Here is a 144179-nt window from a genome sequence, read left to right on the forward strand (position 1 = left end):
AGTAAGAGTCACCAAGTGTCCCACTGAAAATATCTTTACGGTTTTACATCATGATGAAAGACGCCTGTCTAGCTGTGTGACCTTGAGCCACACCCTTGTCCTTGCTGTTTCAACTTCCTCACCTGCAAAATTGGGATGGGAAAACAAGGTCCTTTCAGCTTTAACATTCAAAGAGCTAACACATTTCAGTCTAATAGTAATAACAGGCCTCAGTTTCAATGCTCCTTCCCCCAAGAGGATTTTCCTGACCGATTTATCAAGGAGTGACCTCTCCATTCCCTTATCCTGCTGTGCATCATTACTATTTACCACCAACATTCGCCTACTAGAACCTAAGCTCCAATGTGGTTTTTGCATAGTACCCATGACAGGTAAGCACTTAACAGTTACTGAACACACAGACATGGCACGATGCTAAGGATTCCCTTTACCTGGTCTGGGTTAATAAAAAAAAAAAAAAAAAAAAAAGTAATTAATATGTGAAATTATGTGTTGGCAAATGGATTCAATTCTTTTAATCCTACATGTAATTACTATAAATCTTTTGAATGTGTTCTATATGTTCCAGGACCATTTTGGAGTTAAGGATGTAGACACAAAATATGAAGACTTCAAGGTGTTATATTTCTAACATGGCCTTTAATTCTATATTTAACAATTTCTGACACTGAAAAGAGAGAATATTTAAGGAATAACAGATAGTAAATTTTCTAAAGCTACATGTATAATTAGGAAAATAATCAAATAGAAGGTTTGAGAAGATAAAAGGCCTAGATTGAAAAGTGTCTTGAATTCGATACTAAAAAATCTGACCAACATGTAATTTAGAAAAAAAAAATTGTTGAAGATTGGACGAATATGGTGACAGTAGTAGAAAATGAGAATGGGGTAAGAAAAGGAGGTCTTGGAGACTGACTGTCTCATGCCTTGGTAGGGCATTTGGACTTTATAATGTAGACCAGATTTTGCATAACATGACAGCAATGGTTCCCAGGTTTCTTGTTAAAAGTAATATTTCTCAGGACTTGGGATGCAGCTCAGTGGTGCAATAATTGCCTAGCATGGCCATGGCCATGTGAGTTCACTCCCCAGCATGACAAGACAAGACAAAACATAATATCACTCAATACAGAACGAGGAGGGGCAGTTGATATCAAGAATTTCCATTTGATATAATCTTCCATTGACTTTTAACACCATTTAAAAAGTGCATTGCTATTTTAGGCAATAGGCTAACATTTAATATAAAGGTGGTATGTAATTATCAGCTTAAATTCCATTTAAGTCCATTGTATACTCCAGGGTAGTAAAGAATGGGACTGTTTTCTTGATGTATTACCACTGCAGTAAAGTGCCTAGATATGCTGTTGCTCAAGCTGTACCCTCTTGTATTATTGAATAAAGCAAGAGTTTAAGAAAGACTTACTGGCTAGAAAAAATATTTAGATGGGTGGGTGTGGTGGTGCATGCATGTAATCCCAGCAACTTCAGAGGCTAAGGCAGGAGAATCACAAGTTCAAAGCCAACCTCAGCAAAAAAGAGGCACTAAGTAATTCAGTGAGACCCTGTCTCTAAATAAAATACAATATAGGACTGAGGATGTGGCTCAGTGGTCAAGTGCTCCTGAGTCAATTCTGGGTACCCCCCCAAAAAAATTTAGATGGTAGCTTCAAATAATTAATGCACCTAAGGATGTGTGCCCAAAGTATTAACCAGGAAACCAAGTGTTAAGGTGATTTTGTTAAAATGCAGATATTCAGTCCTACAGCAGATCATGAGTAATGAAGGTGGAGGAGATATACATCATACATTGTGTCAAAAACCCAAAGTAATTCTTTAGTACAATTCTGGGTGAGACTTGAGGTTGCCAAAACTAGTATATAAGAATCCAGGACAGAACCATGGAGAGGGACTATATGTAGTCAGTCAAGCCTGACAGAAAGAGACAGAGACTCAAAAAGGAGGACCTAGGTGTGTAGTAAAAGTTTCTATATCTCAGAGTTTTGTATATAAATTTGTAAGTTAGGTCATTATTAATCATGGCAAATACATTTCAATAAAATAATAGAATCACATAGTTACAGATTTTAAGGAAAGGAACAGAAAGAATTTTTGCAAAGGTATTTTATGTTGAGAATTGAAATGTGAAAGGGTTAGCCAATCAAAATTTGTGGAGGGAGTGAGAGAAAGGGGATAGAGGTGTGGAGGAACACCTAGATTCCATCTTTTAAAAGGCACTATCCTGATGTAATGAAATTTTTCTCCTGTGTTATTATTGAATTCTAGTTCTAATTTGTTCATTTGTTTTTAACCTAAGGTACTGCTACTTGCTGAAATATAGGAATCAGTAAACTTTTTCTGTGAAGGGCCAGATAATGAATATTTTAATCTTGTAGGTCACACTATTTTCATAGCAACTACTCAACTCTGCTGTGATAGAAGAAAGGCAGTCAAGGACAAAGCAAAACCAAATGTGTTCCAAGAAAACTTGATTTACAAAAGCAATCATATGGTTCCAAGTAAATACAGGGGGGTTCTGGGAAACATGAAGAGTGAAATTTTGATGTGGACAGGCTGATATAGAAATTTTATTACAATCATTTGATCTTTAAAATATTTGGGATTCATTTTAGGAGAATTTATACTTGTTAGTTATTATGGTAGTTTTTCCCCAAATATTTTGTAGTATTTCTTCTACTACTACCTACTACCATGGTTAGTTATTTCTTCCCATTAATTTTAAGTTCTACCATAATGTATAGTTAATTTTTCATGTATGCTAGTGTATTTCTCAATTACTGTACTTATTTCGTTAAATTTTGTTTCTTTAGGTACATTTTTATTTCATAATTTTCTTATTTTTATTTTTTCTACTTTTCAGCATTCCACATCCACATTTGAAAGTACCATGTGAATATTGATGGTTGCAACATGGAATTCATAGGTTCTTTAGCAAAAAAAAAAGTATATATATGTTAATAATTACTTCAGTGAACATATATGTACATTTATGTATTTTTCATATTGCTATTGTAGAGCTTGTGCCACACGTGTTACTGAAGTTTACGGGAAAATAGGATACATACAGCATAGTTCATGTTTCTAGCTCTTATTTTAGAGGGTGTAATCAAAGAGTAATGAAATCACATCAGGAATATAAAGGGAAGTTTTGAAGAATGATAAATATGATAAAAAAAATGCACGGTAACATTTTTGGTTTGGGTACATGTTACTTATATTGGTATCTTCTTTAACAAGTTAACATTTAAGGTGAGATTAAATTATGAGAAGTTGTAAGACAGATGGGTTTGAGGATCACAGGCTAGGAGAGTAGTTAACTGCTTCTAAAGTAGGGACATTTACGGACTGTGTGATGGGCAGGAAAGAGGTCAATACAGTGAGGTTCTAGTGAGGACAAGGGAGAGTTACCGACATGGGCTAAAAGTACGTGGAAACAAGATCATGTGCACCTTGCTAAATGTAACATTATCTAATTAATGGTATTGGCACCAAAACAGGCTTGAAGACCAATGGAATAGAAGACACAGAGATAAACCCATAAAATACAGCTATCTCATATTAGACAAAGGTGCCAAAAACATACATCAGACAAAAGATAGCCTGTTCAACAACTGGTGCTGGGAAAACTGGAAGTCCATCTGTAGTCCACATGTAATAGACTCACCCTGCTCAAAACTCAATTCATAGGGGACCAAAGTCCTAGGCATTAGACCAGAAACCCCACATCTATTAAAAGGAAATATAGGCCTAACTCTCCATGTCAGCTTAGGAATCAACTTCCTCAACAAGACTCCTAAAGCACAAGAAGTTAAAAATGGGATGGCATCAAATTAAAAAGCTTCTTCACAGCAAAGGAAACAATCAAGAAAGCGAATAGAGAGCCTACAGAATGGGAGAAAATCTTTGCTCCCCCCACCTCAGATAGGGCATTATTTCCAGGACATATAAAGAACTCAGAAAGTTTAGCACCAAAAAACTCCAAATAAGTCCATCAATAAATGGGCAAAGGAATGATTAACAAATGTACGAAAAAATGTTCAACAGCTCTTGAAATTAGAGCAATGCAAATTAAAGGTACACTGAGATATCATTCCATTCCACTCAGAATGGCAATTACCAAGAATACAAGTAACAGTGAATGTTGGTAAGGATGTGGGGAAAAGGATACACTCACATTATCTGTGGGACAGCAAACTGGTGCAACCACTCTGGAAAGTAGTATGGAAATTCCTAAAAATAACTAGAAATGGAACCACCATTTGACACAGTTATCCCACTTCTCTGTATCTATTCAAAGGATTTAAAATCAGCATATTACAGTGACATGGCCACATTAAGGTTTATACCTGCATTATTCATGATATCTAGTCTATGGAGCTAACCTAGATGCCCATAAACAGATGAATGGGTAAAGAAATTATGGTATGTGTATACACATTGGATTATTACTGAGCCATAAAGATGAATGACTTTATGACATCTGCTGGTAAATAGATGGATCTTGAGACTATCATGCTAAGTAAAATAAGCCAATTCCCCCAAAAAACATAAGGGCACATGTTTTTTTCCGATGTGTGGAAACTAAACCACAATAAGATGCAGGGAGAATAGAAGTTCAGTGGATTAGACAAAGGGGAATGAAGGGAAGGGAGGAGGGATAGGAATAGGAAAGACAGTGGAATGAATCTGACATAATTTTCCTACATACATATATGAATACACCACAGTGAATCCCACCATGAGTATATCCATAAGACTAGGGCCCTAATTAGAATTTGATATGTTACACGCTTGTATAATATTATCAAAATTGGCTCTACTGTCATGCATAACTGAAAGGAACCAATAAAAATATAAAATAACAATATTTTTAAAATAACTATTTGTATTTACAAAGGTATAGCAGGCCAAGAGAGGAACAAGAAAGACTCTGTTTTGGATGATTCTGCTATTTGTTGAAATTGGCTATTCTTGTTTTTTTTTTTTTTTTTTTTTTTTCAAAAATAAAATCACACTATAACTGCTTCATTTATAGCTTTAAAAGAAAATATTTCTAAGCTGATCTCACAGAAATTGAAAATATAATAGTTGTTACCTAAGGCCAGAGAAAGTTGAGGTGGAGGGAAGGGATGAATACTAAATCACAGTTAGATATGAACAAGAAGTTCTGGTGTGCTATTGCATGGTAGAATGACTAAAGATAATGATAACATACAGCACCATTCATGGAACTAGAAGATAGGATTTTGAAAGTTTTCACCATAAAGAAATGGTAAATGTTCCAGGTACAAGTATGTTTAATCTAATTTAAATATTATTCAATGTATACCTGTATCAAATATTATGCAATGTATACAAGTATGAAAACAGCATGGAACCCCGCTAAAAGGTACAATTTTTGTGTGTTTGTGAACCATTTAAAATATATGAAAAGAATTTGTTTTAAAAATTAATAAAAATCAGTATACTACAAGTAGGCAAAACTCATGTAAAATCTTAACCCAGAGATAAACCCTGTATATATTTAGATGAATTTCCTGCCATTCCTAACACAATTAAAACTGAGTTGATATGTTCCATGGAGAAAGACAATTTTTACCCATTTTAAACAGTGATGTTTTCCCATGTTGTATGGTGGCAGAGTGAAGAGCCATAGGTAGGTTGTCAGAGGGCAGAGGTTACAATCAACACCTCCACTTATTGTCAAACTTTAAACATGCTACTTAGCCTCTTTGAACTGAATTCTGCAGTTGTATAAACTGTAAGTTGACAGTAATAATAAGACCTATTTCATGGTGTTCTTGTGATGATTAAGTTGGTAATATAAATCTAACTCATTTAGTGAGGCATCTAGCGTGGAATGATTACTTCACAGATCTCAATTCATACATGATTAAATACTCCTGAAAATGCTAAGTAGTGGTATAATATTACATCATATAGATGTTTTGTTATGTTACTATTTAATCACATTAAATATTTAGTTTTATGTGTGTGTCTCTGTATGTGTGTATATCTGTGTGTGTCAGTGATGTGTTAAATCAACGATGTTAATCTCTTGGGCATGTGAATTTTTTCTTTATAAAATTTCTTGCAAGTGAAGATACATAAATTAAGGTTAAAATTCTTTTCTTCATTTTTATTAGTTCTTTTGAGATATGTATAATAGTAGAGTATATTTTGACTCAATTTAAAATTCTTCACCTAAATTTAAAATGTCAAAATTTTGCATTATTTACTTACAGAAGCTTTACTAATTTATTAGATATAATATTTAGATCTATCAATTTACATAGTTTATATTTTTCTTTTTTAAATTCTTTACAATTTCAACAGCAAGGACATATAGTTTATTTTATTTATGGTACTAACTACTAATTTTTTACTTATTACTTGATTAATATCCTTATTAAAGGGACTTTTCAATAAAAAATATTTAAAATACTTGCACACTATAAGATGTCCATGTTTCCTTTTGAGGATTTTACTGCTAAAATGTAATTTTCTTTTCTCTCTTTGGGTAAAACCTTGGGTATTTTGTAAATTTTTGTCATTCCTTTTGTAATTTACATTTGGTTTACATTAAACTTTAAAATAAATTCATAATTTATGTTGACATGTAAAATATAGTGAGTCTATTGTTAAAGTGGCCACTATCCTGAAATACTTTTAAATAATCTTTCCATTCCCCATTAATTTGCTCTGCTTCCTTCACCACTGTTTATGTTCTACGAGGATACACTTTGGCTATCTCCTCAGTTCTAGCATCTTTCTCTTCATTTTTTCTGAGACATTTGATTCTATTCTCTACATCTTACAAGTCCACTGGCAATATGATTGTGAGTATATTCCACTTTCAGATTAATTTATGATTGGGATATTTTTACAATACTCAGTCTCACCTTTCAAAACCTGACATACTACTACCCTCCCTAAACCAAACGATGAAGGTAGCAAAAGAGCACTATTGCATGTTGTAATTAGCCCCAGTAATTCTCTGCCCTCTCCTGCTTTTGTCCCAGACATTCACTTTCCCTTCTGATAATCCAGAGCATTTGCACTGGATAGAAAGGACACAGGAAGAGTGAGGAAAGCTGCCCTTGGTGCATGGAATCCACTCCCATGGAGAAACCAATAGAGGCTTAAGACTGACAGCAGTCAGCACTGTGCCCATGGAATGGGACAGAGAAAGCCAATTCACAGCATGCAGTTGAAGGTTTAAAAGTGCAACATCCTTTGTCAATCATTTAGCTGTATCATGGCAGAAATGTAAAATTTCATTGTTTCCTCTGATGTCTTTGGGGTGCTCAGTTCTTACTAGTTAAAAGATCTGAGAACATGCAACAGGATTATCATCAGTTTTTTGATGGCCTTTGTGGAGGCATTCTGATATGAGCAAAAATGCTCAGAGGCCAGCAACAGCCACAGGGTCTAAAGACAGGTTTCAAGAATCCTACCAGGAAGCAGATACTCAGGCCTGGTCTATAGCACAGCCTAGCAATCGTAACTAGTTCTCTGTTCATGTTCAGGAAACCAGAAATACAGACTTTGGGATGGGCAATGAAGCACAAAGCATGAGGGAAACTCCTAATGTCATTCAGGTTTCTGGGCAGGAAGCCCGTCCAGCTGGTGGTATTGTCAGACTGAATTCTTGGATCCAGATACACAGGCTCTCCTTTGTTCCTGTTGGCATCTGGGAGTGACATTGAAAGCCGTGGGGTTGTGGAGGAACAGATGATAGAAGAACTGCCCAAAGGAGACAATGCCATGCCAACTGCACTGTCCCTCAGGCCGGTAGTGAGCCAGGGCTGTGTCCCAGAGGAGGCTGATTTTATTTTCCTCCCTTTACTCTGTCCTACCTCTGTTTTCAGAGGGACTTATTTATCCCAGCAGCTCACATGACCTCCCTGAAAATGCTGATCCAGGATATAGGGTGTTAATGATCCTCTTGGGTGTATTTCTTGTACTGGTATTCTGCATTCTTCCCTCATTAAATGAGCTCTGAGGTCCTAAGTTTCTTTTCAACCCTAAGGGAGACACTGATGACCTACTTCTGTATTTCTGCCTGATTACACCAAGAAGCAAAGGCTCCCTGTGCTAGAGATTTCCCCCAGAGCATAAGGAGCTTTCCTGGCCTGTGGGATGCTCCTTCCCTTCCTGATGGCCCTCTTCACCTGGACTATTTCCCTTTGTGGAGAGTGTAAACATGAGGTCGTCTCTTCATTGACCTCTATACCCATCTGGCTTATGTGTGTGCATACGTCTTGCTGTTACAGTTGTCTCTCACAGTGATGCTAGAAGAGAATACTCAATTTTCCAAGTATTGAGCATAAGATAAAAAGAAGTCCATAGAGTACTGAGGTTGCAGAGGTCAATATTTCTTAGTCTTCTAAATGCTCTCAGAGATAAAAGATTACCCAGTAAGTAAACATACTTAGATGAACATGGACTATCAACAGGGGTCAAAGGATAAGGAAGAAATACATTTTAAAATGCTGAGGAAATATAACTTTACACCTAGAATTCCACGTGTAGCTGAACCATCATTAATGAATGATGATGAATTGAAAACAACAACAAAAAGAATTTTCCTTCAAGGACTCCCTACAAAATAATTTTATCAGTATGAAAAGTAGTGCCAAAGGTGTATATACAATGCAGGGAGCAATGGGGAGCTCAAAAATCAATTTGGTTTTGAGTTGGAAAGCTTAATTCTTGAAAAATGATAAATACACTTAAGATTTTTCAAAGGGTAAAACAAAATTTTTTCCACAAAAATGATAACATGGGAGCGGGATTTTTCCTATGTATGTTCAATAAAGGTTAAAGAGGTAGAACACTAACAACCATAAATTCATTCATTTGAAATTACCAATTTTTTCATTTTAAAATAAGGTACAATTTAAATACAGCAAGATTAATCTTTCTTTAAAATGTTTTGATTAGTTCATAATAATTATATAAAACAGTGGATTTGATTTTGGCATATTCATGCATACATGGATTATAATTTTCTCTATTTCAGTCCTCAGTCCTTCCCTTTTTTCTCCCTTTCCAATTTTCAATGTAATTTGCACTTAAAATAAAATTATTTCTTTTTTATTCATTCTTTTGAGTTATACATGACAATATAATTCATTTTGACATATTTATACAAACATGGAACGTATCTTATTCTAACTAGGACATCTTGATGATGTACATGATTTTGAGATTCACTGTGGTGTATTGATATATATACATAGAAAAATAGTTTCAGACACATTCTGCTATCTTTTCTTTTTTAATTAGTGTGTTACAGTTATACATAATGTTGGGGTCATTTTGAAATAATTATAAAGCCTGGAATATAATTTGTTCCATTTCAGTCCCTTTCCTTCTCATCCTCCTTACCCCTGCTCCCTTTCCCTTACTCTACTGGTCTACCTTGCATTTATTTAGGGTATGTTTAAAATTAGTGCTCCATAAATACACATAAATGTGAAATTCAATATGGTATATTCACACATGTACAGAGCATAGTTTGGTCAATATCAGTCTATAGTTTCTCTCTTTTGCTTTCTCTCCTCCCTCTCCCTCAATCTTCTTCCTGTCTTCCACCGAGTTCCCTTATATTTTCATGGGATCCACACCCCATTCTTATTTTCATCTAGCTTCAACCTATGAGAAATGACATTTGACCCTGTGTCTCTGTCTGGCTTATTTCACTCAACATGATGAGTTCCATCCATTTACCAGAAAATGCTATAATTTCATTCTTCTTTATACCTGAGTAATACTCCATTCTGTGCTTATGCCACATTTTCTTTATCTAATCACTTTTTGATAAATACACAGGCTGATTCCATAACTTGGCTACTGAATTGCACTGCTTTAAATATCAATGTGGCTGTATAACTATAGTATGCAATTTTAGTTCTTCTGGGAAATACCAAGGAGTGTGATATCTGGGATATATGGTGGTTCTATTCCTTATCTCCTGGAGAATCTCCATAAACTTTCCAAAGTGGCTGTACTAATTTACAGTCCTATCAACATTGTACAAGTATACCTTTTTCCCCACACCCTCACTGGAATATATTAGTACTTATATTCTTGATAGTTGACATTCTAATTGGAGTGAAATGAAATCTCAGTGTACTTTTGATTTGCATTTCCCTTATAACTAGGGAAGTTGAACATTTTTTCGTATGATTGTTTACCATTTGTAATTCATTCTTTGAGAAGTGTCTGTTTAGCTCTTTTGCCCATTTAATAATTAGGTTATTTGGGGTTTTTTGTTTGTTTTGTTTTTGGGGTATTTTTAGTGTTAAGTTTTTGGGGTTCTTTGTATGTTCTGGATATTAGTTCCCTATTAGAGGAGTAGCTAACAGATTTTCTCCTATTGTGTAGGCTCTCTCTTCATGCTTTTGTCTCCTTTGCTGGGCAGAAGCTTTTAAATTTGCTGCCTTCTCACTTACTAATTCTCAATTATATTTTTTGAGTTTTATGGGTCTTGTTAAGGAAGTCGATGCCTGTGCCAATATGTTGAAGTATTTAGCTTTTGTTTTCTTCTAGTAGTTGCAAAATTTGTGGTCTAATTTCTAGTTCCTTGTTTTACTTCAATTTGAGTTTTGTGTGAATGAGAGACAGGAATCTAGTTTTATTCTTCTATATATGAATATCCAGCTTTCCCATTTGTGAAAAAGACTATTTTCCTTCAACATATATTTGGGCACCATATTAATAACCACAACAAGAATTGTGGGGGATGAGACTATATAAACTAAGTAGTTCTTATGGATAGTTCTAATAGTTCTAATGAATAATAAAATTATAGTCCCACAAGTGAAGAGAAAATGAGGTAGAGTGACAAGAGAGCTTGAAATATTTAAAGAGTGAACCGAGAGGAAGCAGGAGAGAGCAGGTGATGGCTACAAAGAGGAGCAAAATAACTAAAAGCAATAGAGGAAGAAGGGAATCTGGTTGTCAGAGGGGGAAGAAAGTTAACAAGAAGTAAGAAGAGGAACACAAACAAAGGTAAGAACAAATAAATGAATAAAAAAATCAAACTGAGACAAACCCACAAAAATTCTACCCATCAAAGTAAAAACTAGATTAAATATATGGGTAAAGAAAAAGTAATTAAAAAGAAAGAACAATTTTAGCCACACAATGACACACACGCAAATTTGTGAACCAATCAGTGCAGCAAGAACATGCACTTATATATACACACACACACACACACAGAGACAGAGAGAGAGAATGAAAAAAGTAAAAAAAAAATAAAAAAGGAAAAAAGTAGGAGAAAATGAAAAGCTTGTTTCCATTAAGGTGGTCAAAACTATTGACAGGATGTATGCCTATCCTGTTGGACCCTTCTTTGCTTATTCTTTTGGCCTATCTACCCCTTAGATTAAGGGCTAGGATTATTCAAGCCAACCACTTCGTGTTTCCCTCCAAGCTGCTATTTGCTGTGACCTGGAACAGAAGCTGGTTGTAGTAGCTGTCAGCTTCTCTTCTCACACTGTATGGTAGAACAAACTGAGGAGTACTGACCACTGGAGTTTAGTCTGGACCACTAAATTGATGGGCTCCCAGAGCTGAGCTAATGCAGAATTCTACATGGGAAGTTCCAGTGGCTGGGGTTTTGTTCTGCCTGTCCTTTGGAACTTTGGAGGTTGCTGGGCATATGATGATCTCTATTGGATGTCTGGGTGTCAGGGAGCTCTGGAATATTCCATTCATAGAGTACTGCAGATCTCACCTTCCAGGGCATCCCATGTTCCACCACCATGGCTCTGGATTTCCCAGGATCAGACCTGAAATGCAGAAGGGCCTGTTTTAGCAGTTTGGGCCTCTCCCCAGGTGGTTGCATGAGCCACCAGAAACAAAGGCAATGCAAGCCTCCCTCCCATCTGTATACCCAGCCTGAATGGCCTGAGCACAATCATCTTTGTGCCTGTTTCAGTCAGACTGGACGAGACACACTCTGATCCAATTTGCTGAGAAAGACTGGCAATGCCTTCCTGAACTCCTGAGCTCTGTTGCTGAAAGCTGCCTTGTGGGCACTTGCGAATGACTCCCACCTTACTCTCCTCCACTTGCCCAACAAGACAGTCTGAGTGATTTTCAATCATCAGCTCGTCCTGTCCTCTCTGGGTCACTTCAGATCAACCTCCCTCTCTGTTCCACAGATTTTCATATGACAAATTTATTCATGGTGTTTTCCTCTCTTTCTGCCTCCCCTCTGCAATAAAATGGTGGTGCTGATGCAGCCACTACCAACAAAACTGGCTCATCTTTAATGTATTTCTTCTTGTTCTCTGATTTTCTGTGACTCTGTGATTATTTTGCTCTTAAATGTTGAGTTCAGTGGATTCAATTAAACACCACCTCACTGAGAAGCAACACTCCTGGAAATTGTTCCCTTCGTCTAATCCACCACCTTCCCGTTCCTGATTAATATGTTTTAATATACTTTTGCAAGTTTTAATCAATGAGCATAATCATGTAACCACCACCAAAGTCAAGATATCAGCCACTAAGTTTTGTCAACTTCCCAAATACTTTCATGTCCTTTAAAAAGTACTCTCCCTTTTACTCAAGCCTTGCCAAGTATCTGATCTGTTCACTATCACTATTATTTTGACTTTTTCAGAGTGCTTCTTTCACAGAGTGTAACATGTTTGAGATCCATCATGATTCTTTTTTTTTTTTTTCCATACAAAAACCTTTATTTTAACATTTAAAAGGAAGTGTCATATTCACATACTCATTCCAACAGCTTTCCCAGGCTTGGCCACCCAATAAGTTACACACACACTCAGGTACTGAAAGGTTGCTGCACAGCTCGTTAGCTGACCCAGGGCAGAGTGGTCACTTTCCTCACAACCAGACTCCCATCTGTCCACTGCAAGGCCACCTTGCCCGGCACAGCTGTGGGTACACCTGCAGCCAAATTGAGCCTCCAGTTGTGAAACCAGTAAAAGTAGCATGACTCTCATGGCCACTTTTCCTCCGAAGGGCATGGTCACTGCAGTGTAGCTCTCTGGATAAGGAGGCTGAGGTACTACATGCTCAGAAGGCCAAGTGACGTTTCCTGTAGTGCTCTCTCAAGGTCGAAGGCAGGTACTAACAGTAAGAGGAGTCTCAGCAGCATGTTCCTAAAGACTGTACCACAGCCCTGGTTCAGGATTTCTCTCCCTGCACAATGATGACTATTTGCTAGTTGACTCCTTGCCTTTTTGGCAATTCAGTGGCTTTGATGAATTTGCTGTGATCCAGGGATGTTCAAGTACTTCACTCAGAGTTGGCCTCTGGCTTGGATTATGCTTCAACAGTCTTGAAATGAGGTCCCTGGCTCCCTCTGTCACAAAGTCAGGAAATATGAATTCAACCCGTGATATTCTTCTATAGGTCTCTTGGTGTGTGTTTGCCTCAAAAGGAGGCTTCCCAACTAGAAATTCATAGCAAAGAACTCCAAGGCTCCAGAGATCCACCTTCTTGTCATGCATCCGGCCTTCAATCATCTCAGGGGACAGGTAGTCCAGGGTGCCACAGAGAGTGGTTCTCCTGGAGGATGGAGCATGTACTGACCACCCAAAATCCGCAATCTTAAGCTCTCCGGTTGATCCAAGAAGCAGGTTCTCTGGCTTAATGTCTCTATGAATAACTCTCTTTGAATGGCAGTAAGATAGGGCATTTGCCAATTCAGTTATGTAAGTAGCAGTTCTCTGGTCATCAAACTTGGAAAGCTTCTGAAGTTCTCTATAGACTGTTCCAAGCGGTGCATACTCTAGAATCAGGTAAACTCTGGTGGCATCATGAAAATAACCATACAGCCTGAGAATATTAGGATGCCGCAGGTGGGACTGGATCTCTACTTCCCTTCTGAGCTGATGCTCCACTCCTGCCTTCTCCAGCTGAGCTTTAAACAACACTTTAAGAGCCAGAATAAACTTGCTTTGTTTTTCTCTTGCCAAATAAACATTGCCAAACTTTCCTTTACCCAGTGGGCGACCAATGTCAAAATCTTCCAAAGTCTATTGCCTTTTCTTTGAGTCTTCATTTTTCTGTTTTGATGCCAGTTCCCTTTCAGGATTATTTCCGGGTGCTGATGGCTGGGGCTGCTCACTCTTCTGGGTGTTGTTCACTGGCCGGGAGATAGGGCGAGGCACACTGGCTGCCTGCAAGTGCTTCTGTTCTGGTTTTTGACTGGAGACGAGCTTGTGTGCTTGCAAAGGAATACGCTGGGAGGAATTTGAAGGACACAAGACCCACTGAGCCTGGCCACTGCTTGCAGGTACTGGGTTCTGAGAAGGAATGTGCTGAGTGACCAGAACACGTTTTGGACCATCACCATATGGAACTGTAGCCTTCACAGGCCCTGAAACGCAGTTTTCTTTAGATCTGTCCATGATGCCAGCCGGATGCCGCCTCCGACCCCGGGCTGCAGAGTCCTCCCAAGAGCTCCCCATCATGATTCTTGTGTCGATTAGAAGTGCTTTCCCATGGAATGATCATTTGTCCTTTCCAAATGTATTGGTTATGAAAAGAGCCATTAAACCTTTGTGAACATGATTGCCCATTCACTTGGGTAAAGAACCCATCATAAACAACTGCGTGTATAGTGTGTATATGTCTAGGTTTATGAGAAATTGCTAAACTATTTTCCCTAAAAGTGTTGAGCTCATAGATGTGGAGAGTAGAAGGATGGTTACCAGGGGCCAGTAGGAGGGCAGGGAGTGTGTGTGAAGGTGTTGGTCACAGGATACAAAATCTTAGTTAGATAGAAGGAAGAAGTTCAAGAGCTCTGTCATACAGTATAGTAATGTTCTCATCATAAAAGATGATAAATATGTGGGCAATGCAAATGTTACTTAGCTCCATTCAGCCAATCCACAGTGCATGGAAGCATCCATTCATCATGGAGACCACGACCAACACAAACTTTAACTTTTCAATTAAAACAAATTCTAAAAAGAAAAGTATGATTAAAAAAAAGGACAGGGATTTAGGCCTTCTGGTTCCCTTGCTTTGATTTCTATATAGTGTCCTTTTGTGTTGATATTTGTCCATTCCACTGTAGGTGGGCTTAAGTGTTGTTTCCACCTTTTGTTCTACAGTGAACAGTCCTGCTCTATTTTACTTATGCAAAACCTCCTTCTATAGTTGAGATGTTAATTGTCCCCTCCAATTCCATGTGCTAATTATTCAGTCCCCAGGTCCTACTACCATTAAGAGGTAGACCCTACTGGGGGTACCTTGGGTCATTGTAAGAGTGCCCTTGAGGGGGATTTTGGGATCCTGGACTCATTCTCACAATTTTTTCCTTACTGTTCATAAAATATACATATTTTCTCTGCTACACATACCACCCCAGTGCCAATCAGCACACCCAACGTAGTACCAAAGCAAGGCTCAGTCCAGTCCTCAACCAGATCTCCAAGATAAACCTTATCTCTTTGTAAGTAATTTTTTTCAGTTATTTCATTTTTGTGATGGGACGCTAACTAATTAATACTTCCTTGTGGATATGTTCCTTTTATACTGGTGAAAACAAATAGTGCTATATTTCTGTTGTGCAATAATTTTCTTGGGTTTATTCTTTTTATACTGAAAAAATAAAAAACTTGATTTTGACTTTCTTTAAGTTGAAAGTAAAAGGAGTGAAAACTTTAGCAGCAGTTTTCCAATATTACTGGTGAAATGAGTGACTAAAGGTGAAAAATAAGGATAAGACAAAGATTTGGTGAGATGAGAAATGCCTAACCAAAACCATGGCGCAGGTACCCAGTGCTGTGTCCTCATCCCTGTCAGCAGCTGAGCCCACTGGACACAGAACACACAGGCAGAAGAAAGTACAGGGGTTACTTGATTTTTGGACCAGTTATGAATACCATCTATTGAGTCAGAAACAGCCTCAGCAAGACCTTGTGGTGCAGAACATGTCCTCAGGCTTAAGAGCCCATAGTCCATGAAATGTTGGGCCAGGAGACATGCCCAAGAGGATTCATTAAAATTGAGTTTCCTGGAGTGACATTTTCAGGGAAGGACATGTCACCTGAGAGGAAGAGACTGCAAAATGTCCCAGAGGATGAGCCCAGGGCTTACCATTTCCCCAGGAACAGTGGGCTAAGCACTAGTGGGTCTCCTTTGAGTAGCTCCTCTCATATCTTTCCCCTCAGGTGCTATTGTGCTCATCTTTTTCTTGGATTCCAGAAGGACAGGAATATATGAAGATCTGAGTACATTGACTCAAAAATTCAGCCAAACACTACGTGACTGTGAAACACTTTCTCACAAGGACAGTAGATGGGAGCCATTCTGAGGGATTCAGTTCCTCGCTTCCCCACGATCCTGCCCAAGGTTCTCAGGTGCATGTCTGCATTTGTCTCTTTCCCCAGGAAGGAGTGTCAATGCCAGTGACCAGAGGTCCTGGTTCCTGTCACAATCATACACATACCTATATCACACCCTGACAGAAGAACTACCTCCTCTCTCTTCAGCATCTTGAATTTCTGGAACCCACAAATGAATCCCAGGATCCTTGCTGAAGTCTAGCAGTGGTGTCTTTTCGCAAATGAGGTAAGGGCTCTCTCTTTTTTTAGGCAGTATACAGACCATCTGAGAAACAGAATCAAGATGGTACATACTCTGCAACTTAGATTCTTTAGATCCTTAGACTTTATAGCTCATTTACTCCTATCTGTACACATGTGGGAATATGTGGCAAAAAAATGATTTAGTGCCACTGGCCACTACAGTTTCTAGAATTCCTGATGCTGGCTTCCTAATAAATGTCTCGATATTTACCTTTGGTTCACCCGAGTTTCCTGGACTCTAATGGTCTGATGAGATCCTCCAAAGGAAAGAACCTCAAAAGAGGAATACCTAATATCAGTTGAAGTTTCTCTTGAACATGCCACAAAAAACCAACTGAAGACAATAAAAATGTTTAAGTAAAATGATAAATTGCACAGAAAAAAACTTACTAAAATATGCTTCTAAACTCTAGCATTATCTTAATTGACCAACCATCTACAGTGGTCCTCTATTCATCTCTGCCTCTGCTAACTGCTCTTGGTTTGAGGTACCCATAGACCTCCAGCAATCTTCCAGGGAGGAGCAAACCTGTAGCTTCCTTTGTTGGTCCAGTGTGTGCTCCCTGGCCTTTCTCCTTAGAGGTCTATAGAAGTGAGAAACCAGAGAATGGAAAAGGAGTGAAAGCCAGAGAACAGAGAAAGGTGGCATGCAGAAAGGAATCCAGAGGCTCTGCTCTTTTTCTCCTCTTTGAAATCTGTCCAATTTGTGGTCCAGAGATCTGCAGATACGAGTCTAAGTTATTTCTTTCCCATTATTTTTCTATCCATTCATCTTTTTATTCAACAAAAGGAAGAGCATTTCAAGTCTCATAATTACCAGAAGCTGTGCCCACAGATGTCCTTGAACATTGTATTTATTTATTTATTTTTTCCATAGGCAAAGAAGGTGTTCCAATCAATGTTTCTCAGTAAGTCCTGAAGTTTTGGTTTCATGAAGCAGCAGGACAATCATACACAAGGAAGGGTGAGGCATCACTTTAAGGAGTGTGTTTTTCTGGAGGTCTCCTTGCCCAGCATTCCTTATGGCAAAAGTGCAGGAAGGACATCGCGGTACTGTACACCAGTGTCCTGACTTTCAGGCACTATCTGCTCTCTTTTTGTTATGCCCTAACCCTTTTCGAACTTGCCAGCTTCTATTCATTATCAACTTATAGCTTATATCCCACTTTGTTAGGGAGTCCTTTCCTGAAACCTCCCTTATTTGTTCTGAAGTATGTCATGTTTTCCTTTATATATTGATCATTGCCATTGGATGAGGTAGGTGTATTTGTGATTAGTTTTCACATCGATATAATTTCTTAGCATCAGATGTGGTACCAGATACATCATTAGTTCTTAGCAAAATAACCCCCTGAGTGAATGAAAGGAACTGGATCATATGGGCCTCCTGAAGTCAAGTTTTTATGATCCCAGCTCTGAGATAATGAGGGTGATGACCTAAAAATGATAGGAGCTGGTGCAGATATTACATGGGAAATGTGATGAATTTGGTGGTGAAATTTTCTTTTCTCTTTCAGAGTGTCTCCTCTGTCCTCCCTCTAACTGTGAATGATCTACATTCATAAAGTGCATGCCGAGTGGATACCATCACCCTCCCCACCCCACACACCACCTGCTTTCTTTCTCAGTCACTTCCTTTGGAGACTATCATAAGGATTCAGGGCACAGCAAGGCCAGCATCCTTCCATACACTTCTCAGATTTATGAAGCTCAGAGTGTTGCTCTGAGTCCCAGGTAAAAGCACGGCTTTGTGTCTTTCCTACAATGCTTCCTCTTTTGTAACTCACTCTTTTTATCATATACCATAAATACACTTCTATGTCTCTGTGAATCCCATAATTTTATTTTTTCTTGTTTCCTCCTGAGCAAATATCTAACCACTGCCTTCAAATAGGCAAATGTCTTTTCCACTCTTCCTACTGAATTGCCTCAAAAATCTACATCACCCTGATCATTCAATTAAGCCCAGAATTGTTTTTCTCTAAAGCAGATTCACAGTATCCCCATCAAGGAGGTGAGGATGGGTCAAGGGTACAAGAATCAGGTGGTCCAAGAGCCCTGAAATCCTGCTAGTGAGGAAGGTGTCAAAAATGATGAGACCAGAACATAAAGGGAGGGGAGATATCAGGTCAAGGTGACAAGAAGGCACAGAGTTTTATGAACAAATTTTAGAATAGAATTGTGTCCCCAGATAGATTTTAAGCAGAAAAACAGCTAGCTTTTAAAGCACTGCCCAGTATATTTGTTTATTATGGAAAGAGAGATGTTTTCATTTACAAAAATCTTTGTCTGGGCTTATTCTCTTACATATCTTATGTAAAGATAATTCTTAAGAATTCACATTTTCTGACATGCCTATTTCACATTTAGATGGAGGTGTATCAAAATTCAGTGAAAGTAATTAGAAATTCAGAATGCAGAGGGGAAATTTAACTCAGAGAATGAAAAGATGTTTCATGGGCTTTCTATTGACTACTGCATACTATCCTGGAATGGTCCAAAAAGGTAGGCCAAGGCCTCTGAGAATCTGTCTTGTTTTAGACAACAATAAGAACCACACAGAATGGCACTCTGGAACTCCTCTACCTGGGGAAGCAGCTTCATCTTGGTGGGCATTCTGAATGACAGCAGGGCTCCTGAACTGCTCTGTGCCACGATCACAGTCCTGTACGTGTTGGCCCTGGCAAGCAATGGACTGCTGCTCCTGGTCATCACAACAGATGTGCGGCTCCACGTGCCCATGTACCTCCTGCTGGGGCAGCTCTCTCTCATGGACCTCCTGTTCACATCGGTTGTCACCCCCAAAGCCCTCATGGATTATCTGCGCAGAGAAAACAGCATCTCCTTTGGGGGTTGTGCCCTCCAGATGTTCCTAGCACTGATGCTGGGTAGTGCAGAGGACCTCCTACTGGCCTTCATGGCTTATGACAGGTATGTGGCCATTTGTCATCCTCTGAACTACATGATCTTCATGAGCCCAAGGGTCTGCTGGTTCACAGTGACCACATCCTGGATCTTGGCGTCCTTGAGTGCTTTAGGACACACCGTGTACACTATGCATTTCCCTTTCTGCATGTCCTCAGAAATCAGACATTTGCTCTGTGAGATCCCACCCTTGCTGAAGTTGGCTTGTGCAGATACCTCCAGATATGAGCTCATGGTTTATGTGACTGGTGTGACTTTCCTCTTGCTCCCACTTTCTGCCATTATTGCCTCCTACACACTAATTCTCTTCACTGTGCTTCACGTGCCCTCAAAAGAGGGAAGGAAGAAAGCCCTTGTCACGTGCTCTTCCCACCTGACCGTGGTTGGGATGTTCTATGGGGCTGCCACATTCATGTATGTCCTGCCCAGTTCCTTCCACAGTCCCAGGCAAGACAACATCATCTCTGTTTTCTACACAATTGTCACTCCAGCCCTGAACCCCCTCATCTATAGCCTGAGGAATAAGGAGGTCATGGGGGCCTTGAGGAGGGTTCTGGGAAAATATGTGCTGCCAGTACATCCTACCCATTAGGGAGGGCTCTTGATTTTCCTCTTATTATTCTTTCTCCAAATGAAATTGTTATGCTCCTCTATTCTTCCATATTATACTCTGACAGAGATAAACATACACTTTTGAAAATTTCCCCTTATATTCTACTATGTAGCTCTTGTGTAAACAGACCTTTATGTGAACTCACTAGGCAAATATTACCCTGACCTGTGAAGCCCCTCATGAAAAAGGGAGTAGGAGAAGAAGAAACTTTGAATGGATGTCTTTGACTCATTGTGGTGAGGCATTATCCTGACACATACCAGGTAGCAATGGTAGGAGACTAACTTTCCATTTCAACATTCAATAGGGAACCATAGTGCTTTGGGACTGAGTAAACTCCAATGACCTGTTAGCAGTGAAGGAGTGTTCCCTTTGAACTGGTTTCTTAGATCATTAGTACATAGAAGGGTCTCAGAAGCTATATTAGACTTGCTATTTATTAAGATGTTAGTAACTGACAGGAAGGAGTAATAGAGATGTGACTACATTTGCAATACAGATCTAAGGAGTCGGTCACACTGACTTCATAAATAAAGGCATAAACTTAAGTTGGTGTAGTGAAAAGGAGCAAGAAAAAGGATCCTGGCATTTCAAGTTGAAAATTTTCAGAGTCTCTTTGACTTTGGGGGCTTTTTTATAGTGCTTAAAATTAAAATTAAAGAAATCGATAAAATAGAATTGAAAGTACACAGGTTTAACAGAAAATTGGGGATACAATATCAGTGTGTGAAATCTGTTGTGTATATGGCTTGAATTTTGTCAAGTGCAGATACACATGTGTTTTGGAGCATTGAAATGACTACAAGGAGCTGAAATCCTCCAGGTGAATGTATGCAATGTCTCTGTCCCCTGGAAAGGACGTGTAAATTATATGGCTCACCCTCTAGCTAGCCTAAATGTGCTTTCTTTTATCATACATTTCAGCGATGTGGGAAGATTCATAAGAAAATGTAGGACTTGAATTCATTTCATGCAAAAGCTCCACAATACCTTACCTATGTACATGTCATCATGGTTGGGAACAATGTTTATGAGAGCTCAGAAGTTCTTGTTCTCTTTCCAAAAATAATCTTAAATTGTTTAATCTATTAAGCTAAGCCATAATATAAAACCTAAAACTAATTAAACCAAGTTCTTTATAATGACAAAATTCAGAAATTTAGAAAGAAGGAAAAGTCACCTATAAAATTTTTCTTGTGTTTTTATTATGCATACTTGTATTTTACTGAATTAATATGTAACTGGTAAGTCCTTTCATCATTTAAAATGTGGTGGATCTTCTTCCCTAGTATGAGGATATATTTTAGAGTAATAAGGGAGAAAGAGGGGACCAGAGCACCTCAGTTTGAATCCCTAGCTCCCTTTATATCCTCAGTGCACCATAGGACACTAAATTAAACCCTTTGTACCTCAGTGTCCTCAACTTAAAAGTGGTTTTAATTACAGGTCTGCTCTGTTGATGTCATTGGGTAGATGGAATAAGATAAAAATGTTAGGCATTTTAGACCACAACCTGGTTAAATGGTGCTTAAAATGTGTGGTTATTCCATGGATGAATAAACAGTCTTCAAAACATTTAACCTTTACTGTATTTTTAAAGAAAGTAAACATTTGGTCATTTTGTTCATTTTAATTTTTATCTGAAAAAGTTTTATCCATTTGTGGTGTACAATATGATGTTGATATTTGCATACATTGTGAAATTGCTAAATCAAGCTAAAACATGTTTTACGTCACATACTTGCCTTTTTGTGATAAGAACTGTTAAAATATATTTTCTCAACAATTTTCAACTATACAATATATAACTCTTGTTGCCACTACAATCATTATGATGAGCAATAGATTTCTTGAACTTCTCCCTCTTAACTTAAAGTTTGTATTTTGTGACCAGCATCTCCCTGTACTCCACACCCAGCCTCAGGTAACCACCATTTGCCTTCGTTCCTGTGTTGTGTGAGATTTCACATGTAAATGAATTTCTGCAGTATGTTTTTTTCTTTGTGCCTAACATCTTAACATAATGTCCTCCAAGTTCATCTAGATTTTTGGAAACGACAAAATTTCCTTCTTTCCTAAGGTTGAAAAATTCTTATTGTGAATTTTCACCAGATTTTCTTTATTCATTCATACATTGATGAACATTTAGGCTGCTTCCATATCTGGGCTGTTCTGAATAATGCTGTAATGAACATGGGAGTGTGGGATTTCTCTTTGCAATACTGATTTCACATCCTTTGGATATATCTCCAGTATGAAATTTCCAGACATATGGGAATTCTAGTTTCAATTTTCTGAGGAGCTTCCATGCTGCTTTCCACAGTGGCTATATCAATTTACATTTCCATCAGCAATGTGCAAAAATTCCCTCTACTTTCTCATGACTACTTGATATATTTCATCTCTTTGAAATAGCCATGCTAAGACATGGGAGGTTGTTATGGTTTGGATGTGAGGTGTCCCCCAAAAGCTCATTTGTGAGACAATGCAAAGAATCTTCAGAGGAGAAATGATTGGGTTGTGAGAGTCTTAAACCAATCAGTGAATTAATTCCCTGAAAGGGATTAACTGAGTAGTAACCAAAGTAGTAGGAGGTATGAATTGGGTTGTGGCTTTAAGGTATATGTTTGTTGCTAGCAAGTAGCGACCTCTCTCTCTCTCTGCTTTCTGATAATCATGTGAGCCTCTTCCTTTTACCACACTCTTCCACCAAAATGTTCAGCCTCACTTTGAGTCCCAAGGAATGGAGCTGTCTGTCTATGGATTGATACCTCTGAAACCATGAGCACTTAAATAAGCTTTTCATTCTCTACAATTGTGCTAGCCAAGTCCATTAGTCACAGCAGTGAAAAAAACTGACTAAAACAGAGGCAATATCTCATTGGGTTATTTGTATTTTTCTGTTGATTATAGTGTTCAGCATTTTTTCATGGACCTGTTTTCCATTTGCATGTCTTCTTTGTATAAATGTCTCCTCTGGTCCTTTGATCATGTTTTACTTGGGTAGTTTACTTGATACTGAGTTCTTAGGGTATTTTGGATATTAGCTCTTTTTAGATATGTGGTTGGTCAATATTTTTGTCCAATCTATATATAAGTTCATGTTGGCTGGAAAGACAATTTTACTTGTTCCTTTCTGGGTACATTTAATTTCTTTCTCTTGCATAGTGCTATGGCTAGGACTTCCAGTATTAGGTTGAATAGAAATCTCAAAACAGGGCATCCCTGTCTTGTTCCTCAATGTAAAAGAAATGCTTTGATCTTTCCTCATGGAGAATGATCTTAATTAAAGGCTTATCTCATATGGCCTTTATTATGCTAAGGTATGTTCCTTCTATACCTAATTCGCTGAGAATATTTATCAGGAAATTATATTGAACTTTATCAGAGATTATTACATGTCCATTGAGACCATCAGTTAGATTTTGTCCTTTATTCTTTAAATGTGACATATCATACTTATTAGTTTGCATGTTTAGAGCCACCATTGCATCTTTGGGATAAAACTGCTGAATATTGGTGAATGACATTTTTCCTGTATTGCTCAATTTGATTTGCTAGTATTTCATTAAGAAATTTTGCATCTCTGTTCATGATATTGGCCTGTGATGTTATTTTCTTGCAGTACCTTTGTCTGACTCAGGTACCGCTTCTGTAGTGGCCTGTGTTTAGGTGCCATGGGATTCTGCCTGACTCTGAGCCTCATGGAGAGACTAGTCTCAGACTCCTATGGAGTAACTTGGTACCTACCTCCCTTTTCTTCCCCAAGTGGAAAATTTTCTCTGTGCTGTTCTTCCTAAGGTTGGGGGAGGTATGAAATGGGCAGTCCCATGGCCACTAGTTCCACAATGTTGGGTCATACCTGGAGCCCACAGTCTGCCAAATTCAGTCCAGCACTGAAGCAGGATCATGATCTTTACTGCTGAGGCCTGCCTGAGACCTCTGCAACCAGCATCAGGTGATTCTGGCTGGAATAATAGTCTGTCCAATGGAGGCCTGGGTTTTCACTTAGGACCTGGAGGGTCCAAAGGCTCCATCCATGGTCACTGTCCTGGGGACAGGGCTCTCTGAAATCCGCCTAGTACTGGCTTTCACCAGTCTGGCACTAAATTTCGATGGTATTTATTTCCCTGTCATAACTCCCAGTGGAAAGAGTATTGCTTATTCTGCCCAAGGGTGAGGGAAAGGTAGTGGGGGCCATCCCTCAGCCACCAAGCTAACGCATGTCCACAGGCTTGGTCCGCGGGCATTGTCCTGGGGTGGAGGCCTGGCTCTGTGTTCCACTGTGGCATGACTGGTACTGAGAATTGAGTTTAGGGCCTGGACTTAATTCCCTTTCTCTCTCCCAAGCAGGAGACATCTCTTTCCACAGAGAGTTGTTGAAGTTGAAGGGAGAAGTGATACATTCCTCCATGTATCTTTTCTTATTATTATGTAAAAATCAGGTACTGTGAGCTAGTGAAAGTAGTTTGGTGCATGAACAGCTGTTCAAATTGATGGTTCTGTGAGAAAAAAACACGAGAGAGTTGTTTTGCTCTTCCTCCACAATCTTTTCATACATATTTGTAAAGTGGAGTCTGAGGATCAGAACTGCTGAATCAAATGATATGATATTGATTCTTTAAAAAAATTAACATGCTTATATTTTTTATTTAAATTAACAAAAAGAATTATATACATTCATCATGTGCAACAGGTGTTTTAAATTACTGCACGTTATAGAATGGTTGAATCAGCTTAAGTAATACTGCCTTTCCTCACAATGTTGTAATTTTTGTTTTTTTGGTCTTTGCTCAAAGAAAACTTCTTGTGCTATGCTAAAGAGATTTTCCATCCATGCCTGATTTACCCCACACATGTTGTCTCCACCTCTCTGAGGTATGCTTTTCTCTTTTAGTCCCATCTACCCAGTTTATCATTGGACCTGATTCTTCTTATTGGTATCACCATCAACCTCTCACAATAATGATTTAGAAGAAATTATCAGGTTTTTGTTTATTCTGTAACTTTCTGTAATATAATTGTTAAAACATTAATCATGCTTAATGGAAATTGCAATTTTTCAATGCCTAGCATTTTTTAAGACACAGACTAAAGTGTCTCTCAATTTAAATCTTTCCCAAAACAAAGTTACAATTTATTAGAATACACAAGTAACAGTAAGTAAATACTAACAATAAGAATAGCAGAATAACATTATGGCATTTGCTGGTAAATGGATGAAATTGGAAAATATCATGCTAAGTGAAATAGTCCAAGCCCAAAAAACCAAAGGTCAAATGTTTTCTCTGATAAGTGCATGACAATATATAATGAGGAGGGGTTGGCAGGGGGAAGAGAAGAATGAAGGAATTTTGGATGGTATAGAGGAAAATGGGGTGGGGGATAGGGGACAGAAAGATAGTAGAATGAAACAGACAGTATTACCCTATGTATATGTATGATTACATGAATTGTGTGAATCTCCATTGTGTACAACCATAGAAATGAAAAGTTGTACCCCATTTGTGTATAATGAATCAAAATGCAGCCTGTAAAAAACAAAAAAAGGATTTTATTAAAAAAAAAAAACGAATAGCAAACTTGCTAGGCATTTCAATATGGGGAGATAGAAGCTTCTAAGCATAGGTATGACCAGATCATTTCAACAGGGTAGGTCTGCCTAAGTCTGGATAATCTTGTGCAGAAATCATAAAACTCAGCAGAATATCATAAAACTAGCTAATCCTGTGGCAGTATCATTCCTGAGCTTTATTTCCTGACTCATATTCCTGATTTTAACATGCCCTCCCTGACCATCTTCATTTTTTGTTCATGCTATAGTCTCTCTTAGGTATCTTTTATGACCATTGACATTTGTTGAAATTGTATATCCTACTAATAAATCAAGTCCCATTTCAGTAGGATCATCTACAAAAAGTATTTCTGATCTTTAAATAAACTATCACCTTCACTTTTGAGCTATACAGTGTTTTTCTTTTACCTTATCTTAAAAACACTCCCTTTTATTAAACTTTTTAAATGGTTATCCCGATGTTTATGATCTCTTGTTAGTGGGTTGCCACGTCTTCTGAGGAAAGCCCTGTTTTACTCATCTTGTGGGTGTGGACACAGTGCCTGCATAGAGAAGTCTTTTAATGAATATAGAAGTAAATAAGCCAAGGAATTAAGCAAGGGCAGGAAAAGATGCTGATGTCAGAGCTATGCTGTCAACCACAATGTTCAAGGGAAATCACTACCTCTGAGGCACACTATCTCCCAGCCAGCTTCCTGAGGGCCCCCTTCACATCCTTGTTCCTGAGACTGTAAATGATGGGGTTCAACATGGAAGTCATGACTGAATAGAACACAGAGATGATCTTATCTTTTTCATTCATTGTCTTGGAATTAGGTCTCATGTAAGCAAAAATTCCAGAGCCATAGTAGAGAACCACGACAGTGAGGTGGGAGCCACAGGTGGAGAAGACCTTGAGCCTCCTCTCCCCAGACTGCATCCGGATCACGGTGGAGATGATATGCCAGTAGGAGACGAGGATCAGGGAGACAGGAGCTAGGAGGATAAGCACACCCATAGAAAAGAGAGCCATCTCAGCATTGGAGGTGTCCACAGATGCCACCTTCAGGAGAGCAGGTGGTTCACAGAAGTAGTGATTAATTACATTCTGTCCCTGGTAGGGGAGATAGAGTGTAAAGGCACTGTCCACCAAACACACCAATGCCCACTTATCCAGGACACTGTGGCCAACTGGACACAAGCCCTCTGGGTCATGATGGTAGAGTAGTGCAGGGGCTTGCAGACAGCCACGTACCGGTCATAGGACATCACTGCCAGTAGTGTACACTCTGTACACCCTGCTAGGAGGAAGACAACTATCTGTATTGAGCATCCAGCAAAGGAAAAGGTTTTCTTTTTCACAAGGAAGTGGACCAACATCTGGGGTACAATGCTCGAAGAGAAATAAAGGTCAGCAAAGGATAAGTTTTTGAGAAAAAAGTACATGGGAGTATGAAGTTGAGAGTCAACTTGAATGAGGATTATTATCAGCAGGTTTCCAAATAAGGAAAGAAGGTAGATGATCAGGAAAACAAAGAACAACAAGATTTGGATCTGTGGATCCTGTGACAGTCCCAACAAGATAAATTCAAACACGTAAGTTTTGTTTCTTTCTTCTGTTGACTCTTATTCTTCTTTACCTGTCATCAGAAAGAGAACATATACATTCCAAATGTTAAATTTCACTGCTTTATACATATGTATAATGTTAACAAGGATAGTTGTTGACTGTCAGCTTTCATCTGCTTCCAACAAGGGAACAGTTAGCCTTAAGATTCATACTTCTGTTTCCATCAATGCATACAGCTTTCAAACAGATTTTCCCTTGTTTGACAAACTTGCCAGTATGAGTATCACACACTGTGGCTTCCTCACTAATCCTGATGTGTAGATATGTAGGAATTAATAAATAATTATGTAGATATTAAGAGAATTACTTTGGTTGATTTTCACTTTTATCCTTGAAAAATACTTTGTATATATTAAGATCAGATGTTTGAGAATGAAGTGAACTGATTTAAATAATAATTTTTTTTTTACTTTTATATCTCAAAATATCTAGTATCTCATTAGACACAGATATCAATGAAAAATTTGTCCATGGTATAGCAGGAAGTCCAAATATGGTTTGGCGATAAATCACATATGTTAATTCCTGCTCTTTTCCATAGTTATTTAAAATAAAACCCCTCTTAAATAGCAGTCAAATTCAGGTAGATCAACTAGACTGATTTAAGGAGGTCATCAGGGCACATACCAGCTCTGCTGGAAGAGCCAAGATGGAGCCCAAGTCAGTTCAAATCTGGTACTTTTGATGACCGCCCAATTTTTGTAAATTTTTTATCACTAGATTTATAGATTTCACTTGCAGTGCAGAAGATAAAGGCAAAAATTTCACCTTTAATTAAAAATGCAAAAATTATAGATGATATACTATCAAATGATATATGAAGGTTGAAGAAACAACTGAGAATCTGACAAGCTCAACAGAAAGTGGGGGATGACAGGTTGAAAAGTTAAGAAAAACTTTCAGCAGTCTTAAAATAGTAGGAAGCAAAGGATAAAAATTGGACCTTAAGGCTTATATGTATATGTGATATGGACAAATATTCTAGACCTTTGGGATACCTTTGACTTGAGGAATGAAATGAGAATATAGAAACTATCCATTCTAAATCAATACGATCTCTGTTTTTCAAAAGACCATCTGCTCTTTTCTTAAGTTCCTGTGAAAACCTAAATAAATTCTCTATTCAGAGCCTCAAATAGGTTTTGGAGTAATGCATGAACAATGCCTTGCATTCAAGAAAATGAAATTATAAGGAACAAGAACAACATAGAGAGAGAGAGAGAGAATAGTAAATAAATCAAAACAGATCATCTGATATGAGAGTTGTGAGACACAGCCTTTAAAATATTGTGAAATAAAATACATACATGATACTAGACAATAGCTTAAAGAATTTAATCAGAGAACTAAAACATACTAAGAATAAAAGAACAAAAATTCTAAATCTGAAAAATGGAATTATTAAAATAAGAACAAAAAAGAGATTTTTAACAGCATATTAGACACTGATAAAGAATGTATTAGTTCCCAGCAGCTTAGGAGGCCAACGCAGGAGAATTGCTCGTTGAAAGCCAGTCTTAGCAACTTAGCAAGACCCTAAAGAAACTTAGCAAGACCCTGTGTTTAAATAAAACATTTTTTAAAAAGGCTAGATGGTAAATTGTATGCCTGTCTGATTCTAGAGGATTGGCTTAAGTCATTTTCATGTGCTAGTTTATGTATTTTTAGGCTTCAGAGAATGAATACAGATTTCTTCAACCACTAAAAACATAAAAGAAAAAAAGACCAGACTTCCCTGTAGCCTACAGCACACCAGAGATGGAAAAGACACAGGAAGATGTGAACACTTCAACAAAGGACTGTGGAGTGTCTGATAGGGTTACAGCTGCTGAGACATGAGGTCCGGGTGGGAGGCTATTAACCTGGAGCTTTCTGGAATCTTTTGTGTAGGGTCTGATCCCTGGAGACACCCTGGAGAAGGATTTCTGTACTGAGCCCTACAGGAGGAGGAGGAAAAGTGGGAAAGGAGGAAGGAATGTGATGCTGGAGAGGAGAGGGAGGGCCAGTTCCTCACAGACCCTGCTGGATCTCCTGAGGAGGTGTGGCCACCTCAACACAGTCCTGCTCTCACCAGGTGGGCTGAGCTGAGCTGAGCTCAGGGCAGTGGGGTCTCAGGCTAAGAGGCTGAGGGGGCAGGCAGGGTGTTGAGACCTCTGGGCTGAACACCAAGATCCCACCAGGCGGTGTCACTGCACTTTTATTCCTGGGCACTCAGAGTGTTTCTCCATCTTGAACCTTTGCCAACCACTTTTCTCAAGGTCACAAGCCTCAATTCTCCCAGGACCTAAGCACTGGATTTTCCTAAGGGGAAGTTCTTAAAAATGTGGTCCTGAGAACTGATGTAAACAACACAGTCCCATGAGTTCCCGATTCATTAGGTACCCTGAAGCCTTTCTGTTATGCTTGGAAACACTAGAAATTTCTGAATTCCTCTGACTTGCAACTCAATTAAAAAGAGAGAAAATTTTAAATTGTCATTTTGTCCACATGATGAGATTGGAGTCTCTCTTGCTCTGTTACTTTGTTAATTTCATGGAAAGAAAACTAAAGTCTCCTTAATGTTTATTAAGGAAATCAAAATTATTATATTGGTTGCCTGTTAGTTATGCTGATTGATAAGAAGAGACTTTAAAGAAAAATTTTGAAAGCATTTCTAAAATCTAAATTAACTTCAAACTTTTGGTTATTCAAAAGATTTGTGGTGCCTTATCTGAATTCGCAACAAATGCAGATATTGTTCCTAAAACCAAGTAGCCCTGAGGTTACCAGACCTTTTTCTGGCTTTTTTTTTTTTTTTTTTTTTTTTTTTTTTTTGCATTGCTTATTTGTATTTGAATTGTTTGGTTTTTTTTTTTTTTGCGCAATTTTTAAAACTTTTGTTGTTTTTAGATATACATGATAGTAGGATATATTTTGACATATCATGCATGCATGGAGTGCAACCCATTACAATTTTGATCCCATTTTTGTGATTGACCATGATGTGGAGTTACACTGGTCATGTGTACATATATGAATGCGGGAAAGCTATGTCTGATTCATTCTGCTGTCTTTCCTATTCCCATCTCCTCCCTTCCATTCATTCCCCTTTGTTTAATCCAAGGAACTTCTATACTTTCCCTTCCTACCCTCCTTTATTATGGGTTAGCATACAGATATCAGACAGAACAGTCAACCTTTGTTTTTTGTTTTTTTTGTTTTTCAAACTGGCTTATTCACTTAGGAAGATATTCTCCAGTTCCATCTAGTTACCTGAAAATGCTATAATATCATTCTTCTTTATAGCTAATATTTCAATGTGTATATATACCATATTTTCTTTATCCATTCATCTGTTGAAGAGCCCCATTCCAAGTTTTCTCCATACTCATTTCCAGAATGGTCTCATGAATTTATAGTCCCACCAGCAATGTATGAGTGTACCTTTTTGCCCACAACCTCACTGGCATTTATTTATTTATTTATTTATTTATTTATTTATTTATTTATTTATTTTACCAGGGATTGAACTCAAGGGCACTCAACCACTGAGCCACATTCCCAGTCCTATTTTTTATTTTATTTAGAAATAGGGTCTCACTGAGTTGCTTAGTGTCTCGCCGTTGCTAAGGCTGATTTTGAAGTCCCCATCCTCCTGCCTCAGCCTCCTGAGCCACTGGGATTACAGGTGTGTACCACTATGGATGGTTTTGCAATCATTTATTGTTTCTTTTATTCTTGATAATTGCCATTCTGACTGGAGTGAGCTGAATCTCAGTGTAGTTTTGATTTATATTTCTCTAATTACTAGATTTGTTGAACATTTTTAAATATGTTTTTTGATCATTTGTAATTCTTCTTCTATGAAGTGCTGTACAGTTTCTTTGCCCATTTATTGATTGGGTTATTTGTTTTATTGGTGTTAAGTTTTTTGTGCAGTTTATATAACCTGGAGATTAATGCTCTATCTAAGGTGTGGGTGGTAAAGATTTTCTCCCATCCTGTAGGCTCTCTGTTCATGTTCTTCTTTCCTTTGCTGTGAAGAAGCTTTTTAGTTTGATACCATCCCATTTGTTGATTCTTGATTTTACTTCTTTGCTTTAGGAGCCTTATTGAGAAAGTTCGTTCCTGAGCCAATATGATAGAAATTTGGGCCTACATTTTCTTTAGTATGTGCAGTGTCTCTGATCTAATACCAAGGTCCTTCATCCACTTTGAGTTGAGTTTTAGCAGTGTGAGACATAGCAGTTCAATTTCGATCTACTACATGTGGATTTCCAGTTTTCCCAGCACCATTTGTTGAGGAGGCTATCTTTTCCCAATGTATGTTTATGGTGCCTTTGTCTATTATGAGACACCTGTATTTATGTGGGTTTGTCTCTGTGTCTTCCATTCTGTTCCATTGGTCTTTAATTCTATTTTTGTCCCAATACCATTCCATTTTTGTAACTGTGGCGCTGTAGTGTAATTTAGGTCTGTTATTGTGATCCCCGTTCATTACTTTTCTCACTAAATATTGCTTTCCTTGCCATAACTTCTGGCACCAACAATAGGATTCCTCATTTACTGCAGTGGATGCCCATTCGTATCACTTGCTCACTTTCGGCATTTTACTTCAGGTTGCAGTTTATGTGTCATTTTGTATCATTTAGTTATTGCAGACAGACCTCAGAAAAAGGCCTGCTTCGATGGGAGCCAAGACCTCCAAGAGACAGCTATCAACAACTGCCAGATACGTGCAAGCAGGAAACCTTCAAATAATTCTGGTCCCTATCCTTTGAAATGCCCCCACTGAATTACAATTAGAACAGAAGCAAACTCCTCTGAGTCTTGCCAAATTACAGGTTCATAAGCCATGTTATTTTTTAAAATTTTTACAGAATGCATTTTGTTTCATTGTATACAAATAGGGTACATCAGTTCCTTCCTATGGTTGTGCATGATGTAGAATCATACCATTCATGTAATCATACATGTACATGGAATAATGATGTCTGTCTCATTCCACCATTTTTCATACTCCCTTCTCATTTCCCTCTATGTAATCTAAAGTTCCTCCATTCTTCTCTCGTCCCCCAACCCCCACCCCCATTATATATCATCCTCCACTTATCAGGGAAAACATTCAGTCTTTGGTGTTTTGGGATTGGCTTATTTTACTTAGCATGATATTCTCCAATTCCACTCATTCATCTGCATATGCCATAATATTATTCTTCTTTATAGCTGAATAATATTCCATTATGTATATATATCACAGTTTCTTTATCCATTCATCTGTTGAGGGGCATCTAGGTTGGTTCCACAATCTAGTTATTGTGAATTGAGCTGCTATAAACATTGATGTGGCTGCCTTAGTGTAGTATGCTAATTTTAAGTCCTTTGGGTATAAACTGAGGAGTGGGATTACTGGGTCAAAATGTGGGTCCATTCTAAGTTTTCTGAGGACTCTCCACACTGCTTTCCAGAGTGGCTGCACCAATTTGCAACTCCACCAGCAATGTAAAAGTGTGCCTTTTTCCCCACATCCACGCAAACATCTATTATTGTTTGTGTTCTTGATAATAGTGATGTTGTTTTTTATTTTGTGGCTAAACATTGTGTATACTATGTATAAAAATTCTCTAATGCTTATCTGAAATTTTGAAAATAAAATTTTATAAAGTGTTAAGCATCCTCATGAAGAGTGAGTTTTGAAGCATTTTGGTCTAAACAATGCCATGTTGCAAGTAAATCGAATAACAAACTATAGAGTTGAGCTTTGAGCTTCTATTTAGGTGAATGTCCTTTCTGCCATAAGAACAACGAAAATATACAAAATTATAACTCATCATGAACCAAGGGGCTGACATCACAGGACAACCAAGTAATCCATTTTTGAGTAAAAGTTGGGACTTCCAAGAAGAGATCACTGACTTACCTGTGGCTGAACATGGGAGGAGGAGAGGGCCACCATAAGAGAGGCTGTCATGGAAAAGGTGGACCAAGGCAGAATTTCAGCAGAGATAGAAGTTAAATAAGAGAAGCCTTTGCACATGTTGGGTGTTAACACTGAATCAAAGGTAATGATGTCTTTGATAAAAAGAAAAAAAAATTGAAATAAATCAATAAAAAGTATCAAGAGAAAACTTAAGAGAAATAAATCATAAAAAACACTAGTTTTGTGAGTAAAAGACATCAATAAAAACATCCAAGTTGCTGTGGGGAAATATCTAAAGCTCTAACATGTACAATTGGCACTAGAGAAGAAAATGAGAGAGAATGGGCCAGATGAAATATCTGAAGTTATAATGCTTGAGAAAGTTCCAAAATAATGAAAGATTAAAATTATAGATATAAGAAAGTTCAGTGCATTCAAATCTGAATAAATACCAAAACAAAACAAGAAAAAATATAAATGATCGTATTTAAATTTCTGAAATCAAAAATGAACAGAAGACCCTTAAATGCAACAGAGGAAAAAGTAATATAAAGAGGATACAAGGTAAGAAGTACAGAGCTCCTTTACAAAAACTACATAAGCAGGAAACAATGTAATGATATTATTAGTGAAGAAAAAAGGAAAATAAAACCTGTACCACTTGAATTCTATAATGATTGCAAACAACTTCCAAAAATAACTGGAAATAAAAACTATTTAGACAATCTAAAAAGTCAGGGAATTCATTATCTGAATTATCGCAAACTACAAAAAGGGTTAGAGCAAATTTTTTAGGCAGATTGAATATGGAACAATTCAGAACTTGTGGTCCACACAAAGAAGAAGCAAGAATGCAGGAAATATCTAAATGAAGTTAATTCTAAAGTTGTTATTTTTCTTATTATTAATACCAATAGATCGTCAAGTGACTAAAGGAAGATGGTAGTATTATATTTTGTACTTGTAGCATATAAAAAATAAAATCATGACAAGAGTAGCACAGAGAACTGAGAAAATAATTGCAACTTGCTGTTACAGTTCCGGTGGCAGTGCATGCAGTAGTATAATGCAGACACCGATGCACTCAGATATATATTGTAAATCACAGGTAACAATTTATTTTCTTAAAAATAATATAAAAGTAATAAACACAATGCTGTAAAATAGAATCATAAATAAATCAGTTAGTCCAGATGGAGACAGAAAAGGAAGAAAAGGCAGTGAAGAACAAATGAAACAAACAAGAAAAAAACAAAGAAAATGACCATTTTAATTACTCATATCAGGAGTTATGTTAAAAATACCAATTTGCAGTCCCACCATCAATGTATAAGTGAACCTTTATCCCCACATCCTTGCCAACATTTACTGTTACTTGTATTCTTCATAATTGCCATTCTGACTGGAGTGAAATGAAATCTCAATGTACTTTCCAATTTGTATTTCTCTAATTCCTAGATATGCTCAATGTTTTTTCATATGTTTGTTGACCATTCATATATATTCTTCGATAAAATGTCCTGTTCAGTTTCTCAGCCCATTTATTGATTGGGGTTATTTGGTTTTTGATGTCAAGTTTTTGAGGTTTTTTTGTTTTGTTTTTTTTTGTTTGGTTGGTTTGGTTTGGCTGAGGGGTGTTACCAGGGATTGAACTCAGGGGCACTCAGTCACTAAGCCACATCCCCAGCCCTATTTTGTGATTTATTTGGAGACAGGGTCCTCACTGAGTCCTTAGTGCCTCAGCAAAAGTGAGTTTGGCTTGAACTCATGATCCTCCTGCCTCAGCCTCCCAAGCCGCTGGGGATTACAGGCATGCACCACTACAACCAGCAAGATTTTGAGTTCTTTTCATACCCTGGAGATTAATTTCTACGGAGGTTGCAGGTGGCAAAGATCTTCTCCCATTCTGTAGGTTCTTTCTTCATGTTCTTGATTGTTTTCTTTTCTGTGAAGAAGCTGTTTAGTTTGAATCCATCCCATTATTGATTCTTGGTTTTACTTCTTGCGCTTTAGGAGTCTTGTTAAGGAATTCAGTACCCACGCAGACATGATGTAGATTTGGGTTTACTTTTCTTCAGTTAAGCATGGAATCTCTGAAATATAGATATAAATATAAATTAAATATAAATGATCTAAACTAATTCTAAACTAATTAAAAGTCACAGATCATCAGATTGGATTGGAAATCAATACCAAACTATACACTGACCACAGAAATTCATTTTAAGATAAAGATATGGTTAGATTAAAAGTAAACTGATGAAAAGATACATTATGGAGACATCACTCTAAGAAATCTAGAAAGATTACGGTAGTATCAAAGTTGAATTGAGAACAAGAAATATTGCCAAGGATAAAGAAAGACTTTACAAATGGAGAAAGGGTCATCTCACTTAGAAGCCATAATAATCCTAAACGTGTATGCACACAATAACAGAGCTTCAAGTACATGAAGAGATGCTGAGGGAACTGAAGAGAGAAACAAACTAAGCCAGGAAATTCTAAGAATGCAACACACTCTGCAAGAAGAGTTGCAGTTCCTACTGTATCACAGGCTCTGCCAAATGTAGCCACAGCTGCACCAGCAAAACCACATGCAATAAGCACAGCTGTCGGCCTGATGTCAGCAGGGCCCTACACTGGGTTGAAAACAGACATAAACTAACTGAAACATTTTTCTTTCAGTGCACCATGACTCATTTCCTGCCATTTCTTTTTCTGTGAAATATGCGAATGATAATAAAAGGATGATATAAAAGTTGTCGTCTGCTTGGAAAAAAATTTAAGAGGATTAAAATCACACAAAAGAATATTTTTATTCATAATGGAATTAAACTAGAAATCAATATCAGAAACATCTGGAAAAATCCTCAAATGTTTGTAAAGTAGGCAACATATTATAAATACTCATAGTATATAGGGAGGAGCAAAAGATAAATCAAAAGGGAAACAAAAATATTTTTTAAAAAATTAAATGCACAATATAGGGTGGTTAAGCACTCCTGGGTTCAATTTGCAGTACAAAAAACAGCAAATCAACAAACAAAACAGAACACATATCTGAAATTTTGTGGGATGCCTCTACAGGAAAGTTTAAAATTAAGTTTATAGCACCAAATGCTTATAATATTAGAACACACCTATGGCCTTAAATCAATAATCTTAGCTTCCAACATCCCCTGAGCAGTGGGGAACACTGACTCTTTTTTAAAAATTTTTTTTTTTTGTATTTTTACAGACTGCATTTTGATTCATTGTACTCAAATGGGGTATAACTTTTCATTTCTAAGGTTGTACACAATGTAGATTCACACTATTCAGGTAATCATAAATGTTCATAGGGTGATAATGTCTGTCTTAGTCCACTATCTTTCCTTCCTTCACCCCCTCCCACCCCATTTTCCTCTGCACCATCCAAAGTGCCTCCATTCTTCTCTTGGCCTCTCCCCCAGCACCCTCCCCCTTGTTATGTACCATCATCCTGTTATCAGAGAAAACATTTGGCCTTTGATTTTTTGGTGCTTGGTTTATTTCACTTAACATGATATTCTCCAATTCCATCCATTTACCAACAAATGCCACAATTTTATTCTTCTTTATGGCTAACTAATATTCCACGGTGTATATATACCACAGTTTCTTTATCCATTCTAGGTTGGTTTCACAATCTACAAGCTATTGTGAATTGAGCAGCTATTAACATCCATGTGGCTGTGTCACTGTAGTATGCTAATTTTGAGTCCTTTGGGCATAAAACAAGGAGTGAGATAAGCTGAGTCAAATAGAGGTTCCATTCCCAGTGTTTTGAGGAATCTCCATACTGCTTTCCAGAGTGACTGCACCAATTTTTTTCATCTCTACCAGCAATGTATGAGTGTGCCTTTTTTCTCACATCCACTCCAACACTTATTATTTCGTGTGTTCTTGATAATAGCCATTCTAATTGGAGTTAGATGAAATCTTAGGGTGGTTTTAATTTGCATTTTTTGAATTGCTCTAATGAGCACTTTTTCATATAGTTATTGATCACCTGTATATCTTCTTCTGTGAAGTATCTGCCCAGTTCCTTAGCCCATTTATTGATTGGGTTCTTTGTATTTTTCTTGTAAAGTTTTCTAAGTTCTTTACAAATTTTGGAGATTAGTGCTCCGTCTGAGGTGTGCAGGGAAAAGATTTCTCCAACTCCAGAGGCTCTCTCTTCACAATATTGATTGTTTCCTTTGCTGAGAAAAAGTTTTTAGTTTAAATTTCCTGTCTTCTACTACTTTTTGTGTCGTTCTGTTCTTCTTCTAGAGCTTTGAGATGTAATGTTAAGTCGTTTAGTTGTTGACTTTTTATTATTTTCTTGAATGTGCTCCATGCAGTGAATTTTCCTCTTAGGACCTCTTTCATAGTGTCCCAGAAATTTTGATATATTATATCATCACTCTCATTGATATCTAAGAATTTTTTAATCTGCTCCCTGATGTTTTCTGATATCCATGCTTCATACAATAGCATATTATTCAGTCTCCAGGTGTTGGAGTATTTTCTGTTTTTCATTTTATCATTGATTTACAATTTCATTCCCTTATGACATGGTGGAATACAAGGTAGTATCGCTATATTTTTGTATTTACTAAGGGCTGCTTTGTAACATATGGTCTATTTTAGAGAAGGATCCTTGTGCTGTTGAGAAGAAAGTGTATTTGCTCATTAATGGATGGAATATCCTACATTTGTCTGTTAATTCTAAGTTATTGACTATGTTATTGAGTTTTATGGTTTGTTTAGTTTTTGTTTGGAAGATCTATCCAGTGGTGACAGCAGTGTGTTAAAGTCACCCAGTATTATTACATTGTGGTCTATTTAGTTCCTGGAATGGAGAAGGATTTGTTTGACATACATGGATGCACCTGTTTGGGGAATAAATATTTTATGATCATTATGTCTTCCTGACTTATGCTTCCCTTTAGCAGTATAAAATGTCCTTCTTATCCCTTCTGACTAGCTTTGGCTTGAAGTCCACTTTATCTGATATGAAGAGGAAACCCCCCGCTTTTTTACTGAGTCCATGTGAGTTATAGGTTTTTTTTCCATTCTTTTAACCTTTAGTCTGTGGATGTCTTTTTCTGAGATGAATCTCTTGCAGGCAGCGTATTGTTGGGTCTTTCTTTTTAATCCAATCTGCCACTCTGTCTTTTGATTGATGAGTTAAGGTCATTAACATTCAGGATTATTATTGAGGATATGATTTGTATTCCAGTCATTTTGGGCTTATTTTTGGTTTTTAACTTGAGTTTGGTTTCTCCTTTGATTGGCTTTTCCTTTAGGGTAGTTCCTCCCTCACTGACCTACATGGTTGTTGTTCATTTTCTCCTCCATGGAATATTTTGCTGAAAATGTTCTGTAATTGCCAGCTTTCTATTTTGTAAATTCTTTTAACTTTTGTTTATCATGAAAAGTTTTATTTTGTCTTCAAATCGAAGGGTAGTTTTGCTGGGTATAAGATTCTTGGTTGGCCCCCATGTTCTTTCAGAGCTTGAAATACGTTGTTTCAGGCCCTTCTAACTTTTAGGGGCTGGGCTGAGAAATCTGCTGATATCTGTATTGTTTTTCCCCTGTATGTAATCTGATGCTTTTCTCTCCAAACCTTTAAAATTCTCTTTATTTTGGATGTTGGGCATTTTCATTATAATTCGCCTTGGTGTGGGTCTGTTGTAGTTTTGTGCATTTGGTGTTCTATAAGCCTCTTGTATTTGATTTTCCATTTCTCTTCAGGGTTTGGGAAATTTTCTGATATTAGTTCATTGAATAAGGTGTAACCCTGTTCTTCATCTCTATCCAGGAGACAGAAGGATCTTCACAAAGTCAACCAAATAATGTTATTTCTATGTTTAAAGTGCGCCAGTTCTTCCCATCACATGTAGAACAAGACCCCAAATCCTTACCATGACCTAAAGAAGATGCTATATAAATCACAAACTTTTTCCTTTTCTTCTTCTTTCCAGTGTTTAATTTTTGCTCCAGTCACACTGGCTTTTATCCTAGCACTCAAAACACAAAAATGTATTCTGTTCAGGCATTTTTATTGTTTCTTCTTATTCTCAGAGGATTCTTGAAGACAAAGATGCTTATACAGGATAGGCAGTGATATGAAAAACTAACCTTTGGTCCAGGATGACCAACTGACCATCCCTTAGAGTTCAAGTGCCTTCACAGTAAAACCAAAGCATATTTTTGAATATGTCTAAAGTCAATTAACATTCCTAAATATTAGTCCCTCTCCCCACCACACCACTTGCAAACAAACCTTTTCACATGAATAAAACTAACTCCCTCACTTTGTTTTAGGAGCCAGCCTGACACTATTCTGTCAGCTGTATCTCCCTTCTCAAAGAGAAACCATACCAAAAGTCTGGCCTGTTTGTTCTCTCCCCTGACTTGTTTCATTTCTACTATGGCCATGTCAAATTTCAGCAACACTAGAAAAGAGATGATATTTCATTGTAACTTCAAGAATATTCAGGGATGGGGATGAAGACTGGGGAAAGCAATGGTATTACTGATATAAAAGAAGACTGTGATAGTGAAAGCATTAGTCTCAATACTTTACTTACCTAGAAAAGTTATTTTACAACATAGGACAAAGTAGAGGCAAGTGAAAGTAGGAAGTAGAGGGAACAGTTGAGGAACCTATGGTTACAAAGAAACCAGAAAACCAACTTTCCTATCCAATTGTCCCAATTTTCATGTGTGAATGACATCTCCTAAAATAGCTGCCTACCCACCCAAGACACAAAAGTAATGAACATAAATGTCCTAAATTTTCTGTTTCACTATAACCACACATAATTCACTTACTTTTCCTCTCCATTGGGAAACAATGTCTATCCTTCTCCTTACTATGTTTCCACAAGGTTATTTAATTACCTGAATTCTCCTGTTTATTGACCTACCATGGTGAGAAGGGAGTTACATTGGATCCAATTGAAAGAACAGATATTAATTTTGTTAATTATATAGTAACAATGTATCACTATGAAGAAAAAACTTACTGCTATATTACAAATGTGCATTCATGACATGACCAAAGGGAGTAACTGATTAACCTAACCAAGATAATGGGACTGCTCTTCTTCTTCTCACATTTATGCTTTCTCTCTCCTATTCATTTTCTTTCTCTCTCTCTCCTCCTCGCTTTTCACATTCTCTCTTGTGCTTGCTCTCTCTTTTTCCCTCTCATTTTCTCTCTTACCCTGCAGGGAGACACTCTGTTTGCTTAATAAACCCTCTTATGTGAGTTCCCATGTCCAGAGTGGTTTCTGGGTTCTTACATTGGTGCTGTGACTCGGATGGGCTCTTCCACTGTCTCTTAAGCAAGTGGAATCCCATCTGATGTCCCAGTGCCCCCCAGACACAGCCTCACCTTCCATTCGCCTGGACACTCTGCTCTGCTCTGCTTTCATCTCTGGACTTCAGATTGGTGAGTTCCCCTAGGCCGACTCAAACACTCCTCTGCTGACCTGAGAAGCGACCATTGAGTGTCTGGGGCCCTCAAGACGGCTGAGGGGTGGGGGTACTTTTATAGTTACGGCTGGCCCCCTTAGTCAGTCTTATCTGACAGGTGGATTCCTGATTTTGTAGTGGAGATTCTCTCTCAGGGTTGAGGCTCGTCTTCATGCTCATACTTGAAAACCCTGATGTCAGGTCCTCAACCCTTCTCAGCTTTTGCCGGGCACACATTGATTCTTATGTGATGACCCCATCATTGTGCTGCCTTCTCATCTCCAGCCTCCTAATCTGTGGCCTCGGGATACCCTGGCCACAGACTCTGCCGTATCAGTCTCCACCATGGGATCTGGGTCCTCCATTCCGGCAGATTCACCCCTGGGATTAGACAACTTTAGAACCCTTCAAGTGACCCCCGGCTTAAAGTCATCAAAACTTAATGATGTTTGGCCACAGTACCCTTTAGATAATCAATCCAAAATGGCTGTGTAATGGCACACAGCTTCTGTGAGCGAGCAGGCAGATAAAAAGGGATTCCTTTTTTTCAAGTCTCTTCTTTCTTGTGCTTCTTTGCTCTTCCTGCAAACTCAAATGCCTCCTTTTGGCTTCTTCTCCTCCTCTTAATCCCTCCTCCTCCTCTGACTTCGACTCAGCTAACAAACCACTCTAATACCGGTCTGCTGTGACAGAGGCCGCTCCAGCCCCTGCTTCTCCATCTCCTTTACCCTGTTCTGTTTCTTCTTCCATTCCCATGCCCAGCCCACCCAGTCCTCCTGCCAAGAGGTCCCCCTATGGGAGGTGGCCGGTGTGGAGGGAGTAACCAGCCCAACAGTCAGTGGCATGTCCCAGTAAGGAGTATGATATAGCAGCCATGTTCTTCAAAAGCAGTGGGAGATAATGTTTCACAATTTTCTGCATCCAAACCTGAATTGATTACTAAAATGCCCTAGGCATCAAGTTTCTGCTAGAACCTGTTAGCTCCTTTCAGATCTCAGTCAAGGTTTACATTGAAATGTAAATGGAAGAAGCCAGAAGGCACAGTGGGAGACCAATCTTAAACCCAAGGGGAAAAAAAGTGTCCATTTAAAATTTCTCCTGGGCTGCAACACAGAACACTTCATCTCTCCCTCTCACCTCTTCTCTCTGCCCTTCTCTTTCTCACTCTCTCATGTTATAACTAATGGCCATTGTCATTTTTGTTGTAGGACTCTTATTTTTCTTAAATGCTATATTTTTTGAGCTCACAATTTTGATCCTACATATCTAGGTTAATGATTTTTGGTCAGTTCTTTTTATCCAACTCTAGAGTTATTTTTGAACATCAGTTACATTGCAATGGAGATAAACATTACAAGGCCTTTGCTTTTGTGTTAAATATAAGCACACATAAAATTAAATTTTTTTAAAAAACTGGATCCAAATACTTTTAATTCATGTGATTTAAAAAGGTTCAATTTAAATTGGGTAAACTAATAGAAGTAAAATGTCTTTAAAATTAACTCACAAGTCTCTAGGTGCTCAAACTAATAAAATGTTGATGTTTATAAAATGTCTAACATCAATTTTTCTAGGACTTTTCTTCAACAGGAAAGAGGTGGCAAATACTGTTGGTACACTTGCCTGATATCTTGTTTTTTTTTTTTTTACAATAAGGTGAGGGAATTAGAGTTGACATATATGGGATTACTGAAATGTGTTTGTTAGAGACATCTGATTCATTTACAAAGTTATTAAATAACATTGAGTACTCTCAACTCCTTACATTCCATGGAGTAACACACTTAAACATTATTGGTGTTTTCATAGGTTGGTAAAATTTACTCAATACATCTGTTAAGTTCTATTATTTAGAACAACTAGTCTTAAAAATAGAGGTTTATACAATTATGGTTAAATGACAACAGTTAAAGTATTGTACTATGTTACAGAGTTTAAATTTTTCTTTAAAAACTATATTTGGTAATCATTGTTGAATGGTCATTCTTTGTATATTAAATGTGTTCATATTTTCCAGGTATACTTATAGGAAGAGTAAATGTTATTGGGGATTTATTTCTATCATTTAATATTCTATTATAAGACCTGTCATAAATAAGGTATATGTAAAATTTGTTACTTTTTACACTGAGATGAAAAATTTTAAATGTAAATGTATTTCTAAAAAGATAGTGAAAGCCTGATTTGTTTAAAGGTTAATATCGAGAAACATGAAAGCATTTTGCCACTTTACCACACAAAAGGAAAGTTAAAAGCTCCCTCAGCCTTTCATTAATTCATGTTTTAAATGTAATGTTAAATTGTGTTAACTAATGTTCATATAGACTCAGGAATCAATATATGTAAACTTCTTAAAATGACATTTAAGAAAGGAGTAAAGATCAACATCAGAATTAGAACACTTCACTTAAGATTTGTAAAGAGCTATGCCTTACCTGAGAAAAGGCTCTGCCTCCCCTCCTACCCTGCTGCACATTAGAATGACTCCAAAGTAAGCCAGACTTTAACTCATTTAAAGTTGTGTTCAAAAGTTTGATGTTTGTTGTAAAGATTACTGTGGTCTCAAACAGGATATGATAAATAACTCAGCCAAAATTCAAGATAGCTATTGCACAAACTGAATGTTTTACTCTTGGTGATTCCATTTTGTATTTTTCTTGTAAACTCTGTTGCCTGATTAATATTTTGCAGAAGTACTGCTTCAAGAGCAAACACCATAAATTAACTTGAAATAGTAAGCCATCACCTATAGGATAGATAATGTAGACCCCAATTAGATAAAAGGGGTAAATAACTGTAAAGTCATAGACATTGAAATTAAAGCCCAGCACTCTTACTTTATGACTGGTGAGACTGGCTTGCTGGATGGTTAAGATCAAACTTAGAGATTGAAATTAAATACAGAGGCCAAGAAAAAAAAAAAAAAAAAAAAACAACAGTATCTTGCCCTCAAAGTCAGCCTGAACCCAGGGAACAAGAGGATTTCTCTAAGGAGCTTTGAAACTCTGGGTCACCCAACCTCCTGATCAGGGAGATTAATGAGACCACTAGAGGATGAAAAGCCAATCAGTGCACCTGCTGCAGAGAAGGTTCATGGAAAAAGGTAGACATCCCTGATGCTTCCAAGGGAAGCCACCTCATTGAGGAGACTCTGCCTAACCGACAGCACTAACGGAGCTAAGAAGCTGCCCTTAAGTTCCCCATAAGTGACCCTTGTGGGAACTCTGCTGACTCTTTAACAAGATAGGAACTGGTCAATTTGACCAGCTTGATCTTAAACACCTAACAAAACAGTTAAAGCCAAAATATAGCCATTCTTGGGCATTTAAAAGAAACAATAGTTAAATGTAACTTAAAATTTACACTTGTGTTAGCCCACTAGAATAAGAACTGGAAGCTACAAAAGAGAGATTCTTAGGCAAATGTGCCAGATAACTATCAAGAGAAACTGCCAGAGTCAGAAGATTTTAGTCAGTTTAAGGCCTACAGACACAGGTAGGCTTAATCTATGTTTGCTAGTAACAGAAATATAGAGATCTCTACCAAATGTTGTTTACATTCCTGATAACCTGGACAATGTTAAAGTTCCCAAAAAAAGACCTCATCCTCTCCAGCCTTTGTTAGACCTTGTTATGGGGACAACTTCTCAGTTTTTCCACCCCCTCGTGAGGAATTATTGGCTTCCATCATCTTCATGATATTCATTGGCATGTTCCAGATTCTGTAACATTTATCTTGTACTAATCTCATTTCAGCACTCATGTCTTTTGGTTCTTCTCTCATAGAAGCACCCATCCCCAGATGCCTTTACAACCTGCTCTTCCCCAACCAGACTTCTACCATGGACGCCTCAATTGACCCAATTTCTAAAAAGGGAACTCCAAACTGCTTGCCCCACACTGCCCCCTTCCAGCTTGAAGAAGCCAGAGTGGTCGTCATCCCCCTTTCCCTTTAGCAGTAAGGAGTTCCTAAAACTAGAGGGGGGAATAAAGCCAGAATTGGGGGACAGGCAGTTAGTGTAGAAATAGGGGATCAGTCAAATCAAGGAAATGAAGTCCATGAAAGCCATCTGCCTCTGGAAGTTGGAGGACTGTCCCTGGAAGAATGGACCTTTTACATCTCAGCTGCAAAACCAGGCCTAGTCATTCATGTGACAGGAAGAGAGATAAGCAAGGGAAGAACTGGAGAACAAAAGATCTTTTTACAAAAACAAATGGGGGAATGTAATATAATATAAAGCTGCTCCCCTGCCCTTTACACTGCAGTCATTTCCCTGCCTCCCAACTTCTTGTCAGTCTGTGAACATCCTAGCTAGTTATTGGTTCATCAGTCAGCTTGCAAGTATCCTTCGTTATTGGTCCCGTTAACCCATGGAATTTGACTGCTTAAGGATAGCTCCCTGCCATCTTTCTCTTCTTCTCCTCACATTCATTCTTTCTCTCTCCTACTCACTTTCTCTCTCCTCCTCGCTTTTCACACTCTCACTTGCATGCACTCTCTCTCTCTCTTTTCCTCTCATTTTCTCTCTTACCCTGCAGAGAGACACTCTGTTTGCTTAATAAACCCTTTTATGTGAGTTCCCGTGTCCAGAGTGGTTTCTGGGTTCTTACATTTGGGGTTTTTAAAAAAGTATTTTTAGCTATAGATGGACACAATATCTTTATTTATTTTTTACATGGTGCAGAGAATCCAACCCAGTGCCTCACACATTCTAGGTGTGACTGAGCCCCATCCCCAGCCCAAGTGTTAAAGTTTTAATCCTTCCTGAAACTCCCATCAGGGTTGATTTCCACCTTCCACTACTCAGTGTAACTCAGGACCACTCAGGTGGTCCACTTTTTGCTTTGAATACAAGCCTTACTGCTTTGCCAGTGCAACTTACATTGTTTTTTTGTTTGTTTGTTTGTGTGTTTGTTGTTTTTTTTGCTGTGCTGGGGATTGAACCCAGGGCCTTGTGCATGCAAGGCAAGCACTCTACCAACTGAGCTATGTCCCCAGGACAAAACTTACTTTTTAATGGACATTTCTTTCTCTTCCTCTCTCCTTGCTCCTCCCTAATCTCTCCCTCTCCCTAGTCTCAGGGGAACAGGATTACACCTTTCTTCCCTTTCCTAGGCAAAGTTATCTGTCCCTGAGCACACACCCCCCACAGAAACTAAGTAATTCAGAACTCGGGGGATGGTACCAGAAGATCTCAGAAATGACTGCTCTCCCCACCACCACCAAAAAAAAGTGAATTACAGCTCCTAACAGAGAACACATGGAATGTAGCCCTTTGAATAACTTCTTTATAAGCCCCGGGTTTCCCCTGATGGGCAGAATCACAGTCTCTGGGACAGAAGTTCCCTGTGCTTTCTCCTTTGCTAAACAAAGCAATAAAACTTCTTGCTTTTCTGAAAAAAAAAAAAAAAAAAAAAAAAGATAATGGGACCAGTACACATGGAGAATTTCACCTTTTTGTATTACTTGGACAAGGATGATTAAAATATCTGTCAGAGAACTAAGTTAAGAATGGTTTTGTCAACTCCAAAATCAAAATAAGAGGCACAGACTTGGTCCCATTTGATTATGGAAAAAAATCATCTAGAAATGAAGTTAGGTCCTATTCACAAAGTTACCAGAAAACAAGCTGAATTTGAGTGGGAGATTTGTTACACCAGGCTCTCTGGGAGGTTCCAGGGACAAACCCCAATTGGGTTCTTTGCCACCATAGAGGTTCCTTAATATAATGACACTAGAAATATGATTAGGTGCCACCTTGCTAATAGAAGTCTTTGACAGGAGCCCATGAATGCCATCCAGTGCATTTCTCCACTTGAAAGGACCATTAGCCTTTTTACTGAGTTTGAACTTTTTCACTTGTGAAAGAACACTGAAATATTTGACATCTGAAATACATAAATGTGTCCTAGATTATGACACATCATAATTCTAAAAGGGAAGAAAATGCAATTGAAAGAGTCCTGTTATTAACTGGTGTTAACTGGTATACTTCAAGAACTCACAATGACAGAAAACTAGTGGGGATGCCCATTGTACACATGAAACGGCAGCTTCCATGCCTTTGGTCCCTGTATCATATTCCTCTGAAGATAACCCCAATGCAATAGACTACTATCTTTGACTTAGTATTCAGAGAAAATGTTTTAAATTCAAGTATAGTTGACAGTTAGTAGATACCTGGTGGAGAGCCAGATAGTCAGCTTGAAAAGAAATTCAAGTAGGAGAGCTAGGCATTGTTCTTTGGCTGGAGAAGGAAGAAGAGAATTCATTCAATAAACAGAACTAGAAGACTGTTTCTATGGGGTCAGAGGAATGACACTTAAATAATAGTTTGTTTATAGTGTGTGTAATGGGTTTTTATCAATTCTTTGGATTAATCATATTTTAAATTTATATGAAAGAGCAAAAATTGAGACTATTTTTTCATTAATTTATTAAAAAACATTTTAGGATTATAATTGGCATTGTATTCAATACATAATTTAAATCTACATTTTGATAAATATTGAATCTTCCAATCCACAAACAACTCATATCTTTCCATTTATTTAAATCTTTCATATCTCTTTGCAAATCTTTATAGTGAATTAGAGTTCAGAAATAGACCAATATTTTAAAGTCAACTTGTGGACAAAATTGACCACTTATTTAGCTAGGAAAAAAATAATGCTTTCAAGAAATGCTGTCAGATAGTTGGGTATCTTTATAGGTGGTGTGAGTCTCAACTCTTTTCTCATACCAAAAGCAAAGATTAATAGAAAATGGTCCACAGATCTATATGTAATACCTAAAATTATTAAATTTTAAGAAAAAGATATCAAAAAACTTTATTACATCAAGGCAATAGTTTATTAATCAGGACATAAAACACAAATTATAAAAGAAAAATACATAAAGGAAAGTTTATCAGAATGAAAATGTGTACTATTAGAAAAATTAATTAAGAAATTAAACCCATAGAGCAAGTGAAAAATTTCTAAAATGTGTATCTGACCAAAGACTTATACCTAGAATATACAAAGAATCCTGAAAACTCAAAGTCAGAAAACAACCCAAAAAGAAAACATGCAGACTTAGATATTTCACAAACAAAATACATAAATAGTCAACTAAGACATAAAAATATTCAACTACATGTAAATTAAAGCTATAATGAGCAATATTTACACAACCAAATAGCTAACAGTATCAATGTTGACCAGTATGTGTAGCAACTGAAATTCACCAAACATTGCCAGTCAATGCAAAATGTTATAGTCACACGGATGACAGTTTTTTTTAAAAGGAAATAATTTTATAAGAAGAAGCTACATTACAATATGACCTAGGCATTATACTTCTGGTTATTTACCTGAAAGAAATTAAAACACCTATGTCTACATAATGATGTATACACAAATGTGCTTAACATCATATGGAACAACTTTGATGCCCACCAACTGATGAAAGGATAAAAAAATTGTGCTATATTATGCTAAATTTAAGGGTTTGTAGTACAATAATAGCTCACGGGAATAGAACTTGTTTTCCAGCTTTTCTTCCTTGAAAGACCCTAGGTTCCATTATTATAGAATAGCTATTCAAGAACAAGTGCCCATCTCACAAGCTATTTCAGAGAAGCAAGAAAATGGGGGGGGGGGGGAATCCACCAATTAACTTTATAAGGCCATTTTGTCATCTTGCCAAAATCAGACGAGGATATTATAAGGAAGAGAAAATATAGACCAGACTCACTCATGAGATGCAAAAACTCTAAATAATACATTAGCAAATTAAATCCAACTGTGCATAAAGTGGAAAAGACATGAAATTATTGTCAAGGAGTTCACGATGCAGAGGTAAGTGGCAACAGGTTGTGAAAGTAAGCAATGTGGAAGTTAGTCAAAGTAAAGAGAATATGACTGGTTGGTCATGAAGGAATTAATATAGGGAGCCTGCCTTTGAACAGGCCTTGAGAAGATGAGATAGCTAGTAAACAGTTCTTTTCTCAGTACATGGGGTATATTCTGCAACTCTATACTTGCCATCTTTGAGCTTCGTTGTTTACTTGCATATCAGTTTCCTCACCTCTGCCCTAGAAGATCTGGTTAGTGTGAACAAAGGTCAATTTGTTTGTCATATATTTCCTGTGACTTCAGCACATAGCATCACACTTAGTGGATGCTCAGTAAAGATTTGTTGAAGTCTTTAGAAAAGAGAGCTATTTGCTCTAACCATCCCCTCTCTGTGTGGAAGTGTCCTTAGAAGAGAAAACAAAGGAAAGAAGCAAGAGGATGCTGGAGCAAGGAAGCCTGGAATACCCTAGTGATCTCTGCATTTGAGGCCTGGAGTCCCAGAGACAAACAGCTGCTGGGATGGGATGAATGTCCAGGTACTGATAAGAGAAAAACAGAGGGAATAACTTTAGGGGAAGTGTAAGTTCATTTCCACAAACCTGACCTTCATCTCTGCCTCTAGAGAGAGCATGGCTATAGTAGTATTCTTTTCTCCTTTCTTGTTCAGATGACTAGTTTGAGAAGCTGGGGGGAAAACATGGAAAGAGATGTCCTGAGGAAAGGCAATCTGGTCCCTGAAGTCTAAGACTTAAATGGTTCTCATTTCTAAACTCCACCCCAAACTCATCATCATCCAATGTCCTAATAAGCTGCACAGCAAAAATCCAAAGCTCTTTTAAACAGCGGTAAGCTACAGTCCAATCTTGCCCATGGATAAAGCCTAACTCGACATGAAGTTGACAAAAAGGGAAAATATCAAGCAGCTATAATGCAAATGCAAGTGAGTTGATGTTTAATTTTCTTTGGTGTAGATAGTAGGAAAAGATTGTAAAAGTATGGGGGAGCAAAAGTTTCAGATATTTGAACCTGAATGATGTAGCTTATTACGTGGCCAAAATATTGTCTTTCATCTCTCAGGAAATTGTTTCAGGCAATGACTGACGTCAGCAGTTGCTGTGTGTCACAAGTAACCTTGTACATGCTTTCTTGGGTACATTTTTTACCTGGAAAGTTCTTTTTATTTTTTCCTGCTTCAAGTTCTTTTTCACAAACAGCACAGGAAGACACCAGCTCCATGGTCACACCGGTCCTCCTGTCCTCACATTGGCAGACAGAGGTCTTTACTGTGGAGGGATCTAAGGACCTGAGCACCTCTGGGAACCTGAACCAGAGCTTCAGTTGAAGCTGGAGCTGAAGCTGGAGTAGCAGCCTGGGCCTGGGTTTTGTGTGAGCCTTGGCCTTTCACTAGCAGAGCCTGAGACCCTTGGCAATGCTGGCATGAGCAAGCTTCCCAGGCTTGGGGTAGGCAATGCAGGCAGGTCAGAGGATCTTGTGGGTGATACATTTTGGGGTCTTGGACTTTATTGAGGTCTGATCTCCTGAGGTCATGGAAAGTTCACCCTGATGATTCTGCACTTGGACTTCCTGTTTATTAGCCAAAGTCAAGGAGGCTGGAATACTGCACACAGCAGGACAGCAATAACTCCTCACGTTGGGATAATTCTTGTGAGGCACGATGACCCTGTTTAAGGAGACATGTAAGGTTCCAACTGTACTGCAGCCTACATACTTTAGGTGTATGTTTCCTGCATCTTATGAGAACATATTCTGTTTTGTCTCTAGGGACATTGTTTTCTTAGCACAAGTAAACAAGTCAATTGCTTCGATAAGCTAACTCACAATAGCTAAACTATGGAACCAACTTAGGTGTCCTTCAAGAGATGAATGGATAAAGAAAATGTGTTACATATACACAATGGAATATTACTCAACCTTAATTAAGAATGAAATGATGACATTTGTAGGTAAATGAATAGAGCTGGAGAATATCATGCTAAACGAAATAAGACAAAACCCCAAAACCAGAGGCCAAATGCTTTCTGATATGTGACTGTTGATCTATAATGGGTGGGGGAGGGCAAGGGAAGAATGGAGGAACCTCGTATTGTGCAGAGGGGAGTGAGGGGAAGGGAAAGGGTATGGGGGTAGGATGGAAAGTGGAAAAAAATGGACATTATTATGCTATGTGCACATATGAATACATGATCAGTGTACATCATGTACAACCAGATAAATGAAAAGATATACTCCATTTATATATGATGTGTCAAAGTGAATTCTACTGTCATGTATAACTAATTAGAACAAGTAAAAAGAAAAAAGATTTAACCTCACACTGCCCTATAAAAGATGTGCTATACAAGAGCAAGGAAGTCTGCAGCTTTGCAGGCTCCCCACCTCCCCCCAATAAATAAATAGTCATTTTAAGACTCAGAGTCTTTGTGCATAATTGTGGGACCAAACCCATTGGTAGCTCATTCTTGGCAGAACTTAACCTCCTTTAGCTTTACCACAGCCTTTATAGCACATGCACTTATGGTCTTAGCATTGTATGTCTGCATCTTTTTCAGATTCCCCTTGTGCTTCCACAGGACCCTGTGGCCTACTGCTGTTCAGAGATTCGGATCTTTGTAGTAGGGATCTCTTGATGCCATTTCTCTGTGGTGTGGTTTTGGAACTGGCCATGTCTGAAGAGCATCTGGGACTGGGAGAGTTGGCTCTGACCACCAGTCATCTTCACTACCTTGACACATTCCCATGTGTAACTGAAGGGGCATACTAGACAGCAAAACTAACTCAAAGATACCTTTTGTAATTACAATTCTCTTATCCTTTGGAATACTTCATAAATCTTGTGAATGGAAGTGATTATGAGCTTCATGTTCGCCAGCCCTCTCAGATTTATTCCTGAAACCCAAATTCAAGGTGCTGACACTACAGCCTGTGTGCTCTTTCTACTTTAGTCCACTAACTCTGGGCTGGGAAGGACACTGGAATTAAGCACTATAAAGAGGAAATCTAATTTCATATTTGATTGTTATGTTTGACTGCTAGCAAGCCTCTTGAAAGTTCTTTTCACCTCTCTCTCCCCTCTCCTCACATCTGGGCTTCCGGATCCCTTGAAAATGACAGGAAATTCAAACCACACAGTCTTCTGCTCTTCTACAGGAACTCCCACCAGCCCCGCTTCTAACCACAATGAAAACCCAGCCTCATATCCTTTCCTCTCTCTCTCCAGATGTTTCAGACCTGTTTAGGAAGCAAGGTCTCCATGGAGGATTTAAAATTTACTGTAAAGTAAATATGGATATCTGTCTAAAGAGAGGAGTGGCTCTAATATCTGGCAGTCCTACCCTGATATTCTTTTTTAGCTTTTAATTTTTTACAGACAGCATTTTGATTCATTCACTGTACACAAATGGGGTACATCGTTTCTTTTCTATGGTTGTGCACAATGTAGATTCATACCGTTCATGTAATCATACATGTACATAGGGTAATGATGTCTGTCTCATTCCACCATTTTTCATACTTTTTATTAACACAAATAAATTATAAATGATGAGGATTCTCAGTGTGGTATTTTCATAGATGCACACAGAGTGCACTGATCAACTCCAGTCTCCCTCTTTCAACCCTCCCTACTACCTTTGCTCCTTTCTCAATCCCTAATAATCGCTATTCTACCTTCAGGTGAACTTTTTTTAGTTTCCACATATGAGAGAGAAAATAGAGAACTCAGCTTTGTGTGTCTGGCTTATTTTTCTTAACATGATGTCCTCCAGTTCCATCAGTTTTCCTGCAAATGTCAGGATTTCATTCTTCTTTATTCCTGAATGATAGTCTCTTGTGTATATTACACTATACTTTCTTTATGCTTCGTGTGTTTATCTATCATGAATAAAGCCACAATAAACATAGGCATATTGGTATCTCTTTGGTATGCTGACTGCATCTTCTTTACACCCAGAAATGGGATAACTAGATCATATGGTAGTTCTATTTTTAGTTGTTTGGTATTTATTTGTTTATTTAAACATTTGCTTATTGGTGCTAGGGATTGAACCCATTTATCACTGAGCTACATTCCCGGCCCGTTTTATTTTTATTTTGAGACAGGTTCTCACTAAGTTGCCTAGGGCCTCACCAAGCTGCTGAAGCTGTCCTCAAACTTGTGATCCTTCTGCCTCACACCTCACTGCCAACTCCTCCTGAGTTGCTGGGATTAAACGCATCTGCCACTGCACCTGGATATTTTTCATTTTTGAGGAACCTCCATACTGTTCTCCATAATGGCTTTACCAGTTACATTCACACCAACAATGTGTGAGAGTCCTTTTTCTGTACATCCGCTCTAGCATTTATTATTGTCTGCTTGTTTATTTTTTATTTTAACCATAATAATCGGAGTGAGACTGTAACCAATTGTATTTTTTTTCCTGTGTTCATCAAACTCATTATTGTTGTATAGAAAAGCTACTCATATTTGTATGTTTATTTTGTATCCCACTACTGAGTTGATCAGTTCTAATGGTTTTGGGGTACAGTTTTTCATTTTCTCTATGTATAGAATCACATCATCTGCAAACAAGTACAATTTGATTTCTTCCCTTCCTGTTTGTGTGCTTTGTTTCTTTCTCTTGCCCACTTGTTCTGGCTAAAACTTCTAGTTCTATAGTGAATAAGAACAATGAGAGTGGACACTCTTGTTTCTGACCTTAAAGGACATTCTTTTTCTCCCATTATTATGAGGTTGACTGTGGGTTTGTTTTACATAACCTTTCTTAGGTTAGGTATATATTAGGTATATACCAAATTCGTTTAGGGATTTTTGTCATATGCATTTTCGAATGCATTTCCTGCACCTATTGAGATGACCATATGATTTTTATCCTTCATTTTGTTGATGTTGTGTTAGCATCTGTTGATCAATTCTTATATTGCTGGGATGAAACCAACTTGATCTTGGTGTATGATCTTTTTAATGTGCAGTTGATTGCTATCTGCTGGTGTTTTGTTAAGATTTTTTTTTTCCCCTGTGTTCATCAGATATATTGGACTACAGGTTTCTTATTTTGATGTCTTTTTCTGGTTTCAATTTCAGGGTAATGTTGGCCTCACAGAATGAATTTAGGACAGTTTTCCCCCTTGTGATACAAGTACGGAATACTTTGAGAAGCAATGGTGTTAGTTCTTTAAAAGTTTGACAAAATTCAGCAGTGAAATTGTTCCTGGGCTTTTAATTTTGAGAGGATATTCCATCACTGATTCAATTTCATTATTTGTTATTGGTGTGTTCCAGGTTTGTCCTCATAGTTCAGTTTTGGTAGATCATATGTGTTCAAAAATTTCTTCTACATTTTCCAATTTGTTACTGTATGGTTTTCCATAATAGACCCTAATGGTCCTTTGTCATGCTGTGGTATTGCTTGCAATGTCTCCTTTTCCATCTCCAATTTTCTTTATTTGGGTCATCTTTTATCTTTGGCTAACCTTGCTTAACATTTGTCAGTTTTATTGTTTCAGATAATCAACTCTGTTTTCTTCATAATTTTTGTGCCTTTTAATCTCTACTTCATGCATTTCTTCTCTGATTTGTTGTTTCTTTTCTTCCCCTAATGTTGAATTTGCCTTTGTTCATGCTAGTCCTGAAATGTGTCATCAGGTAGTTTAACTGGAAATCACATACAGACACCACACACCACCGCGCACACAAAAAAGCACTTTATTGCTATATAACTTCCCTTTTATTACTGTTTTTGCTTCATCCCACAAATGTGGTATATTGTGTTTCCACTTTCCTTTGTTTTAAGCAGGCGACATATTTCCCTTCTGACTTTCTGAATGATCCACTGTTAGCCTCTGTGCATTTGTCTAACTTCTAGAATTTCTTTGGTTATTGCTTTCAAGTTTTATTCCACTGTAACCAGAAAAGATACAGAGATATGAGTTTCAGTTTATTTTGAATTTGCTAAAACTGGTTTTGTGGCTAAATAGTAAGGTTTAGAAAAAGCTAGAAAAAGCCTCATGTAGTGATGAGAGGAATGTGGATTCTGCAGTCTATTAGTGGGTGAAATGTTCTGTGATTATCTGCTAAGTCTATTTGTTCTAAGTGTAGTTCAACTCTGGTGTTTCTTTGTTGAGCTTTCCATCTAGGGATCTATCCTTTTATTCTACAGGGATAGTGAAATCCCCCCACTATCATTGTATATATGTTATTTACTAAATTTTGTGCTATGATATTAAGTGATACACATTGTAATTGGTTTACAAATTGACGGCTTCATTATTGATGTAGTTACTTCCCTTGTTTGCTTTTATAGTTTTCATCTTAAAGTTTATTTTGTCAGATGTAATTATTCCTATTTCTGCTCACTTTAGGATTCCCTTTGCTTGAAATATAATATTACACTTCATTCTCTTTTTACTTATGAAGTTTCTAGTAGGCAGTGTGTTGATAGGTTTTGTCTTAATTTATTTGTTTAATCCATTTAGGCAGTCCGTATCTTTTAATTGGAGAAATTTACTCTTTTTGCATTCAAGGTTATCATTGATAACTCAAGACTTTCTTCTGTTATTTTGTGGATATTCTTCCAGTTGTTTTGGAATATTGTTTCCTGTCTTCTCTGTTCATCTGTTGCATTTTGAGGTGCTCTGAACAGTGTTGATTCTTCTCTATTTGTCCTTTGTCAATCAATTCTTCGAGTGAGATTTATATTTTCACATGCTTTTATGATGGTACTTACTTTTCTTTCACTCATGAATGCAGGACTCTGTTAAACATATTTTGCAAGACTGGTTTGATCATGAGTTCCCTCAGGTTTTGCTTATCTTATAACATCTTTACTTCTGCTTCATGTCTGAAGGATACAGTTGCTCGCCACAGAATCTTGGTTGGCAGCTATTTTCTTTCAGGTATTAGAATGTATCATTCCATTCCCTCCAGGCCCAAAGCATTTCTGCTTTAAGTCTAATGTGGGTGGCCTTAAATATAACTTAGCACATTTTTTTTTTGTACCAGAGATTGAACCCAGGGGCACTTTACCACCAGCCAAATCCCCAGCCCTTTTTTATATTTTATTAGAGATAGGGTCTCACTGAGTTGCTTAGGGCCTTGCTGAGTTGCTGAGGCTGGATTTGAACTCACCATTGTCCTGCCTCAGCCTCCAGAGTAACTTGGATTACAGGTGTACTTTTTTCTTATAGATTTTTAAATTATTTCTTTGTAACCAGGTGCAGTGGCACATGCCTGTATTCCCAGGACTTGAGAGGCTGAGGCAAGAGGATCACAAGTTCAAAGCCAGCCTCAGCAACTTAGTGAGGCCCTAAGCAACTTAGCAAGACTCTATCTCAAAACAAAATATAAAAAGTGGCTGGGGATGTATTTCACTTGTTAAGCACTCCTGGGTTCAATCTCAGGTACCAAATTCTTTCTTTCTCTTGTATTTTTGACAGTTTGACTATAATGTGCCAAGGTGAAGATATTTTCTGATAATGTATATTTGAAGTTCTGTAAGTCTGCTGTACATGGATGTCTATGTCTTTCCTCATATTAGTGATCTTTTCTGCTATTATTCCATTGAATAGGTTGTGTCCTTGACCTTTATCTCCTCACCTTTGACTATTCCGAAGATGCTGCTGGTTTGTAGAAAAGTATCTGGAAGATCTTGAATATTTCTTCATTCCTTCTTATTTTTAATTCTTTCTTTCTTTCTCTCTTTCTTTTTTTCTTTTTCTTTTATTTAAATAGAATATTTCAAAAGACCTGTCTTTGAATTCACATATCCTTTGTTATTCTGCTTGATCTAATCTGTTGCTGAAGATTCTATCTCTACTTCTGTATTTTATTTTACTTATAGAGTACTTAATTTCCAAGATTTATGTTCACTTCTTTTTCTTTTTAAAAATAATTTTATCATGAAATCTATCAGACTCTTTAACATGTTATTGTACTAATTTTATCACAAATCCACCCATATAGCATTCCAATTTATTTATTTATTTATTTATTTATATTAGAGATTATAATTATACATAGCATTTAGGTTCATTTTGACAAAATCATACATGCACAGAATATGATTTCAATCACCACTTCCCCTCCCCTTTTTCTCTCCTCCTGTCTCCCCCTAATCTCCCTCCTCTCAAACTTCCTTTTTTCTACTTATGCATAAAAGTAAAATTCCCTTTTGTACCTTTATTTGGATAAAATGTGATTTTGTTAATTCATTCCATATTTCTTCCCCTTTCCCTTCCTTCCTTCCTCCCTCACTCTCATTCTCCTTCTACTTCACTGATTTTTCCTCTATCTTTATGATATCTGATCCCCTTCCCAGCTGCCTCTTTCTTGTTTTGCTCTAACTTCCACATATGTGAGAAAACATTCACTCCTTGAATTTCTGAATCTGGCTTATTTCATTTAACAAGATATTCTCCTTTTCCATCCATTAACTTGCAAATGCTATTATTTCGTTCTTTATGGCTGAGTAAAACTCCATTGTGTTTATATACCACATTTTTTAATCCATTCGTCTACTGATGGGCATATGGGTTGATTGTATAATTTAGCTATTGTGAATTGTGCTGCTATAGACATTGAGGTGGCTGTATTGCTATAATACACTGATTTTTATCTTTAGGATAAATACTGAGGAGTGGGAGAGCTAGTCCATATGGTAGTCTCATTTCTCATTTTTTGAGGACTCCCCACACTGCTTTCCAGAGTGGTTGTATCTATTTGAATCTCGCCAACAATGTAGAAGTGTACCTTTTCCCCCTACATCCATATCAGTATTTACTATTTTTCACGTTCTTGATAATTACCATTCAAACTGGAATGAAATGAAATCTTAGTGCAGTTTTGATTTGCATTTCCCTAATTACTAGAAATGCTGAACATTTTTCATATATTTCTTGGCCATTTGTATTCTTCTTTGAAGAAGTTTCTGTTCAGTTCTTTTGCCCATTTATTCATTGGTCTTTTATTTTTGCATTGTCTTTTGAATTCCTTATATATTTTGGATATTAATAACGGGTCAAAGGAGTAATTGGTAAGTTTTTCTCCCATGGTGAGTTTAATTCCAAATAGACTTAATAGTGTAGTTTCCCTGTAGCTTATCTGGATAAGATGGGTGGGTTTTGACACAGAGCATACTGTGTCAGAGACGGAGGGCTCCACTTCCTCTGTGGGTCTCCCAAGAGTGGGATCTCTCTGGGAGTTTAGGCAGATGTGTTGTCAAGAGCAGAGCAGGCGGGATGCCATGTTTGTTGTTACTGCTCCATGTTTGTCAGAAATGGTCTGCCTGGAGGGTGTGGGAGTGAACTCTGCTGAGGTGCCTTGTAGTTGAGAGTCCACAACAGTCAATGTTATTTTTCTCTGCTGTAACTATGGGGGAGAATATCCAAGGGCAAGCCTCCCGGACCACCTCATCCAGTCATCACTATCTGGGACAGGGTCATTGCCTAGGGATTTTCCCTCTTCTGATGATTAAGTTTAAGTATCCACTAGAGTTTGAGTGGGACTGGATCATGGGTGGAGTAAGGCACAATTTCCCTGAGCTGAACTGGGAGTGCAACTCAGTGGTAGAGTAGGTACTCGGTGTCCTTGAAGTGTCAGGCTTTATTCTCACATGACATAGAAAACAAACAGACAACAACAACAACAATAAAACTGGCTAGCACAAACAATGACAAATAAGAGTCAATCACATACAGAAATAAAGTAAAAACCACAACGGTTACACCACCACCAAAAGGAGTGGTAGGGGTGAAAATAGTATAGAATGAACTAAAAGATTAAGAAATAATTAAAATTAAATTAATTATCCAAGAAAAAGAAAAGGAACATGACATAAAAATTAGAAAATACAGAAAGAAAAAAAGAAAGAAAGCAGGGAGAGGTAGAAAAGGAAAGCCATAACTTAAGAAAGAGGGAAAGAAAAAAATTGAATTTTATAAGGAAAAAAGAGTAAAATAGAGAAAAACTTGTATGGGTGTGTATTTGCATATATATATATATATGATATATGTATATTTGTGTGTATATATTTATATGTGTATACCAAAGAACAAAAACAAATAATTCTAGTATTGGCTCTGCTGAGGTGTTCAACTCTGTACACAAAAGTGGATGTTAGCTCCCTGTGAGGATTGGCTTTTCCTTCCTTCCTTATGCAATCCTTGGAGACAGCACAGAATGGGGGTTATTCACCTCTTCCTCCTAACCTTTGTATTACTTTCCAGATAACCAACAAGAGTGGATTGGGATTGCAGCCAGTGGGAATAGCTCTCAGCTACCCTGTCCACCAGTAGGAGCTAGCATGGACTGTGATGTCCCCTGGTCAGAAAACTTCTCTGGAATGATTAGTTCAATGCATGTCAAAGATTTCCCTGATGCCCAGCACTGTGGCCAGTCTGGGTCACTGGTGTACTTTGGGAAGCCTAGTGGGTGGGTGTGGCAATAAATCTGCAAAGGGAGGCTGGTAGGTCCACATGATCCACACCTAGAACTCTGGCCTTCCAAGCCCAGGTTCCTGGTATAATCTTGCATGTGCCTGCTCAGATTGCTGAACCTCTTCAGCTGGCCACCTAAGCTGACAGTCTTAAAGGGGAAGCAACTTCTGCTCTGTTCCATGTCACCAACTGGTTTCCCAATGGAAAAGGGATTTTAGTGGGTTTGTTTCAATGGTGCTTCCTTCCCCTGGGGCCAAGCCAAACCTCAAGAGATGTACACATTCAGTAGGCACTTTTTTTTTCCCCAGAAGCAATGAACTTAGATTCAGCCATCTGAAGACAGCTTCTTATTACATTACCCATAGTGTACAAGAGAAGTTGAGAGAACCTGTCCAGGGCCAGCCTGCTCTGCAGATTCCAGATCATCTGTGTTTGGAATGTCCTTCTGCACTATTTCAATTTCGGTTCTGGTTCCATCCACTGTGTCTCTCCCTTCCTCTCTGTTACTTCTGCCCTAGAATTGCTGTTGCATCCCCCATGCTGGTGTGGGCTTCCTGCAGGGCACATCTTTTCACTGTGCTCCACTCTCTAGAGTCCCTGGGCTTCTCCGAGTCTCTGTTCACTGTTGAACCTCAGCATCTTCTCAGTCACCCACCTGGAGGAGAAGCTGCCCTCTTTGGGTTTTTTTTTCAACTCACAGAGAAGCTGGTGAGTGCTGGCTGCCTTGAATCCCTTGTTCCTGCGTTTCAAAATAAAAATCAACTCTCAAGCTAAGAAGAATATTTTGTTTTCCCTTCTTGGGTGTTGGTTAGGATGAAATTGGTCTTGATTTGAATGTCTGGTCAACTTAAGAGCATAAAAATTTAAAAATACAGACTACTAAGAATTTTAATCTCCAACGAAAGTAAGAAATTAAAAGAAAGAAAAATGGAGAAATAAAGCAAAAAAGAAGCAATGAATAGCAGAGCAAAATAGGGGAGGGAAAGGGGAAATCCTGGGGAATGTTATTGGCCAATTTACATGTTTATATCGTGTGCATGTACAAATGTGAAACAGTGAATCTCAACATTATGTACAACCCTAAAAATCCAATCAAAATATAGAAAAAATATAGAATCCAAGTCACCTGGAACATTATGAACCTACACTTATATAAAACCCATTGGTTAGTATTCCTTGAGCCCTACAAAGTCACTGACTTTATAATAATTACCATTAGGGGTATTTCACATTTTGACACTCAATATCAAATTATTTTCCTAGTTAACCACTTTTCTGATCCTGTGCTTCCTAACTGTAAACCCCTATGGCTGTTCCTAACTGGGTCTGTTCTACTGTCCTCCTCCTGCACCAGCCTTACTGCTGCTCCAGTGGAATGATCACAAAACTAACAAACAAGCAAAACCCTGATAAAAATTTGAGTTTTCAGAGACATGGGAGATGAAAAGTCATTTGCCATAAGCAAAAATATCAAGAATAACTTGAATGAACTTGCTCTGTCCGAGACAAGTCACTGAATTGAGCCAATGTGTATTCACAGTAACCTCACTGCACCAAAAGTATCTTCAGATGCTCTGACTGAATGAGTTTCATTCTTTATTATGGCGCTAAATTTTTAAAACATGAAGATTGATTCATATAAGAAAACTCCTGTGTCCAAAATACAAATCGATCAAGATGTGTTATAGTTTTTTTTTTTTTAAGTTATTCACACATGTATTTTTTTTTTTTTTCCAAGCAGGTTACATCCCTTCTTACATAGAAAAAAATTGAGAAAGATTTAACACAGAGAAGAGTAGTGGGTAAATTTAGATATCATGTACATTGAATAAAAGAAGAAAGAGGAGGCAAGAGATGAATGAGCGGAATATGACCTGGACAACTGCAAGACACAGCAAGCTGAGAAGAGGCAAACACATTGAGAGAGGGATTCAAAAGCAAGGATGACAAAACAGGAAACCAAGGACCGATACTTGTCACTTTCACATTCAGTCCTTTCTCCAGGAGAAGGGCAGGGCTTTATTTCCTGCCTGGCCACATAGCATTTGTCTCCGTTCTGAGGAACCTGAATGTGGGCTCTTAATAGAACTAATTTATCCATGATAGATTAGATCATGCTTGTGTCAGTCTCTGGCCCATTTAACTGATTATGTTATTTGTAAGTGACAAAGGTCCCCAATGTTCCAGACACTTTAAGGATCACATTACTTTTCTTTCCACATTTTTTTATTAGTGCATTATCGTCTTACATGATGACAGCATTTGTTGTTACATGTTCACACACGCACACAGTCTAACAGTATAACTTGGCCAGTATCACTTCCCAGCCCCTCCGCCCTCCTTCCCTTTTTCCCCTCCCTGGTTCCTTTCCTCTACTGCTCCCTTTGGTTCTCAGGAGATTCCCACCCTCCACCCATTTATTTTTCTTTTTCCTCTCTAGCGCCCACATGTAAGAGGAAGCATATGACTCTTGACCTTCTGAGTTTGACTTAATATAATGGTCTCCAGTTCTACCCATTTTCCTGCAAATGACATAATTTAATTTTCCTTTATGGATGAATAAAACTCCATTATGTATATATACCACATTTTCTTTCTTTATTCATCCATTGATGGGCATCTGGGCTCGTTCTGTAGTTTGGCTATTGTGAATTGTGCTGCTATAAACACGGCTATGCAAGTATCAGTAGGGAGTGCTGACTTTAATTTTTTAGAATAAATAACTAGGAATTGTATAGCTGGGTCATATGGTGGTTCCATGCCCAGGCTTTTTTTTTAAATTATTTTTATTTAGCTTTTCATTTTTTACAGACTGCATTTTGGTTCATTGTACACAAATGGGGTACATAATTTCGTTTCTATGGTTGTACACATGTAGATTCATACCATTCATGTAATCATACACGTACATAGGGCAATGATGTCTGTCTCATTCCACCATTTTTCATACCCCCTCCCTCTCATTTTCTTCTACATATTCTATAGGTCCCCCATTATTCTCTCATTCCCCACCCCCACCCCCATTATATATCATCCTCCACTTATCAGGGAAAACATTCGGCCTTTCGTTTTTTGGGTTTGGCTTATTTCACTTAGCATGATATTCTCCAATTCCATCCATTTATTTGCAAATGCCATAATATTATTCTTCTCTATGGCTGAATAGTATTCCATTGTGTATATATACCAGAGCTTCTTTATCCATTCATCTGCTGAAGGGCATCTAGGTTGGTTCCACAATCTAGCTATTGTGAACTGAGCTGCCATAAACATTGATGTGGCTGTGTTACTGTAGTTTGCTGATTTTAGATTCTTTGGGTATAAACCAAGGAGTGGGATAACTTGGTCAAAAGGGGGGTCCATTCCAAGTTTTCTTATGATTCTCCATTCTGCTTTCCAGAGTGGCTACACCAATTTTCAATTCCACCAGCAATGTAAAAGTGTGCCTTTTGCCCCACATCCACGCCAACATCTATTATTGTTTGTGTTCTCGATAATAGCCATTCTAATTGCAGTAAGATGAAATCTTAGAGTTGTTTTAATTTGCATTTTCTAATTACTAGAGATGTTGAACACTTTTTCATATATTTATTCATTGCCTGTGTATCTTCTTCTGTAAAGTGTCTGTCCAGGTCCTTGGCCCATTTATTGATTGGGTTCTTTGTATTTTTGTTGTAAAGTTTTGTAAGTTCTTTATAAATTTTGGAGATAAGTGCTCTACCTGAAGTGCATGCGGAAAAGATTTTCTCCCCCTCTGTAGGCTCTCTCTTCACATTCTTGATTGTATCCTTTGCTGAGAAAAAGCTTTTTAGTTTGAATTCATCCCATTTATGGATTCTTACTTTGATTTCTTATGCTTTGGGAGTCTTGTTGAGGAAGTCTGGTCCTAAGCCAACATGATGAAGATTTGGGCCTACTTTGTCTTCTATTAGGTGCAGGGTCTCTGGTCTAATTCCTATGTCTTTGATCCATTTTGAGTTGAGTTTTCTGGAGGGTGAGAGGTAGAGGTTTAATTTCATTTTTCTGCATATGGATTTCCAGTTTTGCCAGCACCTTTTGTTGAACAGGCTATCTTTTCTCCATTGTATGTTTTTGGCTCCTTTGTCTAGTATGAGGTGACTGTATTTATGTGGTTTTGTCTCTGTCTCTTCTATTCTGTACCATTGGTCTGCCTGTCTATTTTGGTGCCAATACCATGCTGTTTTTAATACAATTGCTCTGTAGTATAGTTTAATGTCTTGTATTGTGATACTTCCTGTTTCACATTTTCTATTTGGGATTGTTTTGGCTATTCGAGGTCTCTTGTTCTTCCAGATGAAGTTCATGATTGCTTTCTCTACTTCTATGAGGAATGTCATTGGGATTTTAATTGGAATTGCATTGAATCTGTTCAGTGCCTTTGGTAGAATGGCCATTTTGACAATGTTAATTCTGCCTATCCAAGAACATGGGAGCTCTTTCCATCTTCTAAGGTTTTCTTCAATTTCTTTCTTTAATGTTCTGTAGTTTTCATTGTACAAGTCTTTCACCTCTTTTGTTAGATTAATTCCCAAGTTTTTTTTTTTTTTTTTCTGATGCTACTGTGAATGGAGTGGTTTTCCTAATTTCTCTTTCAGAGGATTCATACTTATGAATAGAAATGCATTAGACTTACGCGTATTGATTTTATATCCTGCTACTTTGGTGAATTCATTTATTAGTTCTAGAAGTTTTCTAGTGGAGTTTTTCAGGCTTTTTGAGGAAACTCTATACTGAGTTCCATAGTGGATGTCCTAATTTACGATCCCAACGACAGTGTAAAATGCTCCTTTTTCTCCATACCCTCTTTGGCATTTATTATTTGCATACTTGATGATTTCAGCTCTGACTGGAGTGAGATGAAATCTTAGTTTTGATTTGCTTTTCCCTGAATGCTAAAGATGTTGAATATTTTTTCTTATACTTTTTGGCCATTTGTGTATCTTTTGAGAAATGTCTGTCTAGTTCTTTTGCCCATTTACTCATTGGGTTATTTGCTGATGGCACTGAGTTTTTTGAATTCTTTATATATTCTAGATATTAATTCCCTATTAGAGGACTAACTCACAAAGATTTTCTCCCATTCCACAGGCTCTCTCTCTTCACTCTTCTTTAAAAAAATTTGTTCTAATTAGTTATACATGACAGTAGAATGCATTTTGACATATTGTACAAAAGCAGAGCACAACTTCCCATTCCTTTGGCTGTATGTGGTGTAGGGTCACACTGGTAGTGTAGTCATACATGTATATAGGGTAATAATGTCCATCTCATTCCACTGTCCTTCCTATTTTGCTTAGCACGATATTCTCCAGATCCATCCATTTACCTGCAAATGCCATAATTTCATTCTTCTTTAAGGCTGAGCAATATTCTCTTCACTCTTTTTATTTACTATGTTGTGCAGATGCATTTTAATTTGATGATATTGCACTTACTGATTCTTGGGCTTTAGGGGTCTTGTTGAGGAAGTCAGTGCTTGCACCCATATGACTGAGTGTTGACTATGTTTTCTTCTAGCAGTTACAAGGTTTTTAGTCTGATTTCTAAATCTTTGATCCATTTTGATTTGACTTTTGGGCAGAGTGAAAGATAGGGATCTAAATTCATTCATCTACATATGGATGTCCAGTTTTCCTAACACCATTTATTTATTTGTCTTTTAGAGTTCTCTATTTCCAAGATTTCTGTTTAGTTTTTTATCAAAATCTCTAGCTTTTTCTGAATGTCTTACTTATACACTGCATTGTCTTCCTGTGTCATTTAATTGTTCATTTGTATTCTCTTGTATCTCATTGAGCTTTTTAGTAATTATTCTATTTCTTTCTGTATCAGACATCTTATTTGTTTCAATTTATTTGGAATCTGTTGCTAAAGAGTTATTAAGTTCTTTTGGAGTCATGATATTATCTTGATTTCTCATATTTCTTGTTTTCCTTCATGATATTTGTGCCTGAAGTGGATCCAATATCTATTAGTTTTGGGGGATGGCTGTCTTAGTAAGTGACTTTCTCCTGAAGATGTATGTGTCTTAGAGTGTCAGTTTGTTATGCAGTGTTGACTTTAATTCTATCTGCACAGCATAATGTTATCTCTCTGTAGTTTCTTTGGCTCTGATTTGTGAGTTTGGGAAATTGTGTATCATGTCAGAATTAGAAAGACCACTGTCTCTGCAGGCCATTACAGAAGTTTGAGAAAGTGTGGTGTAGACAGCAGTGCATGTGGGGTACTCATGGTGTGGCTATTCCTACCATGAGAGTGGTGGCCATTATCAGGTAATGGATACTTCTTTAGGCACTGTTGATGTTAGCTTTGCTACTAACAAGACCTCCCTCTGAGACTGGCAGCTCCAACAGTAATGAGGGGTCTGAAGAACTGTCCCCCAACAAATCAGTGGTGCAGGCCCAGATGCTGTATGGCAGAGGCAGTAGCAATAATTGCATCACCTCCTGTCTGGTGCTCACACCAGATGAAATTGTGTGGTCAGGGAAGGTGCAGGGCAGCTGGCAGCAGGAACCTTGTGTTGGTGTAGCACCAGGAACTGTAGTGTTCCTTTCTGCTGCCACAGTGGTAGTATCCACTGGGAGCAAAACCTTGGCTACAATCAGGCAAGGTTTGCAACATAACCTCCCCCAACACCAGCCATGCACAACTGTGGGTGGGGCAACAGTTGTAGCCACAGAGAGTTGCTCAAGCTCCTCTCAGCAGTAGAAAGTGTGCTGTTACTTCTGTGCCTCATCAACAACAGGCGCCGCAGCAAAGCATAGGAGAGCGAGGCAGCAGGAACATGGACACCTGTCTTCATTCCCGACACAGGCACAGGTCTGCATGTTCCAGACATACCATTGGTCTCAGAGGACAAACTCCATAATCTAGTTCTTGAGAAAAATAGTGTTCCCCACTCCCATGTCACAACACCTGACCCCTCAGTGCAGGGAATCCAGTGGGATTGAGTCAGAGGAACTCTGCTGGTTCCACTGAGGAGCTACACCCCACCAAACTAATGCAGTGGAATGTCTGCAGGGTCCCAGAGGTGGGAATATGCAGGGGTTCACATCCCCCAAACAGCCCAAATTCAGAAAATAGCTCCCTTCTCAATGTGGTTTCTGACTAAGCTCCCTGGGGGGTCACTGAGAAATGTGAGATACCTTTCCAAAGTAAGGCCACTGTGCAGATTTCAAGTTACTTATGTGAGTGGTCTGTAAATCTGTGAGGACTGTGAAACAGTAGTTAGGATTGCCAGTATCCACACTCAGAAAAGAGGGTTTTCTGGGACCCTCTTTCACCCTTCATCCTGTGAAGGGAGATTCTTCCTCTCTTGGCTATAGAAATAGGGTGACAGATGCCAAATATTTTGTTTATCTTACTATGCTATTGTCCTAGGTCTCTGAATCTTGCAAGATTCCTTTCCCTTTCTTGCTGAATTACAGTGTTCTCCATGGTCACTCGTCTCAAAGTGCAGCTGAACACCTGATACCCTGGTTCTCTTTGTGGAAGGAGAAGTGAGTACTGGGTCACTTTTATTCAACCTCTTGTCCTCTACCCTGATGTTTTTCACTAGGGGGTCTCAGAATAAGATGGTCTAAGGGACAGGTGCAAGTCCCAAGAGTGTGGAAAGGGAAATGAATGAAGTATAGTGATGGGTGATCATCTCAGAGCTGAGGAGGCTTGAAGGAGATCTTCCCAAGGGAAATGTCTACAGATTTGTGTTTGGACATGGGTAGCAGTATAGGTGGAGAGAGATTTCAGCTTATTTAGAAGTGAGAATCTCTCAGAGTGCTTAGAATTGGAAATGGACTGTGAGTAGAAGTATTTTAGAAGTTCTGAGCTTGAGAATAAAATTGGGTACAAAGAATAAAAACAGATTTACAATAAATGAAAACACAGGTGGGTGCAGTGGCGCATGCCTATAATCCAGCAGCTAGGGAAGCTGAGGCAGGAGGATGAGAGTTCAAAGCCAACCTCAGCAAAAAGGGAGGTGTTACCAACTCAGTGAGACCCTGTCTCTAAAATTAAATGCAAAAAGGGTTGAAGATGTAGCTCACTGGTAGAGCAGCCCTGGGTTCAATCCCCCAGGACCAAATAAAAGAAAGAAATGAAAGCACAAGTTTGACATACTACTCTTTATGGAAGTTCAAATAACCCATTTGGAGAATAATAACACTTTCTTGCCATTGATTTGTGACTATGGAACTTTGACATGAATGTGAGAAATTTAAAAAATTTCCATACCCAGTTTATGAGATAGAGTAAAAATTTGTTTCTCCAGGATAAATATGAACATTGTCTAGGGAAGGCATGCGAGTAAGGAATATATAGGGTCCCACCTTTGTTGTCCCCAAAGTGGCCCTTTCTTAGTGCTTGCTAGTATTTGTGCTACTTCATGCAGCTGCATACTGCTGTCATCTAGCTCTGTCTTTTAGATTTTCCTGAAATCATGGTGGCTGTAGGCAGTTTGCTGAGCTGCTGGGCAACCCTGAAACCAAAGTAGGGCAGATGGAGGGATATATGTGTGTCCCTCAGCAGCATCTCCCATCCAGGGGCATCATTTGAGAGTAAACTGCCCCTATACTGCCCCTTACAACAGGCGTCCTGTTTCAGGCACCTGAGTTATTTGATAACTGCCAATTGACCACTGCCAATGGTAGTGGTCATTGGCAGTCCCACTTCCAGGCAGCGTAGTCAAGGTGAATCCTGCAGGTGATAGAGATACAGGCCACTAGGCTCCAGGGGAGCAGTTCTTTCTCCTCAGTACCAGTTGCATAAACACTGGGATTCAATGGGTAGGTGAACTGGAGGCAGGGTGAAGGAATCAAATTGCTTTGATGGAGTAAGATTGCCTGAGTTCCTGTGGCTCCTGGGTGCTGCTGGGGCCAGAACCACTTACCTGCTGCCCCTCTTACAGATTCAGTTTCTCACCCTTCAACCACTCAGAGGTCAGCTGGAACACACTAGAAAGGGTTGCTTGCAAGGCCAATACATAAGGAGCCCGCCCACAATTTTTTTTCCAATAACAATTTATAACATCAAGACAACAGGAGGCTACTCCATACCACCAGGTGCACATCAGTAAAATACACAGAAATTGGAAAAGAAATTCTTTTCCAATCACCTAGAAATGAAAGCCATTCCAAAAAGTTTATTTAAAAGAAAAAATGGATTATCTTACCATGGGCCACTGTCCAAGAGATAGAGGTTATTTTCTAGAAACACTGAACCTCTCCCATCTTTCTTTTCCTCTTATCAACCTGAGTCAGAAACTAAGGACTTTGGCTGCAGGCCTGTAAATATATAATAAAGTGGTAACTTGTTTATATATTTTCTATAATTTGAGTCAATTGGAATTTGAAAATCATACATTCATTTGTGTACTAAAGAATAATATAACAAAAAGATGGAAAGGGCATTGATTGACTTTTGTGCCTTTACAACATAGGTTCCAATGTAACTTTAGCATTTCTTAAAATGTATGAACCAGTAAAAGTTCATGAACTTAATGCTGAGGTCAAAACTTCTGGCTATACTTGAGGATCTCTGTAAATTTATCCATTCAGCCACTATGATCTTGAGACTAAATATTTAATTTTTTAAATGAGTGTATCTTCCTCTAACTGTAGCTTTGCCTGTTTTCTCATAGTCATATGCCCATTGCTATAAAATATATCGTAGATCCTCTGACACAGAAAAAATTGAAATTAAAGTAAGCTTTGGCATTTATACATTGTTATGATGAAATGAAATCCATAAGCTCTGGGTTGATTGCTTCATGTGGCCCATGTAAATTAAACAGGGCCTAAAGGATGACATTAATTTATATAAACCCTAATTAAAAGGCAATTACTTCTTCTCCATTTAACAGCCCAAACTAGTCCCCATTCCAAATTTAAGAAAGCCAAAACAAAACAAAACAAAGTGCACACAGTGATGCATTTATAAAACTTTAACATTGGTCGGAGTTGTTAGGACCCACAGCTAATTTTTAATATTACTAAAACTACTGGTTGTATTTAATTGACCACTGAATATTTTAATTGACCATTGAATATTTTGTTTCTATACAAGTTTTGCATGTTCTGTGCAAATCCTGTTTTAAAGTCTCCCAGATGCAGTTTGCCTCCACCTTTGAAGGACACAGTATACCTTTCCAGGATGCCAGGGGGCTATTCCACAGATTTGTTATCACACATAATCTTTACAGATACAATTTTAACATAATCATGTCGTGGACAGGATTCACCACAAAGAGCATCATAAAGACATTGCATTAGGGACTTCTTCCTCCTCTTCCAAGAAGAATCATCTAATATATATTAAGAACATTTATCCCAAAACCCTATCTCAAACTATAAAAGAATGAGGGGCTGGGATAGTAGCTCAGAAGTAGAGTGCCCCTGGTTTAGTCTCCAGTACTCCCCCCTCAAAAAAGGAAATAAATCACACATTAATACATTAATGTAAAAGTGAAATAGTATTCTGAGGAATCTTCATACTGCTTTCCATAGTGATTGCACCAATTTGCAGTCCCACCAGCAATGTATGAGTGTGCCTTTATCCCCACGTCCTTGCCAACATTTATTCTTACTTCTTTTCTTGATAATTGCCATTCTGACTAGAGTGAGATGGAATCTCAGTGTAGTTTTAATTTGCATTTCTCCAGTTGCTAGATATTTTGCACAATTTTGTATGTTTGTTGACCATTCATATTTTTTTTCTTCTGTGAAGTGCTTGTTCAGTTGCTTTGCCCATTTATTTGTGTGTGGGGGGGGTTCTTTTGAATTATTAGTATATCCTGAAGATTAATGCTCTATCTGAAGTGCAGGTGACAAAGAATTTCTCTCATTCTGTAGGCTCTCTTCAGAATGTTCTTGATTGTTTTCTTTGCTATGAAGAAACATTTCAGTTTGATACCATTTCATTTATTGATTCTTGATTTTATTTCTTGTGCTTTAGGAGTCTTATTGAGGAAGTTGTTTCCTAAACTGACATGATGGAGAATTGGGCCTGTATCATAAAGATGTTTTTTGACATGTCAAAGCCTCATTACTTATAGGAAAAAAATAATAATAAAATTTACATTACAAATTTCTTTAAATTCAGCTTGTCAAGAAGTGATATCAAGAAATAACCTTAAGTATTATCAAGAAGATAATACTATATTCTGTGCTCATTAGAGGTCAGGGCAATAGATCAGGAGGGTCAGAGAGTAGATCATTAACTAAACACCTATATTTTGTAAGCCCCCAAAACTAAACTCTTTCTGACTGGGGACAGAATACCCTTCTCTGGATTAGCAAATTCTCAAAGATAACAAAGGGACCACCCCAAACCATGTCTTTTTTATTTTTTTAATTTTTAATTTTTTTTTTATTTTTCCAGACTGCATTTTGATTCATTGTACACAAATAGGGTACATCTTTTCATTTCAATGGTTGTGCACAATGTAGATTCATACTATTCGTGTAATCATACATGTATGTAGGGTAGAGATGTCTGTCTCATTCCACCATTTTTCATACCCCACCCCTCCTCCCTCTCATTCCCTCTATTGTAATCTAAAGTTTCTCCATTCTTCTCTTACCCCCCTCCCCTCCACCCCCATTATATATCATCATCTGCTTACCAGGGAAAACATTCACCATTTGTTTTTTTGGGATTGGCTTATTTCACTTAGCATATTCTACAATTCCATCCATTTATCTGCAAATGCCATAATATTATTCTTCTTTATGGTTTAATAATATTCCATTGTGTATATATACCATATTTTCTTTATCCATTCATCTATTGAAGGGCATCTAGGTTGGTTCCACACTCTAGCTATTGTGAATTGAGCTGCTATAAACACTGATGTGGCTGCATTACTGTTTGATGTGATATCCAACCAACCTAGAGCCAGATATTTTCTCTCTGGCTCAAGTGCCCCAGGTGACAATATTTCTCTGCCTTTGTCATCCCAAGGCCAGGTGCCTGGCAACCAAGGATCATCCTGTAGTTTAGAGCCGGCTAAAATTATTCAAACAGGCCAATCCTAAAATTTTCACCCTGCCTTGCCTGCCCTTTCTTGGAAACCTCAGTAAGGCCATGGCCTGAACCTTCCCCTTGCTCCTGACTTCTGCCATCTGAACACAGTGGTATCTTTGCTATGTGGCCTGCTGTGCTACCTATCTCTAGAAACTCTGAGTGTAAGAAACTGTTTTCCTGAGGCAGGAGAATGACACAGTATATGGGATGGCATCAATTTCCATGGAGAAGAACATGGCAAAGGAAAGGGGATGCTGCCTGCTAGACTTGAAGGATCAGTGCTTGATAGTGTGTCTTCAGGGCTGACTTCTTTGAGGGGGTTATATGAGACGAACTGGGATGACAGTGATCAGTGAACCACAGGGAGAGCTGTGAAAGGCATTTTTTAAACAAAGGCAGCAAGGTCGATGAACTCCAAAGGGGGGGTGCCCGGGCTGACTGAGGACAGCAAGGAAGCTAGTGTAGCTGTAGCACTATAGGCAAGGGAGGAAGTGTCAGAGAGAAAGTAGGGATAGAGCAGGGTGTGATGGCCTAGGGCCTTGGGGGCATTATAGGGAGCATTACTTTTGCTAAGAGTGAGATAGAAAAATGTTGGAGGTCTGCATTGCAGAGCAATAACATCCTACCAGTTTAAAATGATCAATTGTACTACCATATGGAGAATAAGCTGAGAGGAGGGGGCTTAGAGTAGAACGGCAGAACAGAGAAATGAGATAGAACACCGTGTAACAATCCAGGAAGGAGACCATGGCAGCTTGGGTAAGGGAGTGGTTAGTGCTGCATATGGTACAATTCATCTGAATCAGCATGTATTTTGAATATACAGCATTTTGATGGTAGTGCCATCAGGATCTGTTTGAACACAATACATAAATGATATCTCCATTCAGGTTCATGACTTTGAAGTTTCATAAATATCTCTTTAAAATGATATCACAAATTCCATGAACTACAAGTCTTGTTTGGCCAAACTCACAAAATCCCTGAATCAGTTTCTTCCTCAAATTTGACCCCAAACCCCTGTGATTAGTAATCTTTTATATTGCTCTCCAAAATCACCAGACATGTGAGAAGAGAGTATAATCCCTTGGGCAACTGCTGCCACATGGCCAGTAGTTTCTCCTCTAAGCCCATCCCTATCACTGACTTCCATAGTGGCCACTCTGAAGAGCTCAGCCATGTTAACAGTCTCCTTGGACTCTCTGCAAATGTAGCTAACCCACCGAAAAACTACCCCACCTTAAATTTTCTACCCCAAGTCCTCACCCACCTTAAATTCTCTAGATATCCACTAGTGGATATTTAACTTGTATTTTGCAGAAATTATTACCATAGATTATCAGAAAGGTAATAATTTCTAGAAAAGTACCTGGGGTTCTCCCTTTGGTTTGGTGGTAGAAGTCTACTTGAGTTATGTCTTCTGTTTTTCATAATCAGGTTCAATATCCCCACTCAAGGCTGAGATTGAGTTGATTATAAAGGGACATTTTCTATTTTTAAAAAATTTTATTCATTCTAATTAGTTGTACATGACAGGAGAACGCATTCATACACTTTGATAAATCACATATGGAGTGCAATTTCTCATTTTTCTGATTGGACATATTGTAAGATCACATTGTTCATGCAGTCATATATGTACATGAGTTAATGTCTGTTCACTCTACTATCTTTCCTCCCCCATACCCCTTCACTTCCTCTACCTAATCTAAACTCTCTTCTTCCCTAGCCCCACCCCACTTATTGTGAATTAGCATCCGCATATGAGAAAACATTCAGCCTTTGGTTTTTTTGGGTTTGGCTTATTTCACTTAGCATGATATTCTTCAACTCCATTTTGAGTCCCTAATTCTTATTTGCAACTGGAATCATCTAATTTGATCAACACAACTGACAGGAAACCTGAATAAACCCTCTAATTTCACTTGATTTTCTTAATTGACCAATTGATAAAATGTTACCGATTTTTCAAGGTCACAGAGCAAAACAATATATTCTCACTAGCCTCTCTCTAGATAACACCTCTCTGACATGTAGGTCAAAATGTTACCAGTTGCCTAAGTTGTTTTTCAGGAACTTGAAAGTAGCTCAAAGATGTTGAAACACTCCCTTCACTGGGGCCTGCAGTGTGTAAGAGGAAGCCCTATCTGCTAAGAAGACACCACTTGATAATTTGCTCAGAAATTCAGTCTTTCTAAAGTGAGCAGGATATGCATTTTATTAGACATCTGAAATAGAAAATATTCCAAATATCCAGAGCAAGGAGGATACTTTTTCTCTATACTTCCTCTGGTAAGTAGAGCCTACTGACTCAGCTGGCCCTGCCTTGAGAGGTGGGGAGAGAAGCCCACAGAAGGCAGGAACTGATGCCTCCCTGACTTTCTCTGGGTTGTCTGATTTTTCTTCCTCTTCTCCCTTTTTCTTTGTTGTCAAGTATTGCTCACTGGATTTCAAGTGGTTAACAGAGCGGCTTATAAATAACCTCTTCACAACCTTTGAGCCTGCTTTAAGGAAAAGACTAGGGGTAAATTCCAGGCAAGAAAGAACCAGCACTCTTAGCTGCCCTTTACTCTTTAACCAATGGACTGGAAGTGGACTGGTCCAATCCACAAAGCTGTCAGTCAGAGTCAGGCGAGGGCTGGAAATAGGGTGAGGATAGTGAGGCACTTGGAGTGCAAAATTGGGCAAATACTCTGTTTCCCTTGTCGCCCCTAGATGCTTCTCTTACCTCACCCTAGTCCTACCCTGGGTGATGCTGGGTCATAGGACTCTCTGAAGCTACCCTGGAAAAGTTTGGCATATTCTCTTTCCTTCATAAAACATCAGAATTTTTCAAGTGGAAGTTAAATTAGGCAATTGACAGGAAGGAAAAAAGAAAAAAGTAATAAGAGAAAATAAGGCACAGGAACACCTAGAGAAAACAGCTGAAACACAAATGTGTCAAAACTCACATTTATTTTTAAATAAGCATTTCCGAGAACTGAGATGAGACCTGTAAATGAAACTGAAAGTGTTTTCAGCATTGGGGGTGGACCCGCCTTACAAGACACAGTCAAACAGTGGATTGGAGGGCTTTACCAGCTTCTTCAATTGAGAAACTTACTGAAATTCTACCATGCACAGTGTAATCTCACTGTGAAGAACTTTCAGGGAATCAGACATGGACAATCACCTGTGGACTCCTAGCATAGAAACAGAGAACATAGGCACCAGTACAAGCCTCAGCACAAGAGATCAAGAAAATCCCCCCAAGAGCTGTGTAGGGGCAATGGGAAAATTCCCCTCTGACCTCTCAAAGACCACTGGAAAGAAACAGACAAAGATTAAACAGGAAAAAAGACATATGAATTTATTTTCATGCAAAATGGGAAGCCCCAGCATGAGGGACAATCACAGAAGTATGATTAACCACCAGTTTAACATTATGTACAAACTTATATATTCCCTTTTCTATGAGGGAGGGAGAGGTTGGGACAGATAGAAAGTTTCTGAGGACTTATAAATTATTCTTTGTGGAGAAAGTAATCTCCAGGACAGTCTCTCTGCATTTTGAATGAACCCAAGGGACAGAATCATTTAAGGGAAGTTCATGCAAATGTAGTTTTATTTCTCAGTCCTCTATTTGAGAGTGATTATGGGAACTAAGGGTGGTAATAAAAGGCAATTCTCCCTTTTGCAGCCTGATCTTAATGCAGATAAAAAAAATATTCCAGAGAGAGCGCCCTTTGTATCAAATTGCTCATCCTGCCAAAATAAGCCATCTTCAAGGAGTGACATTTCCCAGGACCCAAAAACTCTAACTTGCTGGTAGTTACAGGGCAAGTCTTAGATATTAGAATTAAACTCTCAGAATGTAGCTGGAGAGATCCCCCTAATACCTCCTCTTTGGATACATTTGATCTTCAAAGTCAATTCTGTGCTGGGGAGAAAAGAATTCATATTTGAACACGTACTTCAGGTCAAGCACCAGGTGAGAGTAACCTGTGTCATCTCCTTTGTCCTTATGAGGTAGATAATAGTGCTGCCACTAGAAAATTCATCCGCCATTTAGCTGCTTCTCATTATTTAGGTTGCTCTTCTTTTACATACAGGTAGCTTTAAATTTACTCTTTTTCCTCCAAAGGTTTTAATAAGTTTAACCACCAAAATGAATTCACAGTATCATGAGGGAAGGCATGCCTACAAATTTTTAATGTGCTTAAGCGTGCATTAATAATTAATTAATGCATTCATACCCAAGTATGAGACTCCAAGAGGGCGAGATGGATGAACTTTATGCAGAGCTAAACTGGGGAACAGCAGCCAGACTTCTGGGAGGGAGGGTGACACAGGCACTTTTTCATAGAGGTGAAGTTTCCCCAGCCAGCTGGGGTAACCTCTCTTTGGGCAAATGATCTCAATCTCTTCTTCCTGAGAAAAGCTGTTTCCTAGGTAGGAAGGGGATATCACATAGAAAAGCCTCTACCTGCATGCACTGTGCACTTTACTAGTGCAGGTAGATAGACATTTCTTTTAACAAAAGAGAAGCCTTCCAGAGCCTTCCTTTGTCTCACAGGTTGGCAGTCTCTCTGAATAGCCAACTTAAAAGTATACCACAGAAATAAGTTTGGAGTGACATAGTTTGATCTTCCTCACTAGCAACTGTTGGATCCCGGGCTCCAACTTTGACCAAATACTAAAATGCTAGCTCATTAGAAAATGCCTGTGCTCCCACTCAAAGGGAGAAAATCAGTCTCACTGATAAGACACTGGGTCAGCGGCCTTCTACCCTCCGTGTTCCTCATGTCAGTTCACTGGAATAGCCATCATTATCCCTAAAGACACATGTGGAAATCAGGTCATTTCCTCATTCAGTCATCACACATTGCTTGAACATCCATATATTCCATTTTCTTTGACTGGAACTAAAGAAATAAACCTGAGCATGAGAGAGCCTCCCACAACAGGAAGGAGAACTGGGAGGTGCCCTGCTCTGAGGTTAAGTGCAGTCTTTTCTCTCACTAGAGAGATTAAAAGCGACTGCAGCTGTGAATCCTCTGCCTCCCACGCGTGGGCCAGGAACCTGCTCTCGGTGGCGCACTTTTCTCTGGAGCAACCTGAAGACAGGCCTGTGACCTTAAGGAGACAAGTAGGTGGAAAAGAAGTTGAGAAACGGGGTAGTCAAAGACATATAACAACAGACCATGTCAAATTCTAAAATCCAGATGGGAAACTGCAGTTGGAGTTCTTTGATTAGGTTTCCAGATTCAAGGGCAATAATGGCTTCTGCGTCTGCTCCCTGGGCTCTTGCTTCTGCCCTCTGAGTCATCCCTCCTTTTCCATGAAGAGTAGTGAATGGTTACTAGCAGGCAGTTTTATCAGCTTGCTTCCTGCCAGTAGAATTTGGGGATGGGGGTGAGGGGATATGACAGCCTCCTTTCATTTTGTACTCGGGGTGCCTTTCAGATCAAGCTGACAGGCTTTGTGCTGTACTAATGACATGGGTCTTGCTGATCAGAAACAGGTCCTTGTTCCCTGGTTTTGAAGATTAAAAACCCAAGAAACACCCAGGCAAGTGTAGAAAGCAAGTTTTATTTAAGAGAATGGTAGAGACAGACTTCTAGGAGAAGAGGCACCAGAGCTGATTATGCAGGAAGGGGTGCATCTTATTCTTTATAGAGCCTTTTAATCCTTATTTCTCTTTCTTTTCCATGTATGTGCCTCGGAGCAGGGAAGTGGGGGTTACACGTTAGCCATCCAGAGTGCCCAGGGCATGCTTGCAGAGGTCAATGACCCATTGTCCTCTGTGTAATAACCAGTCCTCATCCCCTCTGGACCCCATCATTCATTACCTACGCTGACTGCCTGGCCTTCACCCCCTGCCTCAGTTTGCGGACAGATATGACATATTCTGTCCACTCAGGCCTGGCAATGCTTCAGGCAGATTGCTCTTTGGCAAAGAAAGCATGTGTCCAGGTCAGCACTGCAGAATAATTTACAGAATTATTCCCTTAACCAGGTGTTCCCACCATTCTCATCTATGTTGAGACTCTTCTCAGAAAGTTACACTGATATTCTCAAGCGCTTCTGATCCATTTCATTTGAGCCACACCTCATGAGTCACAAGCCACATCCATAGGTGATTTTCAGATAAACTCTCCTATGTATTGGCCTTGTGCAAATTTTTTATTTAAATTTTTATTTTTACAGACTGCATTTTGATTCAAGGTACACAAATGGAGTGCATCTTTTCATTTCTATGGTTATACACAATATAGATTCACACCATTCATGTAATCATACATATACATAGGGTAATGATGCCAGTCTCATTCTACCATCTTTCATAACCCCCCTTCCCCCCCTCTCATTTCCCTCTACATAATCTAAATTTCCTCCAATCTTCTCTTACCCCCACCCCCATTATATATCATCATCCACATATCAGGGAAAACATTTGGCCTTTGGATTTTTGGGATCAGCTTATTTCATGTAGCATGATATTCTCCATTCCATCCAATTGTCTTTAAATGCCATAATATTATTATTCTTTATGGCTGAGTACTATTCCATTGTGTATATATACAACAGTTTCTTTATCCATTCATCTGTTGAAGGGTATCTAATTTGGTTCCACAATCTAGCTATTGTGAATTGAGCTGCTATAAACATTGATGTGGCTGTGTTACTGTAGTATGCTAATTTTAGGTCCTTTGGGTATAAACCGAGGAGTGGGATAACTGGGTCTAAAGTTATCCAAATTATTCCAAGTCTTCTGAGAATTCTCCACACTGCTTTTCAGAGTGTCTGCACCAATTAGCAATTCCACCAACAATGTAAACATGTGCCTTTTTACCCACATCCATGCCAACATCTATTATTGTTTGTGTTCTTGATAATAACCATTCTAATTAGAGTAAGATGAAATCTTAGATTGCTTTTAATTTGCATTTCTCTAATTATTAGAGATGTTGAACACTTTTTCATATATTTGTTGATCACCTATATATCTTCTTCTGTAAAGTGTCCAGTTCCTTGCTTCATTTATTGATTGGGTTCTTTGTATTTTTAGTGTAAACTTTGGAAAGTTCTTTATAAAGTTTGGAGATTAGTGGTCTATCTAAAGTGCGCATGGAAAATATTTTCTCCCACTCTGTAGGCTCTCTCTTCAAATTATTAATTGTATTCTTTGCTGAGAAAAAAATTTTAGTTTGAATTCATCCCATTTATTGATTCTTACTTTAATTTCTTGCGCTTTGGGAGTCTTGTTAAGAAAGTCTGGTCCTAAGCCTACATGATGAAGATTCAGATTTACTCTTTCTTCTATTTGGTGCAGGGCCTCTGGTCTAATTCCTAAGTCCTTGATCCATTTTGAGTTGAGTTTTGTGCAGGGTGAGAGATAGGGGTTTAATTTCATTTTACTGCATATGAATTTCCAGTTTTCCCAGCACCATTTGTTGAACAGGCTATCTTTTCTCCATTATATGTTTTTGGCTCCTTTGCTAGTATGAAGTGACTGTATTTATGTGGGTTTCTCTGTGTCTTCTATTCTGTACCATTGGTCTGCCTGTCTATTTTGGTGCCAATATCATGCAGTTTTTGTTACTATTGCTCTATAGTATAGTTTACCGGTCTGGTATTGTGTTACCTCCTGCTTCACTCTTCCTATTCAGGATTGCTTTGGCTATTCAAGGTCTCTTTTCAGATGGATTTCATGATTGCTTTCTCTATTTCTATGAGGAATGGTTGGGGTTTTAATTGGAATTGCATTGAATCTGTTCAGTGCCTTTGTAGTATGACCATTTGACAATATTAATTCTGCCTATCCAAGAACATGGGAGATCTTTCCATCTTCTAAGGTTTTGCTAATTTCTTTTTTTAGTGTTCTGTAGTTTTCATTGAAGAGGTCTTTCACCTCTTTTGTTAGATTGATTTCCAAGTATTTTTTTTTTTGAGGCTATTGTGAATGGAGTGGTTTTCCTAATTTCTCTTTCAGAGGATTCATCACTTATGAAGAGAAATGTATTAGATTTATGTGTATTGATTTTATGTCCTGCTACTTTGCTGAATTCATTTATTAGTTCTAGAAGTTTTCTCGTGGAGTTTCTTGGGTCCTCTAATACAAAATCATGTTGTCAGCAAATAGTGACAGCTTAAATTCTTCTCTTCCTATTTATATTCCTTTAATTTCTTTGATCTGTCTAATTGCTCTTGCTAGTGTTTTCAAGGATGATGTTGAATAGAAGTGGTGAAAGAGGGCATCCCTGTTTTGTTCTGGTCTTATAAAGGATGGTGTCCTAAAGCTTCCTTCAGAACCTCTGGCTTAATTGATAGCATTGTGCCAAATTCTCTTGGAAGAGTTGTTTGTGTACCAATTACTCTGATGGTTTTAATATTTTTGAGGTTTTAGCAAAAGATTGTCATAACCTACCTGTTACGGAAAACTCAGTTCTTGTCCCTGACATTGATCCAGCAATGAAGTCATGGTTTTGAAATGAAGGATTAGCAACTTTATGCCTACTATCTTTTTTCAATATTGCAGAATTTCTTGCCTTACAATTTATGTTAACAGAGACCAGAAAAGTTAATACTTATAAATATTCACAGATTAGATTGTAGGAATAAGAATAATATTCATTGTTGCTATTCTTAACATTTCTAATCAAACAAATTTCCTCTATAATTATAAAGGAAAGGGGAAATTTTCATCTATCAAAGAATCCATGTCTACAGATTTTTCTTTAAGACTTACATTTTTTACACAACACTGTGATTTTATTATGCTGCATGAAACAAAAAGGCTTTATGAATGTATATAGTTTACTAGGAAAAAGTGAAGAACAAAACTTGAACAGATTTTTTTCATAATGATAATGAAATAAGTGTCCATGAAATATTTTCTATGTATCTCAGAAAGAAAGCTGGCTTTTAGTAGGGGTCAACTGATTCTATAGTAAGAAATATTCCTCCACAGCTGATGATTAACTTTAAGAAAAATCTGAGAGAACCTCTGTAAGGAAGAGAGCAATCATCACAGCTGCCACCTGACATTTCCTCTCTGCTCCAGAGTTCCAAACATTGCTTAATCCAAGCTGGGGATGGCTACCTGGACCATGGGTTCTTGTTCTTCTCTCATTTAAAAAAAAAAAAAGAAAGTGTAGACAGAGTCTCTTAGTTTATTCAGAATATAGCTAGAAAACTTCCTAAGGAATTTTCAACCGGAAAACAGGGAAAGAAACCATAGAAGTCTGGAGACAGAAAAGTTTGCAGAACACATTCTTTGATTCTTGGAATATGCCTCAGTCTTTGCCAAAAACTGTTTTTTGTCCTCAAAACTGATAGCTTGAATAAGACATAGTCTCTATTCCTGGGATCACAGGTCAGTGTCTAAGAGAAGCAGACAAGACCGTGAAGGGTTCCAATCAATGGTGTGTAGTAAATGTTTAACTTTCAGAAAAAGAAAACTCCGTGTTTGGAATTTTGTTATTGCAGGGGACCAAACCCAGGGCCTCATGTAGGCTAGGTAAGTACTCTACTGAGTTATATTCCCAATCCATAATTACTGTTTATAAAATTTTTCCCATTTTCATCACGTGAATACTTCTTCTGTGGCCAACTGAAAGTTACCTATTCCAACTGAAAGTTGGGAAGAGATGAATAGTAACACATCATTATGTAGTATGTCCTCTGACATATAGGATGGGCAATGTGACTCCAGAGCATAAAAAAATAGTACAATATAATGTGATAATTTTAGACTGATCAGTGTTTCAGTTCTACTTTAAGTTTTTTTGGTTTTAATCACCTTATTTAATTGGAAATGTACATGATTTCTTTTGTTATTATGGTTAATTTCACATAATCCAAATTAACCATTTTAAATCATGCAGTCCACTAGCATTTAGTACATTCACAATGTTATAGAAAAAGAATCTTTACCAAGTTTCAAACTAATTTTATCATCTCAAAAGACAACCCCATTTAGCAATGGCTCCCCATTCCCAACTCCCCTAGATCTTGGCAACCACCAATCTGCCTTCAGTCTCTGTGGATTTATGTATTTTGAATATTTCTTATAAAAGTATGACACAATATTTCACATTTTCTTTAGGGTTCCTTTCCCTTAGCATAATGTTTTCAAGGCAAAAGCATTGTTATATAGAATACTTGGGGTTGGATAATTTAAAATGAACAGAAATTTATTGGCTTAGAGTTCTGGAGGCAGCAAATTTCAGGTTCAAGTTGCTAGCCTCTGAAAAGCAATTTCTTGCTGGGGCAATCTTGCAGCTGGAAACAGAAGAAAAGGATGCAAACAAGGACTTATTCAGTCTTTGATAATGTTGTTAATGGCACCCATGAGGGCACCACCCTTTTGGTCCTATCATCTCCCAAAAGTTCAACATTAATACTGTGACCAAAAAAAGTAGTTGAATTTCAACATGAGTTCTAAAGAAGACCCAATATCCAAACCATAATGTTCCACCACCAGCCTCTTGAAATTCATGCCCATCTCACATATAAAATACATTCATTTCAAATTCTTAACTTAAATGTCCAGTGTCCCAAAGTCTTACCTTAGTGTCTATGGAAAACTCAAAGCAAAATATATCCTGAGGCAACTTTCACTCAAATGTGAGCCTGTGAAATCAAACAAGCCATGTACTTTTAAAAAAAAAAAAGGAATGATGGAACAGGGCAAGCGGAGAGACATTCCCATTCCAAAATGAACAGCAGCCTGGTATGGTGGTCTATTCCAATACTCCCAGTGACTCAGGAGCCTGAGTTAGGAATATTGCAATTAAGGCCAGCTTTAGCAATTACTGAGGCACTCAGAAACTTTCTAACATCTTGTCTCAAAATTAAAAATAAAAAATAAATAAAAGGATGGGAGATTTAGCATAGTGGTAAAACAAACTTGGTTTTAACCCACTCCCCCTTCCCCCCATGTAAAAACTGGAACAACAGTAAAGAATAAATGAATAACAGGTCACCAGAAAGTTCTGTTGGACTGTATTATTCAACAGGCTGAATAACACTAAATCATGAAACTTTTGAATAGCCTCCTTTGACTCCATGTGACACCTTCTGGGTGATTTGGGTGGATGTTGGGCTCCCAAAGACTCAGACAGCCCTCCCACTATTGTTACCTATTTTGAGCCCCAAGTCTGGGTTTCTTTTCTCCCTTTTGGAATTGTAGAACAATAACAAGTCCAAGCCCTCATTGATTAGTGTAGAAGAAAAAAAAAAGTGGAAAATAAACATGCAAACCAAGTTCTCACCCCTTGTGGGGTCAGGAGGTTACAAATACAGGGTAAAAGAAATGAGGGGGAAGGATAAGCTAATGCAGGAATATTTGAGGGTATTTATGTACTTTATTACAATGAAGTTAGAAGTTGTCTTGTGGCCATTCTGGTATCCATCTTAGATACACTGTTTTATCCAGTGCCGACATGAAAAGAAACACCCAGTCTTCAGGTATCCTGTCCCTCAAAGATAAGTAAGACTAAGGTTGGATAAAAAAAATCAGCTATGCCATCCAGGTAGTATAAGAGCAAGATGAGATAATAAATTCCTCTTTACTTATTTTACTTCTCGTTTTCAAGGAATACTTACAGGTAAAGATCCATTTTCTATAACCATTTCAGATTGAACTTGTTGGATGTCCTTGAGGAGAAAATCGGGGTGGTGAAAATGTCTCCTACCTGATCTTAATAGGAATTGGTCATCACCTGGTCACAAGTCTAGCTATTCATATACCTGAGTAACAATCATTTATAGTATTCTGGATTTTAGTATTTACTTATGAATGGAACTGGAGAGTTAAAGATGTACAGAACAGAATAAGAGGAGAGGATAACTTTCAGGGCCAAAAATAGGGTGAAATAGACAATATTTGGTAAAGTCTTTTAAACCATGTTTTAAGTATTTTTGTACAACTTAGTTAGTGTCCAGGTCTGGGCATCTGGCCACTACTTTGTGACTCAAAATTTTACAGTGATGGGTTTTAGATCATTCCAACATACATGGGCTGTGGTAGATTTAAAAAAAATCATTTTTCACAACAAAAGAACAATATTAGCTAGTTAGAATATTTATGTTGACATTTTTGCCTTATAGGCCTACTTAAGTAGGCAAGAAGATTTTATCAGAGGGATACTTGAGTGCATATCAAATAGCATAATGACAATATGCTAAGACAGACTGAAGGGTCATTCCCAGAAGAGCTAATGGTAGTGGAAATGTGGATTTCTTATTGATGAAAAGGATTTTTTTCTTTTTACTGCTACTGTTCATCTGTTTATTTCTGGTGGGGTTTGACGAGTGACTCCATATGATCCCATCCCCTCTCTCTGAAAGATTTCTTCTGAAGACATTGCTGATAATTTTCTCAGCATCTTCCTACAATGCTATGGGAGCTTTGGCCTACTCTTTGGTCTGAGTGGTCCTATATTAGAGGGAAAGTGACAGGCAGGATATGAGTCAGTAACAGAAAATCCATTATTAGCCAAGTTTAAGCAATAGAGAGATTTTTTAAAGATTAGCTCTTAGGTCCGAAAAAAGCAAAACATTAATGAACAAATCAATCCAGTCTGTATAGTACATTTGAACTAATAAGCAATCTCTTTAGTTCTATATTCTTTATTCAATCAAACAACACCAACTTATTTGTAAGAGTAGTCCTGTCAGATCTGCACCAGAGTGCCTGTTCGGGAGGGTTCTCTTACAAATTAAAGTTAATCAACATCTGGGCACTGTTGGGCATTATATTCATAACATCTTTAGATATAGGCACATTTTATAGAACTGTAAAAGTTTTTAAATTCAAACTACAAGAATTAATATTATTTCACTAATTAAGCAGATAAACATATATACTTAAATGTGTTTTAAAACCAAATTAAAATGCAGACAGAACTGAGACAAACCCTTCAAAATAGTCAGTTTTATGCATCTCTTATTACTCATTCTACAACCTTGATTCACCTTGAGATGGATAATGAATAAAACAAGAGTATCCTTGCTAACTATATGACTTTGATTATCTACAATGACTACAAACAAAATATACTCTTACTACATAGAGACCTAAGCAACTTAATAAAACAAGTCAGTTGCCCCTACAATATAAGACAAATGTAATGATATACAGCATTCTGTCCAGATCATCAGATATTTAAAAGCTTCAGAATATTTGTATTAATGAGTCATATCACCTCACAAATAGTAGTTCTTTAACCAGATATAAACCAAAAAGTCTTTAGAACAAATAAATATTTGAATAATTCCTAGGTCTTACAGTACTTAATTTTTAAGCAATCACCTAACAAAATCACCAGAAAACAAAGGAAATAATCTTGATAAAAAATAAAACCTTAGCTTCCACATATCATACATGATATGTGATCCTACAATAGAAATAATCAGAAAAATGAGAGCTTGCACTCCATTTATGTATGATTTATCAAAATATATAAATGAATTCTACTGTCATGTACAACTAATTGGAGCAAAAAAATAAAAACATGTAAATAAAATAAAATCTTTATTCTTAAGTCATCTTCTTTGTAAATTTTGCTAAGAGCCAATGAATCAAGCTGAACTATTAGAACTAGACTATAAAATGCAATAAAAAATTTGCTTTAAGTTCCTCTAGAATGTATGCATTAATCAAAACATCAAAGCAATATCTTATGCTTTCAAGTAATTAACATTTAAAATATTATATATCCTGGGTTAGCTTCCACATTTTCAGAGAAATCATTCAACCTTGGGCTTTTTGGTACTGGCTAATTTCACTTCACATGTTACTCTCCAGATCCATCCACTTACTGGCAAATGTTATAAAGCCATTCTTCATAGAAATTCAGTTGATAAGACAATGGAGCATAAAACGAAGAATGGGGGATAGGACAAGGAAAGAGAATGGAATGAATCTGACATAATTTTCCTAAGAACATACATGAAAACATCATGGTCAATGCCACCATCCTGCACTTCTATGAGAATGGGGTCCTAACTAGTATAAGTTATATTGCATGCTTGTATAATTAAATCAAAATGGATTATACTGTCATGTACAAGTAAAATAATGAATAAAAAGTAAAAAATTACAAATCCTGAAACAATAGCAAACCAAACAATATGATGACATATTAGAAAATAGATCTACATTTTGTTTAAAAGACAGTCCATTTATTTTGTTGAAAAGATTCTACATTTAATTGAAGCAAACTAGACTATGAACATCAAACGTAGTGCAAGATTATTTAACAGGTTTGAGAGACATTTTAGGATGGCAGGGAAATACCTTGCCCATAATAGCACCACAAAACTCATTTTTTTAATTTAGTTTCATCTTTTATTTTTTTAATTATTTTTTTATTTCTACAGACTGTATTTTGTATTCTACACAAATGGGGTACAACTTTTCATTCTATGGTTGTGCATGATATAGATTCATACCGGTGCTTTTGGTAGTATGGCCATTTTGACAATATTAATTCTGTCTATCCAAGAACATGGGACATCTTTCCATCATCTAAGGTTTTTGTTAATTTCTTTCTTTAGTGTTCTGTAGTTTTCATTGTAGAGGTCTTTCACCTCTTTTGTTAGATTAATTTCCAAGTATTTTATTTTTTTGAGGCTATTGTGAATGGAATGATTTTCCTAATTTCTCTTTCAAAGGATTCATCACTTATGAAGAGAAATGTATTAGATTTATGTGTATTGATTTTATATCCTCTACTTTGCTGAATTCATTTATTACTTCTAGAAGTTTTCTTGTGGAGTTTCTTGGATCCTCTAAACACAGAATCATGTCGTCAGCAAATAGTGACAGCTTGAGTTCTTCTTTTCCTATTTGTATCCCTTTAATTTGGTCTTTCTATTGCTCTGGCTGGTGTTTCAAAGATGATGTTGAATAGAAGTGGTGAAAGAGGGCATCCCTATCTTGTTCCCGTTTATAGAGGGAATGTGGGGGTGGGGTTGGGGGTGGTCTCTGGTGTCAGTCTCACAAACTCATTTTAACTGTAATTGTTAAACTGCCCGTAGACATAGAAAGCATTAAACATTGTATCTTAAATATGTAGAGATGAATACTATCCCAGTTGATTAATGGACCACAAAAATGTATTCAAATTAATTTCTTTGTCATGCATTTACAAAAGTCATGTTGAGAAGTTGACTGGGGCTAACAACTGTTTTAAGTTATGTGCTTGTTTATCCATAAGCTAATTTGGTACCATGTAATTGAAAAACATGTGAGCAATAAACATAATAGGCAGTCAGAAAAAATAGCTTAGATTGACTAGTCAGCAGTTTTAAATACAAAAATAATATAAGATACAGCTTTTAACAATCTGTAAATCTTAAATTTGCATTCTCAGTTGAGGCCAGGTAGAATATTTATCTCTCAAGGATTCAGGCCAGCAACCTTTGAATTAAAAGTTTGCTTCAGAGAGAGAGAGAAAGAATCCTCAGAAAAAATCAAAAGCTTTTAGTGAGACAAAGTAAAACTATATCATTTAAGCACACAGACTTAAAATGATTTCACGAGAGAATAATTATGTGCTCAAAATAAAGTTATCATAGGTGAGTTTTTCCATTTTTTAAAAAATTGTTTCTTTTAAAAGCAAGAATTAGACATAAGAAATGTTTGGGATCAATAAAATGTGCTATTTGGAGATATTCCTGTCCACCATTTCACCAATGATCTGGACATTCCTTCTTATGTGACTCAGAAGGCCCCAAACACCAACAGGTAGAGGATATAGCTCAAGATGTGAGTGTGACCAGTCCCTTATATTCACCTTCTGAACAAACTTCCCCAAGTTTCTTACAACCCAGGAATGAGAGTTCTGAACTTCTGAAATGGAGTTCCCTGTCTTACTAGGTAAATTTTTTGAAACCAACAGACATTTAATCTATTAAGTCAATTGTCAAGATAACAATAAAAAAAAAAGCAGTTGTATTAAACTGGAGTGCATTTTCAGTATTCAACCCTAAGACTACCAATACCCCAGCATCTGTTTACTGATCCCAAAGACAGAACGTGGAGGACTCAATGGAGGTGATGAAGGCATTTTGTTACCCATGTGCTCCTTGGCAGTGGCAGACCAGGACAAAATGGAAGACCATGCTGTGCCTACAAGCAGGAGGAATATATAAGATAGGTTGTGCTCCCAGTGCAGAGATGGATTTCTTCAGATGTTTTGTGAATACATTCTTTTTCTTTGCAACCAAGATCATTCTGTTTCGATCCCTACCTAAGAGACAGGGGAAGTGGTCAGTTCCCCTCTCCCTTCCCTTTATTATTGCATGGTTCAGAGTTCAAATGATCTCACTCCCTGGAATAACAAGCTGTTCTAGAAACTTACTAGTGTTTGCCCCAACACATCACTCCTTCAGTGCTTCAGAAGCCCCTTAGTGTCCCTGGCAATCTTACACCACCCCACGTCTTCTACCAGGCCTTTGGTACAGAACTCTGGAGACACATTATATCCATATTTTACAGAGCAGTACAAAGAAGAAGAACCTGTCAGCAAGCATGGTAAAATAATTAAGAAAGCAAGTCCATTCCACCTCATTGTCAGGTTGAGCTACACTGGGAAGTCCTATTCTGTAGTTACAGGGAACTTTGAGCAGATCCAATAGTTTTGTGGGATGATGTATAATTCCTGTTACCCAGTCCAGCAGGAGGTTATTTGTTCCTAACCTATGGTGGGTTTGAAAAATGTTTATTAGGCCTGAATAATGGGAAATCGGCTCTATGAGGCAGTATACAGACCACTGGATACCACTGTATAATCTTCTGTTGGTAAAGTTAACCTGCATGGTTGGCTTGCCTGAGCAATGTAGAAGACCAATCTATGTGCTTGTACTTCAGATGTATAGAAGAAAAAGACAACTCTGGAATATATAAATGCCATAAACTGATACATGGTGTTCCTTGTGTGATGACACCTGGGAGTAATACCATCAGTACCTGTGAGGGCCATGTTCCCCTCTTAGTAAGCTTATTTGTAAATTTGAAAGTTTCTCTCCCCTTACAGGATCAGTAGGGCAAACAGCCAGACCAGGACTTACTTGTACATTGCATGGCCAACTTATTCTTCTGGTTTTTGCTGTGCTATTGAGGTGCAGACAACAGAAAGTTGTTACTTGTGCCCAATGCCAGTTTAAGAAAATGTTCAGTGGATGTGTCCTTTATCTATAAAGGCATCACTGGTGGTCATAAGCAAATTAACATAAAAATAGTCACAGGCTGGCAATGCAGGGATTTCTCATTTAACGTATTCAAAACCTCAGGCAGACAAGCTGTCCATTCTTGCATAGTTATTTGCAGTCTTTAAGGCTTCTTTGAGCAGGACATTCTTCCAATTAAGCTTCTGTTACATTTTACAACAGGTGGAAAATCAATAATGTGTCCTGGACTTGAGCCCACCGATGTGTGCCATGCTCTGTGAAATGAGTTCTTGAGCTGTTTCAATTACCTGTGCTGTGCCACACATGGTGCACGCACAGACAAGCCTCTCAGCAGATGACCTTCAGTCAGCCCTTTTAATGGGAAAGACTTGCATGAACTCCATGACTGTCCACAGAAATCACGGCATGTTTCTCCCCATCTAACAATGGCAGAGGGCTGATGTAGTTTATCTGCCGTTTCTGAAGAGTGACATCAACTCATTTGATAGTCCCCTCGGTGAAATTCAATCATCGTGGGTGGTGCTGAAAGCAGGAAAGACAATTTTGGCATTCGACAAGAACATCTGCCTTCTTTATGGCAGTCCCAGTGTGTTGGGAGGTGAAAGTGCCAGAACTGTATCCATTATGCCCTGCATATGATCTTCCTCTTACCCAACCAGAAAGCACACAATCATTTCATCCATAAACCAGGGACCTGCATTTTATTGGGTTTCATGGCCCACCCTCTCCTTTGCAAAAGAGTCAAAAGCATGGGAGCAGCTTCAGTGCATACAAAAACAAAATTTAGACTATCCTTATGTAAACTTTTATCAGTGAAAGTCAGGACCAGGTTCATTACCTTATCATGACAAACAGTGTGGTTATGGGGATATTTCTGTGGTAACAACATAAATGTCCATTGTCGGTCTTTCATGTAAAACAAAAATGGGTGTTGACTGTCAGGAGCTATATTTTGGCTAAAGAAGCTTTTAGAAATATCTAGTATGCAATGGTTGATTTCCAAAGGAGTGCTGAGCAGCTACTAAAGTGGAGAGAGCATCTTATTTAAATCCCATAATCTACTGTCATGTATCATGGTGCATTTGTATTTCCTACGGGACATATGGGGAAGTTAAAAGCACTGTCACTTGGGCAAATTATGTTTACACTATCCAACTCGTGAATGGTCTCTATTATCTCTTTTTTTTTTCCCCCACCCTCTTGGTACTGGGGATTAACTCAGAGGCACTTGGCCACAGAACCACATCCCCAGCTCTATTTTATATTTTATTTAGAGACAGGGTCTCCCTGAGTGACTTAGCCCCTCAATTTTGCTGAGGCTGGTGTAAACTCAAGATCCTCCTGCCTCAGCCTCCCCAGCCCTTGGGATTACAGGTATGACTTTATTATCTCTTGATGGTCAATGGTAAGTCATTATCTAGTGGCAACTAACAAGCAATGGGAGGGTGTTTTGCATCCTTTCATAACGGCTTTCCAGCTGACACATGCTTAATCTCCCAGCAACGCAAACAGAACTCGCTTATGGTAGTTTGTAGGTGTTTATCACCACTTATAATGTATTCACTAATGGGAAATATAAACACCAGGAAGAGGGTGGGCAACAGACTTATAGGCTACAATATCAGTACTGTGGCTCAAGCTCTCATTGTATTCATTACTAGCAGTTAATCTACCTGAAAACTTTTCAGTATTACCACATAACCAAGTACATTCAGTTCCCATGTCCACAAATGCATATGCTCTCCAAATTTTTTTTGAAGACTAATGTATTAAAAGTTTTATATATGGCCCCTAGTATAAAAAATGGCTCAGATGCCTGGTTATTGACATTCCCCTCACATTCTCCCTCAAACAAGTGCACAGATTCTCCTTATAGGAGCCATGAGCTCTGCTTTTATTAAACCTTCTAAATTTGGCAACATATTCTCAGTGGTCAGAAGATGTCAACTTATTAATGACCCGACACTCATCAGCAGCTCTACAGAAAAGGTGCCAATGTCATCAGGATAGAGATTTAATCAAGCCAGTTTTTGTACCCTTCTATACCATTCATCATCATCCCATCTCTCCACTGTCCATGTTAGTATACTTGCTCATTTTCTACCTGAAGATGATGGACCCCATCTCCACCAGCTCTACTGGGGTATATGACCTCAGAATATTATGTAAATATCTCTGTAGCAGGAACTGATTTGAATCATCCCTCTTAAGCAACACCTCCTGGATCTTTAACTTTTGAACCATTACTGATCTAGCCATATTTGGGTTCCCCCAGAAGTGGTTCCTCCTTGTTCCCATATAGACATGGCCCCTCCTGCTCTACACGCCTCTGAAGAAGGATCCTAGAACTATTTGGCTTGTACTATTTTCCCTGTCTTTCACCCTAGAGCTGTAAGGCTGATGGAAAAGACTATAGTTTTTATATTTTAACATCAAATCTTGAGTGATATCTGGGTGTCTGTTTTACTCCTGGCAATTGTTTTACTCCTGGCCATCCCCTTGCAATTTGATACCAATGGGGTACTGTAATAACACAAATTTCCTGCCCAAGTGCTGGGTGTTTCTCTGACCAAATGGGGTTCCCTTACAGGTATTAAAAAAGGAAACCATTTCCATCCCCAGGTCATAACCTCTTGGTGTGAGCAACAGGGGAATTACTGATGCCATACTCTCTTCAGCCAGCAGGCAGAGGAGAGTCTGCCAAGGCAGGGGCAGGTTGGAAGGTGGACCAGAGACTCAGTCCTTGGGATCCCACCTGCCCCATTCATCAAACATTTCTCCCCATTCCATTCAGATTCCAAAACTAATTCCTTCATGCTGAGACCAACATCTCCAAATCCTGATTTGCAGCAGGGATAACCTCAAACTGTCTGAGCTTAGGGTCAGTGCTGAAGCAGAGTGAAGAGACAGTGCCAGCCAGACCTAGAAGAACAATTTTACAGGAAGAAAACCTTATTTGGGGGCTCACAGTTTTAGACCTCTACATCTGTAGATAGCCTACTCCATTCCTTGGGACTTGGAGTGAGAAACAACATCAGGATGGAAGTGTATGGAAAAGAAAAGCTGTTTGGAACCCAGCAACAGGAATATGAGAGAGAGAGAGAGAGAGAGAGAGAGAGAGAGAGAGAGAGAGAGAGAGACTTCATTCTCCAGGGACAAAATATATATCCCAAAGGCATGTCCCCAATGTCCCACCTTATCTAACCACACCCTACTTGCCTTCAGTTTCCACTCAGTTAATCCCTATCAGAGGATTAATTCACTAATTGGGTTAAGACTGTCATAACCCAATCATCTCACCTCTAAACTTATGGCATTGTCTCACACATGAGCTTTTGGAAAACTTATATCCAAACCACAGCAGAGGGGTTCCATAAAATCAAGGCCAACAGATTGGAAATCTTTTAAAACAGACAGACCATATGGGGACAAATCCCACAGTTTCTCTACTCCCACCCAACTGTGATTCCTACACCTGAGATTCACAGATGTTCCCACAAAGAGGTATCAAATGTTCCCATGAAGGAGAACCAGATGGGTGGACTCAAGCATCTTGGCATACACATCACAGGAGTTAACAGATTGCCGAGGCACAGCAAATATATCCCACTGAACATCTTTTTATCTCAAATAAACTGTATGGCACAGTATACAATACAGTTCAGGGAGAGAAAGTAGGAGTTCCATGAAGTCAAAGGAGACTGGGTAAGCTGATAGGATAGTTCCTCAGGTGCTCCCTTTTCCTTATGGGAACAACTGCTCTAGTCTGACCAGAGGCAAATTTATCTGTCTCCCAATTCTCCAGTGGTCTGTTCTCAACCAGCTCACACTTGGAGTGCCAGACTTGCCCAAGAAGCAGAGGCTATTCTCAGGTCTCACCTGGGGTGCCAAATCTGATACCAAACCTCAGTCCTTGTCCTTGATGCCAATCCAATAACAAAGACTAAGTTTTAGACAAAGGAAAGGTTTTATCCCTTTGTTATCAAAGGATAAATGCAAGAGACTCACATCACACGGGCAACAAACCATTCTACCTGCCAGGGGGAACAGAGGGCTTTAAAAGGAAGCTATACAAGAACTGTTTTACAACTATTATTATCAGTGGATCTAAGAAGTTATATCCTTAAAAGATTTGTTGTGCCAGTTTTGAGTCCAGAGTTTCTTTATTCTTATGAACAATAAGTGGAAGCACAGATAACTTGGTTTAGGTCAGGAAGAAAGTTAGTCCTACTTCCCTCATAGTTTGTGGGAGAAAAAAGAAAATAACAAAGAAAACATGTCAGTTTTAAAATAAACCACCAGTGGTCAAGGAGCAAGATTTATATTTGAAGCATAAATTGGACCCTAGTGACTTAAATGCAACCCTACTACCTATTGACTAACAGTTCTAAAGGTTTGAATGTTCAAGATCAGGGCAAAGATGTCTGAACACAGCCTTCCTGCTGTGTTAACACAAAGAGAAAGCAGAGTGCAGAAAGGCCAAAGGGAAAAGAAATCATCATTTTATAATGAAGTGTTTCCCATCCATAAGCCCTAATCATCTCTCAAGGGTACCACCTATTTATACACCTATTTATACTGCTAAATGGAAAATTTCAAAAAAGTGTACTGGAGGGTACAAACGTTCAAACCACAGCAGATGAGAAGATGTTAAATCCAGCAAAGGCAAGTGAAAGAAAAATCTAAAAGACCGTGTGTAGCAAGCAAAAAGAAATAAGAATAAAGGGAGTTTTAACATCAAGAGCACAAATAACAATAGTTGCTGGTGAGGATGTGAGGAAAAATAGTGTACATTTATTTATACATTATTTTTGAGACTGCAAATTTGTACAGCCACTTAAGAAAGCAGTATGGAGATTCTTCCAAAGACTAGGAATGAAACAAGTTTATGACTCTACTATATCACACCTTTCTACTTACGCAAATTAACTAAAATCAGCAGACTAGAGTGATACATGCATGCTAATGCTTATAGAAGTGAAATTCATAATAATCAAGTTATTGAATTGGCCTACATGTGTGTAAGAAAGGAACTGGATATAAAAAGTGCAGTATATACACAATCGATGTTTATTTAGTCATAAAAATGAAATTATGTCATTTGATGATAAATAGATGGAACTGGAGAACATCAAGTTAAGTGAAATAAATCAGCCCCATAAAGAAAAAGATTAAATGTTATCTGTCATTAGAGGAAGAGGAAGCTAGATAGAAAAAAATGATCTCATGAAATAGAAGGGAGAACAATAGAATAGATGAAGGGGACCAGGAGGAAGGGAGGAGGGATTGGCATGGGAAAGTACTAGAGAATAAAATATATCAAAAGGAAATAAGAATAAAGGGAGTGAGCCTTTATCCTAATTAAACTAATAATAACAATCATAATAATAATAGAAGGGAAATCAGTAGGGTAGAGCAAGAGGATCAGTGGAGGCATGGTGGGAAAGGAAGGTCTCACAGAATAAGATTGATCAAATTATGCTATGTGCTTGTTTGAATAGGCATAGTGAATTATTATGTATATGATAATGTCCCAATTAAAATTAATAAAACAAAAAGTCAAATAAAAGGGAGAGAATTGAGGGTAAATTGAAGAGACATGATGTCATAAGTTTAGATTCATAGAGACCACTATATAGGATACCCATTGAGCAATTATGCCAATGACATTAAATGAGATAGAAGTACAGAAGGAAAAAAATTCCTGAATAATGTGTAAAATTGAAACAAATTAAACTACATCTCATCTGCATTTAAGGATATGCACTAAAGACAGAGAGGCTGCAAAACACTAATGAAATCCTGGACTGAGAAGAACATAGGGATCCATATATATAGACTTGAATGGCATCCACCTATCAACAATTCTTCATGTAACAGAAAGATAATATTAACTACATGAAGATGAAGCATAAGAAATGATATAGAAGTATAAATCAGGTTAGATGTTCATTTTAAAGGACAAGAAAGTAAATACGCATTCAATAACCTAAGAACTGACACACTGATAGGAATGAAACAATCAAAAGAAAAAAAAATAGAAGAAAGATAACCAAATGGTGGTATTTTACTAGTTTTAAAAATAAGCATCAAGTGTTAAAACTCACATTCTCAAACTCCATGCTCAGTCTCATACTTTCCATCCAATTGAGTTTGTGTAGTAAATGCCCAAATCATGCTATGAAGTTGCAATTCACCATCACAAATAAAAAGCAGTTGACAACACCCACAATGATGTTTAGCACATACACAGAGAGGGTTTTTAAATTTTTTTTTGTATTTGTTCTAATTAGTTGTACATGACAGTAGAATACATTTATATATTTTGATAGATCATAAATAGAGGTTTTTGATGAAAATATATTTTAGATAAATAAACCAGAGGATGAGAAGCCAATGGAGACTAGCTTTACTAATACATTCATGTTTTTCATCAAGTAACAAGTAGTTGACACTTTCTAAGCTCAGAACAGTCAAGACTAACTGTCTGTTTTTCACACAGTCATGGCCACAACTGAGCAGATCCCTGATGAGCCTCTGCTCAGAGGAAAAAGGAGGCAAGAATTTCAAGAGATGCTGAGGGAAGCAGGACTGGATGTTGAGTACTGGTTGCCCAAGTTGCAGCAAGATCTGGGTGTGACCTGTGTGCAGGCATTAGGATATTTAAAAGAAAAAGACCTCCAGAAGCTGAAATCCCAGGTACAACATCCATGGGAGAAAAGGGCCCTGAAGAAGCTGCTTGACCTGTCCCACTCAAATAGTCTTCCAGAGAAACAGGAATCACCACAGGAGGGAAAGCAGAGGCAGGCAGAACAATTGCTACAGGAGCTGAGGAATTTGCTGTCAGAAGGGAGGCAGAGACAGGAAGAGGCAGTGAAGAGAAAAGAAGCAGAGCTGAGGCAAGCCTTGGAGATCCCTGAAGAGTACTGGCCAAGGCCTGAAAAGCCCTTAAGGGAAGTCATGGAAATCATGCAGACACTACTCAGTCCCATGGAGCAGACACTGTCCCACAGGCAAAAACTCCCAGATAGAGATCTGGTAAGATGGGCATCTGGAGGGCTGGCTCTGCAGGGAATTTACAAAACATGCCACCAAATGGACCTGATGCAGAGAAGAGAAGAGCTACTCAGTGTCCCCAAGGAGTTCTCACTCCTTGGCCCTCAGCAGAGCACACGGATGGAAACTGAAGAATTTACATCTTCTGAAGCAGAATTCATGTTCACCCAGTCTATAGAGAAGTTAGGCTTCAGTTTAACTACTTCAGCCAAGGGTGGAGGTTGGGGATTTAATTTTGAAACTGAACTGCATAAGAGCAAACATTCAGAATCCAAGGAAAACCACCAGGCAAATTCTGAGTGCTCTTATTTCTGCTCAATGAAGTTCAGTTATGTCCCCATGGCATCCTGCCACTTTCCCATTGATCAGCTCCAGTTGTCCAATGCTGCTCTTCAGGAATTGAAATGCCTTGAAGACCTCCTGGATCAGAATACAGACTCACCAGAATCCCAGGTGCTCAGACACAGGACTGAAAAATTCTTCCACAGGTTTGGCTCTCATGCTAACCAAGGCCCTCTGCACCTGGGAGGAATCTACTGGTGGAAAGCTGTCTTAAAGGGTTTCAAAAGTGACCAGCTCATTGATATAAAGCAGCAGGCTGTAGAGACTCTTGATATTTACATAAGGGGCAGCTACAGTGGCTATGGTGTGAATGTTGCTGCAGGTGTGAATGTGGCAGACTCACATTCAAAAGCAGCTTCTGAGAACAAAACTTTCCAAAACCTCCAAACCAAATTCCAATTATCTGTGGCCAAGACAGGTGGCCCACCAGAAGCAAATGATCCTGCCCAGTGGAACAATGGCCTTGTTGCCAACAATCAAACTTGGTGTGTCATTGATAGGGGACTCCAACTGGTACCCACTTGGGACATCATACTCTCCAAACACAGAAGTGATTTTAAGGATCACGTTAAAGTGGCTAACTGCCTGAAAGATAACTACATTTCTCTGACTGGTCTCTCTGAACAGATCCAGGAGGGAGAGCAGTTACTCAGTGTTAGGCAAGAGGTTAGAGTTTTCCTAGATGGCGTGAAGTCCTGGGAATTGTCTGATCCTGAAGAGCAGCTTCAAAAATTGAGAGATTTCATGCGCTCACTGAGTCAAAAAACAAAAAGTGATGACATGTGGATTAACATGTGCCTCACTGATCAGGATCTGCAGACTTTTCTAGTCAATACTGTCAACTTTTGCAAAAAGGCTTTCACTTATAAAACCGATTTTATCAAAACTACATTGTGCAGCCTTCTAGATCCTCACATATACAAGGTTGAAAACTTTCCTCAGGTTCACTCCATTATGCACTGGATCAAACAGTCAGAGTTAGAGCAAGAGCAAGTCAACATCTCCCAATTTTCTGAATTCATTAAAAACTTAAAGAAAACACAGAGTGAATTCTTGGAAGTGAAGGTCAAATCTGAGTCCACAGAAACAATAGAAGAAGCTCAAAGAAAGGCAACATATGAGGTGAGCTTGGCTCTCAACAGCTTTGTAAATCACCTGCAAGCAACAGTGCAGCCAGACACACAGATCTTGCTACTTTCCATTGCAGCTGGTGCAGGATATCAGGTGGGAAGCAATATTTTTAGACCTCTCCTGGGGCATAATGAGTTAGACTTTCTACCTGATGAAATACAAACTGCCTATAATAAATACCAGGAGCTCAAAAGTATTTCCAGGTATAGGGCCCATGCATTCCTGGTACTCACAGGTCTGACAGCCACGGTTGGATTAAAAGCCCTTTCTCCAGAAGAGAAGACGCAACGCATGAAATTCATGACAAAACACATGAGACATTTATTTTCTAAAGAAGTTGTACATGTCCTCACAAAACTTGGGGCAGATCACGATTGGGAAAACCTAGAAAAAGACTTGAGATTACTCATTGATGGAGATTATGAAGCCACCATCTCTTCTTTCCAAATGGATGAGGTCAAAAGACAGATACAAAGTCTTATCCATGAAAGGAAACAGTCCCATGAACCAGATATTAATGAAAATAACACAAGTGAAGTAATAGAAAATGGAGTCTTTCTAGACTTACTCCAGCGACTTGGCCTAGAACACTACTACCCAAAAAGGATGAGTAGAGCTAATTTCCATCTGATCTACAAGAGTTCTGTGTGCAACACCAAGCCCAAATCAGAACAGGAACTTCCTTTCTATTTCCTTCAGAAGTTACTGATGCTGGATTATGGACTGAGATACCTGGTTTTCAAAGACGAAGGAAAATTGGAATATCAGGTTTCTCCAAGAGCCTCTGATCAGGAAAGTGAGGTTTTTGATCCATATGAAGACTTTGTTGAAGGCAGTGATAGTCTCACTGGGCCTTTGACCACTGAGTCCAGGCCCAATATTCACCCCATGGATATCCAGATGGCCATTTTTCACACTGCAGATGATTTTGCCAGACAATATATTTGCACCAAACTATCCATCTGTCAATTTGCCCTGCCCCTCCTGGTGCCAAATCCCTGCACTTCTCAAATCGAATTCTCCCTCTGGTCTCTCAGACAAATTAGGAGGAGTTGGCAGCAAGGAAGCAAATCACTACAAGGGAAGAACAGTCACAAGAGTCAGCAGATGTGTTGTGTCTCCACCCCCATTGTGTCCTTCATTAGAGTTGGTAATGGACTGTCAGCTTCCAAATCTCAGATCATGAACTATCTTCTCAGTGAACGCAAACATGATGTGTTCTTCCACCGACACTGCAGAGAAAGCAGCAAGAACTGTCTCTTGATGGGGGGTGTGGTGGAAATCTGCTGGTTCTGCCCTGGGGGGGAAGAGGAGGACAGGTTTGACAGCTGTGTGACCTTCACCAATCTTCATGGAGATGCAAAGGAGCATAAAAGGCAGCTCACCTTCCTGAAGGAGGTCTCTTCTCTCATTGTGGTCCTCATGTCAGCTGCTGATGACAATAAAGAAAACCAAAAAATAGTCCGTGACCTATGTCGGTCATCAAGATCATTGATCTGCTTGCTTGATGACAAAGAAAAATGCAAAGCTAGTAATTGTGATAGGAGAGTGAAAATTGGTCTAAGGAATAGAAATGAGGCAGAATTGACAGAGGAGCTCACAACTACCATCAGACATTTGCTAGAGCTCTCTGGCACTATTCTCAGTTTAGAGGACTGTTCTCAAGTTGCTCGCCAGCAGGGATTTCTCATTGATGAAGACCAGAGAGATTGCAAGGAAGTCAAAGAAAAGGCACAGACGATAATAGCTCTCCTAGGACAAAGGGAGTTGTCTCAGGTGAAGGAGACCTTCTTACCCCTTCAGGGAAAACTGTGGCATCTTTGGTGTAAGAAGGACAAAGAACTGTACCATCTGAGAGAAAAGGGGAATCGAAGTATTGAACAACACAAGAGTGAGATTGAGACAGATAAACAAAGAATACGGCAACAACAGTTGGAAAGAGCATTTCCTCTCAAAGATGTAATGCAATCTGTGCTTCAGATTCTCTACAAGTATTCAGAAACTCACACCACACTCTACTTTTTGCAGTGGCTGAGTGTGTTTTTAGATAGCCTGACTGCAGAGCATTTGGAAAACCTGCACAAAAAACTAATTCATTTGTGGTCAGATGTACAAACGGATAAGCAAAAATTCCAAAACAGCAACTCTTTGAAAAGTAAAATAGAAGCCATCTCTACCGAGATTAGTGACTGCTCCTTAGGAATTGAGCAATTTCTCAGAGAGGTTGGCCAGATCTATGAAGCTCTGGAAGAAACTTCCTCCAAAAGAGACACAATTTTTCTCTCCCTTCCCCAAATTGCTGCAGACCTGATGATATCTGGAGTTCCCATAGAGCTGATGGATGCAGATGCTTCCTATGTGCCCCTAAAATGGGTGGCAGCTGTTTTTGACAAGCTCTCTGAGAAACTTGGAGACAAGAGGCTCTTTGTTCTCTCTGTCCTTGGCCTGCAGAGCTCAGGGAAGTCCACCCTACTAAATGCTCTTTTCGGGTTGCAGTTCTCGGTCAGTGCAGGCAGTTGTACCAAGGGGGCCTACATGCAGCTCCTGAAGGTGGACGAGACATCCACAGAGGAACTTGGCTTTGACTTTGTGCTGGTTGTCGACACAGAAGGACTTCGGGCCCCAGAACTCAGCAACAAGTCCCAGAATTGGGACAATGAGTTAGCAACCTTTGTCATTGGACTTGCAAACATGACTCTGATCAATATATTTGGGGAGAATCCATCAGAAATGCAAGATATCCTACAGATAGCAGTCCAAGCCTTTCTGAGGATGAAACAAGTGAATATCTCCCCAAGGTGCATATTTGTGCATCAGAATGTGGGAGAAGTTACAGCTAAAGACCAAACCATGAAAGGACGAAGGCTGCTAAAGCAGAGGCTAGATCAAATGGCAGCACTGGCTGCCAAACAAGAAGAGTGCTTAGATGTAATCGGATTCAGTGATGTCATCAAGTTTGATGTCAATTCTCACGTGTACTACTTTGCTCACCTCTGGGATGGCAATCCCCCCATGGCCCCTCCCAATCCTCGCTATAGCCACAATGTCCAGGAACTGAAAAGTAGAATCCTTTTGACTGCCAAACAGGAATCCAGGGGAAGCATCATGAAGATATCAGATGTAAAATTCAGAGTTCAAGATTTGTGGCGAGCCCTGGTAAGTGAGAACTTTATTTTCAGTTTCAGGAACACCCGAGAGGTCATGGCCATGAGCAAACTGGAAACTATGTATAATCATTGGACTTGGAAGCTCAGGAGTCATATGCTAGAATTGCAGAACCAGCTGAAGAATCAGATTCAGAATAGAATAATTCTTACACTCCCAGCAAGCATAATTGAATATCCAGTTACAGAGAAATATGACACCATCAAGCAAGAATTTGAAAAATATTTTACTGAAGACCCAGAATCTGACATAATTGTCCAATGGAAAGCCTATTTTGAAAATAAGCTTCTAATCCTTAAAGAGTCACTTATTTCAGATACCAGAAGAAAAGCCAATGAGCTTATTAGTCTCAAAAATAGTCAAGAAAGACTGGAACAGAAAAAGAATGTATATGAAAATGAATTATTGGAAAGGAGCCGAATCCTGGCTTTAAATGTAAAAGGTAAGGAATTGAGTGATGAAGAGTTATGTGTGAAATTCAATCAACTTTGGGGAAAATGGGTTTATGAAGTGTCCTCAAATCTCCCTCAAGCCATAGAGCCTAACATTGATATAGATGCTGAAAACATCCTTTTGGATTATTTCAAAAAAGAGAAAAACATAGTGGAAAAACTAAAGAAAAATACTGGAGAGGATTTTCAAATAGATTTTGGAAAACATGTCAAGATGTGTACAGAATATTGGGTGTTCACAAAAAATTTAGAAGTCTGTGATAAAATGTCCATTAATGTAACTACTGAACACATTTTTTCAAGATTTAATGAATATATTAATAGTATTTTGAGTCAACAACGTGATTATGATCAAAATGACTTCCATAAAATCCTAAGAATAATAGAAGAGGAAGTGAAAGCTGCACACACTAAGGAAAGATATGTATTTACCAGCAAATATAATATAAAATTATCTTCATGTTTATTTCAAAGAGCATCAAAGCAGTTTAAGGAGATGCACAGGACATTCAAGGCAGCACATGATCCTGTAAACTATCTAGAATGCAAGAAAGACGATTTTTTCATGAGTTTCAAAATCTCCTGCCAAGGTGCAACCTCCATCACATCTTTTGTTGATTTTCTGTGGCACAAGCTCACGCCAGCTGTCTCTGCCACCATCTGGGGAGAACTGGCCCCTAAAATAGCTGGGGAGATACGAGTTACCTGCCCTGCATTCAATGGAAACAGGGTGAATCTGGAGAAACACATTCTCATCTCTCTAGCAGAAGAAGAAAACTTTGACAATTATTGGAAATATATTCACAATCCAAAATCATTTTTTAAGACTTACATTGAAAACCATACTAAAAGGTACTGTTCAGACAACAGAGATAAAAAAATAAAGACTTTATTCAAAACAAGTTTAGATGACATCAAGAATGCCATCCTCTCTGCCATTTATGAATCCACAGAGGTAGGGAAAGATGCAAGCAGCACTGCATCTGGGTGGCTGGATTTGTTCTGTGATCACCTGGGGAACAACGTTATCTTCCCACGAAGAGACTTGACAAGTATTGAACATCAAGAGATACAAGATATGGAATTTTTCAAAAAAACCATGAGTGCAGCTTTGGATCCTGAAATGAAGAAAGTAGAACAGAACTTTTCCAATAGATCCATAGATGAAATGGTTCCTGAAATTGAGAAAATCCTCTCTGAACATCTCTGTGGCTGCTGGAAACAGTGTCCTCTATGTAAAGCAATTTGTACAAACACAATCCCTAAACACGATGGAGATCACAGTGTTCCATTTCATCGTCCTCGGGCAGTACAAGGTGGGAAGGTGATTGGAACAGACAACTTTGTCATTGATTGTTGTTCTACTTTAGTAGCAAGTGATTCTTTGCTTGTTTTGAGAGATGATTGGGAAATTCCTTATAAGAACTATCGGAAGGCAGGAGGGGATTATGCCACATGGAGCATCACCCCAGACTCATCCATCCAGCCATATTGGAAATGGTTTGTCTCTCACTTCAGAACAAACCTAGAAGCAAAATATCAGATAAAATTTAAAGGAAAAGGTAAAATTCCTGATGAATGGACAAAAATCACAAAACAGGACATGCTTAATTACTTGAAAAAGCAATAATTCTCAATGACCACACAAGAACCTTAGCATCTCAACAAATATCACAGCGCACACCAGTCTTAAAGCACATCCTTGTTACAACTAGAATTTAAATATTTCACTTTGTGAATAAAATGTGTAAAAATAGATCAATTATCATTTCAAGAGTTTAAGAGTTCCTGTATAAGTACTTAATTTCCCTCTCCCTTAATTCCATCTGCATTGGAAAGAAATTGCTAAAATAAGAACGTATGAGGGAATGAAATAAAATCTATTTAAAATAACTTTGTCCTACATTGAAATATTGTTCTGTGTTATTTTTTAAAATAATAATACCTCAGAGAAAAACATCTTCAAACAAGAAATTTAAAGTCATTTTGTTATGCTACAAATTCCTGTACAGTAAATGCATGGCAGTTGAATCAACATGCAGGTCTTCACTGGAAACTTACAAATAGACTTTTCCTCCTTACATGAATTTTTTTCACTCTCTCAATTCATGAAGAAAATATACTTACCCTTCAATACAAAAGCATTAATGGAAATTTCATGATTCCCAAGTATAGTGTTATTTATGTATATTTTGTTCTAGTGAAGAACAAACCAGTGACTTGTCTGGGATAGAGTCTTCATCAAGTCAGGAAACATGATCAAGCAAACATAGGAAACAGAAATCAAATACCTGTTTTCTTCATTTAATCAACACTCTCTTCTTTCTGGTTCCTTGGGACATCTCTATTCTTGGTACAAAATTTGAGATATACACAAAATTTAGGTCTTCAAAGCCTGGTGTTATGTACCTGAGAATGATTCCTTCATGAAAAAAATTTATGATGACTATGTAAATTGGATTATAGCTGGATTAAAGGTATTAGTTACCATGCTGGTTTTCAGAAGTCTAGAAAAAGAAAAATATTATAAAGGATATAGGTGTTTTTGAACAGTATGGTTTTTCTCTTCTCTCTGGAAAAAATGTCATGGTGAAAATTGAGAAAATATCTTTATGAGATCAAACTGATGTAGGGATGGGGACAGAAGCCTTTTTCAGGAGGTGCCTGTCATTCAATTCATGGTAAGTTGTGAAAAGGCTCAAATTCGATTAACATTGTTAAATTTTTTTTATATTCAATAAATCCAAAGGACATTAACCAAGAAGTATCATATATTACTTTTTATTTTCAAGCCAAAATATTTTTATAATAAAAAGTTATTTAATAAACTCCTCAGGCATTTCAGCAGTATGATTACTATATGAGATCCAGAGACCAGCCTAGAAAGATGACAAAAACACTGGGAAGAGGTATATTGGGATAGAAAAAAGAGGACTATGTAGATGGTGCTTTCTGTAATAGAAGTAGGGGGAAAAAAATCAAATTGGAGCCAGAAATGGAAGAAATTAACAGTGTTACTGGTTTCAGTGTTACTGGGGAAGAGCCCTCAGGAACAGTGGAGCAGGGGAAAGGGGTCAGTGGGATGAGAACATCAAGGTGGAGAACACTGGGTCTGACTGAAGGTCACAGAATTAGAGCTGGAAAGAGGTACAAGGTCAGTGGGGGCAGGGTTCTCAGGGGCAGCAGAATGAGCCTCAGTCACTGAAGTGGGAAGCAGAGAAACAGGAATTGGGGATCACCACATCAGCAGATTTAGGGATGTTCCCATCAGTTAAAGTAGAGGTGCAAGTAGAGTGGGAAGGGAATCACAAGGCCAGTAGGGATGGGGCTAGGATGGCAATGGATCCTAGGAGAGCATTCCATTTCATGAACAAGGTATGAGTTATGCACTTTGGTGTGGACTCTAAAAGTTAGAACTCACAGAAGTAGAGAGTAGAATGGAGGTTACCAGAGACTGAGGGGTGGGTGGGGGAAAGGAGGAAGCTGGTCAAAAGGTAAAGTTTCAGTTAAACTAGAGGAGTAAGTTCAGGAGATCTATTGCACAGTGAGTTGACTATTAATTATGCTAGTTATTGACATTATTAGTATTGCTATCTTACAGAAATGTGTTGTGTCTACACTCTGTACTCACTTGTGAGAAGATGAAGAAGCAAGTCCAAACTATTTTAATGCAAGCAGTAGTTACAGAAATGTTTGTATTTCTGTAATCTCTGTTTTACTTTATTTTCTCTACTTATAATTTAAAAATTAAGTAGATTTATAGCAATAATATATAATGTATTTTACAATCCAAGATTGCCAAGAGTAAATTTTCAATTACCGCCCCAAAGAGAGATAAGTACATAAAGTTATTTTGCCTAATTTGCTTTCGATACAATGTAAACATGTATCAAATCATCACACTGTACCCTATAATTATGTACACTTATTATCTGTCTATAAAAATAAAAAATAAAATAAAAATGTGACCCTTAAAAGAAGATGGAAAATTGCTCTGAGAAATTTTGGAGTAGATCTCTTTTTCTTAGAGAAAGACAACATGAAACTAATGACATGTAGGCAATGGGATATGTCTAAAAATTGTTTCCCTAAGTTTTGGAGTGCTTTGGGACTATGGAGAAAGGCATATGAAATGTACAATTGTCATTTTCTCCTTCTCTCAGACTTGTTATTCTCTCTACTCCAGTAAATTCTAAACAAGCTATTTAAATTTTATTTCAGTGTTTTGTACATGAGTGTGAACAGCAGTAAAAGAAAGTGACATATGATATATTACATTACATTATCTCGTACTGTTGTGATGACTACTCATAGTGCTATCACTATAGTAGTGACGCCTGTGAGACTTCTGATTGCAATTTTATCCTCTGTGTCCTCAGGTAGCCTAACATGCAACGCTAGGCTCCTCATTATAAATGAATGACTATGTACAATGCATGGAGGACAATGCCACACATGTAGTAAGTGCATCGTTATTATAATGCCTATCTCATATTCCCTATTCCTTTGCTTTTGAATAAAATTGTACTACAACTACACTAATAGGTGAAGTAGATTCATCATGGACTCCTTGGGAAACCACATTTGAAAAAATAGTCCCCCCAAAATAGTCTTGTAATTATAACAAGAGCTCAAAATGCAGTTCAAAATATCAGTCATTTGGCACTTTATTAATAGTGATATGTATTACAAACACAAATTAACCAAATGTAACAAAGTCACTATCACATTTTTTTGTCAGTGTGGAATATATCTTAGTTTTCTAGAGACAGGCCTGAGAAACAAATCTGCATGCACAAAATTTATTAGAAAAGTCGCTCCAGTAAAAATGAATAAAGAAGAGAAGAAACGAGAAGAGGAAGGATTTAAGATGATGAAGGGAATTAGTAGGTTTAAGTCAAGTTTTGAGACTTAAGGAATGCTAGCTTGCAACTGTAGATAAGAGCAGGAACATGGAGTTAAAACTTAAATGTTATGTAAATAGGGGCCCCACTATTTTGCTATAGCTATCTGACCTTGGACAAATCAGCCTGTGTCTTCTTCATGTTCTTCTTCTATAAAATATGGCCATCTCATACAGGTGTGCAGATGACTTGGAAACAATACATTTTCCTGGCTCATGGCATATGTTCCCATGTTAGTTAATAGTACCAGGGAGGAAAGTCATCTTAATAGAAGTCATTGTGCTGGTAACTGACATTAATGCTATGATACTGAAATGTGGTGAGGCCTCCAGTCCAAGCTCAATTGTAAGTTCCTGAAAAAGCAGGTCCAACTTACATATTTTACCCAAGTAATAGTTATAAATGTGTTTGTCTTATTATTTTATCTATGTTTTATTTAACTAAATAGGATATAAAAATAAAACATAATAAAATCTGTAAATGTGAAAAATTGATGAGGATCAGAGTCAAGAAAGGCAGAGTAAGAGCATTATAATCTTCCCTTGACAACAGCTAATTGCTCCAATGTCAGTATTATTTTTAGTGCAATACAAGTGATTTACATAAATTGGAAAAAAAATGTGAACCAGGTCATGTTAGTTTGGGAATAACCTCCTTAATAGTTTAATTATCTTTGGTTCTTCTCCCTTGAATCATGAAAATGGTCAGGTTATCTGGTACCTTACATTGTGCATCTCATCAGCTCCTCTCTGGGGTACAGAAGTGCACCACCCAGATCCTCCTTCAAGGAAGGACTTGCCACCCAGCTGATGGGAGTGAAGGAAGCAGCTACTCATCAGCCCTCACATCTATCACATCTGCCTTTCTTTCAGAGGGCCTCTGCCCCTGAGGTCAGGCTCTCCTGGGCAACTTGTATCCAGTGATTGAGTGACACAGAGGCCCACCATGTTGGCCTGACACAGGTTGCTCTGGTGGGCTCTGCTCACTCCAAGCTTCTCCTTGTCCTAGAAGCTTTGTAAGGCTTGCTCCACCACTCAGTTTCTCCTTCTGCCAAATCCTAGTTCTTCTGCCTTCTTTCATAAATGTTGATCCCTGAGAAATATCTTGCACATTGTTTCAACACCTGCTTCTGGAAAAACAAATCTATGACATCCTTCAATACTTTGGTAAAGATTGCTAAGGGTTGCGAATAATAAAGAAACAATGTAAAAAGAAAAAAAGGCTACAAAATATTCTCTTCCCACCACCAGTAGGAAGAGAGCAGCAGAGAGGATGCCAGCCTTCCAGAAAAGACTAGCAGGCAGGAACTTGAGAAGCAAAAGGATAAGTCAGTTGTCAGATGAGCAACTCATTAGTCAGTTATAATTATAAAACAGAAAACCAGTAGATTTAAAAATGAGTAAAACTAATGAGCAGAACAAGAACACATATTTTCCATGTGACCTTTGAATCTAGAGTTGGAGTCGGGTCAAGGTAAGAAGCCTAGGTCTTGCAAATTCATTCCTTAGAGAGAGATGGAGGAAACACGCTGAGGCAAAACAAGGGAAGTTGCTGTGGTCTTTTGTGCTCCAGGTTGGAATTATTCTTGGAAGATTAAAGACTAGCAGACAGGAACATGAGAAGCAAAGAGAAAGATAAGACAGTTGCTAGATGAGCAACTCATTAGTCAGTAATAATCAGAAAACAGAAAACCAATAGATTTAAAAAAGAGGAAAAGCAAAACAAAAATAGATATTTTAAATTTGGCCTTTGAATTTAGAGTTGGGGTAGGGGTCAAGGAAAGAAGCCAGGTCTTGCAAATTCATTCCTTAAAGTGAGATGGAGGAAACACGTTGAGCCCAAACAAGGAAAAATGCCGTGTTCATGCTGTGTTCCTTTGTGCTCAAGATTGGAATACTCCAGAAAGAGTTAAAGTTTCATCATCTTATGTAATAGAGAGACACCCCTGGGTGCAAATGGAGGTTCTTCCCTTCCATCCATCAAGTTAAATCTATGAAGTTTACTCCAAGACTTTCCTGCCTCAATACCCAGTTCCCTCATCTGACTTCTGGTTGAAACTACATTAAAGTCGCAGGCCCTTTTCTCACCACCAAGTGGTGATAATGTGCCTAATGAAGTTAAAGACTTCCAAGATATTTCAACCTAGCAATGCTAACACTCACAGTCAGAAAAGTCTTCCTTGTGGGGAAATGTACAGTGTGTTATAGGATGCTTAGCTACATCTCTATAAGTCTACCACCAGATGCTGATGCACTTTCAATCAATGAAGCACCAAAAACGTTTCCAGACTTTGCCAAATGTCACTGAAACCTCTGCATTGCTCCAAATGAGATCCACTATGTAATGAGCCCCAAATAATTATAATAGGAGAAAAAGAAATGAAATGATGATGAAATTTTTCTGTTTATTTCTAATAAATAACATGCATTTTTGACAAAATTCAAAAATTAGGAAAAATGATAAAATGCCAAATACCACTCTCCATGAATATTTTTTTCATTTTTTAAAAAATTTTTACAGACTGCATTTTGATTCATTGTACACAAACGGGTCCATCATTTTGTTTCTATGGTTGTGCATGATGTAGATTCATACCATTCATGTAACCATTCATGTGCATAGGGTAATGATGCCAGTCTCATTCCACCATTTTTTATAACCCCCTCCCTCTCATTTCCTTCTACATAATCTAAATTTCCTCTGTTCTTCTTTCGCCCCCCCCCATCCCCCTATCCCCATTGTATATCATCATCCACTTATCAGGGAAAACATTTGGCTTTTGGTTTTTGGGGATTGGCTTGTTTTCCATAGCATGATATTCTCCAATTCCATCCATTATCTGCAAATGCAATAATATTATTCTTATTTATGGCTGAATAATATTCCTTTGTGTATATATACCACAGTTTCTTTATCTATTCATCTGTTGAAGGGCTTAACAACCACCCCTGACACCAGGCATGTGGACACAAGGTTAAATACACATAATTTTGCACACAATGTATAGTATACACACTCCTTTAATCTTTTCTACCACACACCTATTATGTATCTTTTTCCAGGTCAACAAATATTGATTAATTTAAATAATTAATTTGAATACCTACATAAGATTTCCTTGAATGTATTCCTTCAGTATCCTTTCGTAGGCAAGGGAAGTCCCTAAATTTTCACTACTATAAATATTACATCTTTAAATGTACACTTTGGCACAATATGAGTTTGACACTATTTCCTGTTCAATGGGGACTATTGATCTAGAATTTTGCCAGGACCCAGAGATTTATAGAATGATTTAGATATGGATCTTCTTTTGAAGAGTTACACAAGCTGAGGGAAAGAATATGAACACAGGACAGAATAAAATGTGATTAGTGATGTTAAAAATTTAAGTTGCAAATATTGGCAGAAGATGAAGGAAGAATTGTTTGGAGATCAGGGATGTCTTGACAGTCATGTGTCTAGAAATGGTTAATATTAACATCTCGGCAACTTCTTTAATGATAGTGCATACAGCAACTATTTCTATAAATGCCCATTTCCTTTGTTCCCTGTGGACAGGCCGGGGCCAGATTTTGCTTCCATTTGTGTTATGTATCACAAGGCTTTCCTCTTAATGAACATCCAGTAACTTCACACTTAATGGGAGTATTATGGGAAATTTTCTTCCCTGGATAAAATCAGAGAGAGAAAGAATTACACAGGAGGGCTAAGAATGCAAGTTCAAATTCTTCCAACTTCCTGAACTCAAAGGCAAATCAGGAAAATGGGTGAGAAAAGAGATGAGATAAGAAGAAAGGAAAAGTTGATGTGCCATTTTCTGGTTCACCCATTTCTCTGCTTAAAACCCATTCAAAGAGAAATCTCAATGACTTTATAGAAGGTTTACAGTACACTACAAATGATATACAGAAATATTTTACTCTCTTTATTATAGATTATAATATGAGATGTCTCCCAGGTCCTTTTCCATTGGTAGGAGGAGGAAAAAAATAAAATTTCAACCTAGTTCAAACTTTACCCATTCTGACAATATAAATGGGAAGTATTTAGTGTCTATTGAAAGCACAGTGCTTAATTACACAAAGTCTTCTTTCCCTGTTTCTTTTCTCAATATATTTTGGAAGGCTGTTTCTTATGCAAACATTTTTCTGGCATTGAGGGGACCTAACTTTCTGCTGGTTTTTATGTTATAGCATCACCATCAGCAGGTCCTTAGAACACAGCTCTCTGTGCATAGTCTGTAAGACACCATTGCTGAGTTGGCCAGCTAACATGGGCTCTATACAGTTGACAGAGACAATGCCTCTGAGCTGATCTCACTGTTCCAAGGATTCTGCTCCAGAACTCTGATTTTATTGCTACATCTTCCATCCCTCACACTGGTCCAGCAGTCCATACAAGCTTATGTTTATGTCAAGTCACGCTGCCATGGTAGGCCAATGGCAGCCAATTGGGTTTCATTTCAACATCCATGCCACATAAAATCTCAGGGCATTTTTGTAAAGTGAAACCCCAGGACCTCCCTCTACCTGACCAGGAAGTGAGATATTTCTGTGACTGAATCCTAAAACTGATACATAGGAAAATCCCTTTTAGATGTCAAATGACTAATATTTCTTCAGTCCTATTATTTTCTACTTCTGTTAAAAAAAAAAAAAAAAAAAAAAAAAATCCTTTCTCCTTCCAGACAAATGAATTCCTCAGGATGACTAGGGAGAAACACTAATCATGCCATCTTCATCCACATCCTTGTCCTCAGTATGTCATGTCTGATGAATTCGGAGACGGTGCTGGGTCTACTTCCCCTCCAGGCTCTGGTCTGAAAAGTCTGAAATCTGAAGATTAGAGAGAGAGAAGGACTGGAAGGCCACTGCCTCGTCAAGGCCACCGTTGCTATTCCTGAACTCTCAGAGAGGCACACTTACTTCTGAAATCATCAGGATTCAGTCATGTGGGAGTGTGGCCACTCATTCAGTACACATTCAGAGTAATTATGTGAAACATACTTTGACAAATGTGTGACTCACCGATAGCTTCATTTTGATGTAGCCATAAACTACCACTACCCGGTTTGAAACAACAAGTTTATCTTCCAGTTCTGGAGGCCAAGTCCCAAATTAGGTCTTCTGAAGCTGAAAATAAGGTATTGGCAGTTCATTCCTTCTGGTTGCCCTAGGGGAAAATTCATTTCCTTGACTATTCTAGCTTCTAGAAACTGCCTGCCTTCCTAGACTCATGACCCTGCCATCTTCAATGCCAGCAATGGCCAGTCAAGTAGTTTCCATGCTGTAGCACTATCTCTGATCCTGCTGTCTTCCTCTGATAGAGACCTAGTGATTACATTAGGCCCCTTGATAACCCAGGAGAATCTCAACATATCTGCAAAGGCATTTTTTGCCACAGAACATATTCACAGGCTCTAGGCTTTGGTATGTAGATATCTTTTGGGGAACACTATCTTTCAGTACCAGACTCAAAGAGAGACTAACACTCAGTGAGTCAGAAGACTATGAAAAATATGGTTAATCCTTTTTTAACATTAAAAAATGATATATTAGCAGTCACACTATACCCAATACACAGATTCCATATGAGCAGCTCAGTTTGATTTGTCAGGAAGCAAACAACTCCAGTAACCACCATCCAGGTCAAGTTGTACAACATTATCCACACCCCCACATTTTGCCCCCAACACATGCCTTTTCATAATCACTATGCCCTCTTACTTCCCCATAGGTACTTTAACAGCATAGATTAGATCTTGTTTGGGATGATAAAGTATCTATGTTTTGTACCAGACTTCATTTGCTGAATATTATGTTTGTGAGATTTATTCACCTTACTACCCGGGAACTGTGTTGGTTCATTTTCATTGTTGCATGATATTCTATTATATGATCACATTGGATGTTATATTATCTACTATACCACTGATGAACACTTTGACTATTTTAAGCTTGAAAATGTTTTAAATAATGCTGTAGTAAACACTTTTGCACATTTTTTTTTTTGCACTTACATACACATTTCCATTAGGTATACATTAGGAGTTGAAATGGTCAAGTAGAAGTACACACATATTTTCAACATCAGTAAGAAATACCAAAATGCTTTGAAAGTGTGTGAACCGCTTTTGTGTTTTGTTTTGTTTGTTTTTGGTTGCGGTTATTTTTAGAGAGTGGTGTGATTGTGGTGCTGCAGAACACCATTCAGCCTGCTTCTACTCCAAACTCTATGCTGTTCTCTTTCACCAAGGAACAAATCAGACAAGAAGCTGCAAAATAGCACAAATACTGGAAAGAAACCCTGGAATATGAGGTAGCAATTCAATGAACTAGAATCACCCTCACCACCTGCAATATGAAATTGCTGGACAAAGTGTGCACTGGCTTCATCAGAGGCACAAGGGGAAAGAATCTCAAAGGGAAAGGATCTGTTTGCATACCTACCAAGATTAAGAATGACTGCAAGAAAAACACCTTGTGGTGAAGGTTGTAAGACATGGGATCATTTCCACATGAGAATCCTCGAGGGACTCATTGACTGGCACAGTCCTTTGGAGGTTGGTAAACAAATTACTTCCATCAGTATTGAGCCAGGAGTGGAGGCTGAAGTCAGCACTGCATATGCCAAAGCCAACTGTTATAATAAGTTGATTGTCAGTTGTTAAAAAATAAGAATTTTTTAAAAAGTATGTGAACCAACTCATGCCAGCAATGTCAGAGAGTTCTAGTTTCTATGTATATTGTAAGCATTTGGTTTTATTCTTTCTCTTTTTTCCCATTCCAGTGTGTACAGCATCATTTTAATATAAATATAGTTTTGATGTTCAGTTCCCTTCTTAATAATGAAGTTGTATATTCTAAATACTCTATTGACTATTTGGATATTCACTTACATAATATACTTACATTTCATCCATTCTTATTTTGGATTGGTTTTATAGAAGTTCTTTACATATTCTCTTTGCAAGACCATTGTAAATTTTCTGTCTTGCACATGTGGTTTCTCTGCCACCAAAATAAGTCCATAAAATTAAAATTAAATGTCAATTGATTTATGTAGATTCATTTGTCATTTAAATTTTTGTTAGTATATGACAGAGCAATAGAAAATATCTTGCGATTTTGTGATAATCTTTAAATACAAAATGTAAAATTTTTATTGGAAAATAAATCACCTAAAGACATGAATGGGGCACTTTTTGACTAGTTCATTGATCCTTACATGAAAATAATACCCAAAGCTAAAATAGGACTGATTTCAGTGGCAATTAACAGGGGGGGAAAAAAAAAAAAAACCTTACTGGGCCACTTGGAAATACAGGACTTAAAAAGGGTGCATGTTGCTGATGACATTATTTGCAGTAGAATTAGTGATATATTAGCAATACATGAACATTTTTTTTTTCTTGCTTTCTTGGTCAACATATGTACTCCACTGTTCATAATCTGGAATCTCCACTGGTTCTTTGTTTGTATTACAGCAGTCAAACATTTGTTGTAGCTGTGGATGAAATTACATCAATCACTGATAAAATGCTACTATGGTTTCACATCACCTGTTGATCTGGCCATTGTTTATGTCTTTAAACTGACTCATACCATCCAATAGTCCATAACAAGCACGTAAAGCTTACTCCTCACTGCAGTGACATCACAATGAATAACCTGTGGGGAACCCAAATGGGAGGAAAGTGGATCATCCAACATTGGGCTATGTTATGACAATGCCATTGAACAGAATAAAAGCAATGATAAATAAAAAGATAGTGTTAAATGATGGATTTATTAATAATGTTTAAGTTTTGAAAACTTCTTTTTTCATTTCTGAGGGTGTTGTATGATGCCACAGGGTGCCCGTGGGAAACTATTGACCTTCTTACCTATGTAACATGAGAGGGTAATGAAATATATTTCCACCAGACCTTTTTGGAGCAATGTGAATGGGAATTGATGAATAACTGTTTCCTCCTTTCTTGCCCAAGATAGATGCTTCTGAGGAATGTTTTACAAGGCTTCTCATGTGGTTTTGAGATAAGTCATCCCTACAGCGACCAATTCAATAATGGATCTTTCTTCATTTCTTGCTTCTCTTACACTTTCTAGGATTACAAATGAACAACTTAACTATCAATTTATGTTTCATTTTAGCCAGAGAAATTAGGCAAGAAAGGGAAATAGAGGGATGTTTTAGTCAGCTTTTTCAATGCTGTGACCAGAACAACTGTAGAGGAGAAAAAGTTTATTTGAGGGCTCACAGTTTCAGAGGTCTTAGTCCACAGAAGGTTGTTTCCATTCCTTGGGGCTCAAGGTAAGGTTGAACATGATGGTGGGAGAGTTTGGCAGAGGGAAGCAGCTCACATCGCCACCAAGAAGCAGAGAGAGAGAGACACAGAGATAGAGAGACAGAGAGACAGAGAGAGAGAGAGAATCCACTCTCCAGATACAAAATATATACCCCATAGCCACACCCAATTCCCACCTCCTCCAGCCACTCCCTTCCACTTCAGTTACCACTCAGTTATTCCCTATCAGGGATTAATTCACTTATTGGGTTAAGACTTTCACAACTCAATCATTTCTCCTCTGATCCTTCTTGCATTATCTCACACACGAGCTTTTGGGGGACATGTCACATACAAACCATAGCAAGGAGATAAAAATAGAAAAGGAAGAAGTCAAATGACCACTGTTCGCAGATGATTTGAAACTTCTACAGTCTGAAGATTCAAAAAGCTCCACCAGATGACTGCTAGAGCTAAAAAATTCAGCAATGTACTAGGGTACGAAATCAGCATACAAAACCCAAGCATTTCTCTATACACCAAAATTGAATCTTCTGTGAAAAATTCAGGAAAACAATCTCATTCATAACAGTCTCCAAAAAATAAAATAACCTAGGATAAATCTAATCAAAGAGGTAAAAGACCTCTGCAATGAAAGCAATAAAATATTAAAGAAAGAAACTAAAGAACACACAAGAAGATCGAAAGACCTCCAATGTCTTTGATAGGCAGAATTAATTGTGTTAACATGACCACACTACTAAAAGCTATATATTCAATGAAATTTCTGTCAAAGTATCAATATCATTCTTCACAACACTAGGAGGAAAAAAATTCTAAAATTCACTTGGAACAATAAAAGACCCAGAATAACCAAAGCAATTCTAAGCCAAAGCTACAATGCTATAGGCATCACATTATCTGACTTCAAATTACACTACAGAGTTAGACTAGCAAACACTACATGGCACTGAAAAAACAAACAAACAAGCAAAAACAAACAAACAAACAAAAAATAGACAAATGGAACAGAATAGAGAACACAGAGAGAATCCCACACAGATATGATCATTTGATCCTTCACAAATGTGCCAGAAACATACATTGGAAAAAAGGTCTTTTTGTAACAAAGGCTGCTGGTAAACTTGTTCTGTCTATATAGAAGAATAAGACTAGATCCTTATCTTTCACCTGAAACAAAAGTCAACTCAAAATGAACCCAAGACCTAGGAATTAGACAAGAAACTACACAATTCCTGGAAGAAAACATAGGGTCAACACTCCAACTTATAGGCACAAACAATGGTTTTCTCAGTAGGATTCTTAAAGCTCAGGAAATAAGATTTATAAACTCATCAATTTGTAAGATTACAAATTATTAGATGGTTTCAAAATGAAAAGTTTTAGCACAAAACAAAAGAAAAAAATTAAGAATGTGAAGAGAGAACCTACAAAATGGGGGAAAATCTTTGCTAGTTGATATTCTGACAGAAAAATAACATCCAGAATATATAAAGAATTCAAAAAACTTAGCACACAGACACACACACACACACACACACACACACAAAATTCAAAATGAATAACCCAAATAATGAATTGGCCCGTGAACTAAAAAGACACTTCCCAAAAGAAGAAATAAAAGTGGTCAAAAAAAAGTGTTCAACATCTTCAGCAATTAGGGAAATGCAAATCAAAACTACACAGGGATTTCATACCACTCCAGTTAATATGGCAACCATCAAGAATACAAGTAATAATATATGCTGAAGAGGATGTGGAGAAAAAGGAACACTTTTACACTGTTGGCAGATTTGTAAATTAGTACAACCATTATGGAAATCAGTATGGAGATTTCTCAAACACGAGGCAGGGAACCATCACATGACCCAGCTCTATCAATCCTCAGTATTAATCCTAAAGAATTAAAGTCAGCATACTATGGTGATACATACATACCTGTGTTTATAGCAGCACAATTTACAGCAGCTGAACTATGGAACCAGCCTCAGTGTCCTTCAAAGGATGAATGGATAAAGAATCAATAAGGAAAATGTGATATATATATACATATATATATATATATATATATATACACACAATAGAACTTTATTCAGCCATAAAGAAAAATGAAATCATGTCATTCGCAGGAAAATGAATGGAACTTGAGAAAACGTTGTGTTAAGTGAAATAAATCAAACTCAGAAGGGTAATGGTGATGAGTTTTCTCTCATATATGGAAATTAGAGAGGAATAAAGAAAGTTTGAAGTGACTCTCATGGAAGATCAATAGAGTAGAGGAAGAGGTTCAGGGAAGGAAAGCAGGGAGGGAAAGGGGAAATACTGGGGAATGATATTAGCTGAATTCTGTTTCTATATTGTGTGCATGTATGAATGTGCAACAAATTCTACCATTATGTACAGGTAGAATGCACCAAAACCATGAAAAAATACATAAAAATAATTTGAAGAGTGACCAATGTCAGAAATGTCACATAAGAAAAATCTCATGCCACAAAACAAAAAAAGAATGAATTTATGTTTTGGGCTCTGTTTTTGGTAGAATCTAGGGGAAGATACTAGAAACCTAATTGTATTTTGAATGCTGTTCAAAATTAAATTTCTAACTTTTTCCTGTTCAATATAAATGGAATATCTTTTTATATTGTTATTTTTGTCTAAATTTATTGCTTAGTTTTTAATGCTTCAGTTTATCTATAAATTTCAAATATTTTTCTGTTAGAATACTACAACTTATGGGCATAATTTTTGATAAATTATTTCTAATCATTGGATATTTAAATTAAGAAATTTGTAAAATATTTTGGAAATAATTATAAAATGTCATTGAAAAATGTTAAGATAGAAATTAGTGGAGAAACATCTCAGAAAACTAGGAATGAAACCACCATTTGACCAATTACCCCACTCCTTTTATAAACCCAAAGGACTTAAAATCGGCACACTATAGTGACACAACCACATCAATGTTTATAGCAACTCAATTCACAATAGCTAAACTATTGAACCAATCTAGGTGCCCTTCAACAAATGAATGGATTAAGAAACTGTGGTGTATATGTATATATACACACAATGGAATATTACTCAGCCTTAAAGATGAATGAAATTATGGCATTTGCCAGTAAATGGATAAAACTAGAGAATATTATGCTAAGTGAAATAAGTCAATCCCAAAGAACCAAACGTGAATGTTTTCTCTGATATGCAGGTGCTAATTTACAAAAAGCGGTGGGGAGGGAGAATAGAGGTATTTTGGACTAGACAGAGGGGAGTGATGGGAGGGGAGGGAACATGGGTATAGAAATAATAGTAGAATGAATTGGACATTATTACCCTATCTGCATATATGATTATATAACCTGCATAACTCTACCTCATGTACAGCTAGTCGAATGAGAAGTTATACTCAATTTGTATATCACATGCATTCTACTGTAATGAATAGCTAATTAGGACAAATAAGAAATATATTTTTTAAAAAGAAATCAATGGGAAAATGAACGATGTTCACACATTATCATGACAAAACAATTCCTCAAATTAATATATAATTAATAAAAACCTGATCAAAATCAGAACAGGCAATTTGTGTGTGTGTCAAATTTGACAAGCTGTTTTAAAAAATTATATGACATACCAACACTTTACAGAAAAAGAAAAACAAAGTGACTTGGGTTGAAAGGGACAAAGTTTGGATTTGAAGACAAGATGTTTAATTTCAAGGCCATTATGTGGTACTGTGTCCCTCGGAGTAGAGCAACTAACATGCACCAGGATGTTTTTCTTCCAGAGAGAAAAATATGGTTGAAGAGACCAAACTAGGACGAACACAAAGGCTCAGTGCATTAGTTGGGATCATAGGAAGGAGGGTTTGAAATTTGTCAGGACACTGTAGAAAATGTGTACTTTATTCTCTATCTTATTTAAAAGAAAAGAGAGAACATAATAACAGGTAAAGACTTAATTATCCCTCTTTCATTCATTCAGACAGGTGTTTGGTCTGTCCAAGGCACTACAACCCAGGTCACTGGAGAGTGGGCCATCCCCAACCCCTTTGCCAAGGCAATATGAATACATGTGCCCCACCTCTATCCCTCTTCTGCATTTCAGAGAAAAAAATCAAAGATATAGACACAAGGTTTTCACAGCAATATATTTCCTTGTGGAATTATTTACATTGGGAAATCTGGGAATGAACTTAAAAACCAAAGAAAGAAAATTAAATAAATCATGAGATATTTACCTGAAGGAAATTGTATGGCTATTATAATTAAAGTTCCAGAAAGTTTCTCAAGGTATAATGTCAATGAAAAAGCAATAAAAATGTCTTCTGAGGATATTCCAATTGTGCACAATTCCCAATTGTGACAAATACATGTATAAACGTGTACATATATAATATACATAATTTACATAGTATGTTTATATATGTAAAACCAGAAAAATTTTTAGAAAGAAAATGAAATGACAATTGCAGAAATAAAGGTTCCTTTAAAAAATATTTCTCTATTGTCTACTTTTTAAAACCACAGGCAGGGATCACTTACCAGGAACAAAATTAAGTGTAATGTGTAATGAGAATTATTTTGAAATATTGAGTTTGCAACATTCAATTGACATCACTACTTGGGTGTTTTTGATATTTTCAAGTTGGAAAATACAGTTTAATTTTTATGATAAAGCACAAGCAATAGACTTTAATGATTTTCATTAGCCCATTAAAGAAAAAGTTGCTATTACCTACACTGTACAGGCCACTGTTAGTGGACAAAGGGAAAAGGTCAGAGAAGTATCTTTTTTTTAATTGATTCTTTAAGTGATACATTTTAAAAACATAAGAATTAGACATGATGTTGGTTCTCAGTAAATGGATGGAGCTAAGGAATATCATGCTAAGTGAAGTGAACCAATCCCAAAATATCAAAGGCTGAATGTTTTCTCTGATATGTGAATGCTAATTCACAATAAGGGGTGGGTGACTATGGAAGAATAGAGTTGCTTTGAATTAGGCAGAGGGGAGTGAAGGGAGGGGAGAGGGTATGGGGATAGGAAGGAGAGTAGAATGAATTGGACATTACTACCCTATGTACATATATGGTTACACAACCAGTGTGATTCTACATCATGTACAACTAGAAAAATGAGAAGTTGTACTCCATTTATGTACAATGTGTCAAAATACATTCTACTGCCATTATAACTATACCAATTAGAACAAATTAAAAAAAGAATTAGAAATGCTAATGACATACCGTGTGATATTTGTGTGTACATTGCACAAGGTTTAATTCATATTTATTTCCTTGAACTATTATCATTTATGGTGAAAATTTTCATAATCTTTTATTTTCTGGAAGGTTTTGAACATTATTGCTATCTATATTCACCATACTGTGCAATCATATACTGCTTCTTGTCCCTGTCTAATCATAACTCATAGAGAAGTATCTTGCACTTGAACAGTGCCCACAGCATTGAGAAGTTGAAAAAGAAATGAGGGAGAGAAGGAGGAACACAGGCGGTAAAGAAGAAGAGGAAGCTGGGATCAAGGCAGGGAAGGAGGGGAAATCTAAAACAAAGTACACACAGGAACACTTAAGTGGAAGGCTATAGTAGCTATGCTTACAACATAAACAAAGGTAAATTTTTAGATTACATTTGTGGTCAAGTAACTTTTATGGACGGTGTTACAAATGTTAGACACGGAAGGAATACTGATTATTTCAGGCATGCACACTGCAGAGCATAGATGACTTGAAACATTACATGGTTTGATCCATCTGCCACATAGTTCGACTTTTAGACTAGTCTACAACCTCTCACATCAGGTTGCATAATTTTAAACATAAAGGAGATGCCGTTCCCTTCCCTAGAGCACTTCAATGACCTGCTGTAATATTTGCAATAAAATACCAACTCCTTTCTCGAGAAATAAGATCCAACATGATTTAGCCCTTTGCAACCTCTCCTGCCTTATTTGTAGCTCTGTCCTTTGAACTCAAACCACACGGACTCTCTTCTATTTTCTCAAGTTCAAGAGCTTTGGGGGCTTTCTCTGCTTCTAATTCTCTACCTGAAGCTCTTGTTTTGGCTGTCTCCTTATTTTTGTTTAATTTTTGTTGCTATTCAGTTTACCATCTACCCTCTCACAAAGGCTATCCCTGACTACTTTCTTGGCACTTAAAAACATCCATTGTCGTTACAAGTATTTATTTTCTTGCTTATTGATCAATTACCTGATTCAAAGGCTCATTGCTTGTCTGCCTCTCCCACTGGTTGTTAAGCTTCACGAAAGTAGTGACATCTCTGTCAATTTCAACATTCAGTTCAATGCTGTCACATAGTAAGAAGATATTTGATTATTTATTGAAGCTTGTGTCAAAAATGATCATTAAAGTAGAAAGAATTTTTAAACAATAGCCCTATGAACCATTGAACTTATTGAAAGGAACACAGGGACCTAAAATGAAGAAGAGGATTTCAGAGAATCCCAAAAAGATAATACCCAAAAGACAGAGCAATGATTGCCTGAAAAAGAAGCAGCAGATATCACACTCTCACTTAAGGTCACATGAAAAGAACGATGACTTTGCTGGTAATAAACAGTGATTACAGGAGATGGGTAGGCTTTACTTTAAAAAGTGATGACTGCTTTTCTTTTCAAGTCAAAATTGATACTGTGGCAGAAAATTCAGTTAGGGACAGCCACAGGGGTTTACAATTAGGAAACACAGGATCAATAAAGTGGTTAAATAGGAAAATAATTTGATATTCAGTGTCAAAAAAATGAAGTACCCCTAATGGTAATTATTATATAGCCAGCGACTTCATAGAGTTCAAGAAATACTACCCAAAGGATCATATGTAAGTGTAGGTTCATAATGTTCCAGGTGACTTGGATTCTATATTTTTTCTATATTTTGATTGGATTTTTAGGGTTGTACATAATGTTGAGATTCACTGTTTCACATTTGTACATGCACATGATAGAAACAAAATTGGCCAATAACATTCCCCAGTATTTCCCCTTTCCCTCCCCTATTTTGCTCTGCTATTCATTGCTTCTTTTTTGCTTTATTTCTCCATTTTTCTTTCTTTTAATTTCTTACTTTCGTTGGAGATTAAAATTCTTAGTAGTCTGTATTTTTAAATTTTTATGCTCTTAAGTTGACCAGACATTCAAATCAAGACCAATTTCATCCTAACCAACACCCAAGAAGGGAAAACAAAATAGTCTTCTTAGCTTGAGAGTTGATTTTTATTTTGAAACACAGGAACAAGGGATTCAAGGCAGCCAGTACTCACCAGCTTCTCTGTGAGTTGAAATAAAAACCCAAAGAGGGCAGCTTCTCCTCCAGGTGGGTGACTGAGAAGATGCTGAGGTTCAACAGTGAACAGAGACTCGGAGAAGCCCAGGGACTCTAGAGAGTGGAGCAGAGTGAGAAGATATGCCCTGTAGGAAGCCCACACCAGCATGGGGAATGCAACAGCAATTCTAGGGCAGAAGTAACAGAGAGGAAGGGAGAGACACAGTGGATGGAACCAGAACCGAAATTGAAATAGTGCAGAAGGACATTCCAAACACGGATGATCTGGAATCTGCAGAGCAGGCTGGCCCTAGACAGGTTCTCTCAACTTCTCTTGTACACTATGAGTAATGTAATAAGAAGCTGTCTTCAGATGGCTGAATCTAAGTTGATTGCTTCTGGAAAAAAAAAAAAGTGCCTGCTGAATATGTACATCTCTTGAGGTTTGGCTTGGCCCCAGGGGAAGGAAGCACCATTGAAACAAACCCACTGAAATCCCTTTTCCATTGGGAAACCAGTTGGTGACATGGAACAGAGCAGAAGTTGCTTCCCCTTTAAGACTGTCAGCTTAGGTGGCCAGCTGAAGAGGCTCAGCAATCTGAGCAGGCACATGCAAGATTACACCAGGAACCTGGGCTTGGACAGCCAGAGTCCTAGGTGTGGATCATGTGGACCTACCAGCCTCCCTTTGCAGATCATTGCCACACACACCCCACTAGGCTTCCCAAAGGGCACCAGTAACCCAGACTGGCCACAGTGCTGGGCATCAGGGAAATCTTTGACATGCATTGAACTAATCATTCCAGAGAAGGTTTTTGACCAGGGAACATCACAGTCCATGCTAGCTCCTACTGGTGGACAGGGTAGCTGAGAGCTATTCCACTGGCTACAATCCCAGTCCAAACTTATTGATTATTTGGAAAGTAACACAAAAGTTAGGAGGAAGAGGTGAATAACCCCCATCTTGTGCTATTTCCAAGGATTGTATAAGGAAGGAAATGCCAATCCTCACAGGGAGCTAACATTCACTTTTGTGTGCAGGGTTGAACACCTCAGCAGAGCCAATACTAGGATGCTTTGTATTTGTTATTTGGTATACACACACAAATATATACATACAAATATATATGCAAATGTATACACACACACATACAAGTTTTTCTCTACTTTTATTCTTTTCCTTATAAGATTCAAATGTTTTTCTTTCCTTCTTTTTTACATGTGGCTTTCCTTTTCTACCTCTCCCTGCTTGCTTTCTTTTTTCTTTCTGTATTTTCTAATTTTTAGGTTTTGTTCCTTTTCTTTTTCTCTGGTACTTACTTTATTGTAATCATTTCTTAACCTTTTAGTTCATTCTATACTATTTTTGCCCCTGCCATTCCTGTTGGTGGTGGTGACAGTTCTCGTTTTTACTTAATTTCTGTATCTAATTGGCCCTTATTTGTCATTGTTTGCTACTGTATTCTTCACTCTATCATGTGGGAATAAAGTGTCAAGCCTGACACTTTAGGCACACTGGGTACATGCTCTCCCACTGAGTTACACTCCCAGATCAGCTAAGGGAAATTGTACCTTACTCCACCCATGACTTGATAGACACTTAATGAACAGGAGAGGAAAGAAACTCCTATGTAATTACCCAGCCCCAAGAAGGTATGGCCAGAGGGGGTGCTTCTGGGGACCAGTTCTTGGATAATCTCCCCCAAAGCTACAGCAGAGAAAAAGAACTGTTGTGGACTCTCACCTACAAGGCACCTCAGCATAGATCACTCCCACACTCTGCGATAGCACACTGTTGACAAATATGGAGGAGTAACCTGAAACATTGCATCTAATATGCTCTGCTGTCTTCAACACATCTGCCTAATCTACCAGAGGGATCCCACTCTTGGGAGACCCACAGAGGAAATGGGACCCTCAGACTCTGATACAGTTCTGTGTCAAAACTCACCCATCTTAGTCAAAGAAGCCACAGGGTAAGTACACTGTTAATTCTACTTGCAGTGAAATTCAACTGTGCACAACAAACCAGTGGCTCAGGGCAAATTATGAAGAAAGGATGGTGCCCTAAGAAGATCCTTATATAAAAGTGGAAAGCATGCACAAGCCAACAGGTATGAACATCTCAACATAGAAACTCAAGAAACATAAAAATACAAGACACCACTACTCTACCAATTTTTTATAACTGACTGGTAACTAACTCAAAAGATACTGAATTACATGAAATGCTGAAAAGGGGCTCTAAAAGTATAAGATTTAAACTGGTTAATGAATTCATATAACTTCTAAATGAACAGTTGAATTAAGGAAGACAAGGTAGCACCTGAAAGAACAATTTAATAGAGCAAAATTCTAAAATGATAAAAAACAGAATTGGACACGCAAAGCTCAATATATCAAATAAAAACCATTTAAAAGACTCATAGACTTTCAGGTAAAGCTGAAAAAATAATAGCAGGATTTGTAGAAAAGACTGATGAAATGTCACCTTCAGAAGTAATTAAGAAAAAATAAGAATAAACAGAACATTCAAGAATTATGAGACATAATTAAACAAAACATAAGAATCATAGGTGAAGATGACAGAAATGAGATACAAGCTAAAGTTATCAAAACTATTCTGTGAAATAATAGCAGAAAATTTTCCAAATTTTTGGAATGATAGGGACATTCAGGTACAGGAGTGATTTAGAACTCAAAATAGGCATAACCAGAAAAGAACTTCTCCATGATGCATTATACTTAAATTGCCAAATGTACAGAACAAAGAAAGAATAGTGAAAGCTGCAAGTGAGAAATACCATGTCAATAATGAAGGTAAATCCACCAGAATAACAACAGAATTCTTAGAATCTCTGAAGGTCAGGAGGGAATAGAATGATATATTTCAAAACCAGAAAGAAAATAGCAACTTGCCTAGAATATTATGCTCAGTTAAGTCATCCTACAGAATCAAAGCAGGAATGAAGACCAAAATAGGCATAAACTGAAGGGTTTATTGATCACTAAACTATTATTACAGAAACTACTCAAAAGTAATCCTACATACAAAAGATGAGGCAAGATAAATTCAATCATAAGAGTACAAAAAAGAACAAATCTCAGTAGAATAATAAAGCATCGAATGAGTATCAGGAAATGATCAAATATAATTAATTCAGTAGGCTTTCAATACTTTAAGATGAATAAGGGAGAAAATAATGAAAACATATCATTTGAAACAACTGCAAGAGAAAAAAACCAAAACGGCAGGAATTAGCATATACCTTTCAATACTAACCTGAATGTGAATGATTTTATTCTCTAATGAAAAGACACAGACCAGCCAATTGGATTATAAAATAAGACCCAACAATCTGCTGCTTGCAATAAACTCACTTCACCAGCAAAGACATTCAGATTGGAAATGAAAGGATGGAAAAAGTTATTCCAAGAAAATAAAATCTGAAAGCAAGCAGGAGTAATTCTAATGATATCCAACAAAATTGACTTCAAGACAAAATTACTCTGCAGAGATAAATGTCACTACATATTTATAAAGAAAACTGCATCAAAAAATTGTAATGACTGTAAATATAGATACACCAAGTATCAGAGAGCCCAATTTTATAAACCTATACCAAAGAAGGGAGAGATAGGCCCCAATAGGATAATACTGGGTGACTTCTGTACCTCACTCTCAAAAATACAAAGATCATCACAGAAATATCAACACAGAAACATTAAGGATAAAGTGTACTATTTATAAAATGTACTTTGCAGGATATTCAGAATATTCCATCCAAGACTTTAGAATAATCATTCTTTCATCCTCTTATGAAACTTGTAAGTATACTAGTTTAACCACAAAGCAAAGTGGAACATATTTTAACCCCAAAGCAAAGTAGATCAAATTTTAACCCCCAAGCAAAGTCTTAGCAAATAATAAAATAATTTAAATAATTTCTTATATTTTATCAGATCATAATGGAATGAAACTAGAAATCAAAACAGAAGAAACTACAGAAAATATACAAACTTATGGACATTGAACAATACAATTTTGAATTATTATTGGGTCTTTGAACAAATAAGATTAGACATGTTCTAGAGTCAAATTAAGATGTAAAAAGAGTCTAGGGGATACAAACAAGGTTGTACAAAGAAAAAAATTTATAGCTATGAGTGACCACATTTAAAAAAAACTGAAAGATCTCAAATAACCTATTGATGTACCTCAAGGTCTTACAAAAACAAGAACAAAGCAAGACTAAAGAAGACTAAAGCAGTAGAAAGAAAGAAATAAAAGAGACTGGAGTTATACTAAATGAAACAGAGACTAAAAAAAATTACAAATGGCCAATGACTCCAAGAGTTTATTCATCTAAAATGTAATTAAGTGTGACAGACACTTAGCAGCCAAACTACCAAAGAGAGAGAAGAAGACCCAATTAGCACTGATTACAGGATATCCACTGGATCAGAGTCAGTGTCGCTCTCTGCTGAACCAAGTGGTTTCATTAGGTAGCTATCCACGTGAGTACAGTGAAATTTCTTTGGAGTCCCAGAGATGAAAATATGCTGGAGTTTCTAATCCCTGGAACACTCAAACTCAGAAAATACCTCCATTCTCAAGATGATTCCTGTCTACATTGCACTAGGGGTTCATTGGGAGATAATATGAGATCCTTTTTCAAAGTAAGTCTAATGTGCAAATTTCAGGTTAATAATCTATGTAGACTGCAAGCCTGTGAAAACCATGATATTTTCCAGGAGCTAGGATTTCCAGCATCCACACTGATAGAATTTGTAGGGACTCTCTTTCAAATTTGCCCTTGCAAAGGGAAGACCCTTCCCTGGTTGTGGAGACAGACTGTAGGATGGCAGGGTATTTTAATTCTCTTACTGTACTGTTGTCCCAGGCCGCTGACGCTTACAATGTTCCAATTTCTCTCTTGCTGATTTCCAATGTTCTCCTACAATCACTCACCTCAAAATTCTCCTATATACCTGTTACCTTGCTCCTTCTTTGTGTAGGAGAAGGCGAGTATCGGGCACCTCTATTCAGCCATCCTGTCCTCTACCCTGATATTCTTCACCAGGGTCTCAGGATAAGATCATCTAAAGAATAAGTTCAAGTCCCAAGAGTATAGGAAAGAAAAGGAAAGTAGTATACTGATGGCTGCATCACTGTGGACATTACTATCATTTGTGCAGATATGATTACACAACTAATGTAATTCTACATCATGTACAACCAGAAAAATGAGAAGTTATACTCCACATATGTATAATACGTCAAAATACATTCCACTATCATGTAAAACTAATTAGACAAATTTTAAAAATAAAAAAAAGAATTATACTCATGGGTGATAACTCTGGAGCTGGGGAGGATAAAAAGAGATCCTCTCAAGAGAAATGTCTTTAAAACTAGGCTTTGGGACATGGATGGAAGCATAGTTGGAGATTTTCGAGGTGTTTATAATGGAAAGAGAGACTCTTTCATAATATTCAAAACTGGAAATGAACTGTGAGTAGAAGTATTTTGGAGGTCCTGGGCTTGAGAATAAACTCAGATGAGAGGACCCTAAAAGAAATAGAAACATTAAGAGCTTGAAATACTTTTCTCCACAGAACCTATACTAACACATTTGGAGAATAATAAAAATCCTTCCCTGCTATTGGTTTTGTGACTGTGGACCTTTGACATGAATATAAAACCTTTTTATTTCTACCTCCAATTTATGAGATGGAATCAGGTACATTTCTACAGGATAAATATGACATCTGTTTAGGGAAGACATGTAGATACAGAGTAAGGAATACCCAGGGTCCTGCTTAGTTGTCCCCAAAGGTAACCTTTTCTTACTGCTTCCTAGTGCTTAATTGTGCAATGATTTTCTAATACTGCCTTTTGATTCACCCAAAATTGTGGTAGCTATAGACAGTCCTTTGAGTGGCAGGGCAACCCTGAAGTCATGGGAGAGAAAGTCCTTCTGTCAAAAGAATGTGTTTCCCTCAACAGCATCAGTCACAGCAGGCCACTATTTGAGGGTGTGCTGTCCCTTGAACCAGTTGTCTTACTTTGGTGACCTGAGTTCCTAATCCTGGTCAGGATATTACAGGTGATAAAGACACAGACTATTGGGCACCAGGGGAGAAGCAACTCCTCTTTAGTTGAATAAATTATTGGGTTTAACAGTGCCAGAACTGCAGTCAGAATGAAAGGATCAAATTGCTTTACTCCCATCTGTGATGGTATAACTGTGCCTGTGTCACCAGGGCACCTCCCAAGAATAGGGACAGCTGAGGCAAGTGCCTCGTATGCTGCTGCACTTCTTGTGACTTTGGTTTCTCTTTGGCCAACCACTCAGAGGCTGATTGGAACATGCTGGAAAGGGAAGCAGCTACCAGTGATATGGGTACAGAAGGTCACTCTCAAATCTTTGCCAGAAACCATCTGTAAGGCAAAACAACAGAAGGCTATTCCATACCACCAGGCGCAGGTCAGGAAAACATACAGAGAAAGAAAAAATATGTATATTGTTTTCAGTTGCATAGAAGTTCAAGTCATTCCAAATATTTTACATAACAGAAAAAAAGGAAAAAAAAGGTACAGAATATCTACTCATAGCAGACTGTCCTGGAGAGACAACTACTTCCTAGAAAAACTGACCTGCTTTTCTCCTCCCTCTTTTTCGTTTTCATGCAGAGGCAGAAAAACTAAGAACTTTGACTTCAGACATTAAAACTCTAAAAAGAAAAAATCTACATCAACACATGAACAAATAGCACAAACACATGAAGTTAAGAAACAGAGAGAGACACTACTGTTTTAGGTGGGTGTAACTTTAAGAGGAAAAAAGAAAAGTGGAAGTTAAAGAACTGAGTAAGTCCCAGGTCTAGTGATCTTCATGTTAGCCTTAAATTACCAATTGATTTATAAACAAATACAGGAAGAAATAAAAGTGATTAAATAAATTATACATCTAATATTTTAACAAAAAAGTGTAATAGATTTATAAAATATGTATGTATTTTCCAAAGTTGATTCAAGTAGTTCAAAATTCATATACTAAATTTATACTAAAGAATTTATGTAAAAAATAAGGCAATATGCCTCTACAACATAGGTTTTGATTTTACTTTAACATTTGTTAAAATGTACTAAATGACAAAAATTCAGGAATTTTAATACTGGAGCTCAACCATTGTACTTACACCCGGGAATTCCACTAAATTTGAAACTCTTTGCCCTTTTAATCTTAAGAAAGGTAATTAAATGTGTTTTTTAAATAAGTGGAGCTCACTTTAAGTGTCGTCTTGCCTGTGTTTCCTGTAGTCATGCACCCAGAACTGTAAAATATCCTGGGTTTTAAGCTTTAGACACTTGCAAGTTTGCTTGATGAAATGGAGCCTCATAAACTCCCAGTTAAGATACATAATCTGGCCCGATGTAAATTAAAGAGTCTTAAGTATTAAAATTTTTTAAGTAAGTAGCAAGTTTTCCTTTTTCTTCTCCATTTAACAGCCCTAATTATATACCATTATTCACCTAAAAAGGAAAATACATATAAAAACACTGAATGATAGTTACAACAACCTTAACACTTTGGTCTAATTCATTAGGGCCCATAAATTGTTTTTAATATTATTAAAACTATTAATAATTTCCATTCAACAACTGGTGATGTTGAGAACAAGGTGACATCTGTGCAGACATGTTGTATGAACAAGCCATTTCGGGAACTGGCCCGTAAATCCCCCCCAGGAAAGGGCGCACAGGTGCTACCCTCAAGAGCCAATACAGGACAAATAGGATGTACTGGGCCCCCGGGGTTTATCAAGGCTGTTAAAAGATATCTGTCCGAGAAATGGGCAGCTGCCCGGGAACCTTACCTATCAAGGACAAGGGGGTCTAGCCCCGACTCATCTCCTGCATAGTTCACCCCTTCCCTTCTCCCATCTTCCTCCAGGACCTTTCAGTTCTGGCAGGACCCAATAAGAATCAAATAGATTGGTGGGACCCAATCAAAGAGGACAAATGTTTAGCTGTTCAAATGTTAACCAATAATATACAGGCTTTATGTGCGAATGCTTGAAAATCTCTTAAATAGAGTGCTTTCTCACCCCTCGGGGCCGCTCCCCACTCAGCCATGATAGTGGTCTGAGAGGCTGGTTGAGGTCCAAGCTCAAGCTTGCAATAAAACTTCGTTGTGTGTCTTGCATTATCGTGTGTGCACTTTGACTCTCTGGGGATCGGTCGATATTGAATCCCAATAGTGAATATTTTGCTCCCATAGAAATATCTAACATGTTTTGTGCAAAACCTATTTCATAGTCTTCCAGCTGCAGTTTGTCTCCACCTTTAAAGGACACAGTGCATCTTTCCAAGCTTCCTGGGGTTTATTCCACAGTTTTGTCATCACACACAATCTTTGCAGAGGAGACCTTAACAACATTCACCTTGTCCAAGAGCACAGCATTGCCTTGCATTGAGGACCTCCTCCTCTTCCTCCTTCTCCAAAGAGATTCATTTAATACACATACTAAAGACAATTAAGTACAATATTTCCTGGTACTTTTGGGTTCCTGGGGCAACATATTCCTCTTTTATAAATTTTATTTCTATGTTAAAATCAGTGGATGACCCTGTTAGTGAACTCAAAATCTCCTCCACCACAGAGGCTTCAGCAGTCTTTGTCCTGCCTCCTGGAGTCTCAGCAACCTAGGAAAGGTCATCAGTGCCTTAGGGCTTCTGATTTAAAACATTGCATTCCAGGTCTCATGCCATGCATACTTAAAACAACAAATGACTGAAGTCTGAATTTTCCAGGAAATAGAAGTAAAGGTTCTAACAGACTCTCAGCCTGTGATTCTCTATCTCCAACAGTCCCTCATTTTTGAGGGTGTTGGAGACAACATTCCACAAGTTCAGCACAACTACCAAGGCCACCCTAAGTGGGATGGAGCCAAACCTGCACTTTCAATATATCCCATCTGCAAGAGATGATGGTTCTCCTGTCCTCTGCCCCTTGTCAGACACCAAGGTAATGGAAATGGCAATTCCTCCCTAGACTCCTTGACTAAGCATGAAGATCCTTGGGATTAACTGAGCACTATGGGAGGTATAGACTATGCAAACAGCAGAAACAACAACAACAAAAAAAAAATCCAAGGTTCACAAGAGAATGGGGGACACTCTTCCTTTTGCCCTCTTCTGGCAAGCACAGTCCTACCCATTGCAGTTGACACATTCCTGAGAGGTAGGGAGAAAGGTCCTTAGTAGGCTATAATTGAAGCCTCTGTATCTTTCCCTGGGTTATCTGATTTTTACTCTTTTTCTCCTTTCTTTCCTTGATAGCAAGTATCTCTCTAGATTTCAGAAGAGAGCAATAGAGTCCCTTAAGAGAAAAATCCTCTTAGACAAATGTTGAGCCTGCCTTAAGGATGGATCAGGGAAAAATCCCAAGCAAGAGAGAACCCATAATTTTATCTTCCCTTCCTTCTTCAAACAATATATTTGGGATCTGGGAGTCCTATCCACAAAGCGTCTAGTCAAAACTGAGCAAAGAGTGGAAATAGGAGGAGGCAAGTGAGGCAACTGGAGTACAAATTTAAACACTCTGGTTCCCTTGTTCTGTGGGTGTCTCTCTTTCCTATTATGAGTCTGGCCTGGGTGGTCCCTGGGTGTTTGGGTTCCCTCTAAAGTCCCCTGGGAAAGTCAAAGAAAATTCTCATTTATTCAGTGTATCATAATAAAGCTAGAATTTTTTAAAACAAACTTGTTAGAAAACTGACAATGGAAAAGAAAGAAACAGGAGCTGAAGGGTTATAGAAAATAATATTCCTACAGGACTCACCAAGAAAAACAGAGGGACAGTGTGACTTGGGAGGAGAGAGATGCGATTAGTCAAACATTAAACTTCTCCTTTGCCAATAACAATGGTCCTTGAAGGAAGGAGGCAAATACCGAATGCTGGACCCTGAACTTTGGTCTTCCCTCATCACAAATTAGTCCTAAATGGAGGCACAGCAGATACTGAATACCTGGGAAATGGATCCCAGAGAAAGAAAAGCAGTGAGCAAGATTAGAGTCCTCATCCCTCGAGATCTGGACTCCTATTTCCCCAAAAAATAATGAGTTTCAACCTTTTTATAAGTACTCTCCTAAGTTAAAGTTTTAACCTGTGAAACTTTAACAACTAGCCCCTGACTGTCCAAACTGCGCATCTGCAGTCTCCAATGAAACTACAAAACCCAGACTCCTTCTGTAACTTGGGGGCCAGCTCCATACCCAGAAAATAGACCCTCCCATGCCTGATCAATGAACTTCGCGGCAGAATAAAGAAAAGATTGGTGATCCGAGGTTTGCTTCTCGTCTCCAGCTCTATCATTTGTGGCCCATGACCTTACAGGAGCACTTAGAGAAAACAGATGACAAACAGCATTCATTAATCAACAAACATCCCTGTCATTACTCATTTACAAATAGTGTTTCTGGGAATAGAGACTGAGAGTGGGAAACGAAAATTGAAGCCTGTTTTTAGTAGTGGGGATGGTTCAGAAATGCATGACAGCCAAAATGTGTAATGAAGGGCTTCACCCACTTCATCAATTGAGACAACACTTATTGAGACTGAACCAAGCACAGGCAGTATACTCTCACTGTGAAGTAATCTCAGGGAATCAGACAAAAACTATTGTCTGTGGACTCCTAGCATAGCAACAGAGAACACAGGCACCAGTGCAAGCCTCAGCACAAGAGAATAAGACAATTCCCCCAAGAGATGTGGGGGGAAATTCCCCTCTATCCTCTCAAGGATCACAGTAATGAAACTGCAAAAATTTAAACAGGAGAAGTGGGACACAGATTTATTTTCATGCAAAATTGAAAAACCACCATGTTAAGGACAATCACAGGAGTATGTTTAACATTATTCACGAACATACATACATGCCACATATTCCCTTTCCTATAAAAGAGATAAAATGTGCAGAGTAGAGAAAAATTTGAGGGCTTATAAACAATTATTAGGTGAAAGAATGGTCTCCGGGATAGTCCCCTTCTGAATTTTGAACGAGCCCAAGGGACAGAATTTTGTAAGAGAAGTCCATGAAGGTGTAGTTACATCCCTCAGTCCTCTTTTTGAGGTACATAATGGAATTTCAGAATGGTGTGGAAGGCATCCTTTCCTTTTGCAGTCTGGCTTTAATGCAGATAAAAGGAATTCCAGAGAGAGCTTCTCCCACTGCATTAAGTTGCTCAGCACGCCAAAAATTAATGGGATATGAAATAATCAAGAGTAAGAGAGAACCTCCCACCACATAAAAAGAGGACTGGGAGGTGCTCTGATCTCAGTATAAATTCAGCTTCCTCTCATGTAAGGAGACAAAACCTGAGCTGTGGCGGTGAGTCAGCTGCATACCAGACTCCCTGACGGAACCTATTCTTGGTCTGAAGCAACCTGAATGAAAAACACTCCTCCGTGTCAAGGAGACAAGCAGGAAAAACAGAAGGTAAGAAATGGAATAAACTGAGAGATACAAGACAGACTCAGACTGAAATGTGAACAGAAATTGATGGCAATAGCCCTCAGGAATAATCAGTAGCACAGAAATTATGATATGCTATGGACACAAATATGAATTTGGCATCTTTGTTGTTCAACAAAAGAACTACAAATCTGAGAGACAAGAAACAATTTGGTGATTATTTTTATCAAATAAAGACAAATCCAGATTTAGGTAAAGAGAGATATTTGAAAGGTTGATAGTTGCCACATAAAAAGTTTCTTGATGTCATGTCCTAGTAGTTTTTATTGTACCTTAATAGACTACAAAGCTTTCAAAAATTCACAACCAAGTAATAAGTGATTTAAATATGCTTTTCTGAATGCATCATGAGAGATGAACCAAAAAAAAAAAAAAAATAGAAGCTAAAAGTAGATTCAAGAGTTCTTCCTACACAGCAAATAGGCCAAACTAATGTCCACTATGTAATAGGTATCCATCATGGAGCATAGCTATAGGGGAAGAAATATGAAAAACCAAGTTCCAAGACATTAAATGTACTTGTTCCACCATTTACCCAATAAATCTGTGTGGATTTCCACGTCAAAATTTTTAAGAAGAAAATTTGAACCCAGAACTGGAACTGGAAATTCAGGATGACTTACTAACTGCATAAGCCATTCTTCATAGTTGATCTATGTCCGAAGATCAGCTCCAAATCTAAGAACACTCGCTAGGATAGAAGATCAAGACTGAGAGGCAAGCTACAATGTAAAGGAACTAGAAAAGTCAGGAAGAGTTTAAATCATCCCATGATGAACAGCAAAGCTGCACCCCCTCAGAGATGTGTTCCCCAACCACACAATCTAATGTCAACTCAAGCTACTTTATTCTATTCCCGGCTTACTCCTCTCTTATCACTTAAAACATATCTGCTTATTCATGTGTGTATAAGTTCATGGTCTTCCCAAATTAGAATGTAAACTCTATAAGGGCAGGAAACTAGTCTGTCTTGTACATCAGTCAGCAAACAGCACCCAGGAATTTTCCTGGTGTATTGAAAGCACTCACTAAACATGCATGGAAAAAATTCTGGGATTTTTAGAATCTCTTTGCTAAATTTCTAATACATATGAACCGTGTAATCAGGATTGCTTAAAGGCCCAGTATCATGATGGGAAAGATAGCTGACAAATTTCTGAGAATGAACACAAGGAAAATGTTGGAAAGAAATCCCAACTTAAAAATCTCAAGATATGGGTTTATACAGAATTTGTTTTAGAAAAAAAAAAAAAAAAGCAAAAGTGAAACTAAATAATAAAACAAGCATTGAATGCAGTCATCATTTCTTTTCATCAACAATCATTTGTTGAGCTAGATATACTGATTTCAGTACTTTTTTGAGCAAGATTTCTTCTCCAAAGTGAAGCAACCATGAAATTAAGATGCTCAATATATAGAAAATGAGACTCAAGGGAGATAAGTAGGAGAGTGGAAGCAGGATTTAGAAGACAGTTGATAATGCAAAGAGGTTAGCAAAACTCCCTTGGAGATGTAGGACAGGGAGAAATCCCCTATACAAAACTCTTACTTGTTATGTGGATTCTTTGACTAGATCTAAGAAGCAAATTAATGAAAGTCAGATTGAAAAGAGAAAAGCAGTAAGTTTTATTAAATTTATGTGGGCATAGGGATCTTCACATGGGAGTTAAGATCAGTGTTTTTCATACTCTTCAGATAAAAGAAAATACATTTGGAAGGGATGCCAGGACAAATGGATCTCTGGACGAGGGTAGTAAATTCTAGATATATCATGAAGCTTTGTACTAGTGGAAGGAAAGGGTTACTCCAAAGGGTCTCTTTACCGAGTTCATTACCACCCCAACTACCAGTCTCTGGTGATTAAGGCTACTTTCCCACCTTGACATGATGAGGCACTTCTCCAAAGACTTGCTGCATGTCGGAAAACACAGTCCCAGTGGCTCTATGTGACGTCACTCTTCCTCAAGTGATTTGAAATAATCAATATACCAATTCAGCATATTTTGAGATAGCTTATCCTTAACTCTTTGAGGGACCAGAGGGAAAAACATAAAAATATTCACTGTAATCTTAATTTTGAAGGTGAGAAAGTTCTGACCAGATGGCTTCCACATTACCTGGAATTAGAAAATGAGGTTACCAAAGCAAGAGGAGCCTCAAGCAATACTTGATTTGATATAGTTCGTCTTGTGCACCTGGCTTCCTTCTGTGCTCCTGAATTGTAGGTTAAATGGAACTTTAACCCTCTTAGACCTTCTCTAATCTAAATCTCCAACTCCACTGAGTAGCAAAGGGACCAGCATTTAGAGAGAGAGATCAATAACTGTATATGTTAGATATTCAATTATGAATATATGAAGTTTAATGGTGCTGATTAGAGGAACAAGTAAAGTCAAGGACAACACACTTTGGAGTTTAAAAGACTGGGAAGATGGGGATATTATTTTCATCAGTTATTTTTCTTTCTTTATAGAAAAGCACACAATATACATTTTTTTCAATATTGTGAGATTAAGCCATATCGTTATGTGTAGCCATGATATTTGTTTTCATTGTTGCATAACATTTTAGTGTATAAATGTGTCACAATTTATATAGTCCTCTGGATATGGATGGGCATGTGGGTTGTTTTGTGTGATTTTTATGATTATTGCTTCCATGAACTTTTTCATGCATCTTTCATGTGTCTTGATGCATATTTGCTTATATTGGCATATACCTAGAGATGGACATCTTGGCTATCTCCCACCATTTCATATTATGTATATGCATGCTTTCATAATCCATTTGTACTTTTTCTTACCTACCTTTGAGGTATTTACTGAGATTTATTTCATTTTATTATTCTATTTAGTTAAAATGTAATCACCCTGTTTTGAATGTATCATGACTACTCTCCATTGACTTTTAATACATTAAAAAAATCATTCTCTATCAACTTCACACATATTCATTCTTAACACACACACACACACACACACACACACACACACACACACTCACACTATCCCCATTCATGCAACATAATTCCCTATTTTGAACCAGCTGGAATTTTACTAACAGCTTTTAATTTTCACATTATACAACAATAATTACTTATACTCACAGTTTTACCTGTTCTTTTACAAATTTGGTATCTATATAATCTTAGGTTTCAAATCATATTCATTAAAAATATTTAAAATGGTGCTGTACTATCATGGAGTAGCCAGTGCTGCTGATGACATCCCTGTATCAGTCTGCTTTTAACTTCTCTGGAAATGACAGTGTGCTCTTTAATGTATCCATTAATCTTTTTTTTTTTTAAGTTTTATATGGGGGAATTAAACCCATGGGTGCTCGACCACTGAACCACATCCCCAGGCATTTTTTATATTTTATTTAGAGACAAGGTCTCACTAAATTGCTGAGGGTCTCAATAACTTGCTGAGGCTTACTTTGAACTTGTGATCCTCCTGCCTCAGCCTCCTGAGCCACTAGGATTACAAGCATGTCCCTGACTACACTGAGTGGTTTACTCTTTCAGAGTAGGGAATTTGATCTAGACATAGAAACAAATTAATTATAAAATTACTCTTGTTATTTATTCTGATCAACATTTGATGTATGCTTTCAACATGAAGAATCAGACCATATTGCTCTTAGAAAATGTCCTTATACTGTTAACATTATCTTTTCTTCTTCCATTTTCTTACTGATCTCTCCTCAAAATTATAGCAGAGTCACTCGGAGTTGGCAGCATTGCAGGATCTATGCTGTGTGTCTCTTTATAGTTCACATTTTCCATTTCTTTATCCTTGAATCTAAATTCCAAAACACTCTTCAGATGAACTTCTTAGCATAGTAAACCAAGCCTGAGGTATATTTATGCAAATAGTCTGCAGAAAGAATATTGGGATTGAAGGTCTGTGCCAGCACACCCAGAAGAATCCACAGTTTAAAAACAAATCTCCTTGTGATTAGTACCCAAAATAAAGATTCACTACTTTGAACTATTTGCTCAGACTTTTAGCTCTACATTGCCTTAAAAACAAGTCTGTTTGATACACAAATGCACTAGTTGATCAGGTGTACAAGTGAGGACTTTATAAACCTAAACGGCTCCATCAATTTACCTCCCCATGAATGAATCTGGGGAGTGAAGCCATGGCCTTGCACAATTTACCACAGGCTGCACCCTCAGCCTTCTCATTCCACTTCTAATCTTCATGGTACCCTGGAGATTACAGAGAGTCCATCTTTTAGAAGTTTCTCTTCCCTGTGTTTCCATTCCCAGTCCTATTAGATCTCCTGTTCTTAGACCTTGCTCATCCTATTCAAGCCTCTAGTGTTTTTTCATACTGATTCATTTGTCAGTTTCCTGGGTATTTTGATTCCTAGGTCACCTTAACCAGAAAGCACATCAGCAAATTTGCCTTCATACCTGCAAAGAGGAGGTACCTACTTAATGAATTATGTGCTGAAAGTCCAGCTAATTTCCTGACTCTCCTTAAGCCCCAAATTCCTTTTGTCAGCTAAACATAAAATCGTGTGTGAAAATGGGCATCTTGGAGGTTATATATTTTCTTAAAAGACAGACATACTGTACTGTTTTAATGGGATAAACCCCTAAAGGCTGTGCTTTTTCCTCTCTTGTATTATAATTTGTCCCACTGAAAAATTCTCTGGAACCCAGTTTGAACATCTATTTCTTAGAAGTTATCTGGTTTTGATCTTCCAAGTCCCCAATTATGGCTAATGTCTCCAGATTTTCACAAATTGTTAAAAATGCTATTCTTTTTAGGAGAATGAGATTCTCCCTCAATGGTGGCAATGTCCTTTATGTCCATCAACCTTTGATAAGAATGAACCTCATTGAGTCCCATAACCCACTGGGAACTCAGATTTGACTCTGGTAAGAACTTCCAAAACCCTCAAAAGTCAAAGGAGTTTACATTTATTGAGCTCCTACAATAGGCCAAGCACTTGAAGAAGTACTTCATATATTTTTTCAGTGTTTTGAGGAACACCCCAAGATTCATGTCATGTATAATACCATTCTCTTCCTTATAGCCAACAAAATATGGCAACCGCAGAGGTGATTTTCAGATACAATTGAGGCCCAGAATCAGTTGATTTTAATTAATAAATTTATTAATAAATAATTGATAATTTATCAATTGATAATCCCAGGTGAGACTGAGTAAATCATATGAAAGTCATTTTAAGAGTAATTGGATTCTTCTTAGGGTAAATACTTTTCTGTCTTGGTGGCTATTATAAGTAAGCTGTCAAGTTATGAGAGGATTTATGCACAGGGCTTCCTGGCAAGAACCCCATGGGCTGAGAGTAGTCACAGGTACCAGCCAGCAATAACAGGAACCTCACTCCTACAACCACAAAGAATTGAATTTCACCCACATGTGTTAGTCCAAAGTAAGCTCACTCTAAACAAATCCAGGTGAGAATATAGCTCAATTGCCACCTCTATTACAGCCTTATGAGACCCTGAGCAGAGGGCACAGTTAAGCAGTGCCTGGACACCCAATATAAATAAATAATAAATAAATAAATAAATAAATAAACAAACAAACATATATATATTGCATGAATACATGTTATGAATATGTAACAGATATATATGTCCTTTTATTTTAAGATACTGAGATTGTGCTAGTGTTTGCATAGTAATAAAAAAATACATATTTTTGGCCCTGAGATGTTGGGCACTGCTATAACAAATACCTAAAATCTTGAGAACATCTTTGGAATAAAGTGGGTGGAGGCTAGAAGAATTTTGAGAAGCATGGTAAAGTTTAAACTACCTTGAAAACACTGTAAGTAGAAATTACCTAAGGATGCATAGTGAGGGCTTAGAAGAAAGCAAGAAACATGTTATTAGAAACAGGAGAAATAGCCAAGAGCAGTGGTGCACACCTATAATCCCAGCATCTTGGTAAGTAGAGGCAGGAGGATCGTGATTTCAAAGCCAGCCTCAGCAAAACAAGGTACTGAGCAACTCAGTGAGACTCTGTCTTAAATAAAATACGAAATAAGGCTGGGGATGTGACTCAGTGGTCTAGTGCCTCTGAGTTCAAGACCTGATATCCAAAAACCAGAAAAAGAAGAAAGAAAGGAAAGAAAGAAAGAAAGAAAGAAAGAAAGAAAGAAAGAAAGAAAGAAAGAAAGAAAGAAAGAAAGAACGAAAGAAAGAAAGAAAGAAAGAAAGAGGATTTTTGTTATGTTGGTTGAACAGTTCAGGCACTTCCAAGTGAAATATAAAAGATGTCTGCTGATTTTTGATTGCTGATTATAATAAAGTGTGAGAGGAGAAAGATAAATGCAGGAAAGAATTTATATACTAAAAGAAAGACTATGTAATGTTGAATTTCTCAGCCTGTCTCAAAGGCTAAACGCATTAGAATTAAGAGATTCAGTTGTGAATCTCTGCTGGGTATGATTATGCAACCTTTTGTTAAAGCCTTGGAAATATCCAAAGGTCAGAGTAATCAAGTACACAAAGATGGTCAAGAGAATAAGAGTTTGGCCAGTGATTTCAATCACACTAGAAGTCCTGGAGGAACATGTAGGGCACTGTTCATTAAAACAGTGCAGGAGACCAGTGTATGGTAGGGCCTATCTGAAAATTAAATATGGATATGACTTGTGTCTGAGAGTAAACTCCCAATGAAATGCACAGAAGACCTATAAGGTCTTCAGAAAATTAGTTCAGCATAAACACTGCCAGTTTGAATTAAAAGAGACAGAGTACAAAATGACAGGAAGCTGTTATGTCCCTATACACACGCACACACACACACACACACACACACACACACTTACATAAAAAAATTCTACTGGCAGGAAGCATATTACCAAAAACCCAGTCCTTGTCCCAGGTGCTAATTCAATAATGAAGACATGGTTTTGATGAAAAGGTAAAAGAAATTTTATTGCTCTGCTGGCAATGGAGCAAGGGGAACTCCTGTTCCAGAGGCTGTGATTTTGATCATCAGTGGGAACAACTTCTAAAAAGATGATTCAAAGACTACTTTACAGGTGTGCACTGTCAGTAGTCATAATTTACTTGTAGGTAGCTGTTTCTTAAGTCTTCTGGCCCTGTCCTCAAACTCTCAACTATTCATTCCTGTGGGGGGTGTGCTTAAAGACAGATAACTCGGCCTAGGTTGGAAGAAGGGTAGGCTTGCTTTCCCCAAAGTTAGGGACCGGAGAGGGAGAAGAGAAAGGGGAAATGAAAACCATGTTGGTTTTAAAATAAGCCACTGTGGGAGAGCAGCAAGGAATAGTATTAAAGCATGAAATATGCCCCAAGTGACACAAATAAAACTGCTTAGCTGTAAACCTTTCCTACCTTTCATGGAAAAGGAAGAATGAGGCATTGGGCAGTGTCAAAAGTCCAGGGACTACAACCATAAACCACTGAGTTTTACACTCAGATGTGGAAACCTAATTGAGAAACTCCATTTGAAATTTTCTCAGCTAGATTTTAGAACTCTCATGGACAAGTGATTGTCTTTCATTTCGTTCCTCCCTACACTCCCTTTTTCGATCTGAATGACAACAGCTATTATTCTGTATCTTTCTGATATCATTGTATGTCAGGATTAGTGGATTCTGATAGCATAAATCTTTAGTTTCACAGGTCCATACATAGGAACAAACAGTACCCCAGGATTGATAATTAATAGATTATAAGAAGTTTAATCCATACTTCATCCTGATTTACATGATATTCTGGAGTTCAAGCTTGTGAATACTGAGATGATACTCTTGGAGTTTGAGAAGGATGAAATTATTTCTTGTTTGGTAAGCACATGAATTCTTAAGGCCCAGAGAACATTGTGAAAGGCAAACCTCAAGGTGCCTATCAATGATTTTCCACCTCTTTGGGTCCATGACTTGGTATAATCCCATGCTTGAATATAGGTGGTACTAGGACTTCCTTGTAGAAAAAGAATATGGCACAGCTGAAGGGATCTAAGCACCTGTGCTTAGCTTACATTGTCTGAGCTTCCCTCTTAACAGATAGGAGGAAGAAATTCTTCCATTCTGGCTTTGAAGAACAAAGTTGCCATACTAAAGGAAACTCCTGTAGAAAAAAAATCTTGTGATGAGGAACTATAGACAGCCTCTAGGAGTTATAAGTGGTCTCAAGAAAACTCCAAACAATAGCAACAACAACAAAATCAGGAACTGCAATTCTATAAACAAAAGAAGATGAATTCTGCCACCAACCTTAGGGAGGATGAAATTGATTCCTTCTCCAGTTGCTTTAGACCATTTGTACTACCATGACAATATAACCTAAACCAGAACATAACACCTGAAAGTGGGTAAATTATGAAGAACAGAAATTAATTATTTCACCACTCTGGAAACTGGGAAGATGCAGAACAAGTCACTGGCATTTGGTGAGAACCTTCTTGATTATTCCTCTCATGTCTTCAAATAGTGGGAGACAGACAACAGAGAGGCAGAATGGGGCCAAACTTGCCCTTCAATAACAGCACCAGTCCCTGGAGGCTCTATCATCTCCCAATGTAAATGTTTCATTTTTCTCTATGAAATTTCGCTAACTGAAAAATCTGTTAACTTTGCTACTTAGATTTATTCTACTGAATGAATCATTCCTAAAGTTGCCTTCAGGTGTAGACACAATTCAGCAATGTTCTTTGTCTCTCTATAACAGGGTGGCCTTTCCTCTGGTTCCCAATACCTTGTTCCACATTTCTTCCAATTTCACAGAATTGCCTTTAACATCCATATTTCTACCAATATTCCAATCAGAACTACTTACATCATCTCCAAAAAGTTTCAGACTTCTCCTGCATTTCTTCTCTTCATCTGCCTTCACCAGAATTGCCCTTAATACCCCATCCATAGAAATGCAGACTCTTTCCATCCTCATCCTCCGTGTTCTTCCACCTTCTATTCATCAGTCAGTTTCCAAGCCCCTTCCACATTTCTAGGTATTTGCCATAATATCATTTTACTCCTCTATCCCAATTTCTGTCTTAGTCCATTTTGTGTTGCTATAATAAAACACCTCAGATTGAGCAGTTAATTCTGAAAAGAAATTTGTTGGCTTCACTATCACCAAGGAATTCTGGAGTTTAGGACTTCACTTACAGTAAGTGATGTCCTTGGCACACATGGAAAAGAATTTTAGCACACACCAGTCAGAAACACAGAAATTTATTTAGGAAAGCAGATATTTATTCATAAGAGAACATTGGCTGTCTTTTTAAATTTTTTGTTCTAATTAGCTGTACATGACAGTAGAATGCATTTATGCATTTTGATAAATCATACATAAATGGAATATAATTTCTCATTTTTCTGATTGTACATGTTGCAGGATCACATCAGTCATACAGTCATATATGTACATGAGGTAATAACGTCTGTTTTACTATACTATCTCTCCTACCCTCATACCTCTTTGGATTCAAACTATAGAACTTCTTCTCAGCAAAAGAAACAATAATGTGAGGAGAAAGTACAGATTGGGAGAAAATCTTTACCACATGTACTTTAGATAAAGCATTAATCTCTAGGATATATAAATAATGCAAAAAACTTAACAAAATAAAGCAAATAACCCAATCAATAAATGGGCTAAGGAACTGAACACATACTTCACAGAAGAACTATAATCAATCAACAAATACATGAAAAATGTCCAACATCTCTAGCAATTAGAGAAATGCAAATCAAAACTACTCTAAGATTTCATCTCACTTCAGTCAGAATGGAAATGATCAAGTATACAAGCACCAATAAATGTTGGCTGTCTTAACAGTGAAAAACTTTTGGAGTAAAGAAAGGAATATACACTCAAGAGAGAATAAGAGTCATTTCCGGAGGGAGAGACGCAACCCCTTGGGCAGGTATGTTGATATTGAGAGAAGGACAATAGCTAGAGGCTGAACTAGAGGTGTAGACAGGGTGGAGTTAACACAATTTGACACCAGCTTTCCTTGTGTCTACTCATCATTCTACTTTTTTCAGGCAATGAATCTGACCAAGGACTAGAGCTAAGGACATGGGCTGGATGGCTCACATTTGCTTGTCTTGCATTCCAAAGGTTCATGGGCATTTCCTGGGTTCTTGGTCACTTACATTTTTGAGATTCAATAGATCTTAATTTTTCTGCACCCCCAAATTCCAATTTCAACAGTTGTGGAGGCTGGAAAGTTAAAGATCCAGGGATAAGTTTCCAGAGGGGACCTTGTTACATCATCACACATAGAAAGCAGACGGGCAAAAAGGCAAAAGAATGTGAAACTTACCCTTTGGTAATGGCATTAATCCTCCCCAGGAGGGTTCAGTCTTTATGACCTAATCCCCTCTCAAAGGCATAATTTTCTAATACTGTAAAATTGCAGTTGAATTTCAACCTAAGTTTTGGAGGAGACAAACATTCAAAGCCCAGCAGAGGAGATGACTTTTTTATCAATCTAATAAAGACATGAAGAGAAAAGTAAGGGACACCTGGTAGTGTTGCCAGCATCATAGGCCAGAGGACTGATTCCAGGGGCCCCAACAAACCAGGTCCAGCCACTAGCCCCAAACACCAAGCAGAAAAGGTAATGTAAAAAACAGGAAAAGAAACTTTAATCAATACAGCTAAATTGGGAAGGCAAGGTGAGATCCAGCAGTCTCAACCATTCTTTCAACTTGCCGACATAAGCTTTAAGTTTAAATAGGGGAAGAATTGAGGGTGGGAAGGTGGATGCATAATTAATCAGGTCTAGTTGCTCATTCCCTCAGATCTGATTCTTTGAAGAGGTGACTCCAGAAAAATCCTTATCAATTGAGGAAGCAATGTCCACTTGATGCTCAGGATGTTTGTCTCTCAGGCATGTGTTCCTGGAAGGAAGTGATGACCAAAGGCCTCCAGGCACCATTCAGGCTAACTGAAACAGGCAGCTACAAATCTCCCTGAAAATCTGTCTGACCACAGTCTTAAAAGGTACCGAGAGAGGTTTTATAAATTCAGGGCTAACTAACCCTGTATTACTAGTTTTTAGATAAACACTCCTTAAATGATTAACATGCCTCCATGTAGAACTGAACAGGAACTGACCAAAGCTTAAGGTAAAAAGGAGTCAGATACAAAATGAAGGCAGAGATATCAAAATTTATCCTGCTTTTTGTTACCCATAAGAAACTTCATACCTAAGAAAAGACTCATTGCTTTTAACAAAGGCAGTATTCTGATTCCTTGTTACATGGCATGGGGATGAGATTAAAAAGGAATTTAAGAGAATAAATTGAAAAGACATGGTGTACTAAATTTACATTAACAGGAAGAAAGATGGGGAGAATACCCATTAGCTAGTTATGGTAGTGCCATTGAATGAAACAAAGAAAACCTGAATAATGTATGAGTCTGAAACATGTGAAATCTCATCTCATATGTTATCCAAAAAGAGTGCATGAGGTAGGCAGCATAATACCACTCCAAGCAAATTGCACTATCCCATAGTAACATTGGATACAGGAGATTACTTGTATTGACATGTGCAGAGAACTTAGTATATAAAGTTGTTCATGTAATAGAAAGATGATATTAACAGGGGGAGAGTAAAAGCAAGAAGTCAGTGACAAGCATAAACTTTTATATAAATATGGTTGAAAAAAAAAGAGAGAGAAAAAATTATTAAATGACCTAAGATGTGACAGAGAGATAGGAATAGAGCCAATGTAGTTTTCCAACAATATGACATTGG

General features: G+C 37.8%; 2 protein-coding genes and 2 pseudogenes across 6 annotated transcripts; 2 read left to right on the plus strand and 2 right to left on the minus strand.

Annotated features, from left to right (window-relative positions):
* Positions 1–12782: 12782 nt before the first annotated feature.
* On the minus strand, positions 12783–14465 carry LOC306640970 (aurora kinase A-like; annotated as a pseudogene). Its single transcript has one exon. The product of its transcript is annotated as an aurora kinase A-like (transcript).
* Positions 14466–19173: 4708 nt separating this feature from the next.
* LOC306638532 (olfactory receptor 2AG2-like) lies at positions 19174–20127 on the plus strand (the record flags this gene model as incomplete). The annotated part of the gene is made up of 1 exon (XM_079101758.1): positions 19174–20127. The coding sequence occupies one exon, from the start codon at positions 19174–19176 to the stop codon at positions 20125–20127; it is 954 nt and encodes a 317-aa protein (XP_078957884.1).
* A 6272-nt stretch (positions 20128–26399) lies between these two features.
* On the minus strand, positions 26400–41438 carry LOC306638533 (olfactory receptor 2D3-like; annotated as a pseudogene). Its single transcript has 2 exons — positions 41396–41438; positions 26400–27327 (listed from the first exon to the last, which is right to left on the minus strand). The product of its transcript is annotated as an olfactory receptor 2D3-like (transcript).
* Positions 41439–48924: 7486 nt separating this feature from the next.
* Positions 48925–102837, plus strand: LOC306640958 (interferon-induced very large GTPase 1-like). 3 transcript variants are annotated; one of them, XM_079105700.1, is made up of 2 exons: positions 48925–49093; positions 94735–102837. In XM_079105700.1, exon 2 carries the CDS (start codon positions 94737–94739, stop codon positions 102006–102008), a length of 7272 nt encoding a protein of 2423 aa, XP_078961826.1. In that variant the 5' UTR covers positions 48925–49093; positions 94735–94736; the 3' UTR covers positions 102009–102837. The 3 variants fall into 3 exon arrangements, with proteins under 3 accessions (XP_078961826.1, XP_078961825.1, XP_078961827.1); XM_079105699.1 differs by lacking the exon at positions 48925–49093 and adding an exon at positions 75903–76176; XM_079105701.1 differs by lacking the exon at positions 48925–49093 and adding an exon at positions 78905–80541 and having other exon boundaries at positions 94733–102837.
* The last annotated feature ends 41342 nt before the right edge of the window (positions 102838–144179 follow it).

Source organism: Sciurus vulgaris, assembly GCF_902686455.1.
Source record: "Sciurus vulgaris genome assembly, chromosome: 11".
Classification (NCBI taxonomy): Eukaryota; Metazoa; Chordata; class Mammalia; order Rodentia; family Sciuridae; genus Sciurus; species Sciurus vulgaris.

Excerpts from the sequence above, each read along its gene's own strand:
- LOC306640958 (XM_079105701.1), top strand. The coding sequence starts at position 80,453 with ATGGTGTGTAGTAAATGTTTAACTTTCAGAAAAAGAAAACTCCGTGTT. Across the intron at positions 80,542-94,732 it reads GACCAAACCCAGGGCCTCAT|AGTCATGGCCACAACTGAGC; the intron begins GTAGGCTAGGTA and ends TGTTTTTCACAC.